The sequence below is a fragment of the Crotalus tigris genome, unplaced genomic scaffold (genome assembly GCF_016545835.1).
Source record: "Crotalus tigris isolate CLP2741 ecotype Arizona unplaced genomic scaffold, ASM1654583v1 scf7180000017753.6788120, whole genome shotgun sequence".
NCBI classification, from domain to species: Eukaryota; Metazoa; Chordata; class Lepidosauria; order Squamata; family Viperidae; genus Crotalus; species Crotalus tigris.
Window position 1 is genome coordinate 5,686,506 of NW_024096615.1, and position 144,179 is coordinate 5,830,684.

The window sequence follows — 144,179 nt, forward strand, 5'->3', positions numbered from 1 at the left end:
CCAGATAAGAGTCAACAGAATTATGAACGGTGTGATGTGGGTGGTTAGAGAAGGAGCTCTCCCCTCACAATCAGGAAGCTGTGAGTTTAATCCTAAAGAGTGGCAGATATTTTTCTCTCTCTGGGTGCAATGAATAATTGCTGTGAACACCTCATAGGCATCATGAATGGCATCCGGCCGCTAAACTCTCAACCTCCGTTGAAGTCACTCCCAACGCCATCTCAAAGCAAGGGTTTACACAGTCATTAAAATAGAAAAAAAAAGAGTCAACAGAATTTGGGGGGCTAGACTTGGAATATTTGTGACACATAACTATTCTAGGCTGAGTCTTCTTTTACTCTGACCCCAGGCTTTGCCTTTTCTTCTCCTACAGCCCCCACGGTTACTTTCTATTCCCTGAATATGAAATCTGGAGCTTGTGATGGAAAAGAAATACACATTTTTGAAGTCTGCATTATAATGTTGATATAATCAGCCCATTATATCCTCTTGGGTTGTTCTCGGCTCTTTAGAATTTTAAGGGTCAATATATTAGACTTTGCCTGCTAAGCAACAGACAACCAGTGCAGAACTTTCAAGATAGGTATGATGGATTACAGTCTTGCCACCTGCTTCAGAATAGAGTTTTATTCTTATTTTCCATCTTGTTCTTTAACTCTTTACTTGGAGGTGTAAATGATATGGTAAGGAAGCGACTGAACGGCAAAAAAGGAAAAAAAAGAGGAATCAGTAATGTCTGTCGGTCCAACGAAAGAAGGACTAGGGGTGATGTGATAGCCGTGTTGCAATATTTGAAGGGCGACCACAAAGAAGAGGGGATCAACCTATTCTCCAAAGCACGTGAAGAAAGGACAAGAAGCAATGGGTGGAAGCTCATTAAAGAGAGAGATCCAATTTAGAACTAAGGAGAAATTTCCCAACAGAACAATTAACCAGTGGTACAACTTGCCTCCAGAAATTGTGGGTGCTCCATCACTGGAGGTTTTTAAGAAGAGACTGGACAGCCATTTGTACAGGGTGACTTAGGATCTCCTAACATGGGCAAGGGATTGGATTAGAAGACCTCCAAGGTGCCTTCCAACTATATGTGTTCCATGTTTGAAAGCAAAGAATAAGGGCATAAACACGATACATACTGTAGCTTGCATACTATAAGAGGAAAAGGACTAATCTGTCTGGCTTTGATTCCATGGCGTAGTACAGGGGTAGGCCACCTTGGCTCTTTTATGACTCATGGACTTCAATTCCCAGAATTCCTGAGCCAGTCCACGAGTCATAAAAGAGCCAACGTTGCCTATCTCTGGCCTAGTACAAAGGTCCCCAACCTTTTGGGTACCAGGGACTGGTTCCATGGAGAAAGATTTTTCCGTAGATCAGAGGGGGTGTGGTTTTGTGTGCTGCCTGCATCCCGTAGATGGGACTTTCTTGTTTGTGTGGACTGGTTGCTGGCATGCTATGGCCCAGTACTGATCCACAGACCGGAGGTTGGGGACCTCCGGCCTAGTAAGAATGGACATCCATTAAAGACTAGGGTCATTGAATGAAACTGTTGGGAAAGATTTAGAATAGATAAAATCAAGTACTTTTTCAGCCCGTAGATAATTAAGCAGTTTACAGTTTCAGCCTCTTGCCCCCAGCAATCTGGGTCCTCATTTTACTGACCTCGGAAGGATGGAAGGCTGAGTCAACCTTGAGCCGGTCAGGATCGAACTGCTGACAGTGGGCAGAATTAGCCTGCAATGTTGCATTCTAACCACTGCACCATTAAGATTTTAATGTTCTTATCCTTTCTTGGAAATTGTGGGTATTCCATCCGTGGAGGTTCTCAAGAAGAGAGTGGACAGCCCTTTGCCCAGAATAGTATAATATAGTACAGTACCGTACCGTACCGTACAGTACAGTACAGTATAGTATATATAGTATAGTATAGTATGTATAGTATATATAATATAGTGTAGTATAGTATATATAGTATAGTATAGTATAGTATGTATAGTATAGTATATATAGTATAGTATAGTATATATAGTATAGTATATATAGTATAGTATAGTATATATAGCATTGTATAGTATAGTGTAGTATAGTATATATATATAGTATAGTATAGTGTAGTATAGTATATATAGTATAGTATAGTATAGTATAGTATAGTATAGTATAGTATAGTATAGTATAGCATAGTATATATTAATAAGTTAATCAAAATTTTGAAACAAAGGTTTTCCAGATCTGGCTTAATCCGACTGCTCAACAGCATCTCTTTGTGGAGATGGGTTGTCCGCTAGGTTTTCATTCTGTTTCATGCAGGAGAAACTTTAGATGCTAAACTGTGAGATCTTCACCAGAACCTGGGAGGTGTTTATCTCAAGCGTGAAACTGCTGGCCACCTGTGACCATGAAGCACCAATCATTTAAGTCCTGGATGATTCCTGGGAGAGAATAAAGTGTGGCACATAGATTCTAATGGGTCCCTGGCGGTGCATTATTTTTAGCTGTTGTTCGGATTTGCTTGAGCTTCCAAGGGTTGCCTGGAAAAATCAAGTCCCCAGGCAGAAATACGGAAGATAAGTGAGGGATGCTGAGCGGTGGAATCTGATTGTGTCTCCTGGGGAAGGGCTGGTTCAGCTCCCTCTCATTTCTGACTTGAGACAACACACCGGTGATCAAGAGAGGGGAGAAAGGAGAAACATGGGTGATGGTTGAGGCTTCCATAAGGCTGCATGTCCAGAGGGTAAAGGGATTAACAGTCAGCATCACCTCAACCCAGAGCAGGTAGATGCTGCTTCTAACTGCAGTTTTTGAGAAAAGAGATATTTCTTCTTCCCCACAATTCCTCTTTTGCACTTAAATTTTTTGTTTGGCAACATTGCTTTTAGATTTGCAGATTTTTTTTTAAAAGGCGCTGAGGTAGCGACTGTGTGAACTAAAAATCAGAGTTAACTCTGAACTTGAATTATGTGTGAAAAATCAGGCCTTATAAAATCCTACCCTGTTTGTAGATGATAATTGTAGATGGATGGATGGATGGATGGATGGATGGATGGATGGATGGAAGGAAGGAGAAAGGGAAGGGAGGAGAAAAGGAAGGAAGGAAAAGAAGAAAGAAGGGAAGATGAAATATGGAAAGGAAGGAGGGAGAGGGGGAAGAAAGGGAGGAGGAAAGGGAAGAGAGAGAAAGAAAGAAAGGAAGGAAGAGAAGGAAGAAAGAAGAAAGGAAAAAGGAAGGAGAAGGAAAGAAGAAATAAGGAAGGGAGGGAGGAAGGGGGAAGAAGGGAGGAAGAAAGAAAGTGAAGAGGAAGGAAGGAAGGAAAAAAGGAAGGAAAAAGGAAGAAAAGAAGGAAGGGAGGGAGGGAGAGGAGGAAGAAGAGAGGAAAAAAGAAAGAGAAGAGGAAGGAAGGGAGGGAGGAAGGAAGGAAGGAAGGTCCCTTCCAACTCTTTTATTCTATGTTCTATTCAGTGCAAAAAAAAAAATCCCCATGGAGGAGAGGATCAGGCAGAGCCCAAAGGTGGGGTCAAGTGCATTGTCAGTTTGGAATCCTTAAGCTGCCACAAGAGTCCTAAATTCAGCCCTCCAATGAATTCCGTTATCTAGCACCAAGTTGACCTGGCCATTGGTAGATCAGATGTCAACACTGTAAACATTGGATGTTCCCGCTCTGACAACTGATGAAAATTGCAGCCATTTCCGCTTTACTTTTAACATGCTTTTTCTTCTATTTAGAAATCAGGTGCAGAAGGGGGTTTGGGATGACTGCTTGAGCTCAGCTAGCCATAATAATAACAACACTGCTCTGTGGGAACTCAAGGACGAACTGATAATGGTTTGGCGGGCTGAGGAACTGGAGAGAAAGCCTGTGTTTCAGGCTACTAATTGGAGAACGTGATTTATGACTGCTTATTGTGGGTGGGAATTGCAATCTGTTACTTTGTATCTGGGAGAAGGGAATTTCACTTTGGGTTCAACCATGTAGTGCCGATACTTTGTTTCCTGGATAAAATGTTCTTTAAGGAAGAATTCTTGCCTTGAAGTTCTTTGGATGGGTTTCATCTATCGGAACCATGACAACAGATTCTTGTGTATAAGCGGCATGTAACAAACTTTTAGCGCTTTGAACTTAACCCCTTTTCCCGGTTACTTGCACCTAGCTCCACTCCCCCCACCCCAATGCCACTGGTTTAAATTTATAATAATTGTTTCCAAAAGTAGGTCTCTACATACAGGTCAGCACCTACTTAGATTGTGGGGTTTGGGAATTTGTGTTCTACGTTGAAAAGATTATGCACCGATAAGATCAGTGATGACCTGTAGTTATTTTCCTAAGCTGAAGAGGTTCAAATTTTAGTCATGGTGGGAAACTTCCTCCTTCAGGTGGGACCCTGAAGTCATTCCTACACCTTTACTTTTTAGCATCATCCAACCCTCATTATCTTAAAATAACAATAGTGAAGACAGACTGTCTATCATTTCAGTGAGGGCTGAGTGATACTGTGAAGATGTTATTGTATGCCACTAATGAGGAAACAGTCTTAAGTAGCGATCAAACTCTGGATAAATTCTACCCTACAACAGAAAGAGCCTAAAAGGATCGTAGTAGCAGTAGTAGTTTTCGCTAGCGAATGAGTTATTCTCCTCCTTGCTAGAGGCAGAGACAAGGTGCATTTGGCAGCCTGTGGCTCTTCCTTTTTTTTCATTTGCCGCACAATATAAACAGGAAGAAGAAACGTTGCCATGGCAACGTTGAGAGGTTACCCCCTCGTCCCCTGGTGCAATTTGTAGGCAATCCATGATTTAAACTGTTTGTTGAACTATCCTACGATAACAGATAAATGGAAATCAGAGAGGCAACAGCAAACAAGGCATCTGGAACAAGAGGGATTGTGCTCTTTGCCAGAGAATTCTTCCCTCTTAATTTGATGAAGGCAGTTGCTGGTGTTGTCTTTTTGTTCGCCGATATCTGTTTTGTGTCTTTCCCATTCCCTTCCGTAGGACTTCTGCTGAATTACCTGTAAGGAGTCGTAGGCGACGAGTGTCAATCCTAACGAGGGCAGATCCATGACGACACCAGCATGCAAATGATGCACAATATGCCCTTTGTGTCACTGGGTGTGATAATGCATTCATGATGTCACTTACCCCTCCTTCAAATTTTCATGTAAGGAGTTTAGCAATTGTGTTCTTTACTTTAACGTCCCAAAGGTGCTTTTTTTTCCCCCAAAAGCAACTGGACATGGTTGTTTTTCTTGAAGACGTTTAGCTTCTCATTCAGGAAGCTTCTTCAGGTTCTGAAGTATACACATGAGAACGTTCTTCAGAATAGAAGAAGCTTCTTAGGTGAGAAGGGAAACGTCTTTGAGGAAAAACAAGGTCCAGTTGCCTTTTGGGAAAAAAAAACAGCTTTGGGATAACCATGACCTGGATGACTGAGAATCTCCATAGATATTTACTTTTATGTTTATGCCCTTTTGCCTTTATATTCCTTCTTTTGCTTAAAAACTATGAACTATAACTTGTATCATTTCCTTCCTTCCTTCCTTCCCTCCTTCCTTCCTTCCTTCCTTCCTTCCTTCCTTCCTTCCTTCCTTCCTTCCAGTAGTGCAAATGGGTGTGGAGCCTTTTTGGACCTGTTGAAAGGACGATGTTGTAGACTGTATCGTACAGTCTCAAGAAGGCTCCATACCCATTTGCACTACTGGGGTGACTCTGAGGACACAGATAAACCTCCAAGTGGCCTCAACGACTCTCTAAAAGAAGGCAAATGACCAGCTGTCTGCAAAGAGTATAAATCCTTCCATTCCCCACCATCCAGTCAGAGCTGAAGAAGCTTCTTGGATGAGAAGCGAAAGGCCTTCAAAGAAAAACGAGAAAGTCCAGTTGCCTCATGAAAAAAGCACCTCTGGGATAACCATGACCTGGAATGACTGAAAATCTCCATAGACAGTGAGAACAATGAACCCATGGAACCACCTGCCTCCAGAAGTTGTGGGTGTTCCAACACTGGAAGTTTTTAAGAAGAGATTGGACAACCATTTGTCTGAAATGGTATAGAGTTTCCTGCTAGAGCAGGGGATTGGACTAGAAGACCTCCAAGATCCCTTCCAACTCTGCTATTCTGTTATTCTAACTCTCCTGTAATGCCCCCCCCTTTGGATTTTTTTTTTTTCAATTCCCTGTTTAGTCCACTCCTCTAAGATTTTCCGATGGTCTCTTATCTAAGTACCAGTGAGGTCTGACACTGCTTAGCTTTTGAATCAACTAAGACCGGTTAGGTCCTGTCAGTTACAGCCAAACCATTGTTTCCCATAAAACTGAACAAGGGCTACTGCGATCTGACCCGGTTTCTTGCTCTGAGGCTTTTGAGACTGTATTGTATCCCGGGAACCTTTTGTATGTAATATAAGCAGACAAATACTGGGACAGGGAGCCTAATATCCTTCTTATCTGCGTGCATTGTCCCCAGATAATGGTCACTAGAGAAAGTAATGCACAGAGATATCGGAGATACCGTGTCTTCCTTAGAAACCACAGGAGTTTCTTCTGCCAGCCTCTTTCTATTCTCACCAGCCATCCGTTGCTGTCTTGGGAATATTTATTTCTCCGTGGGTGGAATTATTGTTTGACTTGGCCGCCCCACAGCAGCTTCACATGGCTGATAATGAAGGCCTAGAGGGTTGCTACTATTTTGGTTCTTGGTTATGTCATCCTAATGGTCTCAAATGTCAGGAGCAGGTGTCTCTGCTGCTGGTACAATTAAAATGAAACGAAAGGAGCAAGGACTTGCCAGAGATTTTCCCTAAGTAAGGAAGGAAGGAAAGAAGGAAAGAAGGAAGGAAGGAAGGAAGGAAAAAGGGAAGGAAGGAAGAAGGGGAGGGAGGAAGGGGGAGAAAGGAAGGAAAATGGGAAGGAAGGAAGGAAGGAAGGAAGGAAGGAAGGAAGGAAGGAAGGAAGGAAGGAAGGAAGGAAGGAGGGGAGGAAGGAAGGGGGAGAAAGGAAGGAAAATGAGGAGGAAGGAAGGAAGGAAGGAAGGAAGGAAGGAAGGAAGGAAGGAAGGAAGGAAGGAAGGGAAAAGAAGGAAGGAGGAAAAAGAAACCATCATTTAGAACTTCATGCAGCTACATAAAGAATTATGGAAAACAATTGATCTAAGAAAGTTTTGCTCCTAATTGTAATTCATTGTCATTACACTGTCTGAGGACAACGATGTCACCAGAGATCTGCAAATAAAGTGTTGTAGGCCAATTAAATGATTTCACCAGCATCAACAAAGGGCCTTTGAGAGTGAAGAGATGGGCATGCAACTCTAACTGTAACCCTAACCAAGTAGGCAAAGTGGACCTACAGGTTGGCAAAGTCTATTTTTGGCAATACAATATTTGGCAGGCATTTGTGCCATCCTCAGTGTGAGAATAGTATATACCAAATGTTCTTCTCCAGAACAGATGTTTCAATGGAGCTGTAGAACAACTAGATGGGCTGGCAAGGATGGAACAGGGAGTAAAGCTATATTTAAGGTAGGCAAGAAGTCTTGATGGCAATTCCGTTCTCTCTGTTTCTTTCTTGCTTTCAACCCATCCTACTGTCCTTGATGCAGTAATAAATAAAAAAAAATAAATAGATTAAAAGAGGGGAGGAGGAGAAGGAAGAGGAGAGGGGAAGGGATAAGGGAAAGGGGAAGGAGAAGGGAAAGGAGAAGAAGAAAGAAAGAGAAGGAGAAGGGAGAAGAAGGAGAAGGAGAAGGAGAAAGAGAAAGAGAAAGAGAAGATTTCAAAAACTACAGTAGGAAAACAGAGGGAGCAGACCAAAAACACTGATATCATCATGACATGACAAAGCCTGAACTGGCTTGGAAGTATGACATACTTAAGAAGAAAAAGAAATGGTAACTGTGGTGTCGTTGTAGTTTGAGGTATCATTTATCAAGTTGTGCAAAATATACCAGCACAGAAAATGTCAAAGTGTGTCAAATCTGTACAGGCTAAAGGAAGAATTGACCAGTCCTGATATACTATAGAATTGGATGTGATTAAGGTTTCCTCCAACTGAGTTGGTAGCTGGGTTTTATTTCATTTTTATTCAGGATGCGATTTCAGGAATTTGTAGCAGCCAAAGGCCCACGTTCCCCTCCTAACATGATCCTTGACTGCCACATGGAAAAGAGATCATTCCAGGAAGATAGAATTACATACTGGGGACATAACACATCTTGCAGAGGGTGGAATTTCAATGTGTCTTAAAAGGCATATTTGTAGAACACGAGACAGTTTTGCCTTCCATTTTTCACGACTTCAGATCCTTTGCACGGTGAATGTTTCATTTATATCACTCAGATTTTTTATGAGCTAGCCAGGATTCGACTCACACCGACTCGAGATCCAGAGCTTTTGACAAGTCTGGTCACAAAATAAGAAACTCAAACCATCACTTTCTGTACCTATCAATATGGGAAGGAAGGGTTTTGAGAGAGGTTAAATTCTGCTAACAATAGGGAATCATTTTGAGGTGACCCTTGTTGTAAGGGTCATGCAAGAGGCATAACCAATAGCGACCAATAAAATGGGGTGTTTATATTATACACACCCACACAGAGTGAAATCCACTATTTTTGAAAGCTGTAGGGATCTCAGCGACACATGAATATCTTCTAATGTTTAGGAACTGACTGAGCAGAGTAATTTTCCAATGTCTATTATTGGATAAACACAGCCATTCCCCTGTCTTCCTCTAAGTCCTTTTCTACATCTAGAAGCTATCTTTCTCAAAAAGTAAGCACAGGGAAATGGAAATTAATCCTCAGGTTCATTTTTTTAAACAGGCATGTTTGGGAAGCTTAAGCGAACGGCAGAGCGATTAACATTCCAGTGAGCGAGTCACCAAAAATGCATTGTGTAGACACGAAAAGAAATGTTGATTCAGTACTGTGGCAGCAGCCTCTTTCTCTGTTTCTCTCTGTTTTTTTTTCCTCCCTCATCTCCTCAAGAATATGTACTCTAATGAAGAAAAAAGGAAGGAGGCACTATTGATTCCATTAACCTACAATTCCGGACCTGTTTCCACGCAAACATTCATGGAAATTGATGGATGAACGCATGAAACACAACAAAGACAACGTTCACGGTCCCACCAGTGATTTCGGTGTTTTGCCAAAAGGAAAAACTTCACCATTTCATCTACTTTCAATCAGAAAAGCAGCATGAAGTTTTTCTTCTCTACAGGTCTTATGCATGAGATGCCCAGAATCAGTCAAGTTGGGTGGGTTCTGTAAATCCGATTAGATAAATTAAGTAACAGATAAAGGCACTGGCTATTCCCTCAGCCCTAAGGGATAGGGTGAATGTTGAGGTACTGCAGTGGTGGGATTCAAATAGGTGAACAACCAGTTCTCTTCATGGATGCCACTTCCGGAAGTCCATTCTGGGCCTGGGCAACAAAAAATTAGCTACCGGTTCTGCCGAAGTGGTACAAACCAGCTGAATCCCACCACTCAGCTACTATCAGACTCGGTTTTTTAGATGTTGTCTTCTGGGGGTTCAGTATATGACACACAGAAGTCATAAACCCCCAATGGTCTTGTGGAGCTGGGTAGCTTATCAATGATACCAACCAATAAATATGTGGTAATATTGGACTAGGGGACTGAAAAGGGTTTTTTCTCCATTCTCATTTATTCAAGCTGGGCGGCTGTTGTTGCGGGAAAAACGGGAGGAAAGATAAAGGTAGGATGAAATAATATATGAAAAGATACTCTCAAATCATACCTGGTTCCTGCTGATTTCATGTTCATATCCATGCAATTTTCTTGAGAACCATCTTTCATTTTAGCTAACGATCACAAAAAGTGTAACATATCTATATCTCTAACTCTATCTATCTATCTATCTATCTATCTATCTATCTATCTATCTATCTATCTATCTATCTATCTATCTAAGGTCTGTCTCTATCTCTATCTATCTATTATCTATCTCTATCTCTATCTATCTATCTATCTATCATCAATCTATCATTGCTCTCTCAGATGATAAATAGATATCTATCATATATATCTCTCTATCTCTATCTATCTTCTATTATTGTTCTCTCTCAGATGATAATATCTATCATCTCTCTCTCTTCTATCATCTCATCTATCTATCTATCTATCTATCTATCTATCTATCTATCTATCTATCTATCTATCGTCTCTCTATCTCTATTTATCTCTCTATCTCTCTAGCCAGCTAACTATCATCTTTCTATCACTCTGTCTGTCTGTCTGTCTGTCTACTTACCTACCTACCTACCTACCTATCCATTCATCCATCCATCCATCTATCTATCTATCTATCTATCTATCTATCTATCTATCTATCTATCTATCTATTTATCTATCATCTCCATCTTAAATGGAAATGACCATCATCCAAATAATGGTTTCAGCTGCTGAACAACTCTTTGAACATTTTTAAAAAAATAATCCAATTGCCATCTATAATCTGTATCTATGTGCAATTTTACAAATGTCTGGAAGAAGGAGAAATAACAAAGATTAGAGAAATCTCAATCCGTTGTTGATGCCAACCCTTTCAAGGCTTGAAGCTCACGGCCTTGTGAAGGGAGCCTTCGACAGAGGCACTTCATACATTTCTTCAAAATGACAAAAGACGCCATTCAACCACAAGTATGGAGCTGTGTGTGACAATGTGCCAAAGTGGTGGTGCTTGCACGTTGTAACATTTGCCATTTGCTCTGTTTCAACCTCCCTTTGGACTCCTTCGATGCATCCCTGTAGGTCTGAGGGTAAAAAAAACACACAGCAGTTGCTAGGCAACCTCAGGACTCGTTCTCCAGTTGTCCAGCCTTACCTATCATCTCCTGTTGCTTAGCAATAACAGTCACACCTTCCAACTCCTGATTCCCTGATCAGCATCACTTCCAGTGCAAGTCTCCTAAAAGCGGTCTTAGATAAGTAACAAGGCAAGGAGAAATAAAGGGGAGGTAACAGTCCCTTTGCTTTGAAAGTATTTGAGTGTCACTTCTCTTTCTTTTGTATTATCTTGCAGAACTGACTCCCAAAGAAAACGTTTGGGAAAGCAAAAAGAGAGAGGTTGAAGAGATTAAAACTCGCCTAGAAACAGGTTCAATCAGGAAAATATTTAAAACTCAAGAGCAAGTAATAAAGTTCAGCTGCATTTGCTCTCTCTCTCTCTCTCTCTCTTCTGCTACCCTTCCCATTTTTTTTAAACAGCTAAATAAAAGGAACAGATGTTAACATGTTTCTGCCAAAATTTCCACGAGCCCCCATAGACAGCCAGAGCAACTGAGCTGCACTGTCGCCATGGCAGAGTTTAATTCCAAAACTAATAAACAAACACAGGAAAACAATTAGAAAATGAAGTGCACAGGATAAATGCTGCGAAAACTGGCAGAGAGGTTGGGGAAAAATAATAATAAAAGAGCCACAACTTTTAGGATCCTGTATAATGTGGTGGGGAATAATTGATTTTTCTTGATAGGGCTTTTGCTTTTAACCAAGCTTGATCATGATTTCAAGTTCTTCTAAGAACATCAGAAGAAACTGGGTGAGGTTTATTCCAGAAATAGAACCAGATGGTTGAGTTGTGTTGGGATTGAAAAAGTCAACATGGCAGCCATAAGCGTATGGCCATGATATCAACTTCTTTTAACAGAATAACAGAGTTGGAAGGGACCTTGGAGGTCTTCTAGTCCAACCCCCTGCTCAAGCAGGAGATCCTAGACCATTTCGGACAAATGGCTCTCCGGTTTCTTCTTAAAAGTCTCCAGTGATGGAGCACCCACAACTTCTGGAGGCAAGCTGTTCCACTGGTTTATTGTCCTCACTGTTAGTTCCAGGTTGCTTCTCTCCTTGGTTAGTTTCCATCCATTGCTTCTTGTCCTGCCTTCAGGTGCTCTGGAGAATAGGCTGGAAAGAAGGGAGGGAGGAGGAGGAGGAAGAAGAAGAGGAGGAGGAGGAGGAGGAAGAAGAGGAGGAAGAGGAGGAGGTGGAGTAGATCACAATTATTTCCATAGAGCTGCCAAGAAAAGTCAAGAGGAACCAACCTTGGCCTTAAGTGTCTCCATTCTTTTATAATTCACGAGCAATGAGTTGATCAAACTATGCAAATTCCACACTTTAAAAGGTTGCTTGTGTGCGGTTACTCCAGCTTCCTGACAGAGATTGGAACAAGTGTACCGTCCTATCCAAGCCTAATGGCCTACCCCCCAAAGTAGCATTTTATCATTTTGTGGCCATGAATATTTATGGTGGGGAAAATCGTGCCCCAAAGTAGCATTAACTAACATGGATTGTTCATTGTTCCCATTGAAATCAGGGGCCATTTGCAAAGTCTAATGGAATTGTGCTTGCAATCTTCTCTTATAAAATTGAGAACCAGAAATATAATGTGCTAAATGATGCGTGATGGCTGGACATGAAGCAGCATCGCCGTCCAGGAATTTTCAGTCAAGCTTCTCTAATTTTGCATGGCGGAGATAAATTTTGCTTTTGTTCAGCTCCTCACCATGAAAATATCTTTCCCCCCCCCCATAGGTATAAACACACTGTGTTCTGTGTCAAAATCATCCACCTTTGGCTTGGTGGATGATTTCTATCTACTGTTCCATCGGACCCTGACGCAGAAATGAAACTGGAAGTTTTGTTCATGTTCTTATGGGAAGAAAAACAGCATTTGGGTGTTTGCTTTTCTAATGGTTATGAACACAGACCAGGCTTCTGCATTGCTCTCAGCGTTCAATTTGGGGTCACTGGATTGCTGAAGATGTGAGTATCAGTGTTGGATCCAAGGCTCTGTGAAAAAGCAAGGCTTCAGAAGTATTGAGTGCAAAGTCTTTGCAGGTCCAGCTCTCTCTCCAATAATCCTCCCATTTTAAACCCTGTAATCCCTTAATTCAGAGTAGAGTCTGGATCTTAATTCAGGGTGAGTAGATGGAGTTGAGCATTTACTGGCCGAATGCCCTTCCTGATGCCACACAGAGTTAGCAGCAGATATTATCTCTCTTTGTGCCCTAGGAGAGAAACATCTGCCACTAACTGGAATTGAACTCTCAACCTTCTGAGCAGGAGGTGAGAGTCTTCACTACTAGGCCACCCTGCCACTCTAAGTGAAGAAACAATAAGGGTTAGGAAACCCCCCCCCCAAGGAAACCAAAAGGCACCTAGCTCAGTGGGAAAGGGAAGATGAGTCAGCGGAAGAACCATATAAGAACAAGACAATATGGATAAGGTTAGATTGACTCTTGACCCAACAGAGACATGCCATGTAGTCACGCTGCCATTCTAGGATTTGGGACAAAAAATATTGCATGTTCTTCCTCTTTTCAATGTTTGAGAGTTCCGGCTCTGACATGAATGTCTTCCTAATGCAGAGAGACTGTAGTTCTTTCCATTGGCAGATTAGCAGAATTTAATGTCAGCAGAAAACATGGTTTCCATATGGGAGATCAGTGCAAAGGCATCCCTTTATAGCTATGTCTCAAGAGGTAGAGAGAAGACACACAAACACGGGGATCCTAACTCCAGGTTTCATATTCATCAGATTTCTGGAGATAGATCAACCCCAAGATCCATTTTTTTTCCCCTGGGTTTTCGGAGATCTACCATATCACACAGGGCTCTGAATAGGATGCTGGTGCTTCCAGCCAGGTATTCAGATAGCCAAAAGCAGCACTGAAGAGAGAAAAGTCATCCATGTGTGGAAAACATTCATAGATATTTCCCTTGAGATGTTGTGTTTCAAGAGCAATATAAAAGGATTTGGAAGTGAGTAGAAAAAAACAGCTCCTTCTACTATGAAGCCATCAAGCCACTTAAAAAGAAAAAGAAAAAAAAAGCCCAGATAGTTATTCTAAGACAAGGAAAGTTTTCAAGTGAAAAGAGGCACCGGAAAAGGAAACAAAGAAAGTTGGGGCTGCTTATTACAGCATTTGGATAATTGTTTAAAGGGCAATTGGAACTGCAGCTCCTAAACATTTACTGGAAATAAACCCAAGTAGATGTATCGTGTATACATGTATAGTGATTCCAACCATAGAAATTTATTGAAAAGGAGGAAGGAAGGAAAGAAAGAAGGAAGGAAGGAAGGAAGGGAGGGAGGGAGGGAGGGAGGGAGGGAAGTAGGGAGGAGAAAGAAGGAAGGAAGGAAGGAAGAAAGAAAGAAGGGAGGGAGGGAGGAGAAGGAAGGAAGGAAGGAGAAAGAAGGGAGGGAGGGAGGGAGGGAGGGAGGAAAGGACTCCAGGAAAAGGAATAGGGAGAGTAATAATTAAAAAAAACTATTTAGTAGATTCCAAGCCATATGCATTTTATAGCATATTCCCTCCAGCATTGTTGATCAGCTATTCCACTCTTCCATGAATGGAATCTGCAATAGTGATGTGCATTGCTTCCCTGAGGACTAGAACTGACATTTTAGTGGTATGGCAAGGAAAGCATAAAGTTAGGAAGAAGATAATATCAAACTTGATGAAATATAAGATTCAGGGATACAATTATTAACAATGATTTTTTTTTAAAAAAAAAAAACTAAACATCTAGAAAAGGGAAAGCATGGAAGCATTCAACGGGACTCTGGACTGTCTGCACCCTGATACCATTTACCATCAACTGCTCTATGGAAAAGTTTGTTTTAAACTATTTACTGCAACATTATATAAGGTTGGTGCGGTTGTTAGTAAATACTCTGGATTGAGGTCTTGAACTTTGGAAGAAGGGAGGAAGAAGGGAGGAAGAAGAGAGGAGGAGGAGGAGGAGGAGGTGGTTGAGGGAAGAGGAGGAGGAGGTGGAATAGGAGGAAGAATTAGAATTATAATTAGAATAATTAGAATTAGAATTAGAGGAGGAGGAGGAGGAAGAGGAGAAGAAGAAGAAGAAGAAGAAGAAGAAGAAGAAGAAGAAGAAGAAGAAGAAGAAGAAGAAGAAGAAGAAGAAGAAGAAGAAGAAGAAGAAGAAGAAGAAGAAGAAGAAGAAGAAGAAGAAGAAGAAGAATCACAACCCATACATCACTTCTGTATATTGTTGTCAAAAAAACTGATAGATGTCTTCATGAAGAGACTGGACAGCCATTTGTCTGGAATGGTATAGGATCTCCTGGTTGAGCAGGGGTTGGACTAGAAGACCTCCAAGGTCCCTTCCAACTCTGTTTTTCTGTTATGCAGTTGTGGCCCCTAACTTTCCGTATGTTTCAGTTTTGTATGCATTCATTCATCTGTTTTTCCACATTGTTTTAAAATAATCAACATGAAAATGCATGAATTTTCTCATTGAAACCATGTATAAACATTTCCTTTCAGAGTCCAGGTAGAAAAAGGTGTTTTATCTTAAGATATGCATTCTTAGCACATTTTTTTCTATCTTATTATCTTGAGATGAGAAGTACATCCCAGTTTTTGGAGGTGTATCCAGAGGATATTGTTTTTCCGACTGTCTATGATTGGTTCACTTCCAAATACGGATTGATTAAATTTTTCAAGTGTTCTTGCAATACTTTGTTTTAGGAAATCACATCTTAAAATGTGCATACCTGCATAATATCGCTTAGCCTTAGGATATGAGTGCTTTGATGGCTTTGGAGAGATTTTTCCCAACTGGAACACTTATAGCTGATCTATTTGTTTCATTAGTAACCAACAAATGTTCTTTTAGGGAGCCATAGATTTTGCATTAAGGAAAGAAATAGCAATACTTGACTAGAAAAAAAAATTGGTTTCACAGAGATAGGTCTAGCTTCTCACTGCTGATGTACTTTGTTTGGGTCATGAAACATCTGCAAGAAAACAAGCAAGCTCAGAAAGCACCAAGGACACACACACCCCATGCAAATTTATCCATCAGTGGTTGTGACAGGAATAGAATAGAATAGAATAGAATAGAATAGAATAGAATGGAATGGAATGGAATGGGACGGGACGGGACGGGACGGGGTGGGGTGGGGTGGGTGGGGTGGGGTAGGGTGAGGTGGGATAAGGTAGAGTAGAGTAGAGTAGAATAGAATAGAATAGAATAGAATAGGATGGGATGGGATGGGATGGGATGGGATGGGATGGGATGGGATGGGATGGGATGGGATGGGATGGGATGGGACGGGGTGGGACGGGGTGGGGTGGGGTGGGGTAAGGTAGAGTAGAGTAGAGTAGTAGAATAGAATAGAATAGAATAGAATAGAATAGAATAGAATAGAATAGAATAGAATAGAATAGAATAGAATAGAATAGGAAGGGACCTTGGAGGTCTTCTAGTCAGGCCCCCACTCAAGCAGGAGAACTTATACCATCTCAGACAAGTGACTGTCCGATATCTTCTTAAAAACTTCCAGTGATGGAGCACCCATGATTTCTGGAGGCAGGTTGTTCCACTGGTTACAGTAATTGTCCTCACTATTAGGAAGTTTTTCCTTAATTCCAGGTTGCTTCTCTCTTTGATTGGTTTCCATCCATTGTTTCTTGTCCTGCCCTCTGATGCTTTGGAGAATAATGTAACCCCCTCTGCCTTGTGGCAGCCCCTCAGATACTGGGACACTGCTATCATGTCTCCCCTATTTCTTCTTTTCTTTAGACTAGCCAGATCCAAGTCCCACAGCCGTTCTTCATATGTAAGTCTTTCTGACTCTTACTGATGAAGGTTCTAATTTAGAATCTACATTTGTTACTTCTCTCCTCTCGCTTTTTCTGAGCCCTCAGCCTAATGACTTCTGCCCATTCTGGCGATATAGCCGCACGAAATTTCACCCTTTTCAATTCCTCTTTCCATTCTTGTCTCTGAAAGGAGAACAAAGCTCCCGCCACGCTTGAAGACATTTTTCAGGGAAACGGCAGGATCGTGGGGAAAGTGTTTGGAACATCCACCCTTCCTGGAGAATTTTCGTTCGGGTTAACACTGCTTTTCAAGTTGAGAAGGAAAAGTGGGGCCTGGCTTAGAAGCCAACTCATTTCTTTTCGCCCGTAATTCATTTCATAGTAAACCAGCCCGATTCACTAGTCCATGAACATCACATACATTATGGCCTCCTTTGGCGCCACAGTACATCAATTTGACATCTGCTCTCAGGGGGGAAAGGTCTGTGTGCTCTCCAAATGGCTTTTCGGATGAAAAATATTTGTGGTAGCCGTTCATCGGGGATACCCAGGTTCAGGGCTTTGATTAGGTCACCAGTGAAAATGAGTTTCCACGGTCTCATCCTGCCCACTTTTGGGCTTTTGAGAGAAAAGAAGGCTATTTGGCACGATACAGATAGATTTTTGCTTACTGGGTCCAACGGGTTCTGTTGACCTAGGAGTGCAAACTGCTCCATAATAGGCAGTAGAAACCGATGGTCAGAAAAGAATGGTAAACAAAGTACATATTTGATTTTACATGTGACAACAGTGGCTAGAATCACATTGGCACAATATTGGAAAAATGAAGAAATACCACCCAGAGGAAGAAATAATTTAAAAAAACGCTAGAATGCGCGGAAATGGACAGACATATTTTGAGGTTGACAGAAAAAGAAGAAACAGAATACTGTCAGACTTGGGACTTGTTTTATCAATGGCTGGAGAAAAGAATAAAGGATTAGGAAATACATTTGTGCGAGTGAATGATAAACTCAGACAACACGTTGTTGAATAAGGACTACTGAATTGTATGAAAAAAAATTAATAAAGATTTTACAAAAAAAATAAAAGAACAAAAACTATACAATCAGATCTATCCATCTATCTATCCATCCATCCATCCATCTCTATCTATCTATCCATTCATCCATCCATCTCTATCTATCCATCCATCCATCTATCAGATCTATCTATCTATCTATCTATCTATCCATCCATCCATCCATCCATCCATCCATCTATCCATCCATCCATCCATCCATCCATCTTTCCATCCATCCATCCATCCATCTATCCGTCCGTCCGTCCATCCATCCATCCATCCATCCATCCATCCATCCATCCATCCATCCATCTATCTATCTATCTATCTATCTATCTATCTATCTATCTATCTAACTATCATCATCTATCATGTCTATCTTATCTCTGTCTAACTAACAAAAACTAGACGAGAACATAGAATAACAGAGTTGGAAGGGACATTGGAGGTCTTCTAGTCCAACCCCTGCTCAAGCAGTAGACCCTTCTCTCCTCTTCCTCCTCCTCCTCCTCCTCCTCCTCCTCCCCCTCCTCCAAATCATTGAATTGAAAGGGACCTTGGAGGTCTTCTAGTGCAACCCCCAGCTCAAGCAGGATATTCTATCTCTATTTCTCTTTTTCTATTTTGCTCTGTCTAGCTCTCTATCTCTATTCTGTCTTTATCTCATTTATTTATTTATCTAGTTATATTTACCTATTTATCTCTGTCTTATCTGTCTGTCTATCATCTCCTATCTACCTGTCTCTCTACCATATAAAATCCAAAACAAGAGTATTGTTGTTGTGTATAAAACTACAGGAAAATAAATTACTTTGCCCTTCAAAAAGAAAAAGAAAAAACAACAACCAAACTACACGGATCAGCTCTATTGACAATGAAAGGCTCTTGCCTAAATGTCAATTATTAGATATTGCCCAAGATATGAATAGCTTTCACACTTTAATTGATATCTCATTAATTTGATAGAGCAGTGATATTTAATTGATAAATAAAATGCCCCTCTCCAGTTTGAATTAACACTAGGAAATGCATTGATTTGAATATGTAATGTTCAGCTAATTACACAAAGAGCTAGATGTACCTTTTAAGATAATTAGACTTCCATGGGTGCTTTATTTACAGGCCGGGGTACTTAACATGCAACAAATGGTTTATTAAATATAAATGGTCCACTTTGCTGAAGGCCCTTGCAGAGGCACTTAGTGTGATGTCTACGCAGCAAACGTAGAAGAAATTCACCTTTTCTTAAGCCTTTAAATGCTAAAAGCAAAGTAGTCACTAATAAGAGATCCGTTAATGTTGTAATGCACATGGCTTAACATTGCTTCCATCCTATCTTCTTTCCCAGATTTTGTCTTCAGCCGTAAACCTAAATCTTTCCTTCTTCCTTTTTACTCTTCTTTCTTCCACTTTTATCCCATCAATTTCTGATTTGGGCTGGAAAGAGTCCAAGGAGACATTAGGTAAACACTATTAGTCAATGTCAAGTAGCCAGCCTCACAACCTCCTGAAGCCCATGACTCCATACTCCATCCACCTGAGCCAGCACAGCCCATCTCACGTCCAGTAGGTGAAAGATCTACCGAAGTCATCTGATTATGGATTCTTTCTGCTTTCTTAATGGCCGGCCAGAATTAATCTTATGAATGATAGCAAAACAACAGAATTTGAAGGGACCTTGGAGGTCTTCCAGTCCAACCTACTCAAGCAGGAGACCCTGTACTATTTCAGACAAGTGGCTGTCCAGTCTCTTTTTTGAAAGCCTCCAATGATGAAGCACACACAACTTCTGGAGGCAAAGCTATTGCACTGGTTAATTGTTCTCACTGTTGGGAAATTTCTCTTTAGTTCCAGGTTGCTTCTCTCCTTGGTTAGTTTCCATCTGTTGCTTCTTCTCCTGCCTTCAGGTGCTTTGGAGAAAAGGTTATAATGATGATGATGATGATGATGATGATGATGATGATGATGGAAGGGACCTTGGAGGTCTTCTAGTCCAACCCCTTGCTCAGGCAGGAAACCCTGTACCATTTCAGACAAATGGCTCTCCACTCTCTTCTTAAAAACTTCAAGTGTTGAACCATTCACCACTTCTGGAGGCAGGTTGTTCCACTGCTTAATTGTTCCAACTGTCAGGAAATTTCTCCTTAGTTCTAGGTTGCTTCTCTCCTTGATGAGTTTCCATCGGTTGCTTCTTCTCCTGCCTTCAGGTGCTTTGGAGAATAGCTTGACTCCCTCTTCTTTGGGGCAGCCCCTGAGATACTGGAAGACTGCTATCATGTTCCCCCTAGTCCTTCTCTTCACTGAACTGGGCCTACCCAATTCCAGCAACCATTCCTTATATGCTTTAGCCTCCAGTCCCCTAATCATCTTTGTTGCTCTTCTCTGTACTCTTTCTAGAGTCTCAATATCTTTTTTACATTGTGGTGACCAAAACTGGATGCAGTTTTGTCTTCTTTGGCGCAGCCTCTTAGATATTGCAACACTGCTACGTGATTTCTCTTATTTGCTGCTCCTCGGGAACTCATAAAATAGGGCTCATACTTCCATCTCTGCAAGTTTCATTCCAGCTTGTAACAGCTTCTACGAGAGAACCTTTTAATTTCCTGAAGGCTTTTCCCTTTCATCTACCGTAATACTCTCCCAATGTATCCCCAAGGTTATTTTCACCTCTTCCAGTCTAGAGTCAAGGGAGTTTTTAATATAGAAGATGACACAAAGGCACCCTCCCTTATTCATGGGGATGTGTGAAAACTTATTAAAACTTGTTTGTGTTTTTTCACCAAATTTTGGCTGAAACTCACCCAGCCCTTTCCAACATAGAGTTTGGGTGATTGTCTTTGTGTGACTGAATAGGGAGAGAATTGATTGGGCACATGGTAAAAGAGGACTATGTATCTGTATATCTCTTTGTTTGTGTGTGGGGTGTGGGGTGTGTGTGTGTGTGTGTATAGCAAAATAACAGGGGAAAAAAGATAATTGTGCGTTTTCCCATGGGGAGGAAGCATATGCTGATTTTTATCTCTGTGGATCTTGGAAAAATATTCCTGTGAATTATCTCTTTGAAGTGACTCTACGCCAGAGTCTTCTCACCCTTTCTTTTAACCAGTAGTCACAGCACTTTGCTACACTCTTCAAAGGTAAATGTTGAACATGGGGAAAAAAAAAACCAAAAGCAAAAAGAAAAACACTTTTTTAAAGCTAAGTAACTGATCAAGCTAGATTGACCTCACTTTGATGGAGGCACACTGAAGCATTTTTATCCTTGAAGACAGCTTGACCACAATTCAATCAAGCTCAATTATGTATAGATGCAAATTTAAAAATAATTACTGCAAAACAATCAACTTTTAACGGGAATGAAGACAGTGACTCCGGAATATGGACCTTGTTCATAATCCAGTCTATGTCAAAACTGCAAGGTTTTGTTGTAACATTCATTTCCGTGTCAAACTTTAAAAGTAATTGAAAAATCTACATTTGCATGAATAGCTATTGTATTTCTGAGCTGTAAACATTTATATAGAGTACAACTCTATATACTTAATGCAGCAGTCTCCAGGATAAAAATCTCCTTTTATAAATGATTTTTTTTAAAAAAAAACAACCAAGGTAAACTTGGTATGAAGGACTCTGTTCAGGATGCATGTTTTGCAAAATAATTCTTTTGAATTATGGTTTAAGGAGAAATGTCGGATGCCAACAGAATTATGTGTTGCCATTTATCCAAGACGGTTTCCAGTCTATTTCAGTGACAAAAAAAAAAAAAAATCCATAGTAAACATGGTTTATCTCTGTTCAAACATTTTATAATATTATTTCCTTTTAAGATGCCTTATTTACCTTTCACCTGGACTGGGAGTGGATAATCCTTCGAGCTACTGTAAGTTCAGCTTGTTGAAGTACAGTATTCCTCTGAGTTGTACAAAGTACGTATGACTTTAAGTATGAGTCATACTAAAAGAAGAGATTATTTGTAGCACAGAGGTTGACGTGAGGGGGTCCTTGGTGCTCGCTGAGCTTGGAGGGTTTTCTTGCAGACATTTCATTATCCAACTAGGTAACATCATCAGTGCTAGAAGGGAGTGGTGTTTGTGAGAAATAGGAGTAGGAGGAGGAGTAGGAGGAGTAAGAGGAGTAGGAGAAGTAAGAGGAGGAGGAGGAGGAGGAGGAGGAGGAGGAGGAGGAGGAGGAGGAAGAGGAGGAGGAGGAGGAGGAGGAGGAGGAGGAGGAGGAGGACAACGACAACGACAACAACAACTGTGGAGTCTTTGGTGATCTCCAAGCTTGGTGGTTTTCAAGCATATGTTTCATTACCAAACTGGGTAACGTTATCAGTACTAGAAGGGAGTGGGATCTATAGAGAGGAGGAGGAGGAGGAGGAGGAGGAGGACTGTCAAGTCATTAGTGCTCTCTGAGCTTGGTTGTTTTCTTGCAGACGTTTCATTACCAAAGCGGGTAATACCATCAGTGCTAGAAAGGAGTGGGATTCACTCTTATTTTTATATACTGGTGGCAATGAGCATGAGTCATTTCCATGTGGCTGGTTTCCAGATTACTTTGGCGATAAAGTGATGAGCTCTCATTAGGAAGAACCATCTGGATCAGAAAGCCAGAATGTTTAATTATCTCCAAGGTGGTGCAGGGATAATTTGAAAAAGTTCAGCCAACAATTCCCTCAAAAATGGATTCTTTCAGAACAGAAGTCCCGAACCTTGAAGAAGCTGTAGAAGGGAAAGATGATAATTTAACAGAACAAAGGACACCGGCAAAATTTTACTTCTTATATTTTATATGCAGAAAAGAGCCGAGCCTATGCATTACACATTACATATTATAAAGCAGTAATCATTCTAATAGATGGGTGCTGAGTTTGATTACAAGTTTAGCGTGGGTAGAATAAATGGACTGGGCAAAAGCTAAAAGCAAGGCAGAGTACTTAGAATATATCAGATTTAATCAGCCAAATGTATCCCTCCAGGCTACTTCGGCCTGACCTAAGCTTTCCATAGGGAAGCCAGGAGTTCAAAATAGTATTTCTGCAATGTAATTTCAGGTGCCACGGAGCTACATTAGCAAAGAAGCATGGAAGCTATTTCTCATGCTGAGATTTGCATGGCTGGGAAAGTTAACACCTTGCAAGCTGACTGCTTTGAACCTCATTGTCAAACATCCAAAGGCTTTTAGCTCCATGCCAGCTGAATGACCTCCCTCGAGCTGGCTTAAATTGAGCTGTAAGGAAGAGAGATGGGACACTTTTTCTTCTTCTTGTGCCATACCCGTTATTGGACATTGGCGGTCATGTTGGCGATCCTGTTTTTATCAGCAGCCGCACGCAAAAGATGCTACTGAGTTTTGTCCAAACCAGTCCCTTAGATTTTGAAGCCACGATGTTCTTCTTCTGCCTGGACCTCGTTGGCCTTCAGTCTTTCCCTGGAGGATGAAATGGAGTATGCCGTATTTTTCCGGGTGTCGCATCACCTGTCCGAAATATTCTAACTTTTGTTTTTTAATTGTTTTGATGATTTCCCTTGGCTTTCCCAGGCGGCTGATCCCCTCCTCATTTCTGATCTTATGAATAAGCTGGGTTGACAAGATCAGATGGGACACAGGCAGGTAGAAATCTTGGTTTTCTTTTTTTTTTTTTCCAGGCTCATATTCTGATTGGATCAGCCCACTTGTTCCTGATGGAAAACCGCCTGGTAAGAATTGTACACCGATTAGTGTACATCCAAAGTGACAACAAAGTTATTATTCTATTTTATTGTGGGATGCTTGATGTTCTTTGAACTTGATTGTTTCTTTGCAGAGGTTTCATTAGCCAGCTAGGTAACCTAATCGCTGATTATACTGATGAGGTTACCTAGTTGGGTAATGAAATGTCTGCAAGAAAACCCCCCAGATTCAGAGAACACCAAGGACCCCACAGTTCAACCCCTGAGCTACAAATATTCTCTTCTATTGGTACATCAAAAATTCCTCTGGAGGAGCTGCTTATGTAGACTTTGGGAAAAGGTCAGAGAAGAGCAACTAAGATGATCCAAGGCCTGGAGACTAAAATATAGGAAGAACAGCTGCAGGACTTGGGTTTGGCCAGTCTAAAGAAAAGAAGAAATAGTGGAGACATGATAGCAGCATTCCAGTATTTAAGAGGCTGCCCCTTATTTCCCAAAGCACCAGAGGGAAGGACAAGAAACAACGGTTGGAAACTGACCAGAGAGAGAAGCAATCTGGATTTAAGGAGAAACTTCCTAACAGGGAGGACAGTTAACCAGTGGAACAGAAGTTGCCTTCAGACGTTGTAGGTGCTTCATCAGTGGAGGTTTTTAAGAAGAGACCAGACAGTCATTTGTCTGAAATAGTATAGATTCTCCTGCTTAAGCAGGGGGCTGGACTAGAAGACCTCCAAGGTCCCTACCAGCTCTATTCTATTCTATTCTATTCTATTCTATTCTATTCTATTCTATTCTATTCTATTCTATTCTATTCTATTCTAGAGGGGCTCAATCTATTCTCCAAAGCACCTGAAGGCAGGATGAGAAGCAACGGATGGAAACTAATCAAGGAGAGAAGCAACCTAGAACTAAGGAGAATTTTCCTGACAGTTGGAAAAATTAACCAGTGGAACAACCTGCCTCCAAAAGCTGTGAACGCTCCAACACTGGAAGTTTTTAAGAAGAGATTGGAGAATCATTTGTCTGAAATGGTATAGGGTTTCCTGCCTGAGCATGGGGTTGGTCTAGAAGACCTCCAAGGTCCCTTCCAACTCTGTTATTCTGTTATTGATTAAACATACATGCAAGCCAAGAAGATCTGGTGGGGTGATCTGTTCTCTAATGTTTCATTCCACACTGTTTGCATGACTTTTTACGGTCATCTGCTGTTCCTTTTTTTCTCCTTGATTGATCTCTCCAGGCAAAACAGAAAGAAGGGAGGGGATAAAAAAAAAAAAGGAACCCCTGTCATATTTTCAAACTCACTTCAGATCCAGGATATTAATCTGAAGGAGGGAAGACTTGATATTTGCATTAAAAGCAGAGACATTTGATAGTCCTCTCTTTCTTCTTGTGATAGGGATATGCACAGCTCTGTGACAGCCAAGAACTGATAAAGCAAGAAGAAAAGAAAGAGGAAAGAGGAGTCATTATTTCAAATACAACTAGAGGGTAACGTGAAAAGGGAAAAAAAAAAAAAAGCAACGAATCCCTTTAGCCAAAAATGCCATGGTCTTTACTGCAAATTGAAGCTGGGAGTTTGGCTTCAATTTTTCTGCCTCCGATTTGTTTTAGATTTGCAATTGGGTTTTATTAATGCGAACACCCTGTTCACGCAGCCGTGCATTCAGCTCTTTGCTATAAATAATTTATCTGCAAGCTGACTTGGCCGGCGATGCTTACATAATTGAAAGCCAATCCCACTCGGTTTATTGTGGAAGCTTTACAGCAAGTGAGCAAGTTTACCTCCTGAAATGAGGACTATATATATATTGTTCTGCTCCCAAGGACTGGGGGGAAAAAAAGAATCTTCCAAAAAAGGTATCTTTCAAACAATTGTGGGCACATGTTCAGAGGTATCTTAGCAGTCTGCAAGATAACTGTCTTCTAAGACTTGAGGGGTTGTTACAAAAAGAGGGGATTTACTTATTCTCTAGGGCAGGGGTCCCCAACCCCCAGTCTGTGGATTGGCACAGGTCCGCAGCATGCCAGCAACCGGTCCACACGAACAAGTAAAGCCCCATTGCAGGATGCAAGCAGCACATGGAACCACGTCCCCTCTGATCCATGGAAAAACCTGTCTCCATGGAATTGGTCCCTGGTACCAAAAGAGTTGGGGGCTGCTGCTCTAGGTCAGGGGTCCCCAATCCCTGGTCCATGGACTGGTACCAGGCCATGGCATGCCAGCAACCGGCCCACACAAACCAGCAAAGCCCCATCCGTGGGATGCAGGCAGTACACAAAACCACACAATCTCCGGGCCGTGGAAAAACCTCTCTCCATGGAACCGGTGGTCCCTGGTGCCCCAAAGGCTGGGGGACCTCTGCTCTAAGGCATCCAAAGGGCAGACCAAGAAGCAATGGGTGCTGGGAAAGAAAGGGACATTTCAGTGACTTTGAGTGGCTTTGCATTATAAAGACCATAAAGACAAATAAAAAGATCCAGAAAATAAATACACACAGCAGTTGAGACAATAAATGGGACCCTTAACACATTTTGAGCCTCACACCTGGATATACAGCTCAGTATATCTTCTGAAAGGTCAGTTGGGTTGGGGAAATTCTAATCTCCAAAAGGAGACTGTTCCATCAGGCTACAGCAGAGAAGGCTTCTAGTCAGCGGTGGGATTCAAATAGGTGAACAACCAGTTCTCTGTGTGGATGCTGCTTTCGGACATCCATTCTGGGCCTGCGCAACAAAAAAATTAGCTACTGGTTCTGCCAAAGTGAATCCCATCACCGCTTCTAGTTCTTGATCTTCTAGTTCCCACCAGTCAGCAGACTTTGGCTGAAGGGATCTGCACCATCTTCTGGATCAAACTGAATGATCAGAGACTGTTGGGAAAAACGACAGCGCCTCAGATAAGCTGGTCACCAGCAGGAAATGAGAGAGTCTCTTTTCTTGTAACTCTGACACATTCGAAAAAGTATCAAGGATTAGTGAATCATATATTGAAAAATAATTACAGATTTTAAGTTGGGAACAAGTAACAATCATTTGGTAAATGAGCTCTGGGTTTTGATGTTCTCTTTCAGCAGAGAAGTTCGCAGATTTTTCTAACAAGCACCTACAAAGGGCTGTAAGAGATTTTGGAAAGGGTTGAGATTTTCTGAAGTTGGAATGGATGGGTTTTGATCTCTCTCTCTCCCTCCCTCCCTCCCTCCCTCCCTCTCCCTCTCTCCAACTATCCAACAAAATAAAAGTCAGTGATGAGAAAAGTAAAGCCCTAAATCTACAAGAAAAACCAAATGTACAAATATGGAATGGGTAGTATACCAGGCCCAATAGTAGCAACTGTGAAAGAGAGTTAGGTGTCCTACTAGACCACCACTTAAGGTCCCCTCCAAATTTTTTCCCTATGTTCTCCTCTCTCTCTTCCAGGATCCATACGGTCCATTTGAAATTTGCAGATCAAAACTGCATGCCCAGTTATCTGTTAATAATTAAGAAAATGTAAAGCATTTGTTCAGGAGTTTGCATCATTGCCTAGAACAGGGGTAGGCAACCCTGGCTCTTTTATGGCCGGTGGACTTCAACTCCCAGAATTCCTGAGCCAGCATGGCTCAGCTTGGAAACCTCTCCCTGTCCCTTCAGCATGGCTGGCTCAGGAATTCTGGGAGTTGAAGTCCACGAGTCAAAGTGGCCTACCCCTGGCCTAGAACCTCAGAAACACTTTTGTTAGATTCCGTTTCTCTTCAATTTGAACAAAAAAAAAAAATCTTTCCTTGGATCAGTCCCAAGATTCATATCAGTCAGATTATAAAAAGCAGCCAGAAATCCACTATGCTCCATGAGAAATTGACCAATGAATCCCTAGGGATCTATAGCCTTGGATGTTTCAATGGGCAGAAAACCAAAAGAGATCTTTACAATCTGCTTATAACTGACCATTTCATTAAAAAGGCAAATAATGAACTTGGATGCTTGGTTGGCTGACAGCATAATCTGCTAATTATTGTTTATGAAAGAAGCTCTCTTGTCATTGCAATCATATTTTGACTACAAGCCACCAATAAACCCTGATGTAGAAGATTAGGAAGAGTTATGTGTATTCCAGGATATTTTTAACCATGTGACGTTCTGCCAGCATCAACCACCTCTAAGGGACTTGACCAAAGTGTTCCATGATCTATCCAGATATCTTTCAGCAATATGAACCAAAGCTGGCAAGCCTATAGTGGAGCATCAAAAGAGAAAGAAAAGTTCTGTTTGTTTGGTATGTGGAAATATAACAGAATGGGACAATTAAATGATTATTTATCTTTTGTCAGTCACATTTTATTTTATCCCTCCTTTGGCATCCTTTCTTTAATGATTCTGTTCCACCATTTCTCTGATATTAGTGTAACTCTTGTCCAGTTTTATAGAAGAATCTATGCCTGGTTCCATCTCCAGTGTGAAATATGGAAAACTTTGAACAGATCAAGAACAGCGGTGTCATGATGTAATTTGAAGACGTGGGGCTTTATCGCCGGAGATGGAAACTGAGAATGTGGAGAACAGCAGAGTCCTGAACAATTACTGATATGCCACAATTTTGATGGGTCATGTACAATTTGTTCCTGACCAATGATAAAGCTATTCAGATTGCGACTTTCTGGGTCTCAAATGTTATAGAATGGGACTCTCCCAAACTGGTAGCTTTTAAGACTTGTGGACTTCAACTCCCATAATTCCTCAGCCAGCCATTTTAAATCCTTTCTGCATTTTAATGTTTATATTCCTTAGATAGTTATTGAAAGCTTTCTTTGTTTCAATTATTAGACTAATCCTAAGTATCCTATTTTCTCTTTTTAATGTAAGACGTTCTGGACTGGGAAAACTAAAATAAATTCTCCAGACGTTTCACAGTTCACCTTCTTGTCATCAACAAAGCTGAGTTCAATCAAGGGGTGGTGGTGGGGAAAAGCTATTAGAGCAGGATGACGCTTCTTTTACAGATTTTTTTCTTCTTCAGATAAAGAGATTCTGACAAAGAGACGGAAAATCATGAAACCAAGGACCTCAGCACTGTGGCCCGTGAGGCTCGCTTTACCCAACAGGGACATATTTTTGACCTTGAGGCATGAGGATAGAGACACCACTTATCAAAGCCCCCAGTGAAATTGGATCTCTGCTTCAAATAATGAATTTTGCCAAGTCACCCCGTTGTAATTCATATATCACCGCTCTGCCAGCCATCTCGCTTCCCAAAGCTACCTAATCAGTTTTGAATCTCTCTCCACCTTAGGGGCTAGGAGCAGGGAGAGAGCGAAAAAGCTTCAGTTTACAGGAATTTCAAGTTCAACACAAGGCATTGCAACAACATACTCCCCCGTTCTATAAAATGGCAGCCACGGAAAGCATAGCCTTTCCTGTTTGCAGAGAATACAATTCTTCTCTCCTTTTGAAACTGTAGTCTGCTCTCTCAATGCACGGATTTGGCTCTTTCAACCTGTAGCCATTTTCACGAATGAAGGCGAATCTACATGAGCCAGGTTAATGTTACACAGGATCCAATTTGGGTCGGTCCACTGGGACCAGAGGTTCATGCTGGGAGCCAATCCTCAGGCAATTCTGTCAGAGAGAAGTGACTGACCCAGATTGGATTATTGTCATTGTTAAGATTTCTATTCTGGTTCTTTCCTGACTAGAACTGTAAAATTTTGGGAGGTTGACAGGTCTTGTTTGTATTTATAAATTTGCCCTATAGAAGAGAGTCAGGATTTAGTAAGGAATATCGTCACAGATTTTTTAGTTCTTAAATATTAGCTCTTAACATAAAACATAAACATAAAATGTTAAGGTTTTAAAGAATAAATGTCAGGGAAAAGATCATTGACAAATGAAGGTGAATCTATGTGTTCCCAGGATAATGATGTTTCCCAGGCTTCAATCACTTCCCTGGCTGTTTTTGTACCTGCTCGTCCATCAATCTTAGTAGCTGCGAAATTGAATGTTTGTCCTTGTTCATTGCAATGTGAGGCTACCAATGAGTTCAGGTCTCTTTGTGTGAGAACACTTGCTTGTGTTCTTGCAATCTGGTGGTTCGCTTCCTCCCCGTTTGTCCTACCTACTCACAGTGGCAATCCATGCAGGGGATCTGGTAGATTACATTGGAAGTATCTCCCACCTCCAAGCAATTTTTACAATGCATAATTTGTCTGGGCAGTGTGCAATGCCCACTTGCAGATTTTGGAAGCTGCATCCTACTGCTTCTGAAATGTTTTTGATGGGTGTGCCATATGGTTGGTCTTTTACCTTCTTTTTTTCCCCCTTTCTCTCCTTTGTGTTTTGTGTTTTGCACAGACAACTTGTAAGAAATGCTTGTGGGTACCCATTCTGCCTGAATTGTTCACGTTCAATGTAGACATTTTAGCAGGGCAAGTACCTTCCAAGGCAGAGCTTCCTTCAGTAGCCAGACAGGAAATATTCTTACTTCCTTCTTCAGTTTCTCTCCCTCTCTCCCTTCCTCTCTCCTTCTTTCTCTCTCACACACAAAACCTAAGGCATGCTGGCAGCTGTTCCTTAGCCCGAATCAATCATCTTGCCTCCATCACTATCAATGAGTTACTGCGACATTGGCTCCCCCCCCCATTTCACTCTGAAAAAATATCACAAGAAATTTCTCAAATGGAGTCCTGGAGAAGAAACAAATAAACCTCAAACAATATAAATGTGATACATTTTGAGGTTCAAAAGCTTTGTCTTGAAAATTCGAAGACAGCAAAGTCCACATTTTGGACAGAGAGGGCTGCTGGTTTGAAAGAGGGGTCTAGGAACATCTCATCCTACAGTCTTCCAGTATTTGAGGGGCTGCCACAAAGAAGAGGGGGTCAAATTATTCCCCAAAGCACCAGAAGGCAGGACAAGAAACAACGGACGGAAACTAATCAAGGAGAGAAGCAACCTGGAATTAAGGGGAAACTTCCCAACAGGGAGGACAATCAACCAGTGGAACAGAAGTTGCCTTCAGAAGTTTTTGGTACTTCATCGTTGGAAGTTTTTAAGAAGAGACTTGTCTGAGATGGTATACGTTCTCCTGCTTGAGCAGGGGATTGGACTAGAAGACTTCCAAGCTCTATTCTATTCTATTCTATTCTATTCTATTCTATTCTATTCTATTCTATTCTATTCTATTCTATTCTATTCTATTCTATTCTATTTCCTTATTTCTATTCTATTCTATTCTATTTCCTTATTTCTATTCTATTTCCTTATTTCTATTCTATTCTATTCTATTCTATACACCTCTAAGAAATACAATCCTTTCAAAGGAGCCTATTGGAGCTTCATCCAAAGCATACTGAGGATTTGATTTCCACTGCTTCATGTCAGGCCATTATCTGCTGGAGTTAAATCAATACAACAGGTAAAACAAATTGCCACTGCCTCCATTCTAATCCAATACTGTGACAGAATTAATATCCTCCTCTCAGCCTGCCAGAGAGTTGCAGCTATTAAAACCTAAATTAAGGGTGTTCTGTTTTTGCATGACGCACTGCAAAAGGGAAGGGGATCAGTTGATTTTCAAACCAGCCTCTGTTTCTTGCTTCTTTTTTCACTATTGTTCAGGAAACCTATTCTGTTCTATCCTGCTTCTATTAATCTTCCTTGTTGAATATTTGGTTCTCTTCTCTTCTCTTCTCTTCTCTTCTCTTCTCTTCTCTTCTCTTCTCTTCTCTAGTTTCCAGAAGTGAATGGTGGAAATCTGTTGTTGGGTACCATCAAATAGATACAGCTGGCTGAGACATCTTATCTATAAATGGATAGGCTAACAGGGTTTCAGACACAAATGATTTCTGGGGAGATTATCACATTTGCACTCAGATGACAGAATTAGCACTGTAGCAAGGAATATCAAACAAAGCAAAGCCTTGTTAATGTGAAATGATAGTATTGCTTTATAAAGCCTTGGTAAGAACACACTTGGAATATTGTATCCAGTTTTGGTCACCACAATAAAAAAAAGATGTTGAGTCTCTAGAAAGAATGCAGAGAAGAGCAACTAAGATGATGAGGGGACTGGAGGCTAAAACATACGAAGAACGGTTGCTGGAATTGGTATGTCTAGTTTAATGAAAAGAAGGACTAGGGGTGACATGATAGCACTGCTCCAATATTTGAGGGGTTCCTACAAAGATGAGGGAGGTCAAACTATTTTCTGAAGTCTATGGACATTCTCAGTCATCCAGGACATGGTTGTCCCAAAGGTGCTTTTTTCAAGAGGCAACTGGACTTTCTTGTTTTTCTTTGAAGATATTTTGCTTCTCATCCAAGAAGCTTCTTCAGCTCCGACTGGATGGTGAGGAATGGAAGGATTTATATTCTTTGCAGACAGCTGGCCATTTGCCTTCTTTTAGAGAGTCATTGAGGCCACTTGGAAGTTTATCTGTGTCCCCAAGGCAGAAGCTTGTCCACCCCAAGGATAAACATCCAGACACAAACTAAGCAATGTGCATATGCAGTGTAATGTAGTGAGCCATGTGCAGATCTGTACATTGGGGAAACAAAACAACCACTTCACAAACGCAATGGCACAACATAGGAGAACAAACCCATCAAAACAAGATTCAGCAGTCCATCTGCATCTGCATCTTGAAGACAGCAAGGTCCACATTTTGGACAGAGAGGAACACTGGTTTTGAAAGAGTCCATATATGTCAAAATTGCCCTCTCTCAATAGAGGGGAAGGGATATGACATCGTCTATCTCCAGTTTACAACACAGTCCTTTCAGCAATTCCAAGAAAGCTCCACACCCATTTGCACCACTCAGAGGACACAGATAAACCCCCAAGTGGCCTCAATGACTCTCTAAAAGAAGGCAAATGACCAGCTGTCCACAAGGAATATATATCCTTCCATTCCCCACCATCCAGTCAGAGCTGAAAAAACTTCTTGGATGAGAAGTGAAACATCTTCAAAGAAAAACAAGAAAGTTCAGTTGCTTCTTGAAAAAGCACTTTTGAGACAAAGCATCAAAAGGCAAGACAAGAAGCAATGGATGGAAGCTAATCAAGGGGAGAAGCAACCTGGAAATAAGGAGAAGTTTCTTAACAGTGAGAACCATTAACCAGTGGAATGGCTTGCCTTCACAAGTTGTGGATGCTCCATCATTGAAGGTTTTTAAGATTGGAAGAGATTGGACAGTCATTTGTGTGAAATGATATAGGATCTCCTGCTTGAGCAGGGAGTTAGACTAGAAGATCTCCAAGATCCCTTCCAAGTCTGTTATTCTATATTGCCTGCAAAGTTTGTTTTCAAAGAGGGCATGTAGAAGAATTGTCCACAATTGGTCCAAATTTCAAGAACCGGCTCAAGGTCATCAGCCCATCCAAGGTCTAAGTTCCAAAAGTAGAATTACATACATGAATCACACATGAGCCAGATGTTGTTTCCAGCAAAGAGAACAAGGGTAAAATGAGTATTTTTTTTATGGGCTGCAGCCAGCTGTCACTAATCAGAATGTTTACTCTGTTGCTTGGCAAGTAACCAAATAGATTTTCTTTGTTTTGTTCTACTTCCTATGCATCTGGTATTGGGGCTGGGATGCCCTATGTCATCCTCACCTGTCAGGTCCAGATGATCACGTGATGCTTATGGTTGATCAGTCTCAGGTAGTATCTGCCTTTCTCCTTCCCAAAGCTGATATTTCACATGTTCAGCAGGAGCAACTTCAGACTCAGCATCTGAGTCCAGATGCTGGGCCAACACAAGTTGCCTTCTTTCTGTTGTGCATGGGGAGGATTCAGTCACCATCAAAATAAAGATGCAGTAGAATGATCAACACTTAGAAGAGGTCTGTCTTCTAGGATACATTCCTTGTCAGGTCTCTCTGGATGTGGCTTTTTCAACAGGAGGAAATGTTTTCTTTGCCAGGTGGAAAAGTCTGCCCTATTTCAGCATCTGTAATGTAGGAGGAGGAGAAGAAGAAGAAGAAGAAGAAGAAGAAGAAGAAGAAGAAGAAGAAGAAGAAGAAGAAGAAGAAGAAGAAGAAGAAGAAGAAGAAGAAGAAGAAGAAGAAGAAGAAGAAGAAGAAGAAGAAGAAGAAGAAGAAGAAGAAGAAGATCTTTATTATTATTGTGTATCTCACAACAAAATCAAGTGCTGTCCACAGTGCACACTACAGGAATCGTGGGTGCTCCATCACTGGAGGTTTTTAAGAAGAGACTGGGCAGTCACTTGTCTAAGATGGTATAGGTTCTCCTGCTTGAGCAGGGGACTGGACTAGAAGACCTCCAAGGTCCCTTCCAGCTCTATTCTATTCTATTCTATTCTATTCTATTCTGTTCTGTTCTGTTCTGTTCTGTTCTGTTCTACACACAACTAAAAGCCACAAGTAAAAACATACATTATATGCACACATCCTTCACATTCTATTCACCATTGCGTTGCCCCTAATATTGCACTTCAATGTTGCACTATACAGTAGTATATAATATGGTTACAGCTCTGGGATAAAAACTATTTTCCAGCCTATTTGTCTTTGTTTTTATTGTCCTGTACTGTCTGCCAGATGGTAATAGTTCAAAAAAGAAACGTACGGGATGTGATGAATCTTTAAGAATGCTTTGAGCTTTCCTAAGAAAGCAGGAACTGTACAGTTCGTCCAGGGTGGGAAGGAGAGAGGAGAGGGCAGTCAATAATCCTCTGGGAGATAGTGATGATCCTCTGGAGTGCTTTCCTATCTGCTACTGTGCAGTTGGCAAACTGCACACAAATGCAATAGGTTAGAAGCAACGGTAGAAGGTCACCACTGTAGAGTCAAGGCAGCTTGACAAGGAGCTTGTGAAGTTCTTCCAGATGGTGGTGCACAGGTGACATGATCCCCATTTCAGTTCTATCGCACTGTCGCTGAGGTTGTGCAACTTTGACCTCTCCTTTTGCCAGTCCTGTTTTATTTTGATTAGGAAATGCCATCTCAGCCCAGTGCCTGACCCTGTAGAATTAGCACCATCTTGTTGCTCATTGCTTCAAGAGGCAACTTGCACTCCAGTTGGTGAGACTTCTTACTATCTTCTGACCTGGAGTTCTTGGAATCCCATCATAACAGCTTGCATTTCAAGAGGGAGATAGAACACAATGGGAAGTTCCCGCCACACAACTAAGAAGCTTTCAAGATTTTTCAATGTATTTGACTCAGTTTTTAATAATCCATCTTCCTTTGCTGAGTTTCTCCTCCAACTATTTCTGGCATCTCCTCCTCCATCACCTCCTCCTCTATCTCCTCCTATATCTCCTCCCCCTCCCCCTCCCCCTCCCCCTCCTCCTCCTCTTTTTGCCCAACTGAAATTTGCTATCTACAGCCTGGCAATTTCATTCTGAGCAGAATCTTTACAACCAGGAGGCAAAAAAGATCTCTGAACTTCATGCCTTCTCGCATGGAGTTGGCGGACGGGGGGAGAACAAGAGGGGGGACCAGAAAAAAGAGATTTTTCTAATCCCAAATGTAGCTGAAATGCTTCGAAATTGGGCGGATTCAAAACCAAGGGAAATCAGGACGGGACATACGGATCCTAAGCAATAACTACAGGAAAAGCTGAAACAATGCCAGAAAAAGAAGTCCAAATTAGCAGCTGGGAAACAGCCAAGGAAAGAAGGTGGCAGTGGGTGGAGGAGGGAAAAAAACAACAACAACCCCAGACAGAACGGCAGACAACATATCCTGGTTTAGGAAATGAGTCTCAGCAGAGATCTAACATTTAAATCAGTCTCTAGTTTTCTCCTCTTTTTTATTTATTTATTTCCTTATGGTGTTCCTTCCAGCCTCCCTCCCCATCTGCCTACATAACTGAGTTGCATTTTTACTCTCTTAGTTCACAAGGGTGCAACGGAGGTTCATTGGGAGGTTTGTGTGCCAAAGAGGGTCCTTGGGGAATATAGTTCCTGATGGTTGTGCCTTGTTTCTGTCCATCGAAGCTGAGCAGCAATTCAGTCTGGGTTTTAAAGGGGCGCTTAGTAGCGGAGGAAAAAGGAATCATGCAACAAAGGGGGAAGATGGGTTTATTTGTTTGTTTGTTTGTTTGTGACTTTATGTAGCCGCCTACTTGCTGACAGTGACTCTAGGCGGCTTATAGATGATAAACACATAATGTAGAAAAAAATTTAGATGATGATGATGATGATGATGATGATGATGATAAAGTTCTTCTTCCTTCTTCTCCTCCTCCTCCTCCTCCTCCTCCTCTTCTTCTTCTTCTCCTCCTCCTCCTCCTCCTCCTCCTCCTCTTCTTCTTCTTCTTCTTCTTCTTCTTCTTCTTCTTCTCCTCCTCCTCCTCCTCCTCCTCCTCCTCCTCCTCCTCCTCCTTCTTCCTCCTCCTCCTCCTCTTCCTATTCTTCTTCTCCTCCTTCTCCTTCTCCTTCTCCTCCTTCTCCTTCTTCCTCATCTCAGAAAGAATAAACAGTAATACAACTAGAATCCAGCTGTGCCTGAAGACTCCTTTTGGCCGATGGCCAAAAGTCAAAGCCAATCATCACTCTTTTCAAGTTGAGCTGCATGGTTTGCAAGATTGCATTTTTAATGTACAATGACCCTTTACATAGCCCTTATAGCCTGGAATTTGTGGGGGGGAAGAGGGTGGAATTTGACCCCCAAATAAAATAAAAGCTCTGGCCATCCATGGGGATAGTGGGATAGCGTCTGGTTTTCTGTCTGCTTGAGACCACCCGAATTGATCTTAGCTGATAGCAAGCAATTGCTGTAGTGTGTCCTGTAATTAATGAATGAGACCCCACCTTCCACAAGCATTAACATTTTAAGTTGGATCACTGCCTGTCTCCTTAATAGCTCATCATTACGTAGACCTGACAACCCTCTATGTGTCTTTTCCCCAGCTCCTGAAAGGCCACAGGATCTATAAATGAGTGACTTGGAAGGGTGCAGGAGAGCGAAATCTCACATTGGAAATAGCTTCCTTCCTCTCTCTTTATTGCTATTATATTATTATCATCCACGCAGCCAGTACTTCCTTTAATCAATTTAACATAATATGACCTATGAGTTAATCTTCCCTAACGAGAAAGCCACCTTCACTCCATTAAGGAATAGATATATCATCCACTTTCCATCTTCCAGATGAAGAAGGCAATTATAAAGGGAGCCTGGAAAGCTAACTGAGAGAAAAAGTGAGTGGAAGAAGATGCTTGAAAGGAAGAAAAAAAACACAAAACGGTATGCAAGGCAAAGACTTAGGATACGTGGAGGATTTGCCAAGTCGCCTCCGAATTGACCCATTCTGCTGAGCCAATGTGCAGATCAGAGCTTCAACAACCTGTGCATTTCCTGTTGTTCCAAATGTATCGCTGCAAATTGTCCCTATATTTTCCCAACATTGCATTAGAAAACCCACACAGAATTACAAATAAAAATGTGAATGTTTCCTTGACTTAAATTTGGTTGCCACAATATAAAAAAGATGTTGAAACTCTAGAAAGACTACAGAGAAGAGCAACAAAGAGGATCAGGGGACTGGAGGCTAAAACATATAAGGAATGGTTGCTGGAATTGGATATGTCTGATTTAATGAAAAGAAGGACTAGGGGTGACATGACAGCAATCTTCCAATATCTCAGGGGTTGCCTCAAAGAAGAGGGAATGAGGCTAGTCTCCAAAGCACCCAAAGGCAGGACAAGAGGCAACGGATGGAAACTCATCAAGGAGAGAAGCAACCTAGAAATAAGGAGAAACTTCCTGACAACAATTAACCAGTGGAACAACCTGCCTCCAGAAGCTGTGAATGGTCCAACACTGGAGGTTTTAAAGAAGAGAATGGAGAGCCATTTGTCTGAAATGGTATAGGGTTTCCTGCCTGAGCAGGGGTTGGACTAGATGGCCTCCAAAGTCCCTTCCAACTTTATTATTATTATTATTATTATTATTATTATTATTATTATTATTGATCATCGCACAGTCAGCCAGATGTATTATTATTATTATTATTTGTATTATTATTATTATTATTATTATTAGTAGTAGTAGTAGTAGTAGTAACCTCCAGTGGTTGAGCACCCACAACTTCTGAAGGCTGTTTCCCGCATGAAAAGGAGCACCCAAACCATTTCCCAAAACACAAATAAGAAAAATGAAAGATTAGAACCAATTCCTCCAATAAAAGCAGAAAGAGCAGTGGCTTGTGTAGAGAAAGATGGAGCTGGGAATCACATTTTTTTTTAATACTAACCAGTTGCATTCCCATGGTACCTTGACCCACCGAGGGTGCCTCTGTTAAATCACAGGTTCCTTTGCATATTTCACTAGGGGATGACATCTGGCTTTGTTTAACGTCACCACATTTATGCCAACCGCATTTTGTAGCAATCCACTGAGAGTTTTGGGAGTGGGTGTAATATACGGCAGGTCCATGTTGGGATCAGATGAGCCATTTAGGAGAGCTTGTTTGAGTGCGGAGGGAATATGAACATTGTGAAGTGGCTTTAAAATAAAAAAAACCAAGGAACAAAAGCATTCATCCCCACTGTTGAGCGAGAAATGAAATACACACCTCTGCACCTATGTGGGAATGAAAGGAGGAGAGTGGAAAAAAGAATGCAAAGCTCTCCTTCTTTGGCATAGTCCATTCAATATCGTCCTACATTATTACGCACATCCTCTGTTCAAATACTACCAGGAAAAATTTTGTTTTCCCAAATACCAGGTTTCAGGCCTGGATTCTCTGTTCCGTTAGGAATCCAACATCTGAGACATTTCCGAAGCCGTATTTCTGAGGCGTTGTGCTTCTGAAAAACACGTTCTGTGCTGTGGTCAAATTCCTAGTCCACAACAAGAAAGATGGGGCTGCCAAGATACTTCAAAGCCAGACGGTGGGAATTTAACAGTGTGGATATTAGTCATTTAGAAACAGATCAAAAGAGATGGATGACAGACAGATGATTTAACTACTCCACCTACTGGCAAACCGCTAAATGGAGCCTGCAAAGAGAAGATGGAGTGCTGGGTATAAAGACCTGGGCCTCAAGAGATCTTCTCAGACTTTCTTCCATTCTTACTCTTTCTTACTTCTTCTCCCACAATGCACTGACAGATGGTTCTTGATTGAACTGGATCCATTTGAGCAGCCCAGAGGTTAAAAAACTCTGATCCAGCAAGCAGGAGAAGCTGTTACTGTTACAGCTGTTCACTTTGTACATACATTATACATCCAAGCTTCTAACATACTGTAAACACGCTACCCTGGACTATGCAACATATTGTAAATTTCCTCTTCCTCCTCCTCCTCCTCCTCCTCCTCCTCCTCCTCCTCCTCCTCCTTCTTGGAATTGAAGTCCATGAGTCATAAAAGAGCCAAGGTTCCCTAGCCCTGGTCTAAGTGCTATTGATATTACTATTTTTTTTCCCCCAGTATGCTCTACTATGCAAAGGTAAGGTGAAATGAAAGAGAATTTGTAAGGTATCTTTGTTTCTTTTTTTAAAAAAAAAAAACTTTGGACAAAACAGCAGCCCCTCATAGAAATTGTTAGCACCATTGTGTTATCTTTGTATATGTGTGTTTATGTGTGTAAGAGAGATAGTTGGAATTCATTGTTGGGATGTATTTCTATGCAACAACTACAGTAGTATTCGGCCAGTAGATGGTAGTGTTTACGAGTTTGGTTCTATGCTACATACTCTATGCTCTTTCCTGTTTTCTGTTACAGTTAAAACAATTGAGCAGTAAAGCACATGGTGACTGTACTCTTTGTTTGCTCTGTGGTGCTATATATAAACAGGATTTCTAACAGAGACACAAAGGGGGGGGATTAGGGTTGTGAAGTATTTTGGATTGAAAAGGAAATTGTACTTCAGAATGCCTAGAGTTTTAAACATAGAACCTCTACAACTCTTCAAGGCTGTTTTTTTTTCCCCAGGATTCCCCAAGGGCTGAAGTTTTTTCTTCTTTTTTATGACCCTGTAATCCCTTTTATCGGGGTGGAGTTGGAGGCGACTGAATGGAGCTCAGTGTTTACTAGCGGGATGCCCTTCCTGATGCCTATGCAGAGTTAACAGCAGATAGAGAAACATCTATCACTGCCTATGATTGAACTCTCAGCCTCCCAAGTGTGAAGCACATGTCTTCGCCTCTAGGCCATTGCGCCACTCCAAAGGTAATACAGAACATTGTGTGGGATACGTTACAGCTGGTTTAAAGAGTGGCAGATAGATATTACTTGAACAGCCCCACCCACTCTGAAGCATCTGAACAGTCCAGTCCAGGTGACCTTAAAGCAGCTACATCTTCATCCTTTGTAAATCTAATTTGAAGCATTCCAGGACCCTAATTTTCATAGTGTATATTCAACGGTTAAAGAGTGGTGGATAGACATATATCAAGAACTGTTTATGTCCCAGAGATCAGTATGTCCTCCTTTTTACAAATACACACACACACACACACACACACACACACACTTTTCCAAAGTGCCTGAAGGCAGGACAAGAAGCAACGGGTGGAAACTAACCAAGGAGAGAAGCAACCTAGAACTAAGGAGAAACTTCCTGACAGTGAGAACAATGAACCAGTGGAACAACCTGCCTCCAGAAGTGGTGAATGCTCCAACACTGGAAGTTTTAAAGAAGAAACTGGACAGCCATTTGTCCGAGACAGTATAGGGTTACCTGCCTGAGCAGGGGGTTGGACTTGATGACCTCCAAGGTCCCTTCCAACTTTATTATTATTAATAAAAAATAAATAATATATTATTACACACACACACACACACACACACACACACACACACATATATATATATATATATATATATATAGAGAGAGAGAGAGAGAGAGAGGGAGATAGATAGATAGATAGATAGATAGATAGATAGATAGATAGATAGATAGATAGATAGATAGATATAGATTCTGCATATTATTCTATTTTAGAATATTTTCTGTCAAAAATCTGAGGAGGTTATTTGTCATAGCTATCTGTATGTCATGGAATTGTGCATTTCTCAAAAAAAAAAAAAAGTCTGTGAAAGATGTGATAACGGGGCATTAACAACTGATTGAAAGGAACTCTGTCTAATAATTAATGGAAATTTGAGGAATTTTTCTCCCTTAAAATATCAGTGATATTTTAAACACAGTAGCAGCTATTGTTGGGGGGTGGATTTTTCTGCACTTATTTTCAAACTACAAAAACATCAAACTCTTCTGAGTAACAGCTCGGCTTTGCATGGAATATAAAAAAACTCAGAAACGAGATCCCTGCTGATCAGTTAAAAATACCGTTGAATTGTCTACATGAAGTTGTCAGTAAAATTGATACATAACTGGAATATGGAGCTGCCAGTAAGGTAACTATAGTATTGTGTTTTTACTACCTAAAACAAAACAAAAAGAAATAAACAAATTGACTGAACTTTAAAAATAAAATATGAGGGAATCGCATACCAATATATATGTATATATGATGTATATATACCAGTGTGTGTGTGTGTGTGTGTGTGTGTGTGTCTGTAGAAACAGTCCAATCTAAGACCATCACTCAGAACTGAAATGTAGCAGGCAAAAAGAAGGGAGAATAGCTTCCACAGAGTCATAATTGCTTCTGTGCCCTCAGCAGCCTCCGAATTTTGCATTCCAGCCTCACCCTCATCACCACCGCCACCCCTTGGAAATGCTATCAGGCACATTCAAAATAATCTCCAGGGAAATTCTGGATCCAATTCATTTAAAGAGACATCTGTGCATAGAAGTAATCTTTTGCTTGCATAGCTAAAGCAGATACTACAACCACGCTGCAGGAATCATCTGGGCACTTCCAAATTCCCAATTTGGAATTAATTCTGATCAATGGTGGATCCAATGGACTAGTTTCCCCAAATGGATGGATGGATAGATAGATAGATAGATAGATAGATAGATAGATAGATAGATAGATAGATGGATGGATGGATGGATGGATGGATGGATGGATGGATGGATGGATGGATGGATGGATGGATATGGATGGATAGATATGGGTAGATAGATAGATAGATAGATAGATAGATAGATAGATAGATAGATAGATAGATAGATAGATAGATAGATAAGAGAGATGATGATGATAGAGATGGCAGCTATAGAGGGTTAATAGATATTGAGATAGAGAGACAGATAGTGAGACCATGGGGTAGAGAGAGAGTTAGTGAGAGAGAGAGAGAGAGAGAGAGAGAGAGAGAGAGAGAGAGAGAGAGAGAGAGAGACTAGCACTAAAGAAGTTACCCTGAGCTATATGTGGTTCTATATGAAATATAAGTGGTCATTTTATCTGAAATGAGTATTTTAATTAATTATTAGGGGCATTACTGTAAAGAGTCTACATTTTTCCTTGCTAGCAGCAATAATTATAAAGACGAGGGTAATAATGATGATGAATCTGACAGATTTAACAATCTCTCCCTGGTCACTAGTTACCAAAGGTAGTTTTAAAAAATGTTGATAAAAGAGAATGGGAAGGAATCCAGAGCAAAGGAACCAACTGAAGCTGGGATGAAGGAAGGTGACTGACTTAGAGTGAGACAGTTCACCTGCTGACGAATGTAGAGGATGGGTGCAGAAATGATTGAGGAAAAGCAAAGAGTATAAATAATTGGAAACTTATTGTGAAGTGAGCTAAGTACTGTAGATGGCATATATTTTATAATTCAGCTTTTTCAGAAAATACTGTTATTTCAGAGCTTCTTACTAATATTCAACAGCTATCTATTCTATTCTATTCTATTCTGCATTCTATTCTATTCTGCATTCTATTCTATTCTAAATTTCATAAATTAACATACAAACAAACAATACATTAAAGGAGAATTTTTGTGGCTCAGGGTTGAAATGAGGGGTCTTTGGTGTTCTCTGAGCTTAGTTGCTTTCTTGCAGACATTTCATAACCCAACTAGGTAATGTCATCAATGCTAGTTACAGTGCTAGTCACCCTAGCACTGACGTTGTTAGCTAGCTGGGTCATGAAATGTCTTCAAGAAAACAGCCAGGCTCAAAGATCACCAAGGATCCTTCAAACAACACATTCCATGATTTCAGAACTGTTTGCATATGGAAGCAAAGGATTTTCACTATCAGTTCCTCGGCTAATCTTTTATGCAATAGATTGTTTCGTGACATCAATGTTAGGTGCCTGATGGTGCTATCAGAGAAGTTCGTCAACAAAATGATGACAGGCAACGCAATTAGTCGGATCAAATGGAAGATGTTGCCAATTAATCTGATAGGAAGGATGAATGTCATCTTACATTCTCTTTCTCTCTCTCCCCATTCCCCTATGTGGAATAAGATTGTTTTGAGCTGAAAGTCAAAATGAGGGGGAAAAAATTCAGTGAAGCCCTCATTCAGAAGATTCACATTGGATTAAACAAGTGTGACTCATTCTGTGTGGCTTCTCTCTCTTAAAGAAAAGTTAGGGAAAGAAGACATTCCAAAATGGCTAAGAAAAATTCATAACTGTTTCCCACTTTGCTGCGCATGGGGTTTTTTTTTTCTTCCAGTTTTGCTTTGGGAAGATCCCAAAGAACTTATGTCTTTTTCCACCCTTCTCATCCTCTCTCTTCCTTTCTCTGTCAACAAACAGATGCTTCAGCACATGTCCCAACAATGGACATTCCTTCTCCCCAAAGATTTATCCATAAGATTCCTCATTTTGGCAGTCATAATTTTTCATTTGCAGGTTTTATAATATTACAGACATCTCAGAGAAGAACGTCAACACCAGATTAAGAAGGAGTCACTGTTACATTGAATTATGCACCGGATTTTATTTGTTCTTCAGTTTTCACCCACATTGTCATATTCATGCAGATGCGACGGCAAGCAAGCTTGAGAATTTCCACTTGTTTCACCTGAGATCTGTTGGAGCTAGCTTGTTTTTATTGGACTATTTTTTTTCTTTTTCTTACATGGAAGTGGGTATCACTTCTTTATTTCTGAGATGTTCTTCTGACTTTCTAGCCTTGACTATAGTCCTGAAGCGCTCCAGTTGGGTGGGAGACAAGTATTAATGAGGTCCAGCCCTTCTTAGCATCTTCAAACAGCAAACTGTTGTAGCTCTTTCCAGGAACAATATAAGCAAATAACCATGTTTTTCTTTACTCAAATAAACAATCGGTGCCTTTCTTGTATCAGACTAACATGTCATAACATCAGTCCCACTTTAATCCCAAACCAGTTTACTTTGGTTATGATTCATGGGTGAACTGAAATAATTTGTACTACCTAATGTTGCTCCAAAATTATTTGCAGAATACTTCGCTGTGCGACTCATAGCAATCACAGTCACGTGACCACAAAACACCACAAGCAGTTGTAAAGTTGTTCAATCTTCACATGTGGTCGTGTGATCACAAGAGGCGGTGGTATAATCACTTATAGTAGCCGTGATTGCTACTCTTATGTAGCTGTTGTAACTTTGACCACTCATGAAATGAATGGTAGTAAAACGCCTTAGTAAGGCCCCATCTGGAATACCACATCCAGTTTCGGTCACCACATTACAAAAAAAAAAGATATTGAGACTTTGGAAAAAGCACAAAGAAGAGCAACTAAGATGATGAAAGGCCTAGAGACTAAAATATAGGAAGAACAGTTGCAGGATTTGGGTTTGGCTAGTCTAGAGAAAAGAAGGACTACGGGGGTCATGATGGCAGTATTCCAGTATTTGAGGGCTGCCACAAAGAAGAGGAGGGACTCAAATTATTCTCCAAAGCACCAGAGGGAAGGACAAGAAACAATGGGTGAAAACTAATCAAGGAGAGAAGCAATCTGGAACTAAGGAGAAACTGCCTAACAATGAGGACAATTAACCAGTGGAACAGAAGTTGCCTTCAGAAGTTGTGGGTGCTCCAACACTGGACATTTTTAAGAAGACACTGGACAGCTACCTGTCTGAAATAGTATGGGGTCTCCTACATGAACAGAAGGTTGGACTAGAAGACCTCCGAGGTCCCTTCTGGCTCTATTATGATTGATTGATTGATTGATTGATTGATCGATCGATTGATTGATTGACTGATTCATTCATTCATTCATTCATTCATTGAGGACTACTTACAACACCCATTCTGGACAGTTTGCAAAACAACAAAAGCCACAGATCTCAGACCAAACACCAAGAAAACCACACAATCCAATTAAAAAGTAAATAAGATACGTTCTTATCCCGGAGGTGGTCCATGACCCCTCATTAGTGCCAAAAGCTCAACAGGACAAAAACGATCTTAGCAACCTCATGAAACGTTAGCTGTTTAAGGGCCCCACCATCTTCAAGGACAATTTATCCCACAGTGTGTGAAAATAACGCAGCTGTGAAGCTGCTGAATGCTGGAACTATAGCACGCTTTTATCTTCTCCCAGTGGTTGAAGATCCACCAGCCTTAACCTTCTACAAGCAAACAAGCATCCTTCTTTTTGATTTCCTTAGATCGCCCTGCCTCTTTCAAAACCAGGAACAATTTCTTGCTGTAACTTCCTGCCCTGTCTATTATATTGAACCATCTGTGAATAACAACCGCAGGATGACCCACTTCTGCTGCACTGCCGTTACAAAAATATGGAAGGGCTGCCTGCTGTTGCAATTGTTATCAGACACCAGAAGTAATTCTCAGTAGTAAAAGAGGGAAGGTTTTCAAGATATTAAAGAGCCCGTTGCTCAAAAACTTCTCCCAAGTCCTTCACGTTTCTGCCGAATCAAAAGGAAGGAATTGTTTTAGGGAAGCAAGAACGGAAAATCTAGTGCAGGTTCTTGACGTCGCACCACAACTGTGTCCAAAATTTCCGTTGCTAATCAAGGCAGTTGTTAAGTGATTTTTTTTTTGCCCCATTTGATGACCTCTTTTGTCACCGTGGTTAAGCAAAGACTGCAGTTGTTAAATGAATCATGCAATCATTAAATAAATCTGGTTTTCCCCGCCCATCAACTTTGCTGAGCAGAAACCAAGTGGGATGGTTACAAATGGTGATCAACTGATCCTGGGACCTTACAGCTGTCATGAGTGCATGTCAGTGGCCCACATTTTGATCATGTGACTGTGGGGACCCTGCAACGGTTGTAAGTGTGGAAAGCAATCATAAGACCCTTTTTCCAGGGCCGTTGCAACATTAAACAGTCACTAAAAATGATTGAAAGTTGAGGACTACCATAATCTCTCTCATGTGTAACTTGTAGACTTATAACCAACCGATCTTCCCTTCCTTCTCCCATCACCTTCCCCCTTCCTTTTAATTAATTAATTAAATTCCAAATTCTCAGTTCTGGTCATCCCAATGTAAAAAAAAAAAAAGAGATGGAGACTCTGGAAAGAGTGCGGAAAAGAGCAACAAGGATGATTAGGGGGAATGAAGGCTAAAATATAAGAAGCACGATTACAAGAAATGGGTATGTCAAGTTTAATGAGAAGGACCAGGGGACACTGGTAGCAGTGTTCCAATATTTGAGGGACTCCTATCAAAAACAAGGAGGTCAAACTATTTTCCAAAGCACCAAAAGGCCAGATAAGAAACAATGGATGAAAACTAACCAACGGGAGAAGCAACCTGGAACTAAGGAGAAATTTCCTAACGGTGAGAGCAATCAACCAATGGAACAGCTTTGTCTTCAGAAGTTGTGGATGCTCCATCGCTGGAGGCTTTCAACAAGAGACTGGACAACCACTTGTCTGAAATGGTATAGGGTCTCCTGTTCAAGCAGGGTGTTGGACTAGGAGACCTCCAGATTCTCTTTCAACTCTCTTATTCTATGTTCTGTGTTCAACCGGACAACGATGCAAATATGGGAAGCAAATCTTGAAACACAATAAGATGTTTCTTTTTCTTTTTTTTTCATATTTTCATATTCTCCATTTATCTTCTTCAGATAAAAAAAGTGGCTAAAAACCAGCCAGGAACCCAGAACAAGGAAACTCAATAACCCCAAGCTAGCCAATCTCTGCAAAAAAAACCACCACTAATTTACCACCCTATGTGAGGTTTTTTGTTGTTCTGTTGTTTAGGGGGGGCATCAAAACTTGATTTGCATTGAATTTAAATAAATATGGCTGTTAAGTTAACACAATAGAAACCATCTCCTCTGTCTTCAGGTAATGGCTTTAAAACAAAAGAAGTTCAGTGAAGTGTGTAATAGCCCTACAGTTTTCTGAGAAATTACCTACCCATTTTTTTATTTTATTTTATTTTTTGCTTTCCAACCATCTTTAGGTATCTTCTCCCGTTTGGAGATTATGCATTCAGCTTCTGTCATTCAATCTTGGAGTAACTGATCATTTACTGTGGAGCTGCCAAGAAATGAAAGGTGACAGCTGGTGATGGATGAGCGTTTAGCACTTGATCGCATTACAACTGAGTATCTCAGTGACTGCAGGGTGTCATTTGATTATTGGGGAGAAGAAGACAAATGGAGATCTGAATGAATGACATCAGAATTACAGGATAACAGAGTTCGAAGGGATCTTGGAGGTCTTCTAGCCCAACCCCCTGCTCAGGCAGGAAACCCTATACCATATCAGACAAATGGCCGTCCAGTCTCTTCTTAAAAACTTCCAGTGTTGGAGCATTCACCGCTTCTGGAGGCAGGATGTTCCACTGGTTAATTGTTCTCACTGTCAGGAAATGTCTCCTTAGTTCTAGGTTGCTTCTGTCTTTGATTAGTTTCCATCTGTTGCTTCTTGTCCTGCCTTCAGGTGCTTTGGAGAATAGCTTGACTCCCTCTTCTTTGGGGCAACCCCTGAGATATTGGAAGACTGCTGTCATGTTACCCCTCATCCTTTTCTTCATTAAACCAGACAGACCCAATTCCACCAATCGCTCTTCATATGTTTTAGCTTCCAGTCCCCTCACATTTTTGAAATATTGTCTGAATAGCCTGTTCCTTGATTTATAACTTTTTTTTCTGACATGAAGCATAGAATGAGGACATGACATATGAATCCAAATAGATGGATGGGAAAAAGACAGCTAGAACTGGAGAATAGCAGAATTATCTTCTTTAATTACAAGCCCTCTGAATCTCAAAAGGCAACAATGAAGAATGATTACTCATTTTTTATCTAGGTTCCTATTTAGATAGATAATATATAGATGATATGGATGTGCATTTTGGTGCATAGACACACAAACCTCTCTTCTAGTGCAAATTTCATATAGTTAGAAATATTTTTAGCAATCGGAAGAAAATGTAGAGGAGAGAAGGTCTCATGCATGAATCAACCAAGCATTGGAGCTTCTTTGAAAAAGATAAAGAAATGCTGGAAAACATAACAACGATAAATAATATTCTTTCTCCAAAATTAACTTCTTAGTTCCTTCAGCCACCATATGACCATTAATGTTTATTCTGTTGCAGGAATTGGGTATGTATAGTCTGTGAAAAGAAGGACTAGGGATGACATGAAAGCAATGGTCCAATGTTTGAGGGGCTGCCCCAGAGAAGAGGGAGTCAAGCTATTCTCCAAAGCACCTGAAGGCAGGACAAGAAGCAATGGATGGAAACTAATCAAAGAGAGAAGCAACCGAGAACTAAGGAGAAATTTCCTGACAGTTAGAACAATTAACCACTGGAACAACCTGCCTCCAGAAGTTATGAATGCTCCAACACTGGAAGGTTTTAAGAAGAGACTGGACAAACATTTGTCTGAAATGGTATAGGGTCTCCTGCTTGAGCAGGGGGTTGGACTAGATGACCTCCAAGGTCCCTTCCAACTCTGCTTCTCTGTTTCAACTTTTCTACTGTCCTTCACAAAAAGACCAAGTCAATATGGAGAAGATGCTAAGCCTGACGTATCATTTCTGATGAAGCTTCCAGATCTTTGATGCACTAAATACATGCAAAATGGCAACCCAGCATCAACCATTTTGCCATCTCATTGCCACCGTCCAGTTGTCGTATGGACTTGTGCAGCCCAGATCTGGTAACTCTAGCTTTGGGCCACCGTATTTTTTTCCACAGCTATCATTTTTGTTACACCCGTTCTCTGCAGCAGCACGGCAAAGAGCAGATGTGATCAAGAGGAGGTTGTGCGGCAGTGAAACCATTACTTATGGTGTTGGAAGTAAAACACAAAAATGCTACATTCAGATGTTGCTCCAGCTGTGAAGCCGAAGAGGGAGCTTTGGACAAGTCAGTGTCTTTAATCCTGTCTTGTGCCAGGTCTAGGGATTAAAAATACGCCAGACAAGAGTCTTTAGAAGATAAGCTTCATGCAGTGATGATCAATAAAGCCTCAATTTCTGATAGAAAACAACAACAGCAGATGACACCACTGGTGACCATGGCAACTACTCTTACCCTATTTGTAGGAAGTTAATAGACTTCCAATATCACTACTGAAAAATCTTCGCTGCTGTTGCGTATCTCCACTCCCGATCTTACAGAAGAATAGATTTTTTTTTTATCTAGAGCACAGCAGAAAGAATTTCCCACTTCAACTGTCCTATTTGTCTACTTCAAAGAAAGTCCATTTTCAGCAGTTCTTCCAGGAGCAGCTGCCAGACCCAGGACGACTTGCGTTAAGGTAATAGATACTTTTGCTGAATCAAGAAGCAAAGTATTTGCATATCATTAGCAACAGCCTTGGCAATAGCAATTGTGATCCCTGGAATCTATTTTTGTATTATTTCCCCTTACACCCACCCACACGGATCTAGGGCAACTTGCCGCGGCCAACTCACTGGAGTCAACTTGCTACGGCCAACTTGCGGTGAGACAACTCCCCAAGGCCGACTCACCCATGGAACGACTTGCCACAGGAGAAGAGTTACGTTATTATGGGAGAAATAGTGGGATAGAGTCATGAAAGAAAGGATGCAACAAGAAGGGACAAAAATGACATGGGAATGACAAAAATTAAAATAATGTTTCGATTATTTGAAATAATTAAATTGAATTGTCCCGAAGGTGCTTTCTCAGGAGGCAACAGCTTGCCTCCAGAAATCGTGGGGGCTCCATCACTGGAGGTTTTTAAGAAGAGACTGGACAGTCACTTGTCTGAGATGGTATAGATTCTTCTGCTTGAGCAGGGGGCTGGACTAGAAGACCTCCAAGGTCCCTTCCAGCTCCTATTCTATTCTATTCTATTCTATTCTATTCTATTCTATTCTATTCTGTTCTGTTCTGTTCTGTTCTGTTCTGTTTCTTATTCTATTCTGTTTCTTATTCTATTTTTTATTCTATAATATTCTATTCTATTCTATTCTATTCTATTCTATTCCATTCTATTCCATTCCATTCTATTCTGTTTCTTATTCTATTCTGTTTTTTATTCTATTCTATTCTGTTTCTTATTCTATTTTTTATTCTATTTCTTATTCTATTCTGCATTCTATTCTATTCTATTCCATTCCATTCCATTCTCTATTCTATTCTATTCTATTCTATTCCTAGTCCACGTATGATAAGCCATAGCTGAATAAATAAATAAATACTTAGGCATCAGACAGTACTGAGGGAATGCAGCTGTCGCAGCCTTAAAACCCCTCTTTTTAATGCTTTCATTAGATATAAAATAAGAATCTCTTTCACAGACATGTTTTTTTCTCTCTCCAAATAGTACTTTAAATGGCAGAGGTTAAGAACAGGCGAGAAAGAACAGAATGCCTTCCTAGCCCATTCATTTCAAGCAGAGGGCAAGCTCAGGAAATCCCCAGAAATGCAGCCACACATTTAAAAATCTATAACCAGCGATTTAACAAACCACTAGATAAAAGAAGAATCGGAGTGGGTAAAATTGCCAAGCAGATACGAAGAAATGCTATTACGGTTTCCAATCACTTGCAGACTGCACCTCCCTGCAAAAGGCACTATTTTCCTCCCAAATTATTATGTCAGCACTCTGGAGATGAAAAGGCAAAAAGGGACGAGGAGAATGTTGCTGATTTTCAATCATCTTGATTTTTTTATTTTTACAGTTCAGCGTAAGATGTTTCAATGCCTGCAAATGAGCCACGGAGTTCACAGTCCACAATACACCCCATTCAGGAGGAATTTCCCCCCCAAAAAAGAAAAAAATAATAAGAATCTCCATTCATAATAACAGAATAACAGAGTTGAAAGGAACTTTGGAGGTCATCTAGTCCAGCCCTCTGCTCAAGCAGGAGACCCAATACCAGTTCAGACAAATGGCTGTCCAGTCTCTTCTTAGAAACTTCCAGAGATGGAGCCCCCAAAACTGTTCCACTGGTTAATTGTCCTCACTGTTAGGAGGTTTCGCCTTAGTTCTAAGTTGCTTCTCTCCTTGATGTGTTTCCATCTGTTATTCCCCAAAGCACCAGAAGGCAGGACAAGAAACAATGGTTGGAAACTGATCAAAGAGAGAAGCAACCTGGAATTAAAGAGAAACTTCCTCACAGTGAGGACAATCAACCAGTGAAACAGCTTTGCCTTCAGACATTGTGGGTGCTTCATCCCTGGAAGTTTTTAAGAAGAGGCTGGACAGTCACTTGTCTGAGATGGTATAGGTTCTCCTGCTTGAGCAGGGGCTGGACTAGAAGACCTCCAAGGTCCCTTCCAGCTTCTATTCTATTCTATTCTATCTATTCTATTCTATTCTATTCTATTCTATTCTATTCTATTCTATTCTATTCTATTCTACTCTACTCTACTCTACTCTGTTCTATTCTATTCTATTCTATTCTATTCTACTGTAACAAACCAAATCAAATCAAACTTTCTGCTCTATTTTTAAAGCAAAGTTAAGCAGTTAGTAATTATTATTTTTTTCAAAACACGCTCAGTAAATGTTTTCCTTTTATTTCCACAAGTCTGAGCTTTTCTAGCTCATGTTTTTCACTTTATAGGCTTCAGAAGCACTTTATCCAAACATTCATCCCTGCATGGTGGTTATGCAAGAAAACTCAAATGTTACAAAATTTTCACTGAACGAAAATTCAAAAGAAAACCACAAATAGTTTTATTAGGGACGATGCCAGAGAATATAAGTGAAAAGCATCCCAATTTATTTATATGCTGAGAATGGGAAGCATCCTTCTGATAAAATACTGGAAAAGAGAATCTCCTATCACCTTAGCTAAAGTGTAAAACACAGGACAGACATCCATTTTATTACAGGAAACAAAACAGGAAATACATACAGCCCCATTGTAAGTGATCCAACTTTGACAATAGAAGGAATTGCACCGAAATATAAGGAAAGAAAACAATAAATTAAACCAGTAACATCGAAAGGATCAGATAGCTAGCTTATTTGGCATTAATTGTGTGCTAGAAAACAAAACAAGACAAAACCTTATTTGTTTTGTAAAAACCGGCGGGAATTCAAATCAATGAGTAGCAAATGAATTTTTCTTGTGTTAAGTTCTTTGTTTCATTTGATCCTCATCCGTTTGAACTGGAGCACAACAGACATTGTGGAAAAGTTGCGAAACAAAAGAAAAGCAGGAAACAAATGGATTGGAAAACTGTCCAGTCTGTATCCCAAAAAAAGCATTTTAGTACGGAAGAGTTTCTAACCCATAGATTAGCACAGAGAGAGCTTTCTAATCATGCAATGGTGACCTGCAGCTTGATATATTTGCTGCTCATGGGTACGATATAATGCAAAGCGAAGACAAAGAAGACAAGGAAAACACCCACAGGATGTGACTTTAGTTGCAAAACTAAACAACTGCAACACTTATAAGTGTTAATGCATCATTCATAAAATCATTCAGAATAGAATAACAGAGTTGGAAGGGACCTTGGAGGTCTTCTAGTCCAACCCCTTGCTCAGGTAGGAAACCCTATACCATTTCAGACAAATGGTGGTCCAATCTCTTCTTAAAAACTTCCAGTGTTGGAGCATTCACAAGGCAAGTTGTTCCACTGGTTAATTGTTCTAACTGTCCAGAAATTTCTTCTTAGTTCTAGGTTGCTTCTCTCCTTGATGAGTTTCCACCCGTTGCTTCTTGTCCTGCCCTCAGGTGCTTTGGAGAATAGCTTGACTCCCTCTTCTTTGTGGCAACCCCAGAGATAGTGGAACAGTGCTGTCATGTCACCTCTAGTCCTTCTTTTCATTAAACTAGACATGCCCAATTCCAGCAACCGTTCTTCATATGTTTTAGCTTCTAGTCCCCTGATCATCTTTGTTGCTCTTCTCTGCACTCTTTCTAGAGTCTCAACATCTTTCTAGAGTCTCAACATCTCAACATTTGTCCTTGTGTCTATCAGACACAGTTGGGAATGAGTTGGCCTCCAGAAGGAACATCTGGATGCGAATCTAAGTGGACAATCCAGATCCTTGGTTCACGTTGTTCTCCCATGTGGTGTGTGGGACAGCAGAAACAAACATGGTTGGATCATGACAGCAAGTCTGGATACTCTTCATAGATACTGGTGTCTCTGCATGTTATTCTTATTCCATACAAAATGAATAATACATGATGACACCAGATGAATTGCACAATGTTTTACAGTTATTTGTTAGATTGGTATCTTGCCTTTTTCCCCAGAAGCTGTTGACTAAGGAAAGCTACTGCAATCTTCATTTCACCCTCATTATTATGCTCCAGATTACCCGTTCAGCTGAATCCCAGCTAGTTCAGAAACTAATGCCATCTATCCAGCCTCCTTCTGACATGGATGATGTTACCTAATTGGGTCATGAAATGTCTGCAAAAAAACAACCAAGCTTAGAGAGCACCAAGGAGCCCACAGTCCTCCTCCTCCTCCTCCTCCTCCTCCTCATCCATGCAAACTCCACTCCCTTCTAGCACAGGTGATGTTACCTAGCTGGGTCAAGAAATGTCTGCAAAAACAACAACCAAGCTCAGAGAGCACCAAGGACCCCACAGTCGTTGTCATCGTCGTCATTGTCCTCCTCCTCCTCCTCCTCCATGCAAACCCTCCTCCCTTCTAGCTTGGATGATGTTCCCTAGTTGGGTCATGAAACATCTGCAAGAAAACAACCAAGTTCAGAGAGCACCAAGGACCCCACAATCCCCCTCCTCCTCCTCCTCCTCCTCCACCACGACCATCCTCAACCCTTATTCCCTTCTACCCTGATGATGTTCCCTAGCTGGGTAATGAAACGTCTGCAAAAAAACAACAACAACAACAACAACCAAGAACCCACAATCACTTGGTCTCCCAGGGCAAGAATTAAATAGGGAGAACAAACGACATCAGGACGAAAGGACAAGAGATGAAACCAAAAAGAAAAGCATAAAAGCAAATGTTGAAAGATGCTCCAAATGGGGAAACACTGGCAAACATGGATGGAAGCAGGCACAACAGGGTTTCAGCTCAGTCTAGACCAGTGGTTCTCAACCTGTGGGTCGGGACCCCATTTGGGGTCGAACGACCATTTCACGGGGGTCGCCAAACAACGCAGTCCGCCATTTTTTCCCCCTTTTCCTTAGCTGTGCTACTCCCTTTTATTCTATTGGCTTTTGAAAGCCAATAGAATAGACTCTCTTGAATAGAGTCTAATTCTATTGGCTTTCAAAAGCCAATAGGAATTGTCCAGGCTGTCTCTGCCCTGCTAAGCCCGCCAAAAGTCCAATTCTGCAAACGGTGCTGCACCAGTTGAGTAGTCCTCGACTTATGACCGGTTGAGTAGTCCTCGACTTACAACTGGTTGGGGGTCATGGCATTAAAAAGGTTGAGAACCACTGGTCTAGATCGTCTTTGAGGAAGCTCTAAGCAATAAATCCCTTCTCTACAGCAATAAAATAAAAATTATATTCCTGCACCCCTGTCCCACTCAGGCAGGACAAGTTGTACTTTCCAAACATTTAGCAGCCAATATAAGGAACACAAATAAGCAAAGCAGAGCTTTCATTTAAAAAGAAAAAAAAAAGAAAAGAAAAGTAGCCTGTCTCTTATTTCCCAACTTCTACAGGTTTCATATTTCAGCATCTGGGTGATTTTTTTTTTTTTTTAGTGCGGTTGTGTGTGTGTGTTTTTCAGAAGCCGCAGCAAAAAGAGGAGGGGAGAGCAATAGGCATCTCCAGCCAAGCTACAAATTGCTAATAAAGACATAAAGCAGAAAGAATACCGTCAGAAGGAAAACGTATTTTACTCATGTGCTAATGGATTCCATGCGCCTTTCTAAGAATGAGGAACAGAGGCTGGGTTCTGCGCACATTATGGGGAAACAGAAAAAGAGCGCTCGCTAAAGTGAGGCTTCCCAAGACATTCCGCTTGCTTTAAAATAAGCAAGACCTGACAACTGCCAAAATATGCTTGAGAGAGCAGCTTTGGGTGGGCATCTCGGAAATACATACAGCCCCGTTGCGTAGATGAAATATTTGCAGAAGTCAAGTCAAAGCAAATAAACGAAAAAGGCTAGAGGAACATTGCACAGTTCCTACAATATGGGAGTGATTAATAACTGTGCATTCTCTTCTCTGTAGGGGACAGATATTTGTTTGCATCAGGAATGATAAATACGGGCGAGGGATCGTCGGAGCTAGCTAATTCATTCTGGGATTTTTTTATATATTTTTTTTGAGGGAAGAATGGAAAAAACGGAAAGCTATCGATCCAGAATGAAGGTTTTTACTCAACGTTCGTTGGACGGGACACTAATTTGAGCCACCGAGCAGAGTCAGGGTCCATCCCCTAACCTCTGAAGCATCACCTCCTAGCTTTAAGACTTTATCCCCACTCTGGCTGCCATCCCCAGGAGATACGCCAAAGTCACAAGCCGTCTGTACCGCATACCAAACAGAATATGTACTGGAGGCCTCAGACCCTGAACCTGTTCTTAACGACCCGTGGAAATTGCTTAAATCAGTAAGCAAGTGCATTGGGAAGCCAGGTCCACGAGGCCAAGGGTTAGCTAAATGAAAGGGCATCCTATGAGCGCTCCAGGTGAGTCCCGTTTTCCATCATCACGCTGATGACATCTGCTTTCATGCGTGAGAGAAAGCCCACGGGCTAGCAGCCATTGGCTCTGTACACAAATGTCTGCAGGGAAGCCAAAGTCATTAGAGAGCCATTGATCATTAGAAAGGGGGGGGCAATGGGATGGGCTTGGCCAGCTGTTGTCTGCATGTGGATACTCCGGTTTTCCAGCATCTCAACAGAATCTCTGCACTTGATATGTTCCGCGTACGTTACCTTGTTAATCGTTACGACCGCACGTCTGCTAAAATATCAACAATTTCATCATACGGAGGGAGGACTCAAATTATAGTGAGTTCATACTAGAGGTGTGATTTCCCCCCACACCTCTGCTTGGTTAGATTTTGAGTTCCTCCTTTTTTTAAAAAAATAATAATAATAAGCCTTGCAAGATATGCAGCGCTTTGGGTTTGAAAAAGGAGGGGGAGTAATAGATTAAGCCATACAGATGCACACCGTAAAGAGAAAAAAAAAAAGGAAAGGAAAACCAACTAATTTCATCATGTTCTATAAAGCTGAATTAAGCACGACGAAGAGAATCCCGAAAGTTCTTTTTTCAAGAGGCAACTGGTCTTTTTGGGTTTTTTGTTTTTTTCTTGAAGATGTTTCATTTCTCATCCAAGCAGCTTCTTTCGCTCTGACGGGATGGTGGGGAATGGAAGGATTTATACTCCTTGCAGACAGCTGGCCATTTGCATTCTTTTAGAGAGTCGTTGAGGCCACTTGGGGGTTTACCTGGGTCCTCAAGGTCACTTGAGTGGTGCAAATAGGGGTGGAGCCTTCTTGGCTGCAGGATGTTTTCTGCCCTTTGTCTCTTCACCACTGAAGACAGACTCAGGCTGTTGGGGATGAGTCTGTGTTGTCAGCATCTCAAACTGAAGTGCAAATGGTTCCTGTAGTCTGCAATGTTTTCTGGAAGGCTCCACACTCATTTGCACCACTCAGGTTGTCTGTGCATAATAATAATAGTAATAATAATAATAATAATAATAATAATAATAATAATAATAATAATAATAATAATTATGGAAAAACATCATCTGAAATAGAATCGCTGCTCAACACTGTCCGTATATATAGCCAAGATATTGTAATGGAGTTTGGCTTGGACAAATGTGCCACACTTACTATCAAACAAGGAAAAATAATGAAAACTGAAGGAATCAAGATGCCCCACGAAAATAACATTAAGAGTCTGGATGAGGAAGAGTACTACAAATACTTGGGTATCCTTCAAGCTGACAACATCAAGCACACTGAAGTCAAGAAAAAGATTAGAGGTGAATACATCAAGAGAGTGAAGAAGATCTTAAAATCCAAACTCAATGGAGGAAATACCATAAAGGCAATCAACACCTGGGCAATCCCAGTCATTAGGTACACAGCTGGAATAGTGGACTGGACTCAAGCAGAACTAAAAGCAATGGATAGGCAGACCAGAAAAATAATGACAATGAATCATGCCCTTCATCCACGCAGTGACATTGATAGACTTTATCTACCAAGGCAAATAGGTGGGCGTGGAATGCTACAAGTACATCAGATGGTTGAAGAAGAAAAAATGGCTTTGGAAGAATATCTGAAGAACAATGATGAAGATGCACTGAAATTAGTATATCAGGAAGGCTTACTAACTACTGGAGAGACCAAACTGGCCTACAAGAAAGACCAAATGAAGAACAGAATAGAGGCATGGGAAGACAAAGCACTACATGGCCAATACATGAAAAAAATAGCTGGGAAAGCAGATAATAATAAAACCTGGCAATGGCTAAGAGCAGGAAAATTGAAGAAAGAGACCGAGGGACTAATTCTGGCTGCACAAGACCAAGCCTTAAGGACAAATGCATACAAAGTCAAAATTGAGAAGACAGCAACAGACAGTAAGTGCCGCCTATGCAAAGAAGCTGAAGAAACAGTGGACCACTTGGTAAGCTGTTGCAAGAAGATTGCACAGACTGATTACAAGCAGCGGCATGACAAAGTAGCAACAATGGTGCATTGGAAGATCTGCAAAAAATATCATTTGCCTGTAAGCAAAAACTGGTGGGATCATAAAATAGAGAAAGTCATAGAAAATGATAAAATTAAACTGCTCTGGGACTTCAGAATTCAAACAGACAAGCACCTGCAACATAACACCCCAGACTTAACAATTGTCGATAAGAAAGACAAAAAAGTCTGGATAGTGGACGTGGCAGTGCCTGGAGATAGCAGAATAGAAGAGAAAGAACTGGAGAAGATAACAAAATACAAAGACCTACAAATAGAAATAGAAAGACTGTGGCAAAAGCAAGCAAGGGTAGTACCAATAGTCATAGGCTCCTTGGGTGCAATCCCAAAACAACTGGAGCACCACTTGAACACCATTGGCATTGACAAATTCGCTATTAGTCAATTGCAAAAGGCGGCCTTACTAGGAACTGCTTCCATCCTGCGACGATATCTGTAATACCATCAAACATCCACATCTGCCTATCCCAGGTCCTGGGTAAGGACTCGATAGGTAGACAAAATGCCAAATCCAGTCTGAACATCTGGCTGACTGTGCGATGATCGATAATAATAATAATAATAATAATAATAATAATAATAATAATAATAATAATAAGAAACAGTGCAATTCTGGAAGCAGATATGGGATAACCCAAAGAAATACAACAAGGATGCAGCTTGGTTAAAAGAGGTGGATGCAAATAAAACAGAAGTTGAAATGAAAGAACTAGTAATAACAACAAAAATGGTAGAAAAAAGAGCAAAGAAAATCAAAAATTGGTCAGCACCAGGTGAAGATGAACTGCATGGGTTTTGGTTGAAACATCTAACTGTTATACACCCACTCATTGCCAAGCAATTCAACAATATACTACAAGGAGGAGAAATTGAAAAGTGGCTAACAACTGGGAAAACCTACCTAATAATGAAAAATCCAACAAGAGGGGCAACACCAGGTAACTACAGGCCAATTACCTGCTTACCAACAACTTTCAAATTACTAACTGGTGTGGTAGCTGATGCAGTACAACAGCATCTAGTTGAAAACAATCTCTTTCCACCTGAGCAGAAAGGAAACCGCCCCAATAGCAGAGGAACAAAAGATCAACTCCTAATAGACAAAATGATCTTGGAAAACTGCAAGAGAAGGAAGACCAACCTGAATGTGGCATGGATTGACTACAAAAAGGCATTTGACTCTCTGCCACATGATTGGATAATCAAGTGCCTAGAAATAACAGGAGTAGTAGAAACATCAGAAAATTTGTGCAAAGATCGATGGCACAATGGAAGACACAGTTGCAGATCAATGGTGAGAAGCTGGGAGAGGTTAATATCAAGAGAGGAATATTTCAAGGAGATTCATTATCACCATTACTATTTGTTATTGCACTGTTTCCTCTGTCAACAATACTGAATAACTCAGGACATGGCTATCAAACATCAAAAACATCTGCTAGACTATCCCACCTCCTTTACATGGATGATCTGAAGCTGTATGGAAAAACATCATCTGAAATAGAATCGCTGCTCAACACTGTCCGTATATATAGCCAAGATATTGTAATGGAGTTTGGCTTGGACAAATGTGCCACACTTACTATCAAACAAGGAAAAATAGTGAAAACTGAAGGAATCAAGATGCCCCACGAAAATAACATTAAGAGTCTGGATGAGGAAGAATACTACAAATACTTGGGTATCCTTCAAGCTGACAACATCAAGCACACTGAAGTCAAGAAAAAGATTAGAGGTGAATACATCAAGAGAGTGAAGAAGATCTTAAAATCCAAACTCAATGGAGGAAATACCATAAAGGCAATCAACACCTGGGCAATCCCAGTCATTAGGTACACAGCTGGAATAGTGGACTGGACTCAAGCAGAACTAAAAGCAATGGATAGGCAGACCAGAAAAATAATGACAATGAATCATGCCCTTCATCCACGCAGTGACATTGATAGACTTTATCTACCAAGGCAAATAGGTGGGCGTGGAATGCTACAAGTACATCAGATGGTTGAAGAAGAAAAAATGGCTTTGGAAGAATATCTGAAGAACAATGATGAAGATGCACTGAAATTAGTATATCAGGAAGGCTTACTAACTACTGGAGAGACCAAACTGGCCTACAAGAAAGACCAAATGAAGAACAGAATAGAGGCATGGGAAGACAAAGCACTACATGGCCAATACATTAAAAAAATAGCTGGGAAAGCAGATAATAATAAAACCTGGCAATGGCTAAGAGCAGGAAAATTGAAGAAAGAGACCGAGGGACTAATTCTGGCTGCACAAGACCAAGCCTTAAGGACAAATGCATACAAAGTCAAAATTGAGAAGACAGCAACAGACAGTAAGTGCCGCCTATGCAAAGAAGCTGAAGAAACAGTGGACCACTTGGTAAGCTGTTGCAAGAAGATTGCACAGACTGATTACAAGCAGCGCATGACAAAGTAGCAACAATGGTGCATTGGAAGATCTGCAAAAAATATCATTTGCCTGTAAGCAAAAACTGGTGGGATCATAAAATAGAGAAAGTCATAGAAAATGATAAAATTAAACTGCTCTGGACTTCAGAATTCAAACAGACAAGCACCTGCAACATAACACCCCAGACTTAACAATTGTCGATAAGAAAGACAAAAAAGTCTGGATAGTGGATGTGGCAGTGCCTGGAGACAGCAGAATAGAAGAGAAAGAACTGGAGAAGATAACAAAATACAAAGACCTACAAATAGAAATAGAAAGACTGTGGCAAAAGCAAGCAAGGGTAGTACCAATAGTCATAGGCTCCTTGGGCGCAATCCCAAAACAACTGGAGCACCACTTGAACACCATTGGCATTGACAAATTTGCTATTAGTCAATTGCAAAAGGCGGCCTTATTAGGAACTGCTTCCATCCTGCGACGATACCTGTAATACCATCAAACATCCACATCTGCCTATCCCAGGTCCTGGGTAAGGACTCGATAGGTAGACAAAATGCCAAATCCAGTCTGAACATCTGGCTGACTGTGCGATGATCGATAATAATAATAGTAATAATAAAGTTGGAAGGGGCCTTGAAGGTCATCTAGTCCAACCCCCTGCTCAGGCAGGAAACCCTAGACCATTTCAGACAAATGGCTGTCCGGTCTCTTCTTGAAAACTTCCAGTGTTTCCAACTTCTTGAAAACTTCCAACTGCTTCTGGAGTTAGGTTGTTCCACTGGTGAATTGTTCTAACTGTCAGGAAGTTTCTCCTTAGTTCTAGGTTGCTTCTCTCCTTGATTAGTTTCCATCCGTTGCTTCTTGTCCTGCCTTCAGGCGCTTTGGAGGATAGCTTGACTCCCTCTTCTTTGGGGCAGCCCCTGAGATATTGGAATACTGCTATCATGTCCCCCCTTGTCCTTCTCTTCATTAAACTAGACATACTCAATTCCAGCAGCCGTTCCTTGTATGCTTTAGCCTCCAGTCCCCTGATCATCTTTGTTGCTCTTCTCTGTATTCTTTCTAGAATCTTTCTAGAGTCTCAGCAGATAAACCTCCAAGTGGCCTCAATGACTCCAAAAGAAGGTAAATGACCAGCTGTCTGCAAGGAGTATGAATCCTTCCACTCTCCACCATCCAGTCAGAGCTGAAGAATCTTCTTGGACAGAAGCGCAACGTCTTCAAAGAAAAACAAGAAAGTCCAGTTGCCTCCTGAAAAAGCACCTTTGGGGTAACCGTGACCTCTATGACTGAGACTCTCCATGGACATTATGGAAGAAAAGTATCCAACTAAAACATCTCCTTATTCTCAGACTACTTAAAGTAGATATGATATCGATTACCATTGCAATGTCTTAAGGGAAAACTCTTGGAGATTTTTAACAGTAGTAAAGCCTTTCTCTCTCAAATAAAAGCATAATTACCCAACTGTTAAAAACCATTAACATCCATGAACAATGATTAAAAAAAAAAAAGAAGGGCTTGCTCACATGGGTAATCATCTGCATAAATTATATAGAATTCCCGCTACTGGGATGTACAGAAAATCAATGCGTAGCTATTTGCAAGAATCTGTTCAAGCATATGCTTCTGGTCAGTAGTACATTGATGAGTTGTTCTTGGGAATCCTCGGGGCTGGGAAAACTGGACCTCCTGATGTTGCTAAACCACATGTCCCAGCAACGAAAGACAGGGAAAGTTTTGTGGTCAGTGATGCCAATTCAGAAAGTCACAATAATGAGAGAATATCTTATCAATAACGATAGGTACAATCAATCAATCAGAATAGAGATGAAGGAGACCTTGGAGGTCTTCAAGAGGAGACCCTACACCACTTCAGACAGGTGGCTATCCAATCTTTTCTTAAAGATCTCCAGTGATGGAGCACCCACAACTTCTGAAGGCAAAGCTGTTCCACAGGTTAATTGTTCTCATTGTTTGGAATTTTCTCCTACTAGTACTTCCAGTACTAGTTTTCCCAGTTGCAATGTATGGCTGTGAAAGTTGGACCATAAGAAAGGCTGAGCACAAAAGAATTGAGGCCTTTGAACTCTGGTGCTGGAGAAGACTCCTGCGAGTCCCTTGGACTGCAAGGCGATCAAACCGGTCAGTCCCAGAGGAGATCAACCCTGACTGCTCTTTAGAAGGCCAGATCCTGAAGTTGAAACTCAAATACTTTGACCACCTAATGAGAAGGAAGGACTCACTGGAGAAGAGCCTAATGTTGGGAAAGATTGAGGGCAATAGAAGAAGGGGACGACAGAGAATGAGATGGCTGGAGGGAGTCACTGAAGCAGTAGGTGTGAATTTAAATGGACTCCAGAAGATGGTAGAGGACAGGAAGACCTGGAGGAACATTGTCCATGGGGTCGCGACGGGTCGGACACGACTTCGCAATTAACAACAACAACAGTACTTCCAGGTTGCTTCTCTCGTTGATTAGTTTCCATCCATTGTTTCTTGCCTTGTCTTCTGGTGCTTTGGAAAATAAATTGACCTCCTTTGCTTTGTGGCAGCCCCTCAAATACTGAAAGACTGCTATCGTGTCACCCCTGTTTCTTCTTTTCTTTAGACTAGCCATACTCAACCTATTCTCCAAAGCGCCTGAGGGCAGGACAAGAAGCGACAGATGGAAACTAACCAAGGAGAGAAGCAACCTAGAACTAAGGAGGAATTTTCTAACTCTGAGAGCACTCAACCAATGGAAATTCTCAATGCTGCATCACTGGAGGCTTTCAACAAAAGACTGGACAACCATTTGTCTGAAATGGTATCAAGTTGTCCTGTTCAAGCAGGGTTGGACTAGACCAAGGGTAGGCCACCTTGGCTCTTTTATGACTGGTGGACTTCAACTCCCAGAATTCCTGAGCCAGCCATGCTGAGGGGAAAGGGAGAGGTTTCCAAGCTGAGCCAGGCTGGCTCAGGAATTCTGGGAGTTGAAGTCCACGAGTCATAAAAGAGCCAAGATTGCCTACCCCTGGACAAGAAGATCTTTGAGATTCTTTCAAACTCTTTGATTCTATATTCTATATTCTAAAGGCTGTTTGTCACTTTTCAATCTCTGCAGCTCAACCGTCTAGCTTGATAAACACAAAGAGAGAGAGAGAGAGATGACATTGAATATTGGGGGGAAAGGCCACAGAAATCATGCTTGTAAGGCTCAGTCATTTGCCAAAGGATGGTGTGGTTACTATGTACTGCTTCATTGTGGTAAAAAAATTTTCTTATGTTAAATGACAGGGTGACGAGGGATGTACTGACATTGTTTTAAGTCAACGGAATTCTACCCAGAATGATGTTCGCTTCCAAGGACATCAGCCCTGACTGTTCTTTGGAGGGACAGACACTGAAGCTGAAGCTCAAATACTTTGGCCAGCAGATGAGAAGAGAGGACTTACTGGAAAAGAGCCAGATGTTGGGAGAGATGGATGGCAAAAGGAGAAGGAGAAGCAGAGATGTTTAGATGGTGTCATTGACACGATGGACATGGGTTTGGGCAACATCCAGGAGACAGAGGAGCCTGACACGCTGTGGTCCATAAGGTTGCAAAAAGTCAGGCACGACTCAACGATTGAACAACAACAACAACAAAACATTGTGATGGAATGCTTAATAGACCATGGGACTACCAAGAGGAAACAGAAGCATTACAGATTGCTGAGTTCAGGCCTGACTGTTCTTTGGAAGGACAGATATTGAGGCCCAAATACTTTACTCCTTGGAAAAGACCCAGATGTTGAGAGAGATGGAAGGCAAAAGGAGAATGGGACGGCAGAGGAGGAGATGGTTAGATAGTGTCAGTGACACCATGAACGTGAGTTTGGGCAAACCTCAGGAGACCATGAAGCACAGGAGGGGCTGATAAACTATGATCCACGGAGTCACAAAAAGTCAGACATGACTTAGGAACTGGACAACCACACAGCATGTGAAAGACCTCATACCATTTCAGACAAATGGTTGTCAAATCTCTTCTTAAAAACCTCCAGTGTTGGAGCACCCACAACTTCTGGAGGCAGGTCGTATTTTAAAGTATTTTCTTCCCAGCCTCCACTATCCATTAAATCCTTTTTTTTTTTTTTTTTAATGCAGTCTTTGAGGGCGAGACATTTTCATTCTTAGAACATTTCAGTAAGTTTTCTCTGCTGGCAGATGCCGTTGGCAGATGACCGGTGAAATTGGAGACCGCCCAGCTAAGCAAGATTCCTTGGTGGAGGAATGAGAAGGAGGACAGGACGAAGGGGAGGCCACGACAGATCCATATGTTGCCTGAGGGGAAGGCGATAAATAAACAGAGGGAGACTTGTTCTAAGGTTTCTGGTTTCCTGGCACTCTAAGGAGCTGACGTACTGCCTCAAATGTGTGTGTTCTTCTGCTCACATGCTGAACTAATTCACTCTTCTTGATTTCTCAGAAGCCTTTTGTAAGAAATGGAAGCAGAGAAAATACGAACGACAAAATTGGATTATTTTTTTTTATTTTCACTCCCCTGTCCCTTAAAAAAAAAAAAAAGCAAATTTGTGGGCCACAGAAAGAGTGCTGGAGAAAGTTCCTCACAGCAAGCACCTCTTCCTCTTCCTCAATAAAGAACTGAGGGGTCCTCGGTGCTCTCTGAGCTTGGCTGCTTCCTTGCAGACATTTCATTACCCAAACTAGGTAACATCATCAGATAAAGAACTTGTTCTCCTGAATATTTCCTCTCTCCAATGCCTTGCAAGCTAAATATGATTTCTCTGTGGCCTTTCATGCTAGATTTCTAAAGATGGAATAAATAAATAAGTCTGATCCAGCAGGACAAGTTGCTATTATTATAGCTGTCCACCTTGTACATACATTACAGAACCAAGCTCCTAGCATACTGCAAAATATTTTCTACACTACCCTAAACTAGACTTCTTCTTCTTCTTCTTCTTCTTCTTCTTCTTCTTCTTCTTCTTCTTCTTCTTCTTCTTCTTCTTCTTCTTCTTCTTCTTCTTCTTCTTCTTCTTTTCTTCTTCTTCTTCTTCTTCTTCTTCTTCTTCTTCTTCTTCTTCTTCTTCTTCTTCTTCTTCTTCTTCTTCTTCTTCTTCTTCTTCTTCTTCTTCTTCCTTCTTCTTCTTCTTCTTCTTCTTCTTCTTCTTCTTCTTCTTCTTCTTCTTCTTCTTCTTCTTCTTCTTCTTCTTCTTCTTCTCCTCCTCCTCCTCCTCCTCCTCCTCCTCCTCCTCCTCCTCCTCCTCCTCCTCCTCTTTCCCCTGCTTCTGCTTCTTCCATTATCATCATCAATAACAACAACAACCACATTTTAGGTATCTTTCCTTCACGTGGAAGCCTAATTCTCACTTTAATTTTCTAAGAGTAGCAGGATTTTTACACAATAATATATCCAATCCAATTTGATCTGCTGAACCAATAATCTTGGCCAGAAGGGTTATCCTTGGCCAAGGACAAGCAACTTCATTCAATTTAAATCACATCAGTTTCAACCAACATACTCAAAAATTGAGAGGGTACTAGGTAACCGATCTATGTCCTCAATAATCAGAGTCCTCTGTAAGAGCTGATTTCATCTGATTTATTATAACATCCCCCCACACACAAAAAAATACAGGATCTAAAATGGGAGAGGCTGTAAGTTTTTTCACAACTCTATTTTCCTACCCACAAATTTTGGCTAACACAATCATATTCGGACAATACCAGCAAATGCTAATTCATTACACCTATTCAATCTTGCAAAATACTGTATATCACCTTGCTTTCTGGGAAAAAGAAAACATGGGTGCTTTTCTTGTAAATATATTAAGAGAATATCTGTAAAGACAGGCAAGAATTCCTGTATTGCAGTTTCACCACTATTAATCTTCATTTTCAAGAAACCTATTTACTCTCTGGTCTAAAACATCTGTAAAATCCCCCTTGCTGAAGTTTGCCCCCATAAACCTTGGTGGGAGTTGGATGTACCAAGTAACCATAAATTTATTTTAAGTGTAGTCAAGAAATCCTATGCTGATGAATGAAGAAAGCAAAGCCTCGACAGAAATGGCTTATATAAAGTGTAACTTTGTCTTTTTACAAGTAAATTGAGAATATTAGCCCACACTCAGTCTTGGCTTGATTGTCCTACTTTTTTTCTACACCTCTGAAAGAGAACAACAACAACAAAAATAACGAGGAATTAATGAATTTGAAAACATTTATACTGGGTCTCCAAACCGTATCTGACCATTTATTGATATCAGCCCAAATAACAGAGAGTTTAACCATTATAATTCTTTTTTATGAGCGACGGTGCATAACAGTTGTGTGTCCATGAAATGAGAGGAATGTGAAATACGATTTCATTCGAGGAAATTATTTCAGGATGGAATAAGGACTCCTACCTTGGGAGTGGGGTTTGGACTAGAAGACTAGAAGATAACACAAGAAGTGGTGGTACCGTTTTATGCTGCACACTTAGAATACAGTGTCCAGTTCTGGTCACTACAATACAAAAAGATCCTAGAAAGAGTGCAGAGAAGAGCGACAAAAATGATAAGGGTGGCAAAATCCTACGATGAATGGTTGAAGGAACTAGGTATGTCTAGTTATCAAAGAGAAGGATTGGGGGGGGGGACATTATAGCTGTTTTATGTGTTTTAATGCAGTTCTGCTCCTAATGCAATTAATATCGTATGTATATAGAGATATTTTCATCAGCCAGAATTCATTTCATGCCTTGAAATATAGCATCTATTTGGCACCTGACATGCTGATGACGTTTATAAAAATGATGTTTTTATCAAGGCCAGAGAGTCTGTTTTCAGTCCACAACAATGGAGGAAATTTGGGTGTAAAAGTAGCTGATAGATTGAATTGTTTTCAGAGTTCTTTAGTTAAGAACTGAGCAAATGGATTTCCCGGAGCATAAATGCTCCTATAGATATATTTGTTGCAGAAAAATCATCCTGAAACAATTTCAGACACTGCTGTGTATTAAATGCAAGCCCTATTTATAATGCCACCGAGGTTCTTGTGCCCCTTTCTGTTGCCAATGAGATCCAGCAGGCTAGAATCCACTTGTTTTGGTAAAAGACTGGTCTACTATAACTACTGCTTGCAACTACTGATAGTCCTCAACAGGAAATACAGATTTACTCTTTCAGATCCACCATGGACGGAGAAGCAATTTATTAGCCTGAAGGATGTTTTTACCAGTTGCTATAGCAATGGGACTGGATTCGTTAGAAAATTAAGAAAGCGTTCAAAAATATAGCTTCTGCTTGCTGCAAATGTAACTGCTCTAGCCCGTGCTTTGTACGTTTTGCATACAGAAAAGTCCTTTTCATAAATTTCAAAATAAAAATGAGTACCAGATACCTTTCGGTTCAGCTGCATTTCGGTTGACTTTGAAACTACGTATACAAAATGCATGACCACGGGTGGGAGGTAACTTTTCAAATAATTATGGCGGTTGATTGCACATTGTCAGTTGCTTAGGCCTCTTTATGCAGGATCTGGCAGATGATCTTGGTACGTAAGAAGCCTGAATGTCCTCAAGAACAAAATGAATCCTTGATAAGACACTCGCTTCCCCATGGAAGAAGATTTAGAGATACGGCTTCATTTTATTTTCTCTTTTCTTGTTATTGGGCAGTGCCAACTTTTTCTATAAGCTCTCTTATTTAGGGGATTTGAAAAAATTGTTCTTACTCATTTCTCTTCTTTGTTGCGTATTTCAAGGAATAACTTTTATTTGTTACTACAGAGTTCATTCAATCATTAGTGCCCGCAACTCTGAGAGGGATCTTAGACAATCACTTAAACATGGGTCAAAAGTGCACGGAAACAGCCCAAAAACTCAATACAATCCTAAGCGGCATTAACAGAGGGAGAGAATCAAAATCACGTGAAGTTCTAGTACTGCTTTACAAAGCCTTAGTAAGACCCCACTTGCATCCAGTTCTGGTCATCCCAATGTAAAAAAAAGATATGGAGACTCTGGAAAGAATGCGGAGAAGAGCAACAAGGATGATTAAGGGGAATGAAGGCTAAAATATAAGAAGCACAATTATAAGAAATGGGTATGTCAAGTCTAATGAGAAGGACCAGGGGAGATATGGTAGCAGTGTTCCAATATTTGAGGGACTCCTACAAGCACAAGGAGGTCAAAATATTTTTCAAAGCACCAAAAGGCCAGATAAGAAACAATGGATGGAAACTAACCAAGGAGAGAAGCAACCTGGAACTAAGGAGAAATTTCCTAATGGTGAGAGCAATCAACCAATGGAACAGCTTTGTCTTCAGAAGTTGTGGGTGCTCCATCACTGGAGGCTTTCAACAAGAGACTGGACAACCATTTGCCTGAAATGATATAGGGTCTTCTGTTTGAGCAGGAGGTTGGACTAGAAGACCTCCAAGGTCCTTTCCAACTCTCTTATTCTATGTTCAACCAGACAACGATGCAAACATTGGAAGTAAATCTTGAAACACAATGAGATGTTTCTCTTTTTTTCCATATTGCAATTAATTCATTGATGGTAATCTGTCTCATACATAACTTGTACTGGGAGAACCAACCTATCTTCCTTCTCCCATCACCTTCCCCCTTCCCTTTAATTAATTAATTCAATTCCAAATTCTCTGGCTGGATGCCATGGGAGGTGGGGATAAGAAAGGGAGAGTCAGTCTTCTCCATTTATTTTTTTCAGGTAAGGAAGAGATTAAAGGAGACTCTGTATACGACTTCATGAAAATGTCCACATAGTATTCTTGGCAACGATGTGGAAATGGCTTTTTTAAAAACCTTCTATTTCTTTCCTTTTTTTTTTTTTTACTTCCCAATATTCCTGAAAGGCTTCCTATCAGATTTCTGCAAACATAAAAGAAAATGGCTCCATGCCACTCATATTTACAGCATCTGAATGCAGCTAAGAAAATATTAAGGGACTGCAGATGTTTCTTAATTAGGCCTAACAATCTAATAGAGGACCATCAAATTGCGCCCTTCCAGAATTTCATAGCCTATAGTAACAGGATGAAGGTATATTAGCCATATTGTCTGGGAATTCTGGAAGGGGTTGTCCCAATACTCATAAAAAAACATTGCATTAGACGTCTGCCTTATTGTTCTCCTGTTTATTAAGAAAGCATTAGGAATCCCATTTCAATCACATGTTGGTCTCCCCTCCAGCTTCATTCCAAGCTTATTAGAAGAGAATAGAGCTGGAAGGGACCTTGGAGGTCTTCTAGTGAAGCCCCCTGCCCAAGCAGGAGAACTTATACTATCTAAGACAAGTGGCTGTCCAGTCTTTTCTTAAAAACCTGCAGTGATGGAGCATCCATGATTTCTGAAGGCAACTTCTCTTCCACTGATTAATTGTCCTTGATAGCATGATAGCAGTATTCCAGTATTTGAGAGGCTGCCACAAAGAAAGGGGGGTCAACTTATCCTCCAGAGCACCAGAAGGCAAGACAAGAAACAATGGTTGGAAACTGACCAAAGAGAGAAGCAACCTGGAATTAAGGAGAAACTTCCTAACAGTGAGGACAATCAACTAGTGGAACAGTTTTTGCCTCCAGAAATCTTGGGCACTGGAGGTTTTTAAGAAAAGACTGGACATTTGTCTGAGATGGTATAGGTTATCCTGCTTGAGCAGGGGGCTGGACTAGAAGACCTCCAAGGTCCCTTCTAGATTCTATTCTATTCTATTCTATTCTATTCTATTCTATTCTATTCTATTCTATTCCATTCCATTTCTATCCTATCCTATCCTATCCTATCCTATCCTATCCTATCCTATCCTATCCTATTCCATTCCATTCCATTCCATTCCATTCCTATTCTATTCTATTCTATTCTATTCTATTCTATTCTATTCTATTCTATTCTATTCTATTCTATTCTATTCCATTCCATTCCATTCCATTCTATTCTATTCTACTGTACAGAACTGAACTGAACTGAACTAATAAATATGCATAGGTAGCTTTATTGTTTGAGAATAGAGGGTTAATCATCCACCTGACTATTTACATATAAATACTTAGAATGTTTACATTTAACACCCAAATGAGCCAGCAAAATAACCAACTGACTAGTTTTAACATGTATTAGTTCAACTTAACGGATTTACAAATAAGTCCTGTCGGAAGAGCTTTCAGTCAGAGGTCCTCATCCTTAGGAAAAGCACAGGGCTGTGACAGCTTAAAATGCTTCATGCCAAGCAAACAATTTGCCAGAATTTGAGGAAAAGTAGGATGTTAAAATATGACAAAATTTGTTGCACTAAGAGCAAATAGCTAGAGTAGCTAGAAGCACGCTTTCTCTCTTTTTTTCCTAGCTCTCTCTTGATAATGAAATATCTAACTCTTCTGTCATGTATCCTGAGCCATCATTACAAGGATAGTGTCTCAAACACTAACTTCTTCTGTAGAGCATCTTCCGGAACTAAAGCAGGAGTCTTGCTTTGTCAAATGTGCGTGAATGAGTGGTGATATAAAAATGTGTACATCTGTTGCAAGCACGCGGGATGATTTGTAGGAGGCACAAGGAAGAGGAGCATGAAACTATGTTGCAAATGACTTGTAAAGGCCATTCTGATGTCTTTTAGTAGTAACTGAAGGTAGGACTTGACTTAAGTTGAAGGAGGAAAGGGAGAAATAGGCCTTAATTAGGATAGAATAGAATAGAATAGAATAGAATAGAATAGAATAGAATAGAATAGAATAGAATAGAATAGAATAGATTTCATATTCTATTCAATAGAATATGAAATAGAATATAATAATAATGATGATGATGATGATGATGATAAAGTTGGAAGAGACCTTGAAGGTTATCTAGTCCAACCCCCTGCTCAGGCAGGAAACTCTATACCATTTCAGACAAATGGCTGTCCAGTCTCTTCTTAAAAACCTCCAGTGTTGGAGCATTCACCGCTTCTGAAGGCAGGTAGTTCCACTGATTGATTGTTCTACGTAACTGTCAGGAAGTTTCTCCTTAGTTCTCCATAGAATAGAATAGAATAGAATAGAATAGAATAGAATAGAATAGAATAGAATAGAATAGAATAGAATAGAATAGAATAGAATAGAATAGACTTGGCCCTGGGTGCAGCCATGGATATGGAGCCGGGCAGCAGGGACAAGACTCAGCACTCACACCCCATCCCGCGCAGATGATGCTGTGGGACACGGTGGAGGGCGTGGCTGCCATGGCGCTGCAGAGCTGCTTGGGTGATCTGCGGCAGGCCATGGAAGCTGTAGGTGGCCTTGCGGGTGGGTGAGGCGGGGCAGAGCAGGGATAGGGTGGACGGGGGGAGGAACAGGTGGAATGGATCAGGCGGGGCGGGTGCGGGCGGAGGGGGTTTGGGGCACTCGGTGTCTAAAAGGTTCGCCATCACTGTGCTAGACTGTCTGATAAAGTGTAACTTAAAATCTGTTAAACATTTTCAAGCTTTATGTAACAGACAGGCAATATTAAAGGCAATATTTTCTTAATAAAGTGTGATGACTCGGTTCTTTGTTCAGAAATTGATGGTCTCCTATCATCTCCATTAATATTTGCTTCAGTTTTCCAGAAGGTATTAAAACACATCCCCTTAATAGTTTGTAAAGCATCGTATCCAGCTTTGTCAAATGTCTTATTTAATCTTGCCTAGCAGCTCTGGCACATTTCTGGGAGTGAAGATTCTTAGCAGCAAAATCGCTCACCGTAACGTAACATCTTAATGCAGCGCTACTCATTTTAGCTTCATGTCGGTCTCTTGCCAATATTTTTCCTTCAAAAACTTTAAGTCAAGGTTTGTTTTTCAGCAGAAATCTCGTCTCTACAAAGTTGCACAAGCAACTCAGGGACCAGTAGGTCACCAAAACTCAGGGGCCACTGCAAACAATATTCTGGACCATGTCCAGGAAATTCAGAAAGAAAATGTCTATGGAAATTCTTAGTCCTCCAGGTTCATAGTTATCCCAAAGATGCTTTTTCACAAGACTTCCTTGTTTTTCTTTGAAGACGTTTCACTTCTCATCCCAGAAGCCTCTTCAGCTCTCACTGGATAGTGGGGAAGGGAAGGATTTATACTCCTTGCAGATGGCTGGTCATTTGCCTTGAATCCTTCCCTTCTCCACCATCCAGTCAGAGCTGAAGAAGCTTCTTGGATAAGAAGTGAGACATCTTCAAAGAAAAAACAATGAAGTCCAGTTGCCTCATGAAAAAGCATCTCTGGGATTTAGAAAGGAGACAAACTAAAGCTTGACGTGCACAAGTGTCTCCTAAAAAGTTGAGTTAAGAAAGAAGATTCTTGAAATGATGAGATGGGCCAAGAGCAAGTAGACTTCCTAAGGAAACCACCTTCAGGTGTCAGAACTGCCACCTCACTGGCAGTTTGTCATGAATCCTGGGAGGGGGATCTGGATGGGGGGCGAGGGCCTGGGGGAAAGTGAACCTGTGAGAAACCTTCTCTGTAAGAACCGACAAAGTGTTCAAGGTCATTTGCTGGGAGAAAAATAGTAATAGCCCTTAGACTTATATACCGCTTCACAGTGCTTTACAGGCCTCTCTCAGCGGTTTACAGAGTCAGCCTATTTGCCCCTGACAATCTGGGTCCTCATTTTACCCACCTTGGAAGGATGGAAGGCTGAGTCAACCTTCAGCCGCTCAGAATCGAACTCCTGGCTGCGGGCAGAATTAGCCTGCAATATTGCATTCTAACCACTGCGCTACCCCAGCTCTTATGCCAACACGTAGAGTGACTGTTTCCAAAATATCTCTTTTAAACTTGATTGGACAATAAGAGATAAACAATGGGAAGAGATCAAAGGAAGAAAGTTAATTGGCAAAAGTCTGGCACGAACTGTCAGTTCTGGTTTTGTTGTTGTTGTTGTTAATTGCGAAGCCGTGTCTGACCCATCGTGACAACGTTCCTCCAGGTCTTCCTGTCCTCTACCATCTTCTGGAGTCCATTTAATCTCACACCTACTGCTTCAGTGACTCCATCCAGCCATCTCATTCTCTGTCGTCCCCTTCTTCTATTGCCCTCCATCTTTCCCAGCATTAGGCTCTTCTCCAGTGGTTTTACATTACTGCAATTTACTTGACTTCTAGTAAACAACAGCTTTCTCAACAAATGGAGTTAAGGATCGTTTTTACTTGGAAGCCCAGGCTGACAGCAGGAAGTTTGAAGATGTCCAAAGAACATGTTGTGACCTTCTAAGGCCATGGGATAATTTTGAAGAAGTCCTACAAAGTGGCTGGATAAGCAGGAAGCACGCACCGCCTGGACCTCAGCTTGAGACTCAGATAAGTCAAACTTTTTTTTTTTCCTGTGTGCTCTACAGAAAAAGAAAGATTGGATGTCTAAACTTCGTATTTCAAGTCCCACAAAGATCAGAGCAGGAAAGAAGCTGGAAATCAAAGAAAGGGCTGCTTAAAAGGCAGGAAGCCAAGAAGCAACTTAAGATTCACAAACAATGGTCAAAGTAAAGGGGAGAGTGAAAATAATTACTCGGACCTGGAAGCTGGCCAAGATGATTTTAGCCCCTGGAGGAATCAGGTGAATTTGGCAAGGTTATAGAACTCAAGACTGTAAAATAAAAGAGAAAAAGGGAAGGGAGCATGAAAAAGGGAAGACACAAGGTCTTCCGCTAAATAAGGAGAAATTTCAGAGAGAACAAAGAACAAGGCGGTCGCTGAAGGAACCGGCTAGCAGTCCTCGAAAAGATGGGAAGAATAATTTATTCAAGAGAGGGGAAGAGAGGCTGTAAATCAACGAAGCTGAAGCCAAGGATCCAAGTGCAAAGTTCAAAGCCAGTACAGTTGGTCAAAGGCAGTTCAAATGTAATATATTTGGTCGGGTCAAAAGAAGGAAGCGTAGCCAGTGATTTATAAAAAAAAATCAGCCAAAGGTTGGCAGAAAATGTCATCCTGGCAAGGGGACAGATATTTTGGCCAGGCTAGTGAGGCAGGAAATAAAGTTAAGTCCGATAATGGAGAACGAAAAGAAAACTGAGAAGGTGACAAATATGAACCGGTTCTTTAATTTATTCCAGCAATGAATACAAACATCGACAGCTGAAATAGAGGCAGTAACACTCCTCTCCTCTTGACCTCTCCAAGTGAGACATAATGTCTAAACATGGAAATTGAAAACTCACCTCTCCCAGGAAAAAAAAAAAATAACAAAAGTTAAAGAAGAATTGTAGTTCAAATGTTGTTAATTGTTGTTAATTGCGAAGTTGTGTCCGACCCATCGCGACCCCACGGACAACGTTCCTCCAGGTCTTCCTGTCCTCTACCATCTTCTGGAGTCCATTTAAATTCACACCTATGCTTCAGTGACTCCATCCAGCCATCTCATTCTCTGTCGTCCCCTTCTTCTATTGCCCTCAATCTTTCCCAACATTAGGCTCTTCTCCAGTGAATCCTTCCTTCTCATTAGGTGGTCAAAGTACTTGAGTTTGAGTAGTTCAAATAGAGGGTTCCTAGATAATATTCCTAGATAATAATAATTATCTAATGTAATAATCGGGTTTTGGGCACTCGGTCTGTAAAAGGTTCGCCATCACTGGTATAGGGTCTCCTGCTTGAGCAGGGGGTTGGACTAGAAGACCTCCAAAGTCCCAATAACTCTGTTATTCTGTTTCTGTTAGTGGTATTCCAACACACACACACACACACACACACACACACACACACACACACTGTTACAGGAAGGTATCACCCAATTTATTGGACCAGATTTGAATGTTGTTCTACCACTAGACTTCATTAGACAAAGGACAAGTCCAGGGGGGCGTGACATGTTGGCTGTCCCTTTGAAGAGGTGGTTTTATTGCATAAAATCCCTACTTAAACATCTCCAAGACCTAAGGTACCCACTGTGTCCTTCAAAAACTTCCTGAAGGATCACAAATTGCAAAAGAAACCTCCTCCCTCCCCAAACTGTGCCTTAAGCCAGAGGTCCCCAACCTTTTGGGCACCAGGGACCAGTTCTGTGCAGAGAGGTTTTTCCATGGATCGGAGGGTGCGTGGTTTTTGTGTGCTGCCTGCATCCCATGGATGGGGCTTTGCTTGTTTGTGCGGACCGGTTGCTGGCATGCCGCAGACTGTTACCGATCCACAGACTGGGGGTTGGGTACCCCTGCATTAAATAATGATACATACGCAGACTTGCCACAAAGAAATCTCTCAGTGCTTAGATCTTGAACCAGCTGGGATCCAGTAAATAAGGAAAGGATGATCCACGGTACAATTAATTTCAGCTTTGCCTGCAAGGCCTGGGAGGAATTCCAAACAATAGGAGCAGGTTATCAAGCTTGCTCCACGTAAAGCACATTACATACAAAGCTGAACATTTCTCTCTGTGTCATGCAGAATTATCTTCATCACTGGGGGAGGGGGTTTGGAGGGGAAGACTTTCATATAATCAACCAGTCGGCTTTCTTGCCCCCCTAAAAGAAACCCCAGCTCAGAAACTCATCATACCAATAGCGTGATGAGTTTCTCTTTCTCCTCCCTCCCTGCCTCCCTCCGCTTTTAACATCTTGGTCTTGTTTGATATGCTTGCCATTTCTTGCTGACAGGAAGGTCGATTAAATCACATTTATATTGTAAACGTATGCATTGCTTTTTACCCTGGGCGGCGGATGAAGAGATACATAGCCCCCTGGGAAAAAGAGAAGCCAATCCACTCTCCTATTGGAGACTTCTGTCAGTTGGAAGAAATGAATGGTTGCCAGGGCGAGTTGGGAATTACTTGGGAATGCAAAAATGTTATTTTAGAATCCTTTTGAGGATGGCTTCCTGCTCTTTTGTTCCTGCTTTGCTGCTTTTCTCAAAGAGAGAGCCAGCTAAGGAGGGATTTCCTGACAGGGAGAACAATTAGCCAGTGCAAGGGTTTAACTCCAGAGGTTGTGGGTGCTCCATTGTTGAAGGTTTTTAAGATGAGACTGGACAGATATTTGTTTGGAATGGTATAGGGCACTGGTGGCGAACCTATGGCACGCATGCCAGAGGGGGCACTCAGAGCCCTCTCTGTGGGCACACGTGCCTCTCTTTGGCTATGTTTTCACAGGAAAAAAGCCATTTCTCAAGCCCCTTCCTAGCCAAAACGAGCCTCTGGAGCCAGCGCGCTGTTTTCAGCTTTGAATTATATCAAATCTGACACCAGATACAGACTAACAGATGACCTTGAGTGCTGCATGTGTTGCTCTCAAACTTACCAAGTATAAGCCAAGATTAGACAAATTATCAGCATGCATACAACACCAAAAATCACATTAATGGTTCAAAAGCATATCAAATGCAAACTGTTTACCTTTCAGTAAAAAGTTATTTGTCTCATTGAAATCTTTGTTATTGTGTTTTTCTTTTAAGACAAAAGATATTAATGTATGAGTTGTTTTTTCTAAACTAAAACCTCAGTATTCAGATTCAATTGCCCTGTTGGCACTTTGCGATAAATAAGTGTGTTTTGGGTTGCAGTTTGGGCCCGTGGTTTCTAAAAGGTTCGCCGTCATTGGTATAGGGTCTCCTATCTGGGGAGGAAAGCTATGGCAAATCTAGACAGCATACTAAAAAAGCAGAGACATCACCCTGCCAACAAAAGTGTGTATAGTCAAGGCCATGGTTTTCCCAGTTGCAATGTAGGGCTGTGAAAGGTGGACCATAAGAAAGGCTGAGCGCCAAAGAATTGAGGCCTTTGAACTATGGTGCTGGAGAAGACTCCTGCGAGTCCCTTGGAATGCAAGGCGATCCAACTGGTCGGTCCTAGAGGAGATCAACTCCGAATGCTCTTTAGAAGGCCAGATCCTGAAGTTGAAACTCAAGTACTTTGGCCACCTCATGAGAAAGAAGGACTCCCTGGAGAAGAGCCTGATGCTGGGAAAGATGGAGGGCAATAGAAGAAGGGGATGACAGAGAAGGAGGTGGCTGGATGGAGTCACTGAAGCAGCAAGCGTGAGCTTAAAGGGACTCCAGAAGATGGTAGAGGATAGGAAGGCCTGGAGGAACATTGTTCAAGGGGTTGGGATGGGTTGTACACGACTTCGCAACTAATAACAACAACAGGGGTCTCCTATACCTCCTCCTCCAGCAGGGAATTGGGCTAGAAGACCTCTTAAGGTCTCTTCCAACTCTGTTATTCTGTATTCTGTTCCCCACCCAATCCCAATCATCTTTGCATCTTCGCCTCCATTTTTAAGAAAAAAAATCCAGAGAGGCTTTGGGCGAGGAAGTCCAATTTTGATAAATTTGCCAAAGATATAAGAAAGGGTTTTTTTTAAAAAAAAAAAAAATAGTGAATGGAAACTTGCTGGGGGGTAGTTTTCCAGCTCCTAAGGTGCAATAGCAACAACACATAGACTTATATACCACTTCATAGTGTTTTTACAGCCCTCTCTAAGCGGTTACGGAGTCAGCCTTTTGCCGCCAATAATCTGGGTCCTCATTTTATTGACCTCAGAAGGATGGAAGGCTGAGTCAACGTTGAGTGAGTGAGAATCGAACTGCTGGACCTCTGGCAGACAGCAGAATTAGCCTGCAATACTGCATTGTAACCACTGTGTCACCAAGACTCCAGGAGATCACCGGGTGTGTCTCAGCAAACACAAAGCAAGTGTTAAACATGAGGGAAGGTCGTTGCCAAAGGCTGGGGGGAGGGGTGGAGAATGAGCTACAATGCCATTAACTTAAAAGACTAATTAGGAAACATTCCATTTCATAAATTATGCATTGGTTTCACTTTGTGCTTCCCTCCCGCCCCCTCAAGTCTCCTCCCTAACACAGCTGATTAGGGAACATTATAAAGACCAAAAAAAAAACTACTCACGGTAATGCAACAATACTATGCAACCCACCCAGTGCAAAACAGTACAAACTCCCAGGGCTTACTTTTAGAGCTTCCCTCCCTCTCTGCCATGCCATCTACTTTTCCCCTTTTAATTTCTGGCTCTGATATCGGTCAAATCTGTGATTGTCGCTTTTCCATCTCTACCCACCTTCAAAGAACTCTTCTTGTCTAAAAAAAAATACACTCACTTTCTCTTGCTCTGCCTTAAAATCCCTCTCCTAATCAGTGGTGGGATTCAAATAGGTGAACAGCCTGTTCTTTGTGTGGATGCCGCTTCCAGAAGTCCATTCTGGGCCTGGGCAACAAAAAATTAGCTACCAGTTCTGACAAACTGGTGCGAACCGACTGAATCCCACCACTGCTTCTAATCCTTCTCTGGTCTTTCTCCACCCAAGGCACCTCCAGGATATCTCATTCTGAGATTCAGAGCCTAGGAGCTAATGTTGTCTCTTGAACTCCAGCTCCAGCTTACATAGCAGGAAGTGGCATATGGGATGGCACTTAATATGTGTGGTGGAATGTAGTCTGGATTCCTAGCAGGGAAGAGCTACATTCCAGAGGGCAAAGAGGCAGCAAAGCTTAGATAGCTTGCTTGGGAAAAAGAGATTTAAGAAGGCTCCTTCCAGGCAGTTCTTAAAGTATATCTACATTGATGCAAAGAGTTGCTTTAGTCCGGCAAGATTCTGTCTATAGGTGAGGAACAATAAAGGAACTGCTGAGAAGTAATTCCACATGTCTTTCTTGGTTCTTGAGCCCTGAAAATATGTCAGAGAGTAGAATCCCATAAAAAGCCATAGACATCAATGGTTGTCTCATTACAAACTAAGTCATATATATACATACATACACACACACACACACATACACATACCGAAACACGTACATGCCTGGAGTTCAATCCTGACAGAGCTCAAGGTTGACTTAGCTTTCCATCCTTCCGAGGTCATTAAAACGAGGACCCAGATGGTTGGGGGGCAACATGCAAATAACAGTTCTACATTGTAAACCAACCAGAGAGCATTATGGGGTGGCATATTAGCCTAATTGCTATTGCTATTGCTTTATATTATAAAATGTATATACACGGTACGTGAGTGTCTCACTTAATCCACACACAAATGCCAGTCGTGTTTTTCTAGAAGCCTCCTTTTCCAAATGTTCAAAGGATGTATGGTGTAAACAATTTATTTCAGCAAAGACTTGACTAGTCACGCAGTCCCTCACGCCTTCTCTCCTGGGTGTCCAAAGTCTCTTTGCTTTCAGAAGCATAAAGGGGGTGAGTCGTACATTAAAGAAAGAGGGTGTGAATTGAGTTCAAGCTTTTCAGCACTTCTGTGACAAACATCTTCTCCTTTTCATTTTCTTGTATGTGTGACCGGAATACTGTCAGGAGCAAATGCATGTTCCAGAGGTAAATTTTCAGGCAACTCCTATTTGAAAAACTCCTGACTCACAGCGGGTGGCAGAGAGAACAACTCAAGGCCAAAAAAATATCTGCTCATCAGTCTCATCATGCCTGGAAGTGATGATAGCCATCGGGTCTTGAGAGAAAAGTAGGGGTTTTTTTGTGTATTTCATATCAAGAAATTCAAAATACTCCTGCAAGGGCTCAACTTAGACGAGGTAGATATGAAATTCTCGATCAGTGTCAAAATGGTATCAATTTAGCAGCCTTCGCTTCTTCCCTATGACGAACACAATTTTTAAAAAGATGTTCTGGGCAACCTCCACCAATTAACGTCCTCTTTTGTAGCAGCTTTTTGAGGTTTGCCAATCATAATTTTCTTCATTGTGACAGGGTCCCACAAATACTGTATCATTATAGTTGCCACCTATAGGTAATGAATGGAATAGAATAGAATAGAATAGAATAGAATAGAATAGAATAGAATAATTGAGTTTGAAGGGACCTTGGAGGTTATCGAGTCCAACCCCCTGCTCAGGCAGGAAACCCTATACCATTTCAGACAAGTGGCTGTCCAGAAAGAAAAAAGAAAAGAAAAGAAATACAAGAGGAGATTATCTATCTTTTCCTTCTGCCTATGCAGCTATTGGGCATAATAGACTGTGCTGTGGGGATTTGGCTTCATAATGCAATCTCTTCTTAAAAGCTTCCAGTGTTGGAGCACTCACAACTTCTGGAGGCAGGTTGCTCCACTGGTTAATTGTTCCAACTGTCAGGAAATTTCTCCTTAGTTCTAGGTTGCTTCTCTCCTTGATTAGTTTCCATCCGTTGCTTCTTGTCCTGCCCTCAGGTGCTTTGGAGAATAGCTTGACTTCCTCTTCTTTGGGGCAGCCCCTGAGATATTGGAAGACTGCCGTCATGTCCCCCCTTGTCCTTCTCTTCATTAAACTAGGTTGACCCCTTTAAATATATGGTACTGTAACTTTATTTAAAGTTTTGGTTTTGCTTTTTTTTTTCTATAAAGGGAGGCCTTTTTCTCATCCCCCTGTACTGCTTTTCTAGGAACGAGGAGACTGTTGGGCACCACGAAATCCTTCTTTTCTTGACACTCTGGTGAAATGGGGTCCCCTTGCAGGAAACTAGGAGGGTTGGGGTGAGAATGCAAGGACGAAGATGGGAGGGGAAGGAGAGTCTTAAAAACCAAAGGCAGAATTCACTCCGCTTGGCGCTGGTTGCCTTTATTGTGAAATCAGCAGGACTCCCCCACTCCTAGATGACGTTGCAGTCACCCCCAGGGCTCTCTGCTAGTGCTGTTCCCGTGGGCTGCTTTGGAAAGAGGAGAGAGCTGCCTGCTCCAGGCTCTCGGCTGGGCTGTCGGGAGCCTGACAACAGCCAGGCAACCATTGTGCGGGGAAAACCTCCAGCTAAGGCTGCATTCTGGTTTCTTTGTGCCTGCCCTCCCTCGCTGCATTCATTGACTGCCTCCTCCTTAAAAAAGAAAAAAGAAAAGAAAAGAAATACAAGAGGAGATTATCTATCTTTTCCTTCTGCCTATGCAGCTATTGGGCATAATAGACTGTGCTGTGGGGATTTGGCTTCATAATGCAATCTCTTATTTATGGAAGCGAATTCCCAAGGCTTGATCACCCCCTGGCTGGGTCAGGGAAGAGAAACTAAGAGGAGCAGAGGCAGGTAGAATAGCCAGGCTGATGGGGCTGTTTTGAAAGAGAGGTTTTTCTTCTGTTCTCTCTCTGTCTTTCTTTCTTTCTTTCTTTCTTTCTTTCTTTCTTTCTTTCTTTCTTTCTCTCTCTCTCTCTCTCTGTTTCTCTCTGTCTCTCTGTTTCTCTCTGTGTCTGTCTCTGTCTGCATGTCTGTCTGTCTGTCTGTCTCTGTCTGTCTCTTTCTCTGTTTCTCTCTGTTTCTCTCTCTGTTTCTCTCTGTGTCTCTGTCTCTGTCTGTCTCTCTCTCTTTCTCTCTCTCTCTGTCTCTCTCTCTTTCTCTCTCTGTCTGTCTCTCTTTCTCTTTCTCTTTCTCTGTCTCTCTGTGTGTGTCTCTGTCTCTCTCTCTTTCTCTTTCTCTGTCTCTGTCTCTCTCTGTGTGTGTGTCTTTCTGTCTGTGTCTCTCTCTCTTTCTCTCTCTCTGGTATGTAGTGCTTCAGTGCCAAACCAAAGCATTTCCGCTACAGCACTTTTATTTTAATTTCTAGGAAACAGGCCGTCGTAAACAGTACAAGGCCTGCACTGGGTTGGCAGCATACCTTGAAACAGAGATGGGTTCTGGTTTAAATAAGAAACTCTGTTTAAGTGCAGATGGTTGCAAGCCAGATGACTTGTCTGTATACATTTTGGAAAACAGCTCATGGCGATTCCATACCCTCCTCCCCACGGGATATTCTTTGCGGGGTGGGGAGAGCTGGAACAGCTATTTTAGAAAATAAATGGCTCTTTCCACACCACAAATGAACCCCACAAATAAAGCACCAGAGGGCAGGACGAGAAGGGTTGGATGGAAGATAATTAAAGAGAAGTAAGGAGAAGTTCTATGACAGTGAGAACAGTTGCTCAATGGACTAGCTTGCTTCCCAAAGTTGTGGGTGCTCCATCATGGGCTTTTTTTCAAAAATAGACTGGAGAACCATTTGACTGGGATTGTATAAGACTCCTGCCTTGAGTAAGGAATTGGACTAGAAGAAGGGGGGAGGGGATGATGTGTGTTACTTTCCCAGTTCTGTTCTACAACATCTAATTCCTGCCAGCTCCATCCTTCACCTTCTTGATTTCTGGTTCTTATTGCACATGACTTACAGGGATTCCCGTGTCCAATGATGGTGTTCAACTTGCCCTGAGAGCAAATTTAACTAAAAATCCAGATTCAGATACGATATGGCTACTTTCATAGATGGGATAAAGTGCAGATGTCATGACCATTTCCTGGAGGGGCTTCACAGCCTGCCACCAATTCTGCTAGCCCTACCAGCCAAAACATTACCGAAAATGCTGGCATGAAAGCAAAGAATACAAATACTTTAATTGCTACGTGTCACTTTTTTCTGTGAACACACTGAAACACGTTAAAAAATGAAATTCTGATGTACATGTATATGGTACAAAGCTGTTAGAAGTAAAGTCTTCATCCTGGCTCATCCAAGCCAGGAATAAATAAGCAAACATGGCAACTGCTTTGGGAAGAAGGTTACAGTTTATTGAAGAAGCAGAAAGATGGTTCTTCAGGAAAGAGCAGAGAAGAGAAGGGGTGAGCACATGGTGTAGTTGGTTTTTATACCCCCTCTAGCCTTTTGTTTGGAATAGTTTCCTGTTCCTGTGGCATGAACTTTGAGGCTATTTCCTGTGTCACGTATTCTGACCTGAATTTAGGTGTGCCTCTATGGTATACTTGATGGTAATGGGTTAGTCCTATTATATCCCAAAAGTCATCTCCTGCTTCCCTGGGGCTGGGCTAATGACTCTTAAGAGTTTGTTTGTCTTGAGTTCCCTGGCTCCAACTTCCTAATGGTCTTATATCTGCATTTCTATGAGGTTAGCTCTTGCTTGGGACAAAGAAATTTGGGGCCAGGTTTGGTTTCTGCTTTTCAAAAAATACTTTAAAAAAAATCCTTGAGGAAAAATATATTTTCCTTTTTAATATTTCCTTCTGGGGGGCTAACTTCCCTCAAAGCTATTACAGAATCTAGATGTTCTGCTTCAGATATCATGAAGCCTCCTCCCAGAAGGTAACAAAAAAAACAGATCATGGAGAGGATGTGGAGCATCCCAGACAATACTCCGGACCCTGATCAAGCAGTGTTTACATGCCCTGTCCTTCATAGAAGGAAGTAACTTCCAATAATCTTTTCTGCTGTCCTTACCACTCTCTGCACAGCCTTCCTGTCTGAAGCAGTAATGCCTCCGAGCCAAATGATAATGCCATATGACAGGATATCTTCAATCGTCCCTCTAGAGAAAGTGGTAGGCACGGGGGAAGGAAGATGTGCTGTTTTCATACGACACAGAAAATGCAGGTCCTGCTGTGCCCGCTGTACAGTGTCTCACTGTTGAGCGGCCAAGCTAGCCTACTCGTCAGCTGCACACCCAGAAACTTGATGTTGCTAACCACCAACCTCCACAGGTGAATTGTGAGTACACCGCATAAAATAAAACAAAACTTTAGGAAGAAATCAGACATGAAGATGCTAAAAGGAGAACGGCATGACAATTTTGCACAGTAAACTATGACACTATTGATTTCAGTGCCACGTATATGATATTTATTTGCTGGACTTTCCAGAGTGACCTAAAAACAAACAGGAAACCTTTGCCCCGAAATCATTGCAAATTCATGTTTGCTGTGAAAGACCACAGAGGGACACACACAAACCATCTTCTGTTTCCATAACCGAGGAAATTCTTCAGTATCCATGCAAAGGGCTGGAGTAAACGTTTCCTTTTGAAGCAAAACCCTCCATGATGCAGATGCAGGGAAGTCTAAATCTTTCTTATTTATGACTTTCTTTCCTCCTCTAATTCATATAATGCCTCCCAGGAAGCAGCTGTCCATGCAGCGTCTCTCATTTAAAATGACAGCTAGCTGAATGGAGGAGGAGGAGGTGGTGGTGGCTGTGGCTTGCAAAGAGAATTTTTGCTTTCTCTGTTGGAAAGGAATTGCCAGTTGGTTAGACCAAAAACAGCATCTTTGGATGGAAGCTGGAGGGAGCTCAGCTGTAGCAACATGCTGAATTTTCATGAGATTTGGGCTTGGTTTGGGAAAGAGGCCACTGCAGGAAATATGCAAGTGTTGTTTAGAAGGGGGGGGGGCTGAGATGAAAACCTTCCCTTTTATGCACATTTTATTTCCTTATTCATTGCTAGCCCTGATTTGCTGAGATTTGGGTTAGGGAGGAAAGGGGGAAACTTATCTCCATAGCTGGTACAACCGGGCTACTTCTCCCTAATTGCCCAGCTCCTATGCAAGAGAACAGAGGTTGATTGAGGGAGGAAGTGGGGGAGGAAGGAAGGGAGGGAGGGAGGGAGGGAGGGAGGGAGGGAGGGAGGGGGGAGGAGGAGGGAAGGGAGATGGGAGGGAGGAGGGAGAGAGGGAGGAGGAAGGAAGGAAGGGAAGGAGGGAGGGAGGGAGGGGAAAGGGAAGGAGATGGGAGGGAGGGGGAAAAGGGGAGGGGAAGGAAGGGAGGGAGGAGGAGAGGGAGGAGGGGGGAAGGAAGGAGATGGGAGGGAGGAGGAGGCAGGAAGGAAGGAAGGAGGGAGGGAGGGAGGGAGGGAGGAAGGGAGGGAAGGAGGGAGGAAGGGAGATGGGAGGGAGGAGGGAGGAGGAAAGGAAGGAAGATGTGGAAGGAAGGAAGGAAGGGAGGGAAGGAAGAGGAAGGAAAGGAAGATGGAAGGAGGAAGGGAGGGAGGAGAAAGAAAGGAAGGAAGGAGGGAGGGAGGAATTGGAAGGAAGGAAGGTGGAAGGGAGGGAGAGAGGGAGGGAGGGAGGGAAGAGGGAGGGAAGGAGAAAGAAGAGAAAAGAAAGGAAGAAGAATGAAAGGAAGAAAGCACCGCCTGCTCACCTAACATTCAGCCCTTGCCAACAGTCTCTTTTATCAATGGATGCAAAACATCACCAAAAATGCCCAAAGCGCTCTCACTTCCCGGGAAAATAAAGACGTCACCCACAAAGTTCCTGACTAGATTAAATTACTTGTGGATTTCATCTATTTCCTCAGAATTACCATACCTGATTCTTCCGGAGGGGGCTGGATCTGCACATCTGACTATCAGTTCATGGAGCACAAGTGTGTTAATGTGGGACAACACAAATCTACACGATCCCTGTAAATGAGATGGAAAAGTTTATAAGCTGTGAAACATAACAATGTCTCTTTTTCAAAGAACCCCAAAATTAAAATAAAAACCAAAGCCCAAACTACCTTCAAAATCTGAGATGTTCTGCCCTCGTAATTACTAGCAAGTAAACTAAAGTCCTTGATTTTCAACACACACACACACACACACACACACACACACACACACACACCTCTCCACTATCTAAATGAATGACCACAAAAGATGTTTGGAAACACGAAGGAAGAGCAACTAAGATGATTAAAAGCCTGGAAACAAATGAAGAACATATGAAGACTTGGCTATGGCCAGTCTAGAGAAAAGAAGGATGAGGGGGGACATGATAGCCGTATTCCAGTATTTAAAGGGCTGCCCCAAAGAGGAGGGGGTCAGCTTATTTACCAAAGCACCAGAAGGCAGGACAAGAAACAACAGATGGAAACTAATCAAGGAGAGAAGCAACCTGGAATTAAGGAGAAACTTCCTAACAGTGAGAACAATTAACCAGTGGAACAGAAGTTGCCTCCAGAAGTTGTGGGTGTTTCAACACTTGAGGTTTAGAAGAAGAGATGGACAGCCACTTGTCTGAAATGGTATAGGGTCTCTTGCCTGAGCAGAGGGTTGGACTAGATGACCTCCAAAGTCCCTTCTAACTCTATTCTGATTAAATTAAATTAAATAACAGAGTTGGAAAGCACTTTGGAGGTCTTCTAGTAGTCCAATCCTCTGTTCAAGCAGGAAACCCTGTAACATTTCAAACAAATGGTTGTCTAATCTCTTCTTAAATTAGATACATAGGAATTGCTTCCTCATTTGCCCCCTAGGAATTAAGTCAGACCATAAGGAAGGCTGAGCACCGAAGAACGGATGCTTTCATATTATGGTGTTGGAGAAGATAGATGAGAGTCCCTGGGACTGCAATGAGATCGGACCAGTCAGTTGTAAAGAAAAATCAACCTTGACTGGGTTTTTTGGAAGGACAGATACTTCAGCTGAAGTTCAAACACAGTTGAGAAGAGAGGAGTCGTTGGAAAAGTCCCTGGTGTTGGGAAAAATGGAAGGCCAAAGGAGAAGGGGATGGCAGAGGAGGAGATGGTTAGATAATGTCATGGATGCAATGAACATGAATTTGGGCAACCCCTGGGAGACAGATGAGGATGGGGGGGAGGCTGGTGTGATATGGTCCATGGGGTTGTAAAGAGTTGGACATGACCTCCTCCTCTTCTTCTCCTTCTCCTCCCCCCTCCTCCTTCTCCTCCTCCTCCTCCTCCTCCTCCTTCTCCTCCTCCTCTTCCTCTTCCCCCTCCTTCTTCTCCTCCTCCTCCTCCCCCTCCTACTTCTTCTTCTCCTTCTCCTACTTCTCCTCCACCTCCTCCTCCTTCTCCTTCTCCTCCTCCTCCCCTCCCCCTCTCCCTCTCCCTCTCCCTCCTCCTCCTCCTTCTCCTTCTCCTTCTCCTTCTCCTACTACTACTTCTCCTTCTCCTACTTCTCCTCCTCCTCTCCTCCTCCTCCTCCTCTTCTTCTTCTTCTTCTTCTTCTTCTTCTTCTTCTTCTTCTTCTTCTTCTTCTTCTTCTTCTTCTTCTTCTTCTTCTTCTTCCTCCTCCTCCTCCTCCTCCTGGTTAGAAGCATTGCTATCTTTATTTTGATAAATTCTAATTCCTGGATTGCTCAGACCTCCCAGGGGCTATGACCTGTTCATCAAGCCTTCTTTCTTTACTTTTTAATAGTAAAATCTTGATTGCTAAATTTCAGCTATCAATATCCACAGCTGTGACAATTAGCATGTGCACAACAGTCCTTTACAAAAGGCACACAAAGCCACAGAAACACACATCGGGACATCTGCTGGGGTGCACATGTATACATGCATTGTCACGTGCACGTTATTGGCACACGTGTGCACTAAGGTTGAAAGAAAGAAGGCAATGCACTTTTATATAAGCCCATTCTTATGGCAAAAAAAGGTTTAAAGATGAAGTCAAAAGACTAGGATTTAAGCGGGGTCTTATTAAAAATTAAGAGAAAACTTGTAGAACACCTAAGTCTGTTATTCTAATTCATTCCAAGCCAGGGAAATTAACGAATAAAGCCAGTCTGATTTAAAAAGGAGGTTTCTTTCGGATATTCTGTAAAACAGCCCTGAGCTGGACTAAGCACTCAGGAAAATTCATGTAAATCTCAGTTTTATCTCGAAGGGTCTCCTGCCTCTCTCCCTTTCTCCATCTCTCCCTTGCAAGCCAGTCTCTTCAAACAAAAGAAATCCAAAGAATGGGGAGGGGGCTGTTTTTCTCTCTTATGCCTGGGAAAGATCAAACTTCATTTCAGTGGGATTCAGCACAGAATCTGTTGCCATTTTCCAAAGAGAGAAGAGAGGAGAGAAAGAGAAGAGAGAGAGAGACAGAAGAGAAACATTGAAGAGAGTGAAAGAAGAGAGAGAGAAGAGAGAGAGGAAGAAGAGAGAACAGAAAGAGAGAGGAGAGAGAGAGGAGAGGAGAGAGAGAGAAGAAAAAGATTGAAGAGAGAGAAAGAAGAGACAGAGAAAACCGAAAGAGAGAGAGAAGAGAGAGAATAGAAAGAGAGAGAAAAGAGAGGAGAAAGAGGAGAGAGGAGAGAGAGGAGAGGAAAGAGATAGAAGAGAAAAATTGAAGAGAGAGAAAGAAGAGAGAAAAAGAGAAGAGAGGAAAGAGAAAAGAGAGAGGGAGAAGAGAGAGAGAAGAGAGAGAGAGAAGAGAGAGGAGAGAGAAAAGAGAGGAAAGATGAAAAAAGGAGAAAGAGAGAGAAAAAGGAGAGAGAGAGGAGAGATAGAAGAGAAAGATTGAAGAGAGAGAAAGAATAGAGAGAAAGAGAAGAGGGGAGAGAGAGAGAAAAAGAAGAGAGAGGGGAAAGAGAGGAAGAGAGAGAGAAGAGAAAGAGAGAGAGAGAAGAGAGAAGACAGAGAAAAGAAAGAGAAAAGAGAGAGAGAGGAAAAAAGGAGAGAGAGAGAGAGGGAAAAGAGAGGAAGAGAGAGAGAAGAGAGAGAGAGAGAGAGAAGAGAGAAGACAGAGAAAAGAAAGAGAAAAGTGAGAGAGAGAGGAGAAGTGAGAGAGGAAAAAAGAAGAGAGAGAGAGAGAGAGAGATGCATTTCAGAACAGCAGGATGCTGCATGGACCTTTTCCCATTGAAGCAGCAATAGCCCAAACGGCAGAGCTGATTTGCAGTCCAGACCACGTTTGACTTCCTCAGAAAATCAGGATGTATTGATTTGCGTAGGGTGGATTCACCCCCTCCCACCCACCCCCTCTCTTTCCTCCTCAACAGATCCTCTCTTCACTGTTTCTAGCTTCTTGCTGTGGCTTTGGAGCAGCTGCAGCCCCAAAGCATTGTGGGAATGGCTTTCACATCTGAGCCCATTAGTCACCAGATGTCATCTGTTACTGCCAAAGCTTCAAACAGCCAAGCAGACAACGTCCCCTGCATGCTGAACATCTGAATGCCGACTCCTTCAATAATAGGGACAGCTCAACGGGTTCGCATGACATCCCATAACAAGCTGACCTCAAAGCCATGTTTATACTGACACCTACAGCTCTGGAAGGAAACGCAGGCAGGCTCCAAGCGGTTGTTTTTACACGCCCGGCATGCAAGCTGTTTCGAGAAGGAATCCCTGTTTGCTGGAGAAAATGGGATTCTAATCGGAATAGAGCTGGAAGGGACCTTGGAGGCCTTCTAGTCCAACCCCCTGCTCAAGCAGGAGATCCTAGACCAGGGGTCTTCAAACTTGGCCCTTTGATGACTTGTGGACTTCAACTCCCAGAATCCCTGGCGTGCCTGGCTGAGGGATTCTGGGAGTTGAAGTCCACAAGTCATCAAAGGGCCAAGTTTGAAGACCCCTTCCCTAGACTATTTCAGACAAGTGGTTGTCTGGTTTATTCCTAAAAACCTCCAGCGATGGAGCATCCACAACTTCTGAAGGGAAGCTCTTCAATCAGAATAGAGTGGGAAGGGATCTCAGAGAGCTTCTAGTCCAACCCCTTGCTCAAGCAGGAGACCCCATACAATTTCAGACAAGTGGCTGTCCAGTCTTTTCTTAAAAACCTCCAGCAATGAAGCACCCACAACTTCTGGAGGCAACTTCTATTCCACTGGTTAATTCTTCTCACTTGTCTTCTTAATTCCAGGTTGCTTCTCTCCTTGATTAGTTTCCATCCATTGTTTCTTGTCTTGCCTTCTGGTGCTTTGGAGAATAAGTTGACCCCCCCTTCTTTGAGGCAGCTGCTATCCTGTCCCTGCCCCTAGCCCTTCTTTTCTCTAGATTGGCCAAACCCAAATCCTGCAACTGTTCTTCACATGTGTTAGTTGAACCAGCAAAAGAGAACATTTTGTTAAGGATATTAACATGGCTGCGTCTCCTAGAAGCTTTGAGGCCTTATTTGAGGTGTGTTGAAGAGTCTGTTAACCTAAACAAAGTGCTTCTCTGCTAACAGGGGAGGCAGAGTTTTCCCCAGTTGTCTTTGAGTGCACCCTAAAATATGTGCGTATATATACACAAGAATCCTAGACCCGCCAAATAAATTTGAAAGCCCCCACAACAGTTGGATCCAGGTCATTCATCCGGAAGGTGTGATCTGGAAGTGCAGCTTGATTCAAAGTTTCCATTTAAAACAGTGGTTCTCAACCTATGGGTCGGGACCCCATTTGGGGTCGAACGACCATTTCACAGGGGTCGCCAAACAAGGCTGTCCGCCATTTTTTTCCCCTTTTCTTTGGCCACGCCCCTGGCACCCGGTGATGTATAAGTGGTTGGGGGTCACCACAACATGGGGAACTGTATTATGAAGTCGCAACATTAGAAAGGTTGAGAACCACTGATTTAAAAGGATGAGTTGGCTAAATTAAAGGTTCAAATCCAACAGTTGCTCGGCCTTTGAACCACCTCTAAGCTTCCTGTGTACCGCAAGCATTCTGCAGAACAAACAGACACTCTCCAATCACCTGGAAAAATGCCAACAGGAGGGCAGCCTTACGGAAGTGACACAACTCTACGACAAATTAATTTCTCGCTCATCATCTCAATGGCTTCCAAATTTTTCGTCTTGGCAACTATCTTTTACCAAGAGGATTTATGCTCACGCTGTGCTCTGAAAATCATAGACCAGCATTTCAATTTGCAAGAATTCGTCTTCTTCTTTTTTTTTTTCTCTCCTTAAAAAACAAAGAGAGACAAGCTGGATGATTCAAGTAGCGGGACAAGCTGCTAATAAATCTGGTACTCAGATATGAATTATATTAGCACAATAGCCAAATGTGTTAGCCATTAATGTCTTAGCTTCATCATATTGAATTTGAATCTCTACAGTTTTATTCCAGGACTTATTCCAGGATTCTCCATCATCCAGATCATGGTTGTCCCAAAGGACTTTCGTGGTTTTTTTTCCTTGAAAACATTTTACTTCTCATCCAAGAAGCTTCTTCAGAACTGTGCATGTATGTAACTGTTCTTGAGCAAGGCAACCTGGTCTGAGATTTCATAACAGAAAGGAGATCTATCTATCTATCTATCTATCTATCTATCTATCTATCTATCTATCTATCTATCTATCTATCTATCTATCTATCTATCTATCCATCCAACCATCTATCTATCTATCTATCTATCTATCTATCTATCTATCTATCCATCCAACCATCCATCCACCTACCTACCTACCTACCTACCTACCTATCATCTCTCTATTTTATCATATTTCTCAATCATTTATCACCTCAGGGGAGGTCTCTGGGCACTGTACATTATAATCATTTAATTAAAATCAGAATTGGAGGTTAAAATGTTTAAAATGGTAAAAGTAACATTTTTAGAAAATATATTACAGAAGCCAAAGCCTAGCCCTAAGTTAACTGCAGCCTAACTGGCGGAGACCTTTGCTTTGTGTAGATTTATTTACATTCTCTGGAAGAAAGACAGAAAGAATAATGACAGTTTAGCAACCTCACAGATAAATAGCAAGCAGAGTTATAGATAAAAGTGGTCATGGGTTAAAAAAGAAATCCTTAATTCTCTTTTACACCCTTCTGTCCCTGTTTGGTTCACAAGGTTGCAAGATGCTAAAGAATAACATTGGATTCATTGTTCTGACAATATCATGTTATACTTATTTAACTACAATCTCAGTTGAGTTCATTTTTAGGATGAGCTATTTTATGGGATGTCTAGGGAGATTCTGCATCATCCAGGTCATGGTTGTCCCAAAGGTGCTTTTGACCTGGACTTATTTGGTTTTTCCTTGAAGACTGAAGAAAAAGAACTGAACTGAAGAAGCTTCTTGGATGAGAAGTGAAATGTCTTCAAGGAAAAACGAAAGAAAGTCCAGTTGCCTTTTATTGGGGGGGGGGAAGCACCTTTGAGATGATTTGATGGGATGGCATCACTTGAAAAAAAAAAAAAAAAGCTGCCTCCACACATCTAGGTACATCTTATCTACAAACTACCTGGGTCAGGTCTTCCTTTTCTTAAATTTTTATTTTATCTATGGCGTTTAGAAACCACCCATCTCTCTCATAGAGAGAGACTTTGGACACCCTACAAATAAAAGTACATTTTGCCTTCTGTTTCCCACCAGTCCCTGTTACCAGCATGTTCTGTTATAAAGAACACAGGGTACTTAATTAGCATCGGTTGGCGTTGCAGGAGGTCGAACGAACGGAATCTGTGACTAATAAATCAACCGTGATTGATCCGTTACATAACCAAACAACAGTTGCTTAAGCACACAACACTGCAAAAGTTTATTTCCAACCAGAAAAATCACATTCAGCCGCTTTAATCTGAAGTAGGAGGTGGGCCTTTTACCCCATTAAAAAGGGGGGCCTGGTCTAAGTTTATTTCTCAGTGTGGGCCGAGAAATAATCTAAGATAGTTTCACAAAGCATCCAGTGGAAGAAATTATTGGGAAAGAAACTGCTTAGGGAACTGCTGACAGAACTGTAATACTTTGTCATACTTTCCTGGGTGTAAAAAGGGTGTTAGAAAAGGAGAGAGGGGACAAAAACGAAAAGCAAGATTTTTATGACAACATTCACAAAAAATAAGACTTCTATAATAACAAGTAAGACTAGAAGCGGTCTCCAGATTCCTGCATGAGTTGTTTTTTCTTCTTTCTGTAGCTTGCAGTCCTTCACTTCCTGCAAAGTGGACAGGGAAGATAATTACCCACAGATCCATTACTAAAAATGCTTTGGCAAAAAAGTACATCAAACTTTGGGGGGGGGGAGGAGGGAGCCAAAATTGTCAGTTTTGATGAGATCAAATGTTTAGAAAAGGAAAGCCCCCCCCTTTATGGAAACAATGCAGATGCATTGAGATTTGGGGGCAATGGTGAGCTTCTGGCCGTGGGATTAAAACAGGAGGAGACACATTGGTGGCCAAAACTTACCCTGTGGCTTTATCGGAATGTGAGGACAGAGAAGGAAGAAGAGGGAAACAGGGAGGAGGAGGGGGAGGAGAAAAGGAAAGGGAGAGGAGAGTAGGGGAAGAGATGGGAGGGGAGGGGAGCAAAGAGGAGAGAAGGGAAGGGATTGAATGAGATGGGATGGGATGGGAGGGAAAGGAGAGGGGAGGGGAAGAAATGGGAGGGGAAGGGAGAGAAGGGATGGGAGGGGATGGGATGGGAGAGGAGAGAAGAGGAGAAGAGAAGAGGATCGGAGCAGAGAGGAGAGGAGAGGAGAAAGGGAGAGGAGAGAGGGAAGAGGGGGGAGAGGAGAGGAGAGAAGAGAGGAGAGGAGAGGAGAGGAGAGGAGAGAAGGGAAGGGAAGGGAAGGGAAGGGAAGGGAAGGGAAGAGAAGAGAAGAGAAGAGAAGAGAAGAGAAGAGAAGAGAAGAGAAGAGAAGAGAAGAGAAGAGAAGAGAAGAGAAGTCTGGAAAACATAGTAGGATATTTACATCTAGCCATTAAAGTCTGCTTTAAATAAAAAGATCACAAAAAGAAAGTTTTTAGCTCCAAGCATCTACACCCATTTCTGCCTCCTGTCCCAGACTTATATGGATAACATTCCATCGTGGTCACGTTTATTCCATTCCTCTGGACAGAACCGTCTTGTTCTTCTGCAGGTTCCGATTCAAGATCTCCCTGAGGTCCACTTCCAATGAAGCCCCTCAAATGTCAGAGATGCTAATGATAAGGACTGCCTCGAATTTCTCTCTCATCCACATGGAAAGATGCCATGACAAGCTTATATATTTTTAGACTGCGCTGATGTAATTCATGGGAACACGTTCATATTTCATGCAACGCTCGGTTGTGATTCCTTAGGAAGACAATCCAGACTGAAAAATGACTTCAGATATGAACCCAAAATATTTGTTCATATTAGGAATTGTAATAAGATCTCTCAATAGATAATCAGAGGTATTTCAGATGTAGCTCGAAGGAAGCTGATTTCATTTTATTGCCTAGAGCAAGGGTAGGCAGCCTTGGCTCTTTTATGACTCGTGGACTTCAACTCCCAGAATTCCTGAGCCAGCATGGCTCAAATTGGAAACCTCTTCCTTTTCCCTCAGCATGGCTGGCTCAGGAATTCTGGGAGTTGAAGTCCACGAGTCATAAAAGAGGCAAGGTTGCCTAGCCCTGGCCTAGATCTAACTCTAGACCGTGAACGTCAAATGTAAAAAAAGTAGCATCCCCAATACTGGTTCCTGGAAAATGTCACTTCACCTTCATCTTTCTGGTATAAGATATAGCTCAAAGGAAGCATCCTATTTGGTAATCCTTCTGCTGTTTCCATACTACAAAGCAGACGGATTTATTTAGGTTTGTTTCACACACGCTTTGGGCTTGCCACTCATAATAAGTGAAATAATCATGCTTTTTAAATCAGATCAAGAGTTATCTAAGTTAGCATTCTGTTTTAGTAGCATCTAAGCTGAAAGAGAACATAAGAATGGCCTAGCTAGATCTGGCCATACATTCATCTAATCCAGTGGTTCTCAACCTGTGGGTCGGGACCCCATTTAGGGTCAAACGACCATTTCACGGGGTCGCCAAACAAGGCTGTCTGCCATTTTTTCCCCCTTTTCTTTGGCCACGGCCCTGGCATCCAGTGATGTATAAGTGGTCGGGGGTCACCACAACAGGGGGAACTGTATTATGGGGTCGCGGCATTAAAAAGGTTGAGAACCACTGATCTAATCCCACATTCATGTCATATGATGGTCATCTGGTGACTTTTAAGAAGTTCATACACCTGAATTGGAGGACAATATCCCCATTCATCACAATTTCCCAGGAAGAAATATTTAATAGAATAACAGAGTTGAAAGGGACCTTGGAGGTCTTCTAGTCCAACCACCTGCTCAGGCAGGAAACCCTATACCACCCTAAACAAATGGTTGTCCAAGCTCTTCTTAAAAACCTCCAATGATGGAGCACCAACAACTTCTAAAGGCAAAGCTGTTCCACTAATTAATTGTTCTCACTGTCAGGAAATTCCTCCTTAGTTCCAGGTTGCTTCTCTCCTTGATTAGTTTCACTTCTTGTCCTGCTTTCAGGGGCTTTGGAGAATAACTTAACTCCCTCTTCAACTTCATCTTCCTGGTCTAAGAATTGCCCATCCATTCTAACCCTGTGTGTCCTATTTAATAGCTACAGTGGTTGTAAGTCCATGGCAGTAACTGTCCTCTTATCCCATGACAGCTGACTTTGCTCAAAAGGCTTTGACAAAGGACTGTCAAAGACTTCTTGACGTCTCATCGTATAGTATTTATTGGGTCATCCTTGTCTGCAGTCTTGCTGACACTTTCAAAACAATGTGGAAATGTACAAAATAAGGCTTATTTTTGCAGAAGCCCTGATGCTTCTTTTCGTCACGGTTTGATCTTCACTGGGTTTTGTGTATTTTCTCTTTTTAAAATCTGTCAACCATTTTTCTCCAAAGTAGGTTTTGAGCTAACTGGCCTCTAGTCCCTTTATCACATTGTGGGTGATAAAGGGTTGAGTATCCACTTTAGTGTTCTTCTAGAACAGAGCTAGACCTGCATTCGGAAAAAGCCAAATGGACAAGTCATAAAAATAGCATTAGGAGAGCTATCTCTATTTTGACCAATAGAGACACTTGGGATGGGCTTCCAAGATGAAAGAAATGCTGCAGAGAAGAGCAACAAAGATGATCAGGGGGCTGGAAGCTAAAACATATAAAGAATGGTTGCTGGAATTGGGTATGTCTGGTTTAATGAAGAGAAGGACTAGAGGTGACATGATAGCAGTCTTCCAGTATCTCAGGGGCTGCCCCAAAGAAGAGGGGGTCCACCTATTCTCCGAAGCACCTGAAGGCAAGACAAGAAGCAACAGATGAAAACTAATCAAGGAGAGAAGCAATCTAGAATAGGGAGGCATTTCCTGAGGTTAGAAAAATTAATCAGTGGAACATCTTGCCTTCAGAAGTTGTGGATGCTCCATCACTGGAGGTTTTTAAGACGAGATTGGACAGTCATTTGTCTGAAATGGTATAGGGTGGAGGGTTGACTGGAGGACCTCCAAAGTCCCTTCCGACTCTATTATTCTGTTCTGTTATTCCTTCTACGATCACCGTTATCCATCCCATCAAGCCCAAAGAAAGTCGGGAATAGTATAAGATCTCCTGTCACGGGCAAGAGGTTGGAACGGAAGATGTCCAAGGTCCCTTCCAACCTTATTATTCTATGTTCTAAGATATTGTTATCCTAGCCTACAAAATCAAGAGCATTCGTGAGATCTTTGCCCTGTCTGCTTTTTTCATTAAGGCATTTTGAAGGACTCACATCAATTTTGGAATCCGGTCCAAGTTTTTCCTTTGTTCCAACTCATGCTAAAGGAAACCAAGGGAGGGTGATTATGAGTTTCTTTCTCAGAGTGATATCATCTTTTCTGCAAATTCCCTTCTAATAGCTCATTCATTCTTTTCTTATCCCCAAGATCAGCTCCAAGTTTCTTTGCGGTGTCTGGCCATTGGAAGGAAGCCATTCTCGTCCCCTTATCGAAAGAGAAAGGTAGCAAGAACACAAAATCTGTTGGGGGATTGATTGGTCTGGGATGTTTTCCACAGAATTCTGGCTGAAATCATGACAGTGAGCAGAATCTGGAAAGCGCCCTGAAGTTTTATTTAGCTAGTAGACATATGTGGCCAACTATTGTATACACGATAATCCTAGATGGCTCAAAATGAAATTCAATATAAATAAAATAAATATGGTCAACCACAGCCACAGCAATGCTATATATCCCAACTACAGTGTCACCACAGCACTCAAATTCTATATTTAAATTTGCATTTTCTTGGCTTACTCTTTTCCTAGCCCAATGCCTGAGCAAAGAGCCGGGTCTTCATAGGCCAGGGGTAGGCAACTTTGGCTCTTTTATGACTCGTTGACTTCAACTCCCAGAATTCCTGAGCCAGCCATGATGAGGAGAAAGGGAGAGGTTTTCATGCTGAGCCATGCTGGCTCAGGAATTCTGGGAGTTGAAGTCCACGAGTCATAAAGCAGCCTAGGCCTAGCCCAGACGTAGGCAACCTTGGCTCTTTTATGACTGGTGGACTTCAACTCCCAGAATTCCTGAGCCAACCATGCTGAGGAGAAAGGGAGAGGTTTCCATGCTGAGCCATGCTTGCTCAGGAATTCTGGGAGTTGAAGTCCATGAGTCATAAAAGAGCCAAGGTGGCCTATTGCTGTCATAGGTGTCTAGAAGGCTAATAGATGGAGGTCATCTGAATTTCAGGGGATGTTCTAAAGCAGGGGTCTTCAAACTAGGCTTCAAACTTTAAGACTTTTGGACTTCAAATCCCAGAATTCTGACTAAGGAATTCTGGGAGTTGAACTCCACAAGTCTTAAAGTTGACACAATTGGAGACTCCTGTTCTAAAGAGTCAGGACAGCCACTGAAAAGGAGCTTCTTAGAGGACCCAGCAGATGGCAATATTTTTATGAGAGGGATCTGGAGTACACCCACCCTATTGAACCTGGTAGGATGAGCAGGGCCCACAAATATTCTGGGCAGACAGTGTGAAGCTAAGATTTCTTGCTCTTCAGCAAGTCACTGAGAATTGTATGAAAATGGGAAAGAATATTTATTTTATGTCTGATTTATAAGAAGTCTAAGAGAATATTAAGTGTATAGGCATAAAGTTACCACTGATGGTGTGAGTTCTTACCCTAGGTTCTGCCAATCAATAGACTAGACTAGACTAGACTAGACTAGACTAGACTAGACTAGACTAGACTAGAACAGAACAGAACAGAATAGAATGTAGAATAGAATAGAATAGAATAGAATAGAATAGAATAGAATAGAATAGAATAGAATAGAATAGAATAGAATAGAATGGAATGGAATGGAATGGAATGGAATGGAATGGAATGGAATGGAATGGAATGGGATGGAATGGAATGGGATGGAATGGGATAGGACAGAATATGGAATGGAATGGAATGGAATAGAATAGAATAGAATAGAATAGAATAGAATAGAATAGAATAGAATAGAATAGAATAGAATAGAATAGAATTGGAAGGGACCTTGGAGGTCTTCTATTCCAGCCCCTTGTTCAAGCAGGAGAACCTATACCATCTTAGATAACTCCGACCTGGATGTCTGAGAATCTCCATAACATAGATATTTTCAAAGAATTACTTTTTTCTCACGGCAGACTAAACCTTCAGCCCTTTTGGAATTTGCTAAAAGCAGATGGCAGATTCTGAAGAAGTTGCTATATTCCAGCAGCTCTTTTACAAAAACCACCGACACCACTGTCTCATTTCTTAGCATTTCTACGAGCATTTCCAGTGCTTTCGAGCTTTCGGTGGCTTTTCTCCCGTCTTCCTGTTCCCATCCTTGACTCGGCCTCTTGTGAATCTGCTGGCATTCACAGGATGCTGTCAGTGAGTAATGAGTGTGGCAAAGCAATGAAAAACAGAAAGGGGAGGGAGAGGACACAGAGACCACTGCAGTGGAAAAATGACAGGTGAGACCACTCTGAAAGAAAGAGACACAATAGCATAAGAAATGCCATAGTGCCCTCTGCTCATAAAATGAAAGAATAAAAAATAAAAAATAATTAGAATAGAATAGAATAGAATAGAATAGAATAGAATAGAGCTGGAAGGGACCTTGGAGGTCTTCTAGTCCAACCCCCCACCCAAGCAGGAGACTCTACACCATTCCTGACAGATGGCAGTCCAGTCTCTTTTTGAAAGCCTACAATGATGGAGCTCCCACAACTTCTGAAGGCAACTTCTGTTCCATTGGTTGATTGTTCTCACTGTCAGAAAATTTCTCCTTATTTCTAGGTTGAATCTCTCTTGAATGGTCTTCCACCCATTACTTCTTGTCCTACACTCAGGTGCTTTGGAGTATAGGTGGACCCCCCTCTATTCTGTGACAGCCCCTGCTGTAATATCACCTCTAGACCTTCTCTTCATTGAACTAGACATACCTCATCCCCTTAATGAATCATCATATGGTTTAGCCTCCAGACTCCTTATGATCTGTGTTGCTTTTCCTTGCATTCTTCTTTATACTGCTTCTACTTGGTTACACTGCACATTGGGTGGTTCACATAGCGAATGGGTAATTGAGATAGTCAAGCACCCAATGCATGATACGACTAAAGAATGATTTTCCAAAGGTTTGTTGCAGAGCTATTCTGGGGTTAAGAGAGACTGATCTTGATTTGTGAAGTGTTGATACCGCTTTACAAGGCCTTGGTAAGGCCACACTTGGAATACTGCACCTAGTTTTGGTCACTATGATGTAAAAAAGATGTTGAGACTTGAATCAAGTTGTGAATCTTGTTCTCCCAGTCCCCCCCCCCAAAAAAATCAAATAACTCTTTTTGCCTCTATGTATGAAGTGTATAGTAAGGAGGAGGAGGAGGAGGAGAGGAGGAGAAGGGGGAGGAGAAGGAGAAGGAGGAGGAGAAGGAGAAGGAGGAGGAGGAGAAGAAGAAGGAGACGAAGAAGGAGGAGGAGAAGAGAAGAGAGGAGGAGGAGGAGGAGGAGGAGAAGAAGAGAAGGAGAAGGAGGAGGAGGAGGAGGAGGAGGAGGAGGAGGAGGAGAAGGAGAAGGAGAAGGAGGAGAAGAAGGAGGAGGAGGAGGAGAAGGAGGAGGAGAAGGAGGAGAGAAGGAGAAGGAGAGAGGAGGAGGAGGAGGGAGGAGGAAGAAGAAGAAGAAGAAGAAGAAGAAGAAGAAGAAGAAGAAGAAGAAGAAGAAGAAGAAGAAGAAGAAGAAGAAGAAGAAGAAGAAGAAGAAGAAGAAGAAGAAGAGGAGGAGGAGGAGGAGGAGGAGGAGGAGGAGGAGGAGGAGGAGGAGGAGGAGGAAGGAGAAGGAGAAGGAGAAGGAGAAGGAGAAGGAGAAGGAGAAGGAGGAGACATTGGCTACAGGGCCCACTCTACAGAAACAACATTATGCAAGTTTTCCAATCTTCTTTATACTGCTGATGGGGTGATAATTAAAAACTGGAATTAACACTCTGAACTTCACTGAGGAACACTAAGCGGTTATATCTCCAGGAGCCAGCAGATGGAGAGATTTCATTTATCTTTCAATTGCTCTGATTAAAATGGCTACGAATGTATACGTAGAATGTGGGAAAATGCAGATGTTGGGAGTGGTGATTTCATATCCAAAATATGCTATGAAGGCTTTCTTTGGCATCCCATTCTGCAGCCCTGTGCAGTATCTTTTTTAGACTGTTTTTATTGGGTGGCCTGTTGGGGAAGGGGGAAAGTGACTGACACACAAAGAAAGCAGAATGCCCTATTTAACAAGATTCATTATCCATGTAGCCCCCATTACTGGCGCTCACTGCAATAACGCAACATGATAATTAATTCCTTCCAATTAATTACAGCATCACTGAAGGAGAGGAGGAGCTGTTGCAGATCACAATAGACACAGTAACAATTAGCATTTCAGACGAGGGGTCGCCTCATTTGTGTGTATGTGCTTATTCATATTTGTATTGCTGCTGCTAAATGAGTTTTAATTAGAGTTTTCGAAACTCCAGTTGTTGTTGTTGTTGCTGCTGTTTCCAAGAAGCATTAACTAATATCTAACCAGAAAGTTTGTCCAGACAGGGAAGCTGCCCTGTTTTGTTTGGTGTTTTGTGTCTCTTGGAGGTGTTCTACACTTACAAGGGCTGCTGTGATTAGTCAGTTGATTGCTTGGGTCAGAGATAAGGAAAGAAGCCTGCAGAATTTACTGTAGTGTTTTAACAGCTGGTTGCTTTGGAATACATGGCTGATAAGTGAAGTCAATGGGGAAAGCTGGATTCACTTAACAACCATGTTACTAACTGAACAACTGCAGCGAGTCCGTTAACAACTGTGGCAAAAAAAGGCCGCAAAATGGAGCAAAATTCACTTAACAAAGGTCTCACGTAGCCACAGAAATGTTGGTCTCAACAGATCTAGGACCAGATCACGGAGATTGGGGGCATCCTCAGACTTTCCAGCCTGGCCAGTTCACCAAAGAGTCCAGTCCCACTATTGCTGGTCCCATTGTAAATGAGTCCTGAAGAAGAATGACCCCTCTGAGCCTCCACACATTTCCCTGCTCAGTCGAGATTTTGCAAATTGGCCTGCTGCGTTTAATGGCTCTTGTTCGCTTCTTCTCTTCTTCGCTGTCGTTCTCTTTCACTCAGTCTTTTGCTCTTCACCATCGACATATTCTGGAGCAACTAAAAATGCAAATATTCCGCCATCTCTCCCTCTTCCTCTCTCCTTTCTCCCTCTGCTTCTCCCTTTCCTTTCCCCCTTTCCTCTCCCTCTCCTCTCTCTCCCTTCCCCACTTCCCCACTTCCCCTTCCTCTCCGTCTCTCTCTCCCTCTCTCCTCTCTCCTTCTCCCTTTCCTTCTCTCCCTTCCCCTCTCCTCTCCCTCCCTCCCTCTCCTTCCTCTTCCCCTCCCTCTCCCTCTCTCCCCTCTCCCCCTCTCCTTCTCTCTCTTCCTCTCCCCCTTCCCCTCCCTCTCCACTCTCTCTCCCCTTCCCCCTCTCTCCCTCTCCTCTGTCCCCTCTCCTTCTCCCTCTTTTTCTCCCCTTTCCCCTCCTAGTCCTGCCTCTCCCTCTCTCCCTTCCCTTTCCTCTCTTCTCTCTCGCTATCTCTCTCCCCCTTCCCCTCTATCTCTTCTCTCCTTCCCTTTCCCCTCCCTCTCCTCTCTCTCTTTCTCCCTCTCCCTTTCTCCCTTCCCCTTGCTCTTCCTCTCTCCTCTTCTATTTCTCTCTCTCTCTCTCTCTCTCTCTCTCTCTCTCTCTCTCTCTCTCTCTCTCTCTCAATTTGCGTCAGACTGAAATAACAGCCACAGAAGGACACATCGATGGTGTGGGAGATCTAAGCCACATGCCACACCAATTACCTGCTGAAGTTGTCCTAGGAGGCTCCAGAGATTAAAACTGAACATTCTGTCACTTGGAACTAATCAATTTCTGTTAGAAAATACATCACGGGTGGCAGGTGAGGGTCTTTACAGTTGAGCCGAAACAACAACATCTCCAGAAAAGGCTTTCAAACAAAGAGTATTGACCGCAAGAAGAAGAGGAAAACGGAAGAGAGGTAGACCTGACAGGAAACCAAACTCCTTGACTACTTAGCTGCTTTAGGTCACGTCTAAATGACAAAATTCTTCTGAGACTTTGTGTATTGGTGTCTGTGTTTCTGTGCAGGGTTTTTTTTTTTTTTTTTTTGGAGGAGGGGGGGGGGTTCCAAGGAAAAGAACAAAGCAGAGAGGAAGAATAATGTATTCACTCTATTTCTCTAGAGCTAGAATCCAATGGAATGCTTTTTGTAGCAAAAACTAAGAGCACTCTTCCAGTATCTCAAGGGCTGCCCCAAAGAAGAGGGAGTCAAGCTATCCTCCAAAGCTCCTGAAGGCAGGACCAGAAGCAATGGATGGAAACTCATCAAGGAGAGAAGCAACCTGGAATTAAGGAGAAGAGTGAGAACAGTTAATCAGTGGAACAGCTTGCCTCTAGAAGTTGTGGTTTCTCCATCACTGGAGGTTTTTAAGAAGAGACTGGACAGCCATTTGTCTGAAATGGTGTAGGGTTTCCAGCTTGAGCAGGAGGTTGGACTAGATGACCTCCAAGGTCCCTTCCAACTCTGTTATTCTGCATTCTGTATGATATGTAATGAGTATATTAAAAAAAGAGAGAGCTTGAATCGGTTAAGCTGAAACTGAACCTTTAAATTGACAGGATAGATAAAATAGAAGAAGCAATTTGAGTAGCAACATTGAATTTAATGTAGCCAAACTGATTTTGGATCCATTTGGGATACTCCAGCATGGATGCATGTATTTTAAACATTTAAACCAGTCCAGAGAAAGAAAGAAAGAAAGAAAGAAAGAAAGAAAGAAAGAAAGAAAGAAAGAAAGAAAGAAAGAAAGAAAGAAAGAGACAGAGAATGACAGAAAGACAGAGAAAGAAAGAAAGAAAGAAAGAGTAGAGAATGACAGAGAGAGAGAAAGAAAGAAGTAAAGAATGATAGAGAGAAAGAAAAAATGTCAGAGAGACAGAGAAAGAAAGAAAGAAAGAAAGAAAGAAAGAAAGAAAGAAAGAAAGAATGACAGAGACAGAGAAAGAAAGAGAATTTACAGCTATGTTTTTCTTTCTATAGTTAGTCCTCAACCTATGACCACAATCAAGCCTGACATTTCCGTTGCTAACCGAGACAGTTGTTAAATGAATCTTGCCCCATTCTATGACCCTTCTTGCCACAGCTGTTAAGTGAATCACTGCAGTTGTCAAGTTAGCAACACGGTTGTTAAGTGGATCCGATTTCCCCATTGATTTTGCCCATCCGGAGGTCGCAAAAGAGGGATCAGGTGACCCTCGGGACACGGCAACCCGTCATAAATACGAGTCAGTTGCCAAGCTGACTCCGAATTCTGACCACGGGACCACGGGGAGGGAGCCATGGCCCTAAGTCTGAAAAATGGCCCTAAGCCACTTTTTTCAGTGCTGTCGTAACTTGAAACAGTCACTAAATGAACTGCTGTAAATCGAGGACTCTCTGTATTGGAACGAAAAAGCAGATTCTCGTCCCCCCTTATCCACAGAAGCTCCCTGGTGGATTTGGAGAACAAACCTACACAAAATCAACTAAATGCAATCTTAAAAAGTGATTCCCCCCCCCCATTCTGGGCACAGTCTAGTCTCCTCTCTCAGAATCCGCAGCTGACCGACTGCTGCCAATTTAAAAAAAAAAAAATGACTTGCAAAGACGTCTAACCAGCATTTAACATTTAATCTGCTGTTTTTAATTCCTTCAGCAGTTTAGCCAGCCCTGCATGCTAATATCATAATCAGATGTATTTTTCTCAAACGTTACAATTTGTTTAACGGACAGTAAGAAGAAAGGGTCGTGGACTTGCCTAAAAGCCTTGTTTAAAATGTACTGCTTTGTTATTTTATTTTATTTTTTATTTTTTAATGATTACAAATCCTTAGTACTTAGTAAGCAACACGTTCTCTTATTTAAATTAAATTCCTACTCTCTACTCTCTAGACGTTCACCTGTCTGAGAGGGTATATAGGTTCTCCTGGTTGAGCAGCGGGCTGGACTAGAAGACCTCCAAGGTCCCTTCCAGTTCTATTCTGTTCTGTTCTGCTCTGTTCTGTTCTGTTTCGTTCCATATTCTGTTCTGTTCTATTCTATTCTATTCTATTCTATTCTATTCTATTCTATTCTATTCTGTTCTGTTCTGTTCTATTTCCTTATTTCTATTCTATTCTATTCTGCATTCTATTCTGCATTCTATTCTATTCTATTTTCTGTTCTATTCTGTTTTGTATTTCTATTCTATTCTATTCTATTCTATTCTGTTCTGTTCTATTTCCTTATTTCTATTCTATTCTATTCTGCATTCTATTCTGCATTCTATTCTATTCTATTTTCTGTTCTATTCTGTTTTGTCTTTCTATTCTATTCTATTTCTATTCTATTCTACCCCATTTTTCTAGCCATTGGTAAAATGCATACCATTTTTAAAGTATTCTGTATCTTCTTTCCCTTTTACTTTCAGTGTAAGCCTGTCCATTTCCACACAGTCTGTACTGTAACTCCCTCTTTCCCTCTTTCTGGTATTTCTTTTCCTTTCTTTCTCCCTTCCCCCCCCCCCAGGAAGGATATAATAATTAAGAAGAGTTTTAAGTTGGAGGCAAAATGATCCCCTTTGAAGTTGGCTCAGTCACTTTCACCCTGGAGATAAACAAAAAACAAAAAACAAGCTGTTTGGGTTTTTGACATTCTAATTGTGGATAGAAGATAAAAGGCTGGATTAGAATCTCCATAACCTCATGGAGAGAGAGAGAGAGAGAGAGAGAGAGAGAGAGAGAGAGAGAGAGAGAAATAGGATCACCATGAGGTCACTGGTTCCATAAGTTAGTTGAATTTCCTGAGGGCGACAAGAGAATAAATATTTTATTTCTAACTGCAATAAAAGGGCAATATGATTCTTATTTTATTTCATTTATCAGTTTTAGAGGTCTTTTTCTTTCCTTGAAATGAAGAAGGAATAGCAGACTTTACTTGGTGCCGCTAATGTTCATATCCCTTTCCTGCATTCCACTCATCTTTGCTCTTATTTTCTTGTTTGGGTTGTGCTCTGATTTAGTGATATACTTATAGTAGGCTGAATCTTAACTTTAGTGATATCAGAATAACAGATTTCATTTTATTATGTGGTTTGGGCACATTAAAGAAAAGAAAAAATGGTTGGGTGTATTAGCAAGAAGAACCAGACTCCTAACTTGACTTGTGAGACAGGGAAGGTAGTGTCAAGGGCAACTAATTTCCTTTCTCCTGGATTGGCTGTGCTGACAGAAATATTGAACTCTGTATAACTTCTAAAGACACACCACAGCCCTTTTCACTGGCTACAAATAGGAGAAAGAGAAGAAAGAAGAGTACAAATAACTGGCATCAACTGATCAATACAGCAAGAGATACAATGATTTGTCTCAAAATTAGACTTCCTCTGAGAAGTACCAGGAGTGATACTTGGTACAATGCAATAAACTAACAATAAACCAAGAAATTCTTAAAATGGAGAAATGCAAAATAGGGAAGGAGAAGGAGGAGAAGGAACAAGAAGAACAAGAAGAAGAGAAGGAGGAGGAGGAGAAGGAGGAGGAGGAAGAGGAGGAGGAGGAGAAGAAGAAGAAGAAGAAGAAGAAGAAGAAGAAGAAGAAGAAGAAGAAGAAGAAGAAGAAGAAGAAGAAGCAGAAGAAGAAGAAGAAGAAGAAGAAGAAGAAGAAGAAGAAGAAGAAGAAGAAGAAGAAGAAGAAGAAGAAGAAGAAGAAGAAGAAGAAGAAGAAGAAGAAGAAGAAGAAGAAGAAGAAGAAGAAGAAGAAGAAGAAGAATTTTGTCAACAATTCAAGGTTGTTGCCAATAACAGTACAATCAGAGGCTCAGCCCAGTAGCAGAAGGGTCCCCCTTCAAAAACAAAAAACAAAGTCACAGCCACCACTTAGCCTACTGTTGCCCATTAATATTGAACACCTTTGTTGTTTGAAGAAAATGCAATGGCTTTCACTCTGCAGATAAATCTGACAAGCTTTGTCTCCATTCAGCAGGGTGCTGAGCTGTGGGGTGCTTTTCATCTCAAAGTGGGGGGCTGAAAAGGAGAGACAATGGCCTCTGAGTTCCAAAGGTTCATTAGCATCACTGTCATATTAGCACCTGAAAAGACCCTGTTAACTTGCCATCAGAGGAAGCAGGTGCTACTACAGCCTTTAACCTTGTTTTCCCCAAGGCAAGACATGAATATGCAAGGTTTTTGGGCACCAGAAGCAGCAAAAGGGCAACGGAAGTCAGACACCAAGAGAAGGAGAGGTGGTGAAAGGCAGAGGGGAAATAAGAAGCTTTGAACAATTAAGCAATTTGAATGTTATTGTGGATCATAGGCTTTGGTTTCTATTATATATTTTATTTTATGATTTTTTTTTAATACTATGGATATTCTACTCCAGGGGTCTTCAAACTTGGCCCTTTTATGACTTTATGACTTTTATGACGCGTGCCTGGCTGAGGAATTCTGGGAGTTGAAGTCCACAAGTCACAAAAGGGCCAAGGTTGAAGACCCCTGTTCTATTCTATGATATTTCTTTGGGGTTTGGGGTGGTGGTGGTGGAGGTCAACCTATTCTCCAAAGCACCAGAAGGCAGGACGTGAAACAATGGATGGAAACTAATCCAGGAGAGAAGCAACCTGGAATTAAGAAGAAAGGTCCTAACAGTGAGGACAATTAACCAACCTTAAGATGTTGTGGGTGCTCCATCGCTAGAGGTTTTTAAGAAGAGACTGGATAGTCACTTGTCTGAGAGAGCATAGGTTCTCCTGCTTGAGTGGGGGGTTGGACTAGAAGACCTCCAAGGTCCCTTTCAATCCTGTTATTTGCTTCTAAACCTCTTACTTGTTGCCATTCTACTGCATTGGCTAGATGGCCAGTGTACTTTTTCCTCCCCCCTTTTTTAGTAAAACATTCATCCAACCCTGGATCCTTCGGGCTTAGATTCTTAGACCAAATCCTGTCTTTTCTTCCTTTAAAGTCTTCCTACAGGGAAGGAAATCAATCAGCCCTAATGAGGTAGAAGTATCTGTTTTTTTCTGAGGGAGAGAAAGGAAATGGATGGGGAAGAAGGAACTCCGACTCTTTGGCTGGGAGATGAGCAGGTGTGCAAAACACAATGCTGGTTGTGTTCCCCCAGGTCCACCACCCATTGTTAGTTTTGTAGGAAGCAGCTCTTGACATGAAATTTCACCATCTGTGGAAACAATGAGACTATCTCAAATTTCTGTAGAATTGAGAGCCCCTGATCCCGGTGCAATTTGATCATTGGTGGCTCAGTTTATCCCAAGGACAGGACTGCACCTTTGTCTATCGGCAATTTTCATGAAAGTATTTTTTTTTTTTACGCAAAATGGTTCAGCCAATTAAAAGTCATATCACCCGGAAGAATCAGACCTCAGAAAAGAGATGGTTCTGATAGCAAATATTTGTAAGCTGTGAGTGAGAGCTGTTGGTTTTCTGGCTGGTAACAAAAAAACAGATTGTTCTTCAGGAGAACTTTGCTACTCAGCGGAGAAGAGATAGAAAACCAAATAGTCAGATGAAGAGATGAAAACGAAATGCAGAAGGTAGAACATAGCAGGACAACTATGAGCCGAGGTGGCGCAGCAGTTAGAGTGCAGTACTGCAGGCCACTTTAGCTGACTGTGTTCAGCGGGTCAGCAGTTCAAATCTCACCGGATCAAGGTTGACTCAGCCTTCCATCCTTCCAGGGTAGGTAAAATGAGGACCCAAATTGTTGGGGGCAATGTAAATATATACATACATTGCTTACTGGTGTACACCGCTTAGAGAGTGCTTGCACTTAAAGCAGTATATAAGTCTCATAAATAAATAAATAAACCTGGAATCATAGCGGTGGAAGGGATCTTGGAGGTCTCCTAGCCCAACCCTCTATCCAAGGCAGGAGTCATAATACCATCCCAAATAAATGGTTGTCCAATCATTTCTTGAAAACACACACCGCCCACAATTCCTGGAAACAAGCACCCACAATTCCTAGAAACAAGTTGTTCAGCTGATTAATTGTTTTCACTGTCAGGACATTTCTCCTTAGTTGTGGATTAGATCTCCCTGTGGCTAGTGTCCACCTGTTACTTCTTGTCCTGCCCTCAGGGACTTTGGAAAATACGTCAACCCCCTCACCAGTGTGACTGTCCCTTGAGTATCTAACATAGTAGGGTTAATAGTAGAGTCATATCTGACACTATCAAGCATTATATATCTAATATAGTGTGGCGCTTAAGGCAGTAGTGGAAAGTCTAGTAGACTCTGAAAACCTAGAAAAGGAGGAACATAATAGAAAACATTCATTAGTCCAAGAGGGAAGAAGCATGAGAACATGACTCATAGTTATTCCTCTTTAATTACACTAAGGATATGTTGAGATGGAGAATCGCTCCATTGAATTATCATGGTGGCCTCCATTGCAAATGCAATCAAGATAGGATGAAGATGCGAAAATATATGGCTTTTACAAAGAACAGGCAATGTTTGACCAGATAGTGTTGACCTCTGATGAAAAACCGATTAAGAAACTAGATAACTTTCTATTAAATTTGAAAATGGAGGATGAACAAGTGAAAGATACAATGATAGAATGGGCAAAAAACTTTGGATATAATATAGAATTAGAGAAATGGCAAAATCTTTGGGAAAGAAATTATAAATTGACAATGGCAACTTTTTATAAAGAAAACTTATATAAAATGTTTTATAGATGGCACCTACCACCTGCTAGATCAGGGGTAGGCAACCTTGGCTCATTTACGAGTCATAAAAGAGCCAAGGTTGCCTACCCCTGTGCTAGATGAGCAAAAATGTTTTTAAAATATGTCTAGTAAGTGTTGGAAATGTAACCAAAAATCTGGCACATATTACCTTTGTTAAAGCAAAAAAAAAAAATGGACAAAAATACACACTTGGTTAGAAAAGATGTTAGGAAAACATGTAGATTTTACACTTTCAAGATTCTGTTACATCAGGCTACAAGCTATAAATGTCCTTCCCGAATACAAATTGTTTTTGTTTTCTGAATTTGCCATCTTTGGGGGGGGGGGCTTAATGAAGGTGTAGACCTCCCCATTTAACTGGAGAGAATTTGGGTTCAATCATTTTTTTTCCTCAGGCCAACCTATTTTAAGGGCTGGTCAAATAAAATTAGAGGAAGCCTCCCTCGCTGTTTATTTTCAGAGAAAAAGGAAGTATACATCCAATAAATATATCATTCTTGCCCAGCACCTAGATTTTATGATGCCATTAAAAGGCAGCAAAAAGGTAAATTATCCACTTTTTATTGTTGTAGTCCTATGAAGTAGCTTTGTATATTACAGTAAAACTGGATTTTCAGTCTCTGGAACCAAATTGTCTTGGGTCCTTTTCAACTGTTGTTGGCCAAAAAATGACTCTGGTCTAGTTATAAACCCCAAATTTTACTGTTTCCAACTGTTGCTGAATTACTCCTTCAGTTATATAGGGTAGTTTACTTCATATAGCTAGCATGATGACCGCATAAGAAATTGTTGCCTCTCTCTGTTTACCTGTTTTTTTTCATAGTCAGGGTCAATGAAAGCAAAGCCTGTTTTCAGACAGTCAAAGGAAAATTAACCTTTGTAAAAATCAGCTCGTTTTTTAATTTTCCTAGTTAATTAAACTTGGCTTTTGTTCAGCAGAGTTCAAGGACTTTTTTTTTTTGAGCTGTAAAAAGGAACAGACTAGCCAAGAGGGGAATTTTCACAGATATGTTTTCCTACTAATCATATTGTGAAGTATGTGACTGATACAACTGTGATGGGTCTTATTCAGGATGATAGTGAGGGCAGTTACTGAGAGGAGGACGTGGGTCTGATGAACTGGTGTAATAAAAATAGTCCGGGTAGGAATGCGATGGCAAATCTAGAAAGCATACTAAAAAGCAGAGACATCACCTTGCCAACAAAAGTGTGTATAGTCAAGGCCATGGTTTTCCCAGTTGCAATGTATGGCTGTGAAAGTTGGACCATAAGAAAGGCTGAGCGCCAAAGAATGGAGGCCTTTGAACTGTGGTGCTGGAGAAGACTCCTGCGAGTCCCCTAGACTGCAAGGCGATCAAACCAGTCGGTCCTAGAGGAGATCAACCCCAACTGCTCTTTAGAAGGCCAGATCCTGAAGTTGAAACTTAAATACTTTGGCCACCTAATGAGAAGGAAGGACTCCCTGGAGAAGAGCCTGATGCTGGGAAGATGGAGGGCAAGAGAAGAAGAGAACGACAGAGAATGAGGTGGCTGGATGGAGTCACTGAAGCAGTAGTCGTCAGCTTAAATGGACTCCAGAAGATGGTAGAGGACAGGAAGGCCTGGAGGAACATTGTCCATGGGGTTGCAATGGGTCGGACATGACTTCACAATTAACAACAACAACAAAAGCCAAAGAGATCATTGTCGATTTCGACTTTGTCGCCAAGGCACTTCTAATTTTACGCGGGAGAAAACCCGAATAACCAAAGACCCACATATATATATATATATATATATATATATGTGTGTGTGTGTGTGTGTGTGTGTGTGTGTGTGTGTGTGTGTGTGTGTGTGTGTGTGTGTATATATATATATATATATATATATATATATATATATATATATATATATATATTTAAAAAAGCTTGAATCACTTAAATTGAAATCGAACCTTTAAACTGACAGGATAGATAAAATAGAAGAAGCAGTTGGATTAGTAGCATCGAATTTAACGTATCCAAACTGATTTTGGACCCATTTGGGATACTCCTGCATCGATGCGTGTATTTTAAACATTTAAACCAGTCCAAAACAAGTTGAACCGAGCTGGATTCAGCAGTTTGGTACGATCCCTTAGGAATCAAATCAATTGTATCCATCAATGCAGATCAATTACAACACAGATCAAATATTCTCTTCTGTTGGTATACACGCTCATCCATATTTCTCTAAAAATTCAACACCAGTTTCCTCTGTGGTCACACCCGTGAGCAACAGAGCGGGGGGGGGGAGGGGGGTTTGCTGTGCCTCTCAAACAATTTCGGAATTTAAACCTACCGCATGTTCTGTCTCTAACATAAACTCCTCTACTGTTGCTTTCTGACAACCTGCCTTGTATCCCAGACTTTCCGATTCCTGCATGAAATGCACCTGGGATCCTTCAAGGCTATTTTCACTGTCTGAGGCTCTTTTTGTGTCGTTCTCTGCAGCGCTTCTGGTATGTCAATAGATCAGAGGAAGCAGGCATTGGTGGTGTCACCGTTGAGAGTTATTTAGTAAAAGATCAGCTGGAGCTGTTTATTTTCTTCTGTGCGGGCTAGAGAAAAAAATACTTGTCAGTTTCCCAGAGAGCAGCTGTCTTGAAATAAGAAGTTCTCCGTTCCCATTAATCATGGGGATTGCAGTTTTGCACAGTTGCAATTCCCTTCTCACGACAACACTCAATTTCCAGACAGATCATTTTGAGCCCAGACTGGGAATCCTAGACGAGGGAGCCCATAATAGAATTCAAGAGCGGCCTTGGATAAGCAAGCCAATTTGATATGGCGGAGTCCCTATTTTTATTTTTCCTGCCATTCAATTCTTCAAGGTGATCTTATCTCTCTCCTTTCAGACAAGCCAACCTTAAGAGGTTTGGGAGAGGAGAAAAATGGCTCATCTTACCTTCAGAGGGGAAATGAGATTAAAATTAACCGCAGCTATTATTGCCAAAACTCCAAAAGAATGGGGGCATGTTGGCTGCTAAAATAGATTTTCTTCTGTTTATTTGTTGATAAGCAGCAGCCTCAGAAGGGAAGCAGTAGGATCAACAAGGTAGATCAAGTAGATGGCACATAGCTTAAAGCCTTTTCCAGACAGGAAAAAGTATAATTTGTCCAGGTAACACTCAGAAAAACTGCAGTGTCTACCATGAATAATATTTAGAAAAGTAAAGATATCATCCTATCAACCAAATACAGGTTAGTCAACACAATATATATTTTCTCTCCTTATGGATGTGAAATCTGGATTCTGAAAAGGGTAGGTAAGGAAAGGGTGGGTATCTTTGAATTATGGTGCTGGAGATAAATATTTCATATTTAATTTAAGTCTCATCAGCTCAAGGCTGACTCAGCCTTCCATCCTTCTGACGTCGGTAAAACGAGGACCCAGATTGTTGGGGGCAAATAGGCTGACTCTGTAAACCACTTAGAGAGGTCTTCTGGTCCAGCCCCCCGCTCAAGCAGGACAGCCTATACCATCTCAGACAAGTGACTATCTAGCCTCTTCTTAAAAATCTCCAGTGATGGAGCGCCCACAATTTCTGGAGGCAACTTCTGTTCCATTGGTTAATTGTCCTCACTGTCAGGAATAAATTTGGAAGGGACCTTGGAGTTCATCTAGTCCAACCCCCTGCTCAGGCAGGAAATCCTATACCATTTCAGACAAATGGCTGTCCAGTCTCTTTTTAAAAACTTTCAGTGTTGGATCATCCACTGCTTCTGGAAAGCAAGCTGTTCCATTGGTTAATTGTTCTCCCTGTCAGGAAATTTCTTCTTAGCTCCAGGTTGCTTCTCTCCTTGATGAGTTTCCATCCGTTGCTTCTTCTCCTGCCCTCAGGTGCTTTGGAGAATAGCTTGACTCCCTCTTCTTTGGAGCAGCCCCTGAGATATTGGAATAGTGCTATCATGTCCACTCGTCCTTCTCTTCAACAGCCAACGATTGAACAGCCAGCCATGAAAACCCCACAATACACCGTCCATCTATCGGAACATACAACAATGTCTGCCCTTTGGCTGGAAAACACGTAATCGTCCCTAATCCCTGGTAATCATCCCGAGACAGGTATAATGAGGACCAGCCATTTGAGAGAAGCTGATCGAAAAGACGGAGGTACGTTTACAACCTCAGCAGAAGCCTTCCAAACTCTGCTTGCTCTCAAGCCAGACTGTTTCATGAGTCTTCTTGATGTTAAAAGACTTTGAGTCTTTCTTGTTTCCCCCCCCTCCCCACCCTTTATTTATTTATTTATTCCTAAATCTCAATTGCCATTCTATAATATTGCCTTTGAAAAGCAATGCACCCGCGGAATGCATAGAGAGGAAGGCCATGGTTACCTTGACAACTAAATGGGAGAAACGCTTTCTTCGACCAAATTAGAATACCAAATATTGGATAAAATGCATGTTTGTCTCCCACCCAGCCAGCCACCCCCCCAAGCTACTGCTTGCAAAGTAACGATAATAACTGCGGGAAAAGGCTCCCTTGCTTTTAGACAAGTCCATATCCTATAACAGCTGGTGACTCCAGAGGGTAGCAAAAGTCTTATAATTCTCAATCAACTTGTCAAATTATTCCCCTAGTAGATCCTGGTAGACTGAACGGAGATTTTTGGATCACACAGCTGAGCTTGGAAGTGCCTAATGGATGCTTTAGAAAGCAGAGCCTGGCAGATCCTCCTGGATCAAGAGGAATGTACAATTCTTATTTTGTGTAAGAGGTAGAACATTTGTTAATGTAAACGTTCATGCAGAGAGCATCAGACCAAAACTAGCAAGACTATAACCAAGCTGGAAAGAACACAGTTAAATACAGGTAATCTTGGACTAAGGGCTACATTTGAGCCCAGGTGTTCGGGGAGTTTTGCCCCGTTTTACATCCTGTAAATCACCACAGTTGTGAAGTTAGTAACATGGTTGTTAAATAAATCTGCCTTACCCCATCGATTTTGCTTGTCGGAAGATCACCAAAAGGAATCACATGACACTGCGACCGTCGTAGAAACGAGTCAGTTGCCAAGCGTCGGAACTTTGATCATGTGACCCTGGGGAATGCTAAAACAGTTGTAAGTGTGGAAAAGCAGTCCTAACTCACTTTTTTCAGTGATCTTTGAACAGTCACTAAATGAGACAGGTCAAACTCGCGATGTCATGTGACTTCGCGCAACGTATCGGGACAGTTTTGCCATTGCCGGCAATGGGGTGGGCGTGGCTTCCACATGACGCATCCAGCCTGCAGGTTGGCAGTTTGACACACCCCTGCACTAAATGAATGGTTGTAAATCAACAATTCTGACAACAAAAATCCATGCCACTCTTTTGTAACAAGTTATTTATTTGGGTGCCTTTGAGTCAGTATTAACTCCGTAGGACGGCCTGCAGTTTTCTTAGCAAGGCTTTTCCGAAGTGGTTTGTCCTTGCTTCAGTCCTAGGGCTAAGATGGAGGGCCTGGCCCAAGATTACCCAATTGGCTTTCTGCCTAAGGCAGGACTACAACTCGCAGCATCCTGATTTCTAGCCTAAGTGCCTCAACCACTACATTAGACTGTCTCTCTGTTGCCTTTAGAGATGTCAGATTTCAATTTACCCATCCCTTGCCTGGACAATGGCAAAGAAATTTGCCATTGTCAAATTTGCAGAGGACACCAAGCTGGCAGGAATAACCAACACCCTAGACCAGGGGTAGGCAACCTTGGCTCTTTTATGACTCATGGACTTCAACTCCAAGAATTCCTGAGGCTGGCTCAGGAATTCTGGGAGTTGAAGTCCACGAGTCATAAAATAGCCAAGGTTGCCTACCCTTGCCCTAGAAGATAGGTTCAAAATCCAGAAGGATCTTGACAGAGTTGAACACTGGGCCCTATCCAGCAAAACGAAATTCAATGTAGTAAGGTTTTACACTTAGGCAAGAAAAAAACAGTCATACAGATTCAGACTAGGTGACACTTGGAACAATAGTAGTAACTGTGAGAGGGATCTTGGAGTCCTAGTGGACAATCACCTAGCTACGAGCCAGCAGTGTGCAGGAGCAGTGAAAAAGGCAATCCTAGGCTGCATTAATAGAGGGAGAGAAACTAAATCATGTGGAGAATTAGTAGCACTTTACAAAGCCTCAGTAAGGCCACACTTGGAATACTGCATCCCATTTTGGTCACCACGATGGACAAAAAGATGTCGCAACTCTGGAAAGAGTGCAGAGAAGAGCAGCAAGGATGATTAGGGAGCTGGAGGCTAAAACATATGAAGAATGGCTATATGAATTAGTTATGGCCAGTCTAGAGAAAAGAAGGAGTAGGGGAGATACTCTTCCAGTATTTGAGGGGCTGCCACAAAGAGGAGGGGGTCAATTTATTTTCCAAAGTACCAAAAGGCAAAACAAGAAGTAATAGATGGAAACTAATCAAGGATAGAAGCCACCTGGAATTGAGGAGAAACTTCCTCATAGGGAGGACAATTAACCAGTGGAACAACTTGCCTCCAGATGTTGTGGGTGCTCCATCACTGGAGGTTTTAAAGAAGAGACTGGACAGCCACTTGTCTGAAATGGTCTAGGGCAGGGGTAGGCAACCTTGGCTCTTTTATGACTCGTGGATTTCAGCTCCCAGAATTCCTGAGCCGGCTGTGTTGGCTCAGGAATTCTGGGAGTTGAAGTCCACGAGTCATAAAAGAGCCAAGGTTGCCTACCCCTGGTCTAGGGTCTCCTGCTTGAGCAGGGGGATGGACTGGATGCCCTCCAAAGTCCTTCCAACTCTATTATTCTTTGTTCTTAATTCTTAAGAGAGTGGAGATCCAAAATAGTTAGAGAAAATCACATTTCCTCCCTACAGTACTTAACCGTTGGTAATTATCATTGACCTGGTACTCTGCCCTCTTCATGATCATACAATTAGTGATGATCATCTTGTCTGAACTTTGTATGGCGTGGATCAACTCAACGTATTGACTGTGTTGTGACTTTATGAGGAACAAAATATCACCAAAGAGCAAGCAAGTTTTTGAGTCCAGAGTAACTGTCAGGATTGCATAAAACAGAAGAAAGGTGGGGGAAGAAATAACATAGCCTCAAGGTTATAGTCACATGTTCTGCATTTACGGTCTTCCCAGACTGCATCTTGATTGAATTAATTTCTGTCCACTGACTCAGGATCAAGTTACACCAAAGATTTTGGGACTAGTAAAATAATTCCTCACCACCTTTTTTTGGGGTGGAAGTGTGTGTGTGGGGAACTGGACCCTGGCCTTTATCCAAGTATGTCTCCAACATCTTGGTAAGACAGAGAACGTAAATAAAGCTTATTATGAAGAGTCTTAGGAAAGAGGTGGGTTGCCTTTGCAGAATATTTTAAAGATGGAAGAAAGTAAGTCATGCATAATGTTCGATTTTGGGAATGCTGTTCATGATTTCCTGTGTTTCTGTTTGCTTTCTCAGAATTCTGGAAAAAGATTTTCCTGTCCTTTCGTTGACCATTAGTCCTTTAGTATCTAAAGGGAGTTGGGGGGGGGGTGTCCTGAGAATATCCAATGCAACTTGGTTCAATTAATTTTAAAAACGTTGGGAATTGGTCCAGCTTTAAAAGACGATACCAACAGCTCAGAAATGAGCCAAAAGGAGTGATAACAACAGCAGAGATGTCAGATTACACAATATTTCACACTATATATTTCGGTGAAAAACTGCTCACTCTATTGTGTTCACAGTCTACTATAGTGGGAGACCCGATCTTCCCAGAAAACAAATCAGTGCAATTCACTGTAGGTAGAGTTGGAATTAAGTTTTACAGAATTTGAGAAACCCCACCTGGAAGAATGGGTTATTTTAAAATGGTGCTGTAACTCAAGTTTTGAAGAAGTGTTCCAAGTTGGTTTTCGTATCAGTGATGTTCCACAGAAAATTGATTGTCGATATTCAAAATCTTCATGTAGAATATAGAATTCTACCTGCTAATTTCTTTTTACTGTTCCTGTCATGGCTTGCATTCTTTTCATTATCCTAGAAAGAGTAAAAGATTCGTTATCCCAGGAAAAGATGCAGCTGCTTTAAAAAGCTCCAGACTGGTGCTGGGTTTGTGCTTGCATCCTATGCATTCCAAAAGATCATTTTGAAGTTAAATTCTGGATATCTTCTTAAAAGGTTAATAATTTCCAACTAAAGACCTAGAGTCTGTGCTATGGGAGAAAAAAAAATTAAACAAGCAGGAAGAGATTAAACACCAGAGATTTAGATCTTAAGGCTTTTAATTACTACGCCGCATTCAATGACAAGCATATTGTTTTCAAAGTTGTATCACTGAAAAGAAAATAATACGTTGCCTGTTGAGGTTGTAGCTTTTTTTAATTACACAGGTGAAGAGAGGTGGAGAAGATCATTTTTTAAGTTAGAATTTTCAAGACATACATGCTTTGTTCAAAGCCCGATCTTTAAATTGTAACCTGGATCGCAAAATTTCTTCAAATCGTTTGACATAATGACTGTTGTGGGAGCAGTTTTAAGGGGGGGGGACAGGGGTCTCACTTTCTCTGGAACAGGATAGAGATTGTGTTGAACTCTTTTCCACAAGCTTTTGGGTCCAAAGATGTGTGTTGAATCTAATTGGCTTCCTTTCTTTTTTTGTGTTTATTGTGGTGTTCTGATTCATTGAAGTTTTCAGACTTATTCAGAACTGTACGGCGTTCCAAGGTGGTATAGCTATTGGAACCCAGTAAGTGTTAAGCTTTTTGAAGTTAATGTATTTAATTCAATATAGCATTATCCCCTTAAAGAGTAAGAATACTGAGGCAGAGTATAAAGTGAACAAGCCAGCATCCCCCCAAAAAAGGATTTCTACCCTTCCTCTTCAGTATATTATTCATTAATTCCTAAAATCCAGTCCCGATATTTTGATTCATAACTTAATCTCCACGTATTAATTTTCCACCCTTTCCTCTGTTTTAATCAATTCTTAATCAGGGTATGCAATTTATTTGATTAAGCCATTCCTTCAACATGTTATTATATAGTCTCATTGTTAGATTTTATTCTAACTGAATTTCAATAAGATATTTACATGTTTTTCTCATTTTTTTTTTCTTCCTGGAAAGGAATGCTTGTTTTTCTAGACACCCAGGCAGCAGAAGCAGTTTTATATGGATGGATAAGATGAGCTTGAAGTGTCAGTTTGTAACTCATTGGTCTTCTCAGAAATACAGGGTACATCTCAGTCTAATCCACGTTGCTCAACCTATTGAATAGAATAGAGCTGGAAGAGATCTTGGAGCAACAAAGAGGATCAGGGGACTGGAGGCTAAAACATATAAGGAACGGTTGCTGGAATTGGGTATGTCTAGTTTAATGAAGAGAAGGACTAGGGGTGACATGATAGCAGGGTTTCACTATCTCAGGGGTTGCCCCAAAGAAGAGGGAGTCAAGCTATTCCCCAAAGTAATAATAATAATAGTAGTAGTAGTAGTAAAGTTGGAAGGGACCTTGGAGGTCATCTAGTCCAACTCCCTGCTCAGGCAGGAAACCCTACACCATTTCAGACAAATGGTTGTCCAGTCTCTTCTTAAAAACTTCCAGTGTTGGAGCATTTACTGCTTCTGGAGGCAGGCTGTTCCACTGGTTAATTGTTCTCACTGTCAGGAAGTTTCTTATCTGAAGTATCTGAAGGCAGGACAAGAAGCAACGGATGGAAACTCATCAAGGAGAGAAGCAACCTAGAAGTAAGGAGCAATTTCTTGACAGAACAATTAATCAGGGGAACAACTCGCCTCCAGAAGTTGTGAATGCTCCAACACTGGAAGTTTTTAAGAAGAGATTGGACAACTGTTTGTCTGAAATGGTATAGGGTTTCCTGCCTGAATGTGGGGTTGGAGTAGAAGACCTCCAAGGTCCCTTCTAACTTATTCTATTCTATTCTATTCTATTCTATTCTATTCTATTCTATTCTATTCTACTCTACTCTACTCTACTCTATTCTATTCTTAATCTTCCACACAAGTCTTTAAGATTGTAAGTGTTTATAAGTGATAATTCAGTCTGGAGAGTGCATCAAATCTTTTTAATCCTCTTCCCCCCACTCAGGGTTTAAATCATTCACGAGCTGTGGAGATGTTTTGCGTAATAAAAGACATAATTCATGGTGGGATTTCCAATTTGCTCTTCCTAGAGCAGATGGCTACAAAGGAATTTAAAAAGGATCTTGAAGCGTAAGCCTTAAAAAGGAAGTCAAGTTTGATAGTTCTAGTTTTCTATCTCTTGGTCCTACAGGAACGAGGCTGAATTATTTTTGAGTCTGCACAGCCCATCTGCCAGTTAAGTAAACCTTCTGATTAAGTACCTGATAAGGTTACTGCTGCATTTGAAAGAGGTAAATACAGGTTGCAGAAATATCCAGGTGACTTCAAGAAAACTCTCTGCTACCCTCTAGCAGTTGTCTGGATGTTTGCAACTCAGGCCTGATGGCTGAAATTTAAGGAAGGTTTGTTTTAATAATAATAATAATAATAATAATAATAATAATAATAATAATAATAATAATAATAATAATAATAATAATAATGTTGGAAGGGACCTTGGAGGTCATCTAGTCCAACCCTAATAAAGTTGGAAGGGACCTTGGAGGTCATCTAGTCCAACCCCCTGCTCAGGCAGGAAACCCTATATCATTTCAGACAAATGGCTGTCCAGTCTCTTCTTAGATGCAAATAGCCCCAACTTGAGAAACAGTTTGGGATAATGGTGAAAAGGCATCAGTTTGTAAACTGGGAGACTGGGAATTTTAGTTCCGCCTGAAGCCTAAACCCAACTGGGTGACATTAATCCAGTCCCCCCCCCCTCTCTCTTTCAGCCCTAGGAAGGAAGTAAAGGCAAAGCAATTCTGGAAAAAAAAACATGCAAAGAAAACTGCAAGGCCTTGCCCAGGCAGTCTTTGAGAATCAGACGTGACCGAACAGAAGAAAGAAAGAAAAAAAATCCAATTTGCAAGAAACGTGGAAGAATTCTCTTCCCCACTGACTTCCGTACAAAATTCTCCCATGGAAGATGTTACTTGCATTGAGCAAAACCATCCTGAGATTTTCTGACAGTGTGGATAACACAGGAAGAGAAACGTTCCCAGGAATCCAGTTTGCAAAAAAGATTAGATTCTCATTCCAGCTGCATTGAAGACATCTGGAAACTGCAACTGGTAAAAAAAAAAAAAAAACTACATACCGGCTAGACTGCTGGCAGGTTAGACTTCCCTGTGTGCTTATTTTAAATGTCTATGGAGATTCTCTGTCATCCAGGTCATCAGATGAACTTCAAACTCAAGATCAATACTTTGAAATGGACATGGACGTCTATTGATCATAACCAAGGCAGCCATTTTAAGATCGGTCGGGCGACTTTTCACGAGGCAACTGGACTTTCTTGTTTTTCTTTGAAGATGTTTCGCTTCTCATCCAAGAAGCTTCTTAAGTTCTCACTGGATGGAGGCGAACATAGGAGAACAAACCCATCAGGACAGGATTCAGCAGTCCATCTGCATTTAAAAGACAAAGGAAGACAGCAAAGTCAAAATTTTGGACAGAGAGGACCGCTGGTCTGAAAGAGGGGTCAAAGAAGCCACTTTTGTCAAAACTGAACAGCCCTCCCTCAACATGCAGGAAAGTCAACATACATTTTTGTCATTTTTCCTCTAGAAAAACACAACAGCATTTAAGCCTGAAAGTTAACTAGCCTGGGATGTTGTCGGTCCAAGTGAACAACGGCTGACCATTGTAGTAGGTAAAGGTGTGACAGGAAGAGAAGGAAGAAAAAAGATTACTCGAGACAGCGTTCCCTTCCTGCTAGTTTAGCGACTCCGTTTAGTTCTTTGGAATTGCTTTCAGAACAGCAAATAATAAAATTATGCCTTTTGTGTACGTGTGCCTGTGTGTGTGCGGTTAATGAAATGCAAATTAAAATTGGGCGCACATTAATGCGAAGAGTTGAATATCCATTTAATCAGATCCTCCCTGCAGGGCCCAAATGATAAAAATGACAGATGAGTTGCATTACTAATTCTGGAGTTGTCGCCTTGCCTACGCACTTACCTTGCAAACGAACCATTTTAATGGCACCTGCCTGCTGGGGCTGGAGCTGGTGCTGATTAAGACGAGGTCAAATCAAACCCTTTGAAGCAGTGTTTCTCAACCTTGACAATTTTAAGGCATGTGGACTCCAACTCCCAGAATTCCACAGCCAGCAATGCTGGCTGTGGAATTCTGGGAGTTGAAGTCCACATGCCTTAAAATTGTCAAGGTTGAGAAACACTGCTAAAGAGAAGTGCAGGCTCCGTTCTTTGAGTCAAACATCCTGTGGAAAGCAAAGGCCGAAGTCAGGTTTACAACATGCTTTTTAAAATAAATAAATAAATAAATATTTTATTAATTTTCTAGTTTTACAGTCAGATACTCCACAGACAGTGTGTGGTCTGGGTCCATTAGTAATTCATTGGTCTATATTAACGTCTTCAATCTAGATCCAATATTACACCATCAAATCTTTCTTCCAGTAGTACCTGTTTTCCCACAATTCTTGTTGTTATTAATAAATATACAATTGAACATCAACATCTTTGTTACATTTTTCTCATAATATCAATAGTGTCGGTTTTAGATAACTTTTCTAACCAAAACATATCTTAATTGCATTTGCACCTAATATCCATATGTTCAATCGGTATCCTGGTTTTGCTTTTTTTTAAAAAAAAAAAAAAAATTCCCCTCAGAGTTCAAAATGTCTGTATTGTTTATAATTCCGAAATAAGTTATATTTTTGGGTAACCAAAAGTTACCCTTATTCAAACTTCTTAGCATTTTTCCGTTTCCCGTCTCATACCAAAATCTAATAGTCTAATTACAAATCTTATCTTTCTAGTTATGATAATACTTCTGTTTCTAGCAATTATCTACTCTCCACCCTATTCAAACATCTAGTTAATAATATAATTACAACATGCTTTTCTGAATTTTCTTCCCACTCAAACCTTCGATCTCCAAAAGGCTTGTTGGGATCGTATTACGAAGCCTTACTTAAAACAGAAAGCCACACTTGCTAATATGATACCTTGAGGAAGAATGACCATGCCATGCTCTATGTTGGCCCCCAAATATATCTCTTTTTAAGAAAAAAAAAATCTGATGTTTGCTATGTTGCTGTCGGACCCAAAGCCAAGATATGGTGATTTTTCCAAGCTGAGTCCTTTAGTCTTTCACGAAGAGACAAAATCTTGCAAGACTGAGGACTCTACTATCTATAGTTTTAAATACCAGAAAAACCAAAGAGATCATTGTCAATTTCAGAAAAGGCAGGCACAGCCACACTTCTCTGTGCATTAACGATTCACCTGTGGAAATGGTTACCAGCATCAAATTCCTGGGTGTGCAGTTAACAAGTAGGCTGGCTTGGTCGCTCAACAGTGAGACACTGGTAAAGCGGGCACAGCAGCGCCTGCATTTTCTGCATCGCATGAGAAAAGCACATCTTCCTTCCCCTGTCCTGACCACTTTCTACAGGGGGACGATCAAGAGCATGCTGTCATATGGCATCACAGTCTGGTTTGGAAGCATCCCTGCTTCGGACAGGAAGGCAGTGCAGAGAGTGGTGAGGATGGCCGAAAAGATCATTGGCCGTTCACTCTCTTCCATCCAGGACATAGCACAGAAGCACTACTTGAGCAGGGTCTGTAAGATTATCTGGGACACTACACATCCTCTTCACGACCTGTTTTCCTTGTTCCCTTCTGGGAGGAGGGGGCTTCGTAGCAGAACATCCAGATTCAGCCATAGTTTCCTTCTATATGTCATTAACCTTGTGAACTCTCAAGCCTCCTCCTTCGGTTATATATTCAAGATGGACAGTGTTTAATATTTATTTGTTATGTATATGTAGGGGTGTAGGTCTATACATATGTCATATATAGTATGTATATGTTGTGTATAGTATATTTAGGTGTGTGTCATGTATGTGTTCACTTTGAGAGCAGGAACTAAATTTCATTTTTGATGTGTGTTGTTGTGCCCTCAGTAAAAAATGACCATCTTATCTTATCTTATCTTATCTTATCTTATCTTACTTTTTTTAAAAACCACCTTTTTTCAGCTTCCCAAACTGTAATATTTCTACACAGCCCTGGCTGCTTAACATGCACACTGGAACTTTTAATTCTCAGATATATAGATCTGCCTTTGTCTTTTGCACTAATTATTAGCTGCCGGGGGAACCTTCTTGGTGGGTGAGCGCATAAGGAAACAAAGGCAGCAAGGTTGTAAAACCTTTTATTTCTAGCAGGGCACATTATTTGATAAGGTGGCGGGCTAATCATAAGGCATGTCAAATTGTGTTCAGACAAAGCATTGTGCTGGGAAATAGAGTGTGTATTTGTCTGTAGACACCCACACCTGGGAGAGTCGAGAAAATCTCATACCGTTTATCTCTGCTATCCTGTGAGAAGAAATGTCTGTGTTTATATATAGATACATATATTGGCTGCTACAGAGATAATGAACTACTGACTTCTTTTACTACAATCGCTCTACCTCTGATGTAAAAGTAGCTGGATTTGGTCTAATTCAGTTTGGATGGTTTTGAATCTCTTGGTCCACCAGAAATGGTGGCAGAACTTCTTTCCTTCACCTGAAGGCAGGACAAGAAGCAACGGATGGAAACTAATCAAGGAGAGAAGCAACCTGGAACTAAGGAGAAACTTCCTGACAGTTAGAACAATTAATCAGTGGAATGCTTTAACTCCACAAGTTGTGAATGCTCCAATATTGGAGGTTTTTAAGAAGAAGCTGGATGGTATAGGGCTTTCCTGCCTTGAGCAGGGGGTTGGACAAGAAGACCTCCAAGGTCCCTTCCAACTCTGATAGTCTGTTAAATGCTAACTCCGTAAAAATAAATTCCAGACAGAAGGAGGTCCATGAGTGCAAAGGTACTATCCTGCAAAGGATAGGATAGGATAGGATAGGATAGGATAGGATAGGATAGGATAGGATAGGATAGGATAGGATAGGATAGGAGAATAGAATAGAATAGAATAGAATAGAATAGAATAGAATAGAATAGAATAGAATAGAACTGGAAAGGACCTTGGAGGTCATCTAGTCCCACCCCTGCTCAAGCAGGAAAACCTATACCATCTCAGACAAGTGGCTGTCCAGTCTCTTCTTAAAAACCTCCAGTGGTGGAGCTCCCATGATTTCTAAAGGCAGGCAGTTCCACTGATTAATTTTCTTGGAAGACATTTTGCTACTCATCCGAGAAGTTTCGTGGTGCCACCTTTGAAAGTCATTCAGTCTGAATGAATTTTTCCAGGTCTCCTCTGATGATGTCTGGAAGAGTTTTTTATTTTATTTATTTTTAAAATGAAGGAACACCTCTTGAATTCAGAGCAGGCTAACTTTCCCGCGAAAGGATCTAAAGAGCACCCAGCGTAGAAGGAGCGGGTGGGAAAACACCCACGAGACATGCACATCGAAGGACGGGTCCACTTGGTTTTGCTTAAGTGTGTTTTCTATATTTCATGGCTAAAAAACATCCCTGTGACGAGCGAGGCGATACAGCCGAAGCGCAGCAGACACACCAGCTGGCCATTCTTTGACACAAAAGGACACCGTTTCACGTCCAGATTCCCGTCAGGTTTTTTTCCACAGGTCCGCTCGGCATCAAAGTTGGCTTTGTGGCCAGAGATTGCTTTTTCAGACCGTCGCCTATTCTCAGCTCACACAAAGAGACAGGTGCTGCCTCTTAACAGAAGCCAAGTCACCCACCCAACTTCCTAAGCTCTCCCCCCCCATGTGCACAAAGAGGCAGACAAGAATAGAGTTTTAAAAGAAGGCACATTTCATTCTATCCAGAGAGAGTGGCGCATTTTAAGGGAAAGGGGAAAAAAATAAGACACTGCGAGCAGCGATGTAATACTTTGCAACTCTGATTAGCGGCCATTGCAAAGGATAGTCTAACCTTACAATTAAAAACAGTACAAATATACAGCGGACGTCGGTATATGATAAGTATGATATATCACGCCTGCTGATAAGGATCAATTCCAGCCACACAGATTGGCAATGAAGAGAAGAAGATCAAATTAAAGCATTAAAAAACAGTAAAGTATGCAATGAAACAGGAGGTCACGTACATTAAAAAAACCCAACAACAACAGCATAACCAGAGTTTCTTGTGTTCCTGGCCAAAAACGAATTCAAGATGGAGCTATAAGAAGGTAATGAAATTGTAATGTTTTCCTTAGTAACTTAAAAATATATAACTACTCTTTTTCCCCGAAAATATGAACAAGGATGCTTCCTTCTGACCCAACCAGTTTGGGTAGTGTTCCACCAGTTTATAGTGGCCCCCCACCCTTTTAAGCACTATAAAGGCTTGGCTGTGGGCCCATGCTAAGAGCCCCGAGTGTGTGTCGGGAGACACTTCTGGGTTGTGCTAACAATTATGAGATATTTTCTTAGCTGCAATGCATTTTAATTTTTGCAATTGTTGCAACTGCTTTTTATGCTAATTACGTTCGTTGGCCAGAGTCACTTGTTGAGGTGGGCAGTTATAGAAATGAATGAAGGAATGAATGAATCTCAAATTAGCACCTCTTAAACAAACAGAAGAGGGATCAATAAAGAAAATTCTATCTAGACCTTAGTGCCCCCTTGTGGTCATTAAGTCATGAGACACCGAAGAGTCAGCAGCATTGGAACAAGTCCTCTAGGAGAATGTAGATTCGTTGTGCGGAACAGTTGGGTAATAACACATCCACCTGATAGCTGGCCTATTGATGCAGATCATTGTGGATGTGCAGCTGGTTGGGTTCTCTGCCATCCATCTGGTAAACTCGCAAGATTTGTTTTTCTCTGTATACAATAACCCAAACTAGACGGTGTTGTTTCTCCATGTCATATAATATATGTGGATACAGGCATAATTCTGTATTTATTTATTTGTTTTTGTCATATTCACGTGGTGTATATATCAGAGGGGGTGATTCTCTGAGAGCTGTATGCAACGAAATTTCGTTTTAATGTATGCTGATTAGTGTACATTCAAAGTGACAATGAAGTTATTCTATTCTATTCTATTCTATTCTATTCTGTTCTGTTCTGTTCTGTTCTATTCTATAATCTATATTCCTATTCTATATTCTATATTCTATATTTCTATTCTATTCTATTCTATTCTATTCTCGTGGTCATTGAATGAAGTTCTGTAAGGAACAGCAATCTCTGCTGCCAACCTAACAATGCTAGGAATATGCTGGGCATTTATGTGAAATCTTCTTATCCTTCTCCTCCTCATCCTCCATCAGTTCAGGAGGAGGAGGAGGAGGAGGAGAAGGAGGAGGAGGAGGAGGAGGAGGAGAAGAAGAAGAAGAAGAGGAAGAAGAAGAAGAAGAAGAAGAAGAAGAAGAAGAAGAAGAAGAAGAAGAAGAAGAAGAAGAAGAAGAAGAAGAGCAACAACAACAACAACAACAACAACAACAACTGTATTTGGAGTAAAATCCTGGAAGAAAACCATAAAATAATTCAGAGCTGGTTGGCTGAAATCCTTTTTTTTTTTTTTTTTTACGTTTTATTGCAGAAACTGTCTTTAACAAGAATTCCTTTCCATGGGGAGCTTCAAGGACAACTGTTGCTACATTCAATTTCACCTCTATAAAGAAGTGATGCAAAGGAAACCAAGAAACCAGAGATGAGCATCATGGGTGAAAATAGCGCAGTTTTTGCTGGAAAGGGCCAGCACTCTCCAGCCAACACTTCGATACACCGTAATGGAGCCTTTTCCAGACCTGTTTTGCTCCTTCAGCTCATTTGCAAAGCTGAAGGAGCAAAACTCTTCGTCAATTCGGCCGCGCTCTTGTTTCACAAAGCAGGAAGACCTGTGGATAGGTGAGATTACATAGAAGCTCCAACAGAACCATTTTAAAATGATCTGTACAAAGAACTTACTTAATACTTCTAGAAGGAGGTGAATAAGACAAAAAAAATAATAATAACAATTTATCAAAGCCTTACTGTGCATTTAAGGACTGAAGTCAATGGGGCAAAACTCACCAAACAGCGCCACCTGCTGGAGTTCTGTTCCTGCTAAGAGAAAAGCTGGCTTTAAATATCTTACATACAGTTCTTGAATTACGGTCGTTTGTTTAGCCACGGTTCAAAATCACAGTAGCGTTGAAAAAAATGAGTTACAACCCCTTACTGGCCCAGCATCCCCACAGCCATGTGATCAAAACTTGGGTGCTTGGCAACCGGAAATTCTGGTCGCAATTCGGCTAGTCTAAAGAAAAGAAGAAACAGGGGTGACATCATAGCAGTATTTCAATATTTGAGGGGCTGCCACAAAGAAGAGGAAGGGGTCAAGCTATTCTCCAAAGCACCTGAAGGCAGGAGAAGAAACAATGGATGGAAACTGACCAAAGAGTTTCTCCTTAATTCCAGGTTGCTTCTCTCTTTGATTAGTTTCCATCCATTGTTTCTTGTCCTGCCCTCTGGGGCTTTGGAGAATAACATGACCCCCTCTTCTTTGTGGCATCCCCTCGGATACTGGAACACTGCTATCATGTCTCCTCTGGTCCTTTTTTTCTCCAGACTAGCCAAACCCAAATCCTGCCACCGTTTCTTTGTATGATTTTGTCTCCAGGCCTTTAATCATCTTAGTTGCTCTTCTCTGCACTTCTTCCAAAGTCTCAACCTCTTTTTTGTAATGCGGTGTCCAAAACTGGATGCAGTATTCCAGATGTGGCCTTACTAAAGGCTTAATAAAGCGGGACTAATGCTTTTTGAATTTATGCCTCTCTTTATACGACCAAGGATTGAGTTAACTTTTTGGACTGCTGCCACACACAGCTGGCTCACGTCACTGCCCACGATCACAGAAAAAAACAAAAACAAAACTAAAACTAGAAAAACGAAAGCCATTCAATTTACAGTCAGGTAAGTGGCATCCAGCAGGCCCATAGCAAAATCCCCAGCCCCAAACCTTGTCTCCAAATGCCACTGTCAAATGGATCCTTAGGAGCTGCAAATGGCTCTCGTGTTATAATCTCATTATTGCAAATGGCGGCATTGGTTTGTTTCAAAAGGAGAACGCTGTTTTTTGTTTTTTGTCTGAATCTTCTCCTGCAGAGAGAGAGAAAAAAGCGAAGAGGTTACCTCTGTATTGCCCTCCCTTCAGAGATAAATTTACTACTGAAGGAGTTTCTTGGGCTGATTAAACGGGAAGCGGAATTTTGCTGTAATGTCAAGTCTGTAACATCGGCGATCTTGTGTTTTGCACAATGAAGTGTGAAGAGTTTCTGGAGATACAGCTTCAGGATAGGAGTGTGGCTTTGTCTCTCGTCTATCACCAGTTTGCTTGGATCATTAGTAGGTCAGACTTTCTTGTAGAGAGTTTAAGCTTGCAATAAATCTTTATACCTGTCGGGATCTTCTGATTTCTCTGGCACTTGACATTAATCTAAACTACTAACTGTCCAAGCAAATGGGCAGTAGGTAAGAGTCAAGGAAATACAAGGAGGGCTGGACTGAGATCTTTTTGAGACTGATGATGCATTTGACCCCTCCTTCGGGGCCAACCTGGTCAATCTCCTGCCAGCTTATTGTCCCATCTTCTCACCCACCCATTCTCCAGGCAAGCTCCCATCACTTGAAGATAAGTGAGGAGGTTCCTATCATTTGTCTGAGATGCACGTGGAACGGCACAGGAGATTCCCACAAGCTTTCAAAGATATGGTTCTAGATTTCCCTCTGAGGAGGTCACCATCTTAAGCTCCCTGAGCTGAAGAGATGGACTAGGATGACATGATAGCAGTCTTCCAGTATTTACGGGGCTTTCACAGAGAAGAAGGGGGTTGATCCATTCTCCAAGGCACCAGAGGGCAGGACAAGAAGTAACAGGGGGAAGATTGTTAAAGAGAGATCCAACCTAGAACTAAGGAGAAACTTCCTAACAGTGAGGACAATTAACCAGTGGAACAGCTTGCCACCAGAAGTTGTGGGTGTTCCATCACTGGGGGTTTTAATAAGAGATTGGAAACCATTCAACTGGAATTGTATAGGTTCTCTGCTCAAGCAGAGTTGGACTAGACGACCTCCAAAGTCCCTTCCAACTTTATCCTGTGTTCCATATCCAATCTGACCCATGGAATCCCTGAAAACTACTCATTGCCATGGAAGTCCCCTTTCTTATACCCTGAATAAGCTCCCTCTGTGTGCTTATCAGTTCTCACAGGTAAGAAGTTGTAAACTACAATGGGTGGGAGATACCCAATGTATAAAAGTAGCCCAGATTTCTTTCTGCTATACTGAACAGTCTCTTCATCTGCTCGCTGATAAATGTTTATTAGTCTGATTCTTCTTTCCAAGGGCTTTCCCAGTTGAAGGAACCCAAATTGCTCAAAGCAAGTGGGGCCTGAAAGAGAACATGCCCTCCACCAGCTTAGAGTAGAGTAGAGTAGAGTAGAGTAGAATATAGAATATAGAATATAGAATACAGAATATAGAATATAGAATAGAGTAGATATAGAATAGAATATAGAAAATGGCATGGCATGGCATGGGAAGGGATAGGATGGGATTGGAGGGGGTTTCTCTTTGAAGACGTATCACTTCTCATCCAAGAAGCTTCCTCAGCTCTCACTGGATGGTGGGGAATGGAAGGATTTGTGCTCCTTGCAGACTGCTGGTCATTTGCAATATTTTGGAGATCCATTCAGGCCATCTGGAGATTTACCTGTGTCCTCAGGGTCACCTGAGTGGTGCAAATGGGTATGGAGCTTATCTTATCCACCCAACTCTTTCTCTTTCTTTCTTTCTTTCTTTCTTTCTTTCTTTCTTTCTTTCTTTCTTTCTTTCTTTCTTTCTTCCTTTCTTCCTTCCTTCCTTCCTTCCCTTTTTTCCTTTCTTCTCTTCCTTCCTTTTTTCCTTCTTTTTACCCATCCAACTCCTTCCTTCCTTCTTTCTTTCTCCTCCTCCTTCTTTCTTTCTCTTTCTTTCTTTCTTTCTTTCTTTCTTTCTTTCTTCCTTCCTTCCTTCCTTCCTTCTTATCCACCCAACTTTTTCCTTCCTTCCTCTTATCCAATTCCTTCCTTCTTTCCTTTTTTCCTTCTTATCCATCCAACTCCTTCCTTCCTTCCTTCCTTCCTCTTATCCACCCAACTCCTTCCTTCCTTCTTTCCTTCCTTCTTCCTCTTATCCACCCAACTCCTTCCTTCCTTCCTTCCTTCCTTCCTTCCTTCCTTCCTTCCTTCCTTCCTTCCTTCCTTCCTTCCTTCTTACAATGTGTCCTGCTAGTTACTGTAGCTAAAAAAGGAGGAAAATAATAGGGCTGGACTCTCAACTTAATAGCCATTGGGGGGAAGCAGTATTTTTGTTATGATTGCTGTAAGTGTGTTATGCTTGTTATTTTTCTGGTGGGCCTATCGGAATGATTATCTCTATGGTGCCAGCTAGTAAAAAAAAAAAAAAAACTGCACTGGCTTTGAAAATTGGAATTTGCAGTTTTAACTCAAAACCGAGACTCCTGCGAGCTTCATCCTAGAGGTGAACACAGGACTGGGAAATAAATTCCACAGCTGACAGCTCAGCTGTAGAACTAATCAAAGCTTTGTTCAAATTACATCAGCTTTACAGTTTAGCACGGGAGGCAAATGCGATTGTTAACAGTTGTTCTTCCGAAATAGAAAAATCTTGAAACGGTCTCTCCACAATGACTAGGGTTTGTTTTGTTTTGTTTTGTTTTGTTTTGGGGGGAGGGTTTGAACAGATTGACAAATTGTGTTATTGTGGCTATTAACAATGTCAATAAATGGAAGCTTACCCAGTTTCCCACACAGAGAGCTACCTTGCCATCACCATCCAATTGAATCATTTAATGTGAAGTGTACAATGAGATGAAAGAGGGAGCGTTACAGCTGTTACAACAGCTGATTAAAATCTGCTTTGTGGCTTTGGAAAAAGTGGGGGGGGGTGAGAAAGCTTCGAGAAGTATTAAGGATGCTGAGAGCTCAATCCAAGTCGTCTCTGGAGGATTTGCTCATTTTATCGACGAAAACATCATCCGTACATAAATCTGATTTCATGATGGTGCGCGTGTTTAGAACCCTGTTATAACAGGAAAGCAGCACATGAAACCTTGCAAATGTGTTTTGGGTAAGCGTAAATCAGGCAGGCAACTGAAAACCCCATTTAATTCCCACTACAGGTAGCCCTTCACTGACAAAAGTTCATTTTAGTGACTGTTCGAAATTACAACAGCGCTGAAAAAAATGGGGACTTATGACTGTTTTTCACTCTTAACAACCGTTGCAGAACCCATGGTTGCATGATCAAAATTCGGATGCTTGGCAATGGGTTCATACTTATGACGGTTGCAGCGTCCCCGGATCATGTGATCCCCTTTTGTGACCTTCTGACAAGCAAAGTCAATGGGGAAGCTGGATTCACTTAACAATCAGGCTACTAACTTATCAATTGAAGTGATTTGCTTAACAACAGTGGCAAATTTTACGAAAGGTCGTAAAATGGCGCAAAACTCACTAGAAGAGAAGAGAATACAGAAGAGAAGAGAAGAGAAGGGAAGAGAAGAGAAGGGAAGAGAAGAGAAGAGAAGAGAAGAGAAGAGAAGAGAAGAGAAGAGAAGAGAAGAGAAGAGAAGAGAAGAGAAGAGAAGAGAAGAGAATACAGGATAGAATAGAATGGAATGGAATGGAATGGAATGGAATGGAGTGGAGTGGCGTGGCGTGGCGTGGCATGACGTGGAGTGGCGTGGAGTGGAATGGAATGGAATAGAATAGAATAGAATAGAATAGAATAGAATCAGGAGATGACAGAACAGAACAGAACAGAATAGAATAGAATAGAATCAGAGTTGGAAAGGACCTTGTAGGTCATCTAGTCCAACCCCCCACCCAAGCAGGAGTCCCTACACTGCTTTGGACAGATGGCAGTCCAATTAACTTAACAAATGTTTCACAGAAATTTGGGGTTGAATTGTGGTCATAGGTAAAGGACTACCTGTGGTTCATTCCTGTTCAATATGGACCAAACGAAACAATTGTACAACTGTGACATCCAGACAAGGGAACTAGAAGCCATGTCTGTTGTGAGGTCTCCACCAGCTTTGCAGGCAGACGGCACCAAATACTGATAGAAAACCATCAGCAGCAACATAGAATAACTCCACGGTTACTACAACAATGGAGAACAATTAACCAGTGGAACGACCTGCCTCCAGAAGTTGTGGGTGCTCCATCACTGGAGTTTTTTTAAGAAGAGACTGGACAACCATTTGTCTGAAATGTTATAGGTTCTCCTGCCTGAGCAGGGGGTTGGATTAGAAGATCTCCAAGGTCCCTTCCAATTTTATTCTGATTGATTGATTGATTCATTCATTCATTCATTCATTCATTGAAATGGTATAGGATCTCCTGCTTGAGCAGGGGGCTGGACTAGAAGACCTTCAAGGTCCCTTCCAACTCTGTTATTCTGTTAAAACTCCAAGATTTCCTTTTTCCACTGGTGGACCCAACCTATGGGAGTTTCCTGAAAACAGCTCACCGGTTTAAAGAAAAACTCATGATTTTTGCCTTTTTTCTTGAGACCGGCTTTTGAAACCAAATATTCTAGCAGTGGTGATGAACAGTCTATTGTTTCTATAGCTGTTGGGAGATTTCCAATCAGGCGATGGGATTCGAACACTTCCTGTGCTTGTTCCATGCTTCCAAGATATCTTCTGTGTTTGCTCTAGGCTGTTTTCTGTTTTATATCGCTCGATGCATTGTTTAGGTAAACCAATAGATTAGAATACTAATGGAACGATACAAGAAATACACACACACAAACACACACACATGTGCAGTGAGCCTCACGCCATTTGAAACTAAAATCAAGTAAGGCCTATTTCCTTCCTCCTGTAATTTGCTTGGGGTCAGGTCTGAAATTCAATACAAAAAAACCATGCATTCTGTCTGCAGTTTTCACTGGAATAATTTCTATGGATAAATCACTTTTTTTTTTAAACCGACGTTCATTCGGCAGCAATTACTCTCATCCTAAGATGCAAGTCGCAAAGCTTCATCATTACGCCATGGAGTGAAATGAACAGACCAAGATATGATTGATGAACAGATACTAAGATGTTGACTAGACTGGACGGGTAAATAGTACAATAATGCAATTTAACCTCTAAGGAAATCCATTTTTTTTCCAGTTCACTGGTTACAAAGCAATCAAGCTGCAGAATTTGTCTTTGGTAATAAGAAGGCCTTTACACGCACGCAAATAAATGTATGCAGTCAACTGCTCCAAGGCAAGCAACAACATGGAAGCTGTTCCAAAATTAGGCGTGGAGTTCACCTTGCCATCACTTCATTCTCTCCTCTAAATTAGGAACTTTAAAAAAAAAAAAAAATACCCTGCCTAATAATGTTAATAATAGTAGGCTTGCTGCCTTTTACATGATTAATGAATCATTGATTAAAATCTACTTATCCACCAGTATTATTCATTCTAATAAGTAGATTTACATTGATGAATTGATTTACATGAAGGTAATTGATTGGCAGACGTCAAATAGCCTTGGGCAACTCTATTGAGTTACTCTTAGGAAAAAAAAAAAAAAAGAGGTTACTTGCAAAAGGGCCAAGTCATTTCATGTCTTGGCTGTTCAGATCTGGGGAGAAAAAGATGAGTGAAGAAAAGAAAAATCTGTTTATTGATTATCCATATCTCATTCTTAATAGAAGAGTATCATCCATAGATGATGACCAGGATTTTTTTTCCTTGCTCTTCTTGTTAATAGAATAGAATGCAATAGAATAGAATAGAATAGAATAGAATAGAATAGAATAGAATAGAATAGAATAGAATAGAATAGAATAGAATAACAGAGTTGGATGGGACCTTGGAGGTCTTCTAGTCCAACCCCCTGCTCAGGCAGGAAACCCTATATCATTTCAGACAAGTGTTTCTCCAATCGCTTCTTAAAAACCCCCAGTGTTGGAGCATTCACAGCTTCTTGAGGCAAGTTGTTCCACTGATTAATTGTTCTAACTGTCAGGAAATTTCTCCTTAGTTCTAGGTTGCTTCTCTCCTTGCTTAGTTTCCATCTGTTGCTTCTTGTCCTGCCTTCAAGTGCTTTGGAGAACAGCTTGACTCCCTCTTCTTTGGGGCAACACCTGAGATATTGGAAGACTGCTATCATATCACCCCTCATCCTTCTCTTCATTAAACTAGTAGATATACCCAATTCCAGCAACTGTTCTTTATATGTTTTAGCCTCCAGTCACCCGATCATCTTTGTTGCTCTTCTCTACACTCTTTCTAGTAAGGGGCCTTTATTCAAAATATTTCCAACCTTGTGTGCAATTGATGGTAGCTGTGTTAACCATCCGAGACAACCTTGGTATTTGAAGACAAGTTCCCAGCTCAAAGGAAAGCAAGCTGACTATTGAAAAATCTAGCACCAATGGAAGGGGTTTCTCAATTAAAGCTTAAATTGTTTTATTGAACAAAAGGGTAAGCATGCGATAGTGTCCTAAATTTCTTCATTTTTTTAAAAAAAAGAGGCTTAATGTCAAGCATGAGAATTCAGGAAATCCAGGAATAAATAGGTTATGCTCTCTGCAAGGATCTGAACCATTAACAGTCAAAGCAAATTGGTGGTAGATAAGGGTCAATGGAATTCAAGGTGGGCTGGACTTATATCTGTTGAAAGAAAAATCACCAGGTCCAGTCCAAGCCGGGAATAAACAAAATGGAAGCTGTTTAGGAAAGAAGGTCCAGTTTATTGAAGAACAGAACAGCAACAGCATGCAGCAAGTAACACCTTAAGGGCAGTATGAAAAAAAAATACCTTCGATGAATTTGCTGTGTATTTTAAACGTGTGTACAGAATCTCCATTCTCCAGACACTTAAGCCTTTATACAGAATTGCCTTCTTTGGCGGGAAAAAAGAGGCTAGTTGACATGACTTGGTGAGACTTTTTTTTAAATTGCAAACAAGAACAAAGCCATATTCGGACAGTGCCATCGTAATTACGCAGAAATCAAAGCCCTGAAATTGGTGACTGCTTCGGGGAAGAAAAAAAAATCCTCCAGCCTTCTCAAGTCAACGGATACTTTATCTTCTCTTGACGGCCCCCAAGAGGCAACTGGTATGTGTTGGCCTGGGAAATGGCGGGTTTCCTTCCTCTTCCACAGCTTCCTTGAAGACCTTCTGAGCCAGATACATCAATGTCACTTGAGTATGTTAAAAGAGTAAGGAAAACGGTTCACTGCAGCCCATCGATCTGATTAATTTCACTGTTTGGTTTCTTTCCCAAAGAATCTGCAAACAAAGTGTCAGTTTTCAGGAGCTTAATTATTCTTTGATGAATGGAAGGCAGGCACATGCTTTGAAAGGGGAAGATGCTCCTTAATTATTTCTCAGGGCTATTGACGATGGGCTCTCAGCATTGAGGAAAAAAAAGGTAAACTAAAGCCAGTCATCCATGTTCAATTTCACTTCTGTCCTTACTACAAATTGGAGCCATTTTTTTAAAAAACAACAACAACAACAACATTGACTTGGGAAGCTACACAATATATTTGCTCCCTCTGAGTTGCCGTGTTTTAACCAGTATATCAAACTATGTCTCGAAATGGGATTACCGATAACATTTGGCTCGCTGGACTTCTAAGAAAAAAGTAAAAAAAAAAAAATCATCTTTTATAAAAGGGAACATGAATTATGGATTTTTGCAGATTTATATCCCCGTGCATTTTTTTTTCCAGCATTGTGTTGCCCAGGAATGACCATTTGCTACGAGAGCGGCAACATAAAATTTATTTCCTAAATAAGTGGGATTGAATAAATCACATGCACTCGTTCGGCGTTTTCCGCCCGAAGACTATTATGAATGTGCAATTTAACGGGGCTTTGAAAATTGCCCTGGGGAATTAGACCCTCTGGTAAAACGGGGTACGCAGCACAGAATTCACCTTAAGGGTCCAACTTCGTGGTTCAAAAAAATAGCCTGCTTCAATTCAGTCCAGCCTAATCAGTTGCTGAGCACTTTAGCTGTGGACTTGATTTAAAGAAAGATTTATGCAACTGGGGAAAACACAAGCAGCCAGAACTTATTTTGTTACTTGACAAACCAGGAGGAGAATGGTTGATTTAAAACGATGACGATTGCCCAATTTATGAAAATAAGCAGTAAATTCTCTAAAATCTGTACATTTATTACTTCAGTTTCCTAGCTCAGTTCAGGGGTCTTGGATAACCCTAATCATCGTCATTATATTTGATCCTGGACCAATCATAAATAACGATGTGACCTTTTACGAGTTAATTGCAATAATAGATTGTCGACAGAGGGTTTTGAAGTTTAACTTTGCTGCTCAGAAGATAAGGGTGCAAATTAAGTAAGATTGTGTTACCTTGCACGCAAACATGGCTGCAAAACTGTGCTCAGAAATGGATATTGCACAGTTACAACAGGCCACCAGCTTGTATGGTTGAGAAGAAAAGAAAATGAAATTACTTTGCTGGAAAGAATGGGAACTAAAGCAAAGTCAGCACAATAACAATTTTGCAAAATAGCACAGCATATTTTGGTCACTGAGATGAGCCTGTTATTAAGAAAACAAAAGATGAGAACTTAGCAGTTGGATCAAACATTTATCCTGGCAAAAACAAAGGGATTCAAAATGTGATTGTTGCTTAAAAAAAAACTAAAACAAAAAAGGAACAGTTTTCTTTGGCATTAATTCAGTCAATTTTGGAACTTATTGGGGTTTTTTTCCTCCAAACATTCATGGTCTCCTGCCAGTCAAAATGAAGGGCAGGGGGAAAAAAAACCCTCCTTTGCTACTCAAAATATACTCTCACCTGTGTGAATTTTTTTAAAGAACAAAAAATTATTTGCTCTTCTGCTCGTACAGAAGAGAAGCTCAAGGGAATAATCAACAGATTAAGTTCTGATAATAGGATTGCAACCAGGAATTTGAAAAATATTTGAATAATAAAGGCATAAAACATGAACAAAAATCATTGCATTGAACAAAATATGGTAGCAAGAAGAAAGAACTAAGCCTACCAAGCATGAGAAGGTAGATATCTTCTGCTTGATGAAAAATTTCCTAGATGGCTTTTGGGAAGAAGCACTGAATATAGGTGTTTATCTGTAAAATCATTTAAGAACAAAAGACGCAGGTAAAATCTTGGTATGTGAATTGTGGAATGGGAGCAAACCTGATTGCTTGGATGTAAGGTTGATGCATATATATATGTGTGTTTTCTAAGGTTTTCGCGGGTGTTTGTATGTAGGTCTTCGGTTGTTCGGGTTTTCTCCCGCGTAAAATTGGAAGTGTCTTGGCGACGTTTCGACGAAGTCCCATTCGTCATCTTCAGGCTGGTGTTTTCAGCTTCGTGCTTCGAGGAGCACGAAGTGTATGGAAGTGTATGGAAGTGTCTTGGTGACGTTTCGACAAAGTCTCATTCGTCTCATTCGTCATCTTCAGGCTGGTGTTTTCGGCTTCGTGCTAGAAGCAATTGACTCACATTTATGACGGTTGCATAGGGTCCCGGGGTCACGTGATCCCCTTTTGCGACCATCTGATAAGCCAAGTTAACGGGGAAGCTGGATTCATTCAACAACCGTGTCACTAACTTAACAACTGCAGTGATTTACTTAACAGCTACGGCAAGAAAAGTTGTAAAACGGGGCAAAACTCACTTGAAAAACGTCTTGCTTGGCAACAGAAATTTTGGGCCCAGCTGTGGTCGTAGGTCAGGGATTACCGGTACATGCCTGTTTTGTTTTTGTTTCTTCTCATTTTATGCACTTTTGTGTAGTTTTGTTTTCGATTTTGTTTTTTCTTTGTATTTTCACGATTTGAATAAAATAAAATTAAAATTAAAAAAAGAAAAATGGAGGAAAGAAATGGCTCTTTTCCCAAAAAAGCCAAACGTGGATTGTTACAAAACCACTTAAAGAACAAGAAAGTCATATATTGCAGTGGTGTCCCCCCCCCCCAAAGGGAAGCAGGATGGAAATGGGCATCGCTGTCAAGTCAGGGCAGAAGCAAAAATATGGCGAGCATTATGGTAATGAGGAGGGGGTTTTTTGTCTGTTTATTTGTTTTGTTTGATTAAACATGCAAGTGTGGCAGCATTTAGAAGAGAGATGTTAATTAGCGAGATGTTTTTCTGTATGATGAGATGAAAGAGAAATTGATACCCAGTTTTGAAGAGCTAAGGGGAAAAAAAATACAATACGCGCTGCAAAACTCCACATATGGGCCAAGTCTTGCAGCCAAAATGTGATGCTGCAAAATGTGAGCTTTGAACTGGGAAATGCTGATCTTTGTTCCTGTACAAGACTTTAAACTGTACATTCTTGGTTATGTTGATGATCTAATTCTGGGCCCAAAGGACACAGCTGGGAGATCAGCGGACGATTTAAATAAACAAGTGGGAACAAAACATTTTGGAGATAACAGTCTTTATCTTGGAACTGAAGTTTTTTTTAAAAAAAGAACACATCTGAAGGGCATTTGCTCAATCAAACCCGAATATTAATAGATCTAAAATTGGGTCTCAGTGAGGCTAACAGGATCAAGTATGTCCGTTGAAGTTGGATAGATAACAAAGAGAGGAAAAAGCATACCAAGTTGGCAAACAGTAAAGAATCATTTCAATAGGAGTTGAATCATTGGCATAAGATGTTCTTGGGGAAAACTTAGCTTCCTCTTACATCACAAGTAGGGGCAAAACTGACCTGCCTAATGCTGTTGGACTACTGAGTAGAAAATTCACATGCCAGACAAGAAGACTGGACGGTAGTAAAAAAAAAAAAAAAATCAGGAACGGACAGTCCTTGCTGTTCCCTGAGCTTGGTTGTTTTCTTGCAGACGTTTCATTACCTAACTAGGGCACATCATCAGTGCTAAAAGGGAGGAGGGGTTAGCAGGGAGGAGGAGGAGGAGGAGGAGGAGGAGGAGGAGGAGGAGAAAGAAGAGAAGAAGAAGAAGAAGAAGAAGAAGAAGAAGAAGAAGAAGAAGAAGAAGAAGAAGAAGAAGAAGAAGAAGAAGAAGAAGAAGAAGAAGAAGAAGAAGAAGAAGAAGAAGAAGAAGAAGAAGAAGAAGAAGAAGAAGAATAAGAAGAAGAAGAAGAAGAAGAAGAAGAAGAAGAAGAAGAAGAAGAAGAAGAAGAAGAAGAAGAAGAAGAAGAAGAAGAATGGAATGGAATGGAATGGAATGGAATGGAATGGAATAGAATAGAATAGAATAGAATAGAATAGAATAGAATAGAATAGAATAGAATAGAATAGAATAGAATAGACATAGTTGCAAGGGACCTTGGAGGTCTTCTAGTCCAACCCTCTGATCAGGCAGGAAACCCTAGACCATTTCAGACAAATGGTTGTCCAGTCTCTTCCTAAAAACTTCCGGGTGTTGGAGCATTCACCACTTCTGGAGGGTGAAAGCTGTTCCACTGGTTAATTGTCCTCACTGTCAGGAAGTTTCTCCTTAGTTCCAGGTTGCTTCTCTCCTCAATTAGTTTCCATCCGTAGCTTCTTGTCCTGCTTTCTGGTGCTTTGAAAAATAAGTATTTTTTTTCTTTAGGGCAGCCCCTCAAATAATGGAACCCTGCTATCATGTCCCCCCTCCCCCAGCCCTTCTAATGAAAGAAATCCCAATATTTGGCCAATATCGCTGTCTAAGTTCCTATTTTTTTAACTGGGGGGAAAAGGGGGAGCGTTTGAAGATTGCTGATACTGTAAGGAATGGGAAGGAAAGGAGGCAGGCTTGGAAAATTAAAAAGAGAAGTTTGGCTCACCGGTGGATAACAAACGCAAGTTCATCCTTAAGTGACCCCCCCAGGGAACGGTGTGCTCCAGATATGTAGCCACTTAACACTGCAGGTTGGTTTTTAATAAATAGGCACCGCATTGTCAGTGTAACCTGCACGGCGTGTTGTTCTCATTATATCAGTCATCGGCCCCGCGATAAATTAAAGTAATGATGGCAGACTGGCATAAGCCTTACAGCCATAAAACTCAAGTTCTACCCTTAATAGGCAGATGAGGGACTCACAAGCACAATGGGAGCCATCTTCATTTCTGACCCGGTCCTGAGAAAGTACGATTGCTTAACAGGATGAGACACGAGTGGCATCTGGGGACCTTAACTCAGCTCAGATTGATTGAAGGCCTACCTGGAGGAAGGAAGGTTTACAGGCTGAAAGAATAATGACCATGTATGTACCCACACACAAAGTGTGCTGTCCTGCTCACTTACACACAGGCGTAACTGCGGTTTAGTGGGTTTATTGCTATCCCCCCAGCACTTCCCTTCATCAAAACCCCCAGAATTGTCCCAATTAAGTCCAGCCACAAGCAGACCGATGCTAGTCCACAGGCGCGTGTGGTACCCCGAGCATGCTAATGAGGACCCCATCGAAAGAGTTTATCTTTGCTGCGATTTCGTAATTGTGACGGTTTCATCTGAAATAAATCAGTTCAGCTACCTAACTTGCTGACATTGTAAGATCTAGACTGAAGTGCTTGAAAGCTCTTGTGTAGAAGTGTCTCCTGCTGCTGCTTTTAAAGGGGTTGGAAGTGTGATGAGCCAGGACTGACTTCATAATTTTTGGTGAAGTGATATTGGTGGACATCAAGACATTTCTGAATATCTCTCTCTCTCTCCCTCTCTCTCTCTCTCTGTCTCTCATTCTCTCTCTCTCTCTCTCATTCTTTCTCTCATTCTCTCTCTCCTCTCTCTCTCATTCTCTCTCTCATTCTCTCTTTCTCTCTCTCTCTGGTTAATGATAGAATTAATCAAAATTGAAATGAATGAATGGATGGATGAATGGATTAAAGAGTAATTCAACTTCAGCCATGGGGGGTTTTAGACTTTGATCTTAAACATCTTCACTAAAGCAGGGAAACTTCCCAATTTCTACATCACCTGTGTTTATAGGCGTTCAACGGGCACCTCAGAAAAACTTCCTGAAAAATCAGTTTACATTTCCTTCTTTACAATTTCTGAACTCCCCTCACCAAATTAACTGAACGGTGGCAACTGAATGAGACTGAATTCTCCACCATTCCGTCAGAGCTGAAGAAGCTTCTGGGATAAGAAGCGAAATGTCTTCAAGGAAAAACAAAGGAAGTCCAGTTGCCTTGTGAAAAAGCATCTTGGGAATAACTACGACCCGGGTGACTGAGAATCTCCATAGACATTGTGCAGAGAAAAGCAACAAATAGGAGAAAGAGTCTAGACCAGAGGTCCCCAATACCCGGGCTGCAGAAGCAGCAGTCAAACGCACACATGTGCATCCATGGGCAGCTCCATTTGTGCATGCAGTGGGCAAGCATGCGCATGCATGCACCTCCCCTTGCACAAATGGAGCTGCACATGTGTGCGCGAGCAGAACCATCCCCTCCCTTCCACTGGTCCACAAAGCTGGAAAGTTTGGTGACTACTGACCTAGAGGCTAAATAGTATTTCTGAGGGATCTAGTCTATTGAAGAGAAGGATTAGGGGGAGGGGACATGATATCTATCTTCCAATACTTGAGGGACACCTACTGAGTAAAGAGGATCAATTTATTCCCAAAGTACCTGAGGTCAGGAGAAGAAGTAACAGGTGGAAGTTTGTCAAAGAAAGAAGCAACCTAGAACTAAGGAGACTTTTCTTGACAGTTAAAGCAATTAAACAGTGGAACTGCTTGCCACCAGAAGTTGTGGTGCTCCAACACTGGAGGTTTTCCAAAAGAGACTGGACAGCCACTTGTCTGGAATGGGATAGGGTCTCCTGCTTCAGGAAGGGGTTGGACTAAAAGACCTCCAAGGTCCCTTCAACTCTGCTGTTCTATTGTGATTCTGTTCCCTTTTGTTTTGCTTTTCTGCCTTATAAATTTCCTCTCTCTTTTTAGCTCTCATCAGGAAATCTAGCCCATCATCCCCATTGCTTAGACCTCTTAATTTCTCACTCCCTTTTCTGTGATAACCGAGCCACAAGGATATTATGAATGGAACAAAGGCCTTTGAAATCATTTCTATGGAAAGACACAATGCGGGGGAAAAAAAATAATGCCTTTTTCTGGATATGTTGCCTCTCTGTTTAAACTCTCGTTTGAAGTCCACTTCACAAATCTCCTTGCCATTTGGCTACCAGGAAAGAAACAATAGTTCTCTAAGCTGCCTTCACTGGTAGCTTCATCACATTATCTAAAGGAGGGGAAGGGCCAAGAATAAAAGAGATTTTTTTTCAGAATTGGGAGTTGGCTCTTCCTAAAGGCAAATTCTCTAGACATCCAATGCAATTTGGATCCTAGCATTTGCAGAGAAGTCCATGAATCAGTGCTTGCCAGTTCTGGCCAGTACACAACCAGGCAAATTAGTGGGAAGACCGTGCTGTCTGGAGAAAGAGATTTCCACAATTATTGCACGTACATGCAAGTAGGTGTGCACATGGACACAACTGGTAGATAACGGCGCTTTTGTCAATAGCAATAGTACTTAGACCAGCGTTTCCCCAACCTTTCTGGGCTGGTGGCCCAGCATGGGGGGAGAGCGGGAAAGAGGGGATAGTTTTATGCAAGGGGCAGGCATGTCCCTGCGCATGCAACTTTATTTGTGTGAGCAGTGGGCGTGTGCAAGTGGGGCTGCAAGCACCACTACCCACTGCAAGTGTGATTGGGGTAGTGAATGCCAGTGCTTACCACAAGCAGAAGTGGGGCTGCGGGCATGCATAGGTGCTGGCCCACCACTCATGCAGCCCGGTTGTGAATAGCCTAGTAGCCATGGACCACAGGTTGGGACCCCTGATGTTTTTACAGCCCTCTCTAAGTGGTTTACAGAGTCAGCATCTTGCCCCCCAAAATATATGAGGAACAATGTTCATGTTAGTCTAGTGCAGTGGTTCTCAACCTGTGGGTCAGGACCCCATTTAGGGTCGAACGACCATTTCACAGAGGTCGCCAAATAAGGCTGTCCGCCATTTTTTTCCTCCTTTTCTTTGGCCACGCCCCTGGCACCCGGTGATGTATAAGTGGTTGGGGGTCACCACAACATGGGAAACTGTATTATGGGGTCGCGGCATTAGAAAGGTTGAGAACCACTGGTCTAGTGAAAAGAAGGACCAGGGGTGACATGGTAGCAGTCTTCCAATATCTCAGGGGTTGCCCCACAGAAGAGGAGAATCAAGCTATTTTCCAAAGCGCCTGAAGCAGGACAAGAAGCAATGGATGGAAACTCATCAAGGAGAGAAGAAACCTGGAACTAAGGAGGAATTTCCTGAGTTAACAGTGAGAACAATTAACCAGTGGAACAACCTGCCTCCAGAAATTGTGGGTGCTCCAACAGTGGAGAAGAGACTGGACAGCCACTTGTCTAGAATGGTATAGGATCTCCTGCTGGAGCAGGGATTCGACTAGAAGACCTCCAAGGTCCCTTCCAACTCTGTAATTTGGTTTATTCTTGGCTTGATTGATCTTCCTCTTCAAAATCAAAGTTTAATTCCCCACCAACTGATTTTATCAGGGCTGCACTGATGTAACCTATATGTAGAGGGATGATTTCCAAGTGGTGCTGCAAAGAATTCTGAAAGTCCTGGGTAAATGAGAGGGAGGACCTTTTTAGTGGGAAATTTAATGGTCTCAAAGAAGGGCTGTCACAGATAAGAGGAGAATCAAGCTATTCTCCAAAGCGCCTAAAGGCAGGACAAGAAGCAACGGATGGAAACTAATCAAGGAGAGAAGCAACCTAGAACTGAGGAGAAACTTCCTGACAGTGATAACAATTAATCATCAGAACAGCTTCCCTCCAGAGGTTGTGGTGTTCCATCCCTGGAGGTTTTCAAGAAGAGACTGGACAGCCATTTGTCTGAAATAGTATAAGGTCTCCTGATCAAGTAGTTGGTTGGACTAGTCCAGGGGTAGTCAACCTTGGCTCTTTTATGACTCGTGGACTTCAACTCCCAGAATTCCTGAGCCAGCTGTGCTGGCTCTGGAATTCTGGGAGTTGAAGTCCACAAGTCATAAAAGAGCCAAGGTTGACTACCCCTGGACTAGAAGTTCTCCTGGGTCCTTTCTAACTCTTTAAAAAAACAATTTAACAAGAGAAGCCTGGTTAAGCTGTCAACTCATAAATAGCAGTCATTTTCAACAATGATTTTGTGTTTTTTGCACTCAACAATTCAGTGTAGGACTCCTCCTTGGGTTTTGCTGAAGAAACGGTGAATTTTTGAAATTCACTGAGTCAAAAACGGTGCATCAGGACCATGTAATCCCTTCACAGTGTTTTATTTTAATCAAAACTTAGACAAAGTTCTCCCCTTTGCTAAAAAAAAGATGTGTGTTTCTGCACACAGACAAGGGTTGGTTTACATAAAGGCAAGTCTGTCTGTGTGTCTATCTGTCTGTCAAATTTTTTGGCTGCCCATGACTTTTTAGCGTGATCAAGTCATCTGCTCAGCTCTAATTTGTTCCTGAAATGCAACGATAGATCACACAAAAGCGCTCCATTTTGCAAGATGTGTGGGCTTCACACAGATCCCTGTTCTTGTCGTCCTCAAAGCACCTGACACTTTTTTTTATTCCCAGCCACTCAGCCAAGATCCCTTTCAGCCGACCCAGCCTTGACAAGTTGGACTGTGGTGTGATGTTAAAGAACACCCAGGCTTCCAGCAGGATTGAAAGCACTTGCCACTAAGAGGATGAGTGTCTGTCTTACAAACAACACACTAGCTGTGTGTCAGGCCGTCTTGATATGCTAGTCACATCCAACCTGTCATCCTCCCGGGATGTATCTGCTAAGAATGCCGATCACATTGGAGCCGTTGGCTGCTGTAGTGAACAGATTCCTGCCAGGGTTTGGATGCAAATAACCAGGAATGAAGGCCTGGCCAAGAGAGAGAGGCTATTTCAGCAGCAACATGTCATTTTCTGTCTGTGCCAATGTATCTCCATGGGCACTTAGCCACTGGCTGAAACATCGTCCAGTGTAACAAGGAAGAAAGGCCCAAGAGGGCGGGTAGTGTGGGAAAAGAAGACCAAGGAAGAACTTCAGTCATTTAGCACAAGAGTCACCAACCTATGGTGCATGGCCCACTACTAGACCATGGGCTGTTGGCCACTGGACCACATGAATGGCTGGCCAGTGCACATGTGTGTGCACACTCACAA